At 42.1% G+C, this 144,179-nt stretch overlaps 1 protein-coding gene across 2 annotated transcripts; it reads right to left on the bottom strand.

Annotated features, from left to right (window-relative positions):
* Nucleotides 1-46,371: 46,371 nt before the first annotated feature.
* LOC147698868 (uncharacterized) lies at nucleotides 46,372-121,732 on the bottom strand. 2 transcript variants are annotated; one of them, XM_086935479.1, is made up of 10 exons: nucleotides 121,611-121,732; nucleotides 104,605-104,748; nucleotides 95,603-95,746; nucleotides 92,650-92,793; nucleotides 89,694-89,837; nucleotides 86,737-86,880; nucleotides 83,801-83,944; nucleotides 69,677-69,733; nucleotides 50,802-50,945; nucleotides 46,372-48,119 (listed from the first exon to the last, which is right to left on the bottom strand). In XM_086935479.1, the coding sequence occupies exons 1-10, from the start codon at nucleotides 121,729-121,731 to the stop codon at nucleotides 48,085-48,087; spliced, it is 1,221 nt and encodes a 406-aa protein (XP_086791605.1). In that variant the 5' UTR covers nucleotide 121,732; the 3' UTR covers nucleotides 46,372-48,084. The 2 variants fall into 2 exon arrangements, with proteins under 2 accessions (XP_086791605.1, XP_086791606.1); XM_086935480.1 differs by lacking the exon at nucleotides 69,677-69,733.
* Nucleotides 121,733-144,179: the final 22,447 nt, after the last annotated feature.

Raw genomic sequence — 144,179 nt, 5'->3', positions numbered from 1 at the left:
GGAATCAAGCATCCGAGGACCGGACCGGTTTCGAGGTAACACCTCTCATCAGCCCGGCTAGCTTGACTCCAGTGGTGTGGAGTGCCTGGGACCCACGTCTGGGCATCCCCAGCGAACTTAGGGCGGAATATGCAAACACAACAGGTGATGGACCGAATGTGGATCAATGTCACACACTCACCCCAGTCCAAAGATCTGGGCCCAAATCCATCATTTTTTTGCACTCCACACCACCCTGGGTTAGACAATGGCGATATGCAAATCAGCTCTGACCCTGTGCCCCATGGGAACAGTCCAGTCCGAACTACAAAAGCCATGTCCTTCCCAGAACGGAATCAAGCATCCGAGGACTGGACCGGTTTCGAGGTAACACCTCTCATCAGCCCGGCTAGCTTGACTCCAGTGGTGTGGAGTGCCTGGGACCCACGTCTGAAAGAGATTTTATTGGCCAAGATTTGCATACAGATCAGATCAGGCAGATCAGGAAAATGTTTGCAATTATATGCAGAAAACAGGATAAGAGGGGGAGGGATAAAGAAAATAGAAAGGGCAAAAAATAAAAGCACTTCTGACGTAATGAAATTAGCATATTTTTAAACAGTAGTGTGATTACAAAAATCATAGAGTACATATTATCGGGGAAAGCAAAAGCAAAACACATTACTATTAGAATAGAAGCTCTAGTAAGATGCACTGAAGGAGGTTTAGATACTTCATCAGGAAGCACTCTAAAGAAGGGTTTTTAGTGGTCAGAAACATTTCATAGCTCTCTGCTAATTAATGCAAATGTCTAAATGAAAAGCAAATCTGTATGGTGCAACCAGGTGAGGGGATAAGCCCTGTAACCCCTCCATCTTATGTGAGTAATTCCCTCACAATAACAAATCAAAGTGCAACTTAGGCACACATAATAGTAGATAAACAGTATGTAGGTAAACACTGTATTGCGGACACTCACTTATGAAATGAATAATTCCAAAACTATATGAGATCTTCAGCATGTAAGGTAGGACTCCTCACGCCCGATCACTGTGTTCCGGATTGTGGCCCGCTACACAGAATTACAGATACACAAATTCCTAATTAAGTTTACAAACAACTTTTGTCCATCAATCCAGGATGGGATCAAAACGTGCGGGATGTTATTTTTCATACCACATGGCCTCGCTACCGGAATCACAGAGTTAGTGGCACCCATTGAGCTAAGCAGCTGTGCAGGCTGCGATATTTACGGGTGCCCTGGTATGTCCTATGCCATGGTGTAATCAAGACCCAGCACCAGCCGTAAGACCCTTTGGCCTGCGCAGCGTGGCTTCATGATGTGGAGGGTGCCATGTCTGCAGGCCCGGGCTTGTGGCTTGCAGCGGCACTTGGTGGAATCTGCTGTCTACACACTGGTTGCGGAAGGTGAGCAGTGAGGCCCGGGTGTGCATGGGGGGGCATGCTCCGATGGGTGGTGGGAGGGGCTGGGATGCCTCTGCCTGGGTGTGCATGGGCGGGCGGGTGACGTTGTCTTGTGCAAGTGTGTGTACTGTTCCAGTCATGTATCTGGACTCTGTTTCAGATGACGGCTCTGACTCTGATGTGTGACCTGGTGTATTGCTGTACATACTGGCAAGTGGTTGGAGACACACCGATGGCAGCCAGTGAGCAGTGTGGCCTGGGTGCACCGAGGCGGCACTCTCTCTCTCCTCCTCTCTTCTTCTCTCTCTCTCTCTTCTTTGCTCTCTCTCTCTACCCCTATCTTCTTCTCTCTCTCTCTCTCTCTCTCCTCCTCTCTTCTTCTCTCTTCCTCCTTCACTCCCTGTCTCTGTCCTTTGACGTGCGCAGGACACACCTTCTCATCATGTTTTTTGTCTTGCAGGCTGTAACCTACGGATTGTCCTGAGGGGAGCCACCATGTGTCTTCATTGCATTTCTGTGTTTATTTAATTATTAACGTTTCTTTGGTTGCTTCGAAAGTGAATATGTGATGCTCATTTCTGTGACGACACATGCATGTCACCAGTTGTGATTGTGCGACATCAGGCGGATTATTTAGGACATGTTTAGGTGCAACTGATGTGGCATGTCTTTTGTCGGGGGTGCCAGGGAGAGGTGGTCCTGGGTGTGGTGTTGGTGGGTGTTGTGGCCCTCTTGGGTGTCCATGCTGCATGTTCAGTTGCTCCATGGCATCTGATTATCTTTTGGTGTGGCTGTGGGCTGGGCTCCTTTTTGTGGTGCAGGCTGTGGTCTGACTTCACACCAGGCCAGAGCTGGTGTTAATTTCCTTCTGCTAACGCGCCTTCCCGCGTGTTGTGTCCTTTTAGCCAATCTGGCTGGTCATTGTGAATGTTGAGGTGTCGTGTTGTCGCTGCTTTTTGCACGGGATCGCCTACACTGCATCTCATTAGCGATAGTTCCAGGGGTACTCTGTGGCATTATTTGTTGCGGCTTCTATCACAGGAAAACTGGTGCTGTGGGCTGTTAGCACCAGCTTGTGAATGAGGGTATGTTTATCACGACTTTGGCTGCGATAAAGTGCTGTTAATTCGGTGATAGCTCCTTGTGAATATGCCCCTCAGACTTTTGTCTCAGTTAAACTTACGTTTTGGTCTTAAGTTTAACTGAGAGCAAAAGTAAAGACTTTTGGTCTCAGTTAAACTTAAGACCAAAACGTAAGCTTAACTGAGACAAAAGTCAAACTTTACTACTCGTAAATGGCCTTTGTGAAACACCGAAAGGTGTAAAGTTAGAACATTTGTCTCAGTTTACCTTTGTGAATTGGGCCCTAAGGACTTTTGGTCTCAGTTAAACTTAAGACCAAAACGTAAGTTTAGCTGAGACAAAAGTCTAACCTTAATACTTGTAAATGCCCTTTGTAAATACTGAAAGTCATAAAGTTAGACATTCGTATCAGTTTACCTTTGTAAATCAGGGCAAATATTTGGAGCACTTACCCAATTGGATCAAGTAATTGCCTTCTATCATATTTCCTCCTATTGACTGAATTATTTGCAGCAGGAAATCATTCTTACCAAGGGAGCTTGAAGAAATTATCGGGCCTGAATCCCAAATTAAACTGAGATGGAAGTCTAACAAAGGGAATTCACAAGTATTAAAGGTTGACTTTTGACTCAGTTAAACTTAAGTTTTGGTCTTAAGTGTAACCGAGACCAAAAGTTAGACATTTGTCTCATTTTACCTTTGTGAATCGGGCCCATCTTTTATTGTGATTGTCTTAAGCTAGCAAAGTTTAAGTGCATTACTATAATAATGACACCTGTGTCTAGAGAAGCACACATCTCTTCACATCTCTTAATGACCCTCCTATACTATCTACCAGCTGAAAGATTCAAAGAAGCTACACATAATTGTAAGCATATAAGTGATCAATTAATCTGGGCTTGCTGCCTCTACTAACCTGAGAACAACACATGCAACAAGACTTTCATGCCTACTCCGCTGGAAAAACCACTGCCATAATTCTCGGCCCATGCTCTCCTCAATATGCCAAATGGGTCTGAGGAGTGCCATCTCTGAATTCCTGAGGTCCTCTACTGCAGTGTGTGTAGCGTGTGGGTACCGCTTAGAGTGTTACTTTGTGGCTGCAAAGCGTGCACCACACAAAATGTACAATTGAAGTTAACAAACATTCTTCATAATTATATGTTTTGCACACATAAAGATATGGACCTACCACACGCAAACATATATACTGTATGCTTTTCATGTTTTAATTGACTGTAAATTACATAGACCACATATTAGAATGTTGTCCTCTTGTCATGCATCTTATTTTATTCAGTAGGAGAGAAGCTGTACCAACAACTTTTGAAAAAGTATAACTATTATTATTTCACATTTGAATGTTTATCTGTATGCAATCCTCACAGCACACAATAAAGATCACCTGCTGCGTGAGAACTTAGTGGAAGAAATTATATTGTAGGCAACTGAATTTTGAAGGACGCTGGGAGAGATTTCATTGTGCCATCATTTGTGAAAATAAGTCCGCCTTACCAACGTGTACTTTAACCTGATTAGTATCCTTCATGGAACTATGTGTAGGAGTATTGAAATGTATACAAATTATTATTTAAAGTAATACAATGCAGAGTTAGTTCAGAGATGCCTTTCATTTATGCCCAATCAGCTTTGCTCGACTTTTAGAGAAAATTCCTTTTCCTGTTGCTTATGAACAGATGTCATTTACTTCCTGCTAAAAGGAACTTTACCTGCCTTTCAGAGGTTTTTATGTTGACACCTTTATATTGACTTCTTGTCAATTTTTCCCTGACTTCCTCCTAGGTTTGCAGGGTAGTAGAGTTTTCCCTTCTTGGGAAATTGAGTTTGCTTTGTGTTATTTTGAAATAACAATATAACAGTTTGTCTTTGCATTTATGATTTTAAAATACTTTGAATTGCATTGACAAATGCATTCATTTATTGGCTATTGAGTTACAACAAATGTTATGATTTCAGTTTGTAATCCTGCTAATCCTTTTAAAAATATTAATAATAATTCACAGTTTTCAAATCTAATATTCTCTGTCATCTTTGTTGGGCCTAATATGCTTCATGTTATAGAACAGTATTATATGTCATGCCAGCCTCAGCAGTAACTAAAGATATATCTATTCAGCTTGACTCAATCCTTCCCTGTGATTGTTCAGACCACCACATCATCACTTTCTTTATCAGGGAAACCGTGAAACTCAACGCAGCCCAATCCACTAAACCAAAGATATGGAAAAGAGACTTGAAAAAACTCAACCCCAACACTTTGCCCGCCTACACCCATAAACTATTCCAGCCTCCGGCCGGCCTTACCAATGTACATGACCTCACCAACCACTAACTTAACTCTATGTCCGCGGGTATCAATGGTGGTTGCTCCTCTGCAAATAAAGAGAGTTTCCTCGAAAAAATCTAAACCTTGGTACAATGACCTGCTGACCAATGACGGATGCGCTCTTAGAACAGTCCCATCTTTTAAGCACTTAAAATTCTAAGGAATAAGAGAAATTATTATTATAAAAAGATCAAACGCACTAAAGCCAAATTTTTCCCCCCACCAATTAGAGCAAGCAAGAAATCGTCCCCAAAAACTTTTTTCATTAATCCAATTCCAATCTAAGGATGAACCCCAACAACTACAAGACATCTCTTGTACTCGAACCACGGGTGACAAATTCTCTGCTTTCTTTCATCTAAAGACCGAAAACAACAAGAAAGATCTCCTCAATGACCTTACAGTCTTACAGTCATGCCCTCATACCAAAATTCCTCCCACTCTTCCAACGTCGCCACAACAAGCCTACCCAAAATTTGAACCAGAAAACGATGCAGCCTGGTCCTCCTTCTATACCTACACTGAAGAAGCAATAGGCAAGATTCTTAGCACCCTCAAGCCGGCCAATCATACCACCGATCCTCTCTCCGCTAACGCAGTTAAAGATCTAACCCCTCTGATTCTGCCACTCTGGACCAAGATCATCAATAGTTCCCTGCATCAAGGTTGCATCCCTGACATCCTAAAAATTGGTCAAGTGTCACCCATCCTAAAAAATCCTACAGCTGACCCGATGGACCTTAACAACTATCGCCCTATTTCTAACAGCCCTACCCTAGCCAAACTCTTGGAAAAATGTGTACTCCAACAACTGACAAAACACATTGACCACTTCGACCTGCTTGACAATCACCAATCTGGCTTCAGAGCAGGGCACAGCACCGAATCAGCCATGACACACACTATCGATGACGCTTTACAAATACTTGATCAGAATGGATTTGCCTACTCATCCTATTAGACCTCTCCTCAGCCTTCGATACGGTCAAACACGAGAACCTGATTGATCTGCTGAAGGATGGATGTGGGGGAGGTTGCCGCGGGCAGTAAAAACTCCATGAGGCCACTATAAGCACGCAGTAGATTGATAAACTAATTTTTGACTGTAAAACATGTTTGTGTGAACATTGTGGTAGTAGATCATGGACTAACGGAGGTTTATTTTAATCTCAACAGCTACCACTGACGAAGGGCTAAAAAATAGAAGCCCGAAATGCATTGGGATATTTTATATCTACAGCTGCTTAACATACATTTTAAGTTCCTTGTGATGTGGTAAGAGGCCCGGATCGGCACAACCGCCTCATTTGAAAAATCGGGACTTTGTACAGTCTCATTGTGAATTATCAAGAGAAATGTGATACACTTTTTGAATACATGGAATAAACAACAAATTTGAAACAAAGTTTGCAAACACCGTTTTTGAGCTGTGCAATTGGAATGCAGGACAGTGATTCTGCAATGGTTTTTGAATCTCAGAATGGGCCTATCAGGCTCAGTGCTCAATTGGTTTACCTCCTTACTTCAAAACCGGACGCAAAAATTCAAGGTCAATAACTCCATGCTCAAATCCGTGCAAGTAACTATGGGAGTCCCACAAGGGTCCGCACTATCCCCGACACTGTTCAATCTATTTATGGAACCTCTTACTGTCCTGTTGCAAGCACCCAACATCCAATTTCACATGTACGCAGATGATACACAACTTTACCTTAAGATTCATACTCCAGAAGACATCAAAATACTTAAAAAAACGCTGCTGAACACCCAATCACGGTTAGTTGAGAACCATCTCAAGCTAAACAAACTAAAAACTGAATTCCTACTTATAGCGCCACCCTCCAAAATACCCCTCCTGCATCTCACGGCATTCAACGTTCAACCACCAATCATTGACTCAGCAAAATCATTGGGTATAACCCTTGACTGCAACCTCAACATGCATAAACATATTGGCAACGCAACAAAGGGAGTACATTTCCAGATTAATATTCTAAGGAAGCTGAAACCCTTCCTACCAATCAATGACTTCAAGATGGCAGTTCAAGCTCTAGTTATCCCCAGGGTGGATTATGGAAGTGTCTCTCTTTGCAGCGTCCCCAAACCAACAACAGCAGCACTAAGAGCCACCATCAATGCTGCAGCCAGACTCATCACAGGCTCGAAAAAAAGGTCCTACATCTCCCCTGGCTTAAAGGCCTTGAATTGCTACCATGGGAAGCCAGAATTCACCTAAAAATATCCTGCATGACTCACAAAGCCATTCACCATAATACACCCAGCTATCTCTCTCAGAAACTGACTATCTCACAGATTCAATAAGACGAAAAATTAAACGTTCCTTCTTAGGGATGGCTCCTAGGATCTGGAATGCACTACCCCCAGAAACCAGACTTATCACATCTACTGCATTTTTCAAAAAGGAAGTAAAGGCAATTCTCATGGAAAAATTCACATGATCATTACCTAAGGATACCATGACTTCTCTATTACCTCTACTGGTAGTTCTTTTAGTACATGGGTACAAACAGACAACCTACGTTGCACAGGTGCTCTCTCGGTCCGCACTCTTCTCTTTGTTTTATTTTTCACAACGTGTTACTCATATTTTATCTACCTCCTTTGTTTGATGTATGTTGCACATTATGTACACATATATTTGTTTCATCTTGTCTCTATTTTGTTGTATAATTTTTCATCACTGCCTCTAAAGCGCCCTGATATCCGCAAGGATCTGGTTTGCACTCTATAAAACTTTCAAAATAAATAAATAGATGAGCGCAGCCTCAACTTGAGTTTGCAAAATAATTTGTCCAGTGTAAAGTGGTGCATCAGTCAAAACAGACAACATTTCCCACAGTGTCACGCTAGTCACAAAAGACTTGCAATGTTGGTGGTCATCTTGGAAACATATATTATAAACTTCTCATGTTTCTGAGCATTCTGTGCTATGCAATTGAGATACTTAATTGCTACTTCTGGAATCAGAATCATTGTTACCACTTTTATCTGGTGTTATTAAAGAATAATTTTAAGAAATTGGGTTACTGTTTGAGGGAATACATCCCTTCTCAAGCAGCAACCACAATTCTTCTCAGAGTGAAGTCATAAACAACCCTAAATTAACCCATGTTCAACCATTGGATAGCTTGGCACAGAGTAGTCAGGTTTAAAACAGAGGCAATGTGTAAAGTATTTGTCTAACTCTTTAATCAGTAACACTATGAAAACACATCACAAAAAGATCCCACACCAGTTTGGAAAAATAGAGTACTTTTTAATAAATAAAACAAGACCAAAATGACAAAGATCTAATTAGTAGAACGAGATTAATACAATTTTAAAGATTTTAGTAAAAATAGTGCAAAAAAGCACAAAGCACATGCTGTGGAAATCTGGGCACGCCAGACCAGGACAAAGTCACAAGTTCGGTGGACGGTGTTGGAGTATGTGCCGACTACAGGGACACAGGTAGGCCAGCTGAAAAAAGTAAAAAAATTCCGCAAGACAGTTGCGTGGCCCATAGTATATCTTGTTAGAGGTTGAGATCTACAGCCTGGTAAATCAGTGTGATCAGCACTTCTCTGGAAAATGCTTCCTGAGTCCTCACCCACAGACCCCTCCTCTGACCTGCTTCATCATTAGATCCACACCCAACGCATTGTGAGTGAGTGGGTGGGCTCAGCGCATTTGTAAGAGGAGCCCTTAAGCTCCGGCCTAGGGTTTAAAAGTGATGTAAACTTGCCTGCCAGGATCTGGCAGGCAATTTTGATTCAAGAACACCAGCATAATAAAAAGCATTCATCTGGTCATGACAAGCTCTCACCCCTCATCAGAACTTAGCCTCCCACAAACATTATTTACCTGAATGTCTCGTCAAGTTATGCTGAGCTTGTGGAGCCCACTGTGTACAAAGCCTGCATTTTGTCCTGCAGGACCGCTTTCACTTAAAAAGATAGTGACTAAGTCCAAATGTGGATATAATCAGGAATACCTATTATCATTATTATAATTATTGCAAGACTCACTTTCTCACCTGGTTCCACTCAGAGTATTTTCCCCCAATGACCGATATTCACAGAGGGATTTCACTTTTGTGTCCCTGAAGACTTGCCTCCTTTAACCAGGTGTAGCTTTCAGGTTGGTACTGTTTGCATTTTCTCGCTCTAAAGTTTTCTGTAAGTGCAATAGTAGAACTCGTCTGTGCCCAACTACCAAACTGAATCCAATCTCAAACCATTTGAGTCAGCCCAATGGGCTACCCAAGTCCTAGTAAAACTCCTAGGATATACTTGAATATTTGGTTATTTTCTAGGCTTACCCTGATTGAAACCTCCTCTCCTTTATGAGGTAGTATGAACATCAAGCTGTAGCTCATTTTATCACCGTGGTCTCTCTCCCTCAAAATGCCAAATTATTTTGTACAGCTGGTAATATTAGTCATTGCTGGTAAATGGCTGCTCCTGCACCCACCCTTAACCCAGTCATGCAAGTAGCTAATACGAAGTATGGTTTGTTTTACGTCCTTTAATTGTAAGAACATTACATCTATGATTTTATTATCTGACCATAAACTCCCTGGATCAGGTGTTGGGGCTTTTCTCAGTATTGTGATGAGCTATGCATATTTGTACCTATTTATTAATTCAGTGGCTTTAAAGCAACCAATCAATTAGCATTTGTAGAGTGCAGCACTGTCACTGCTAGGGGTATCTGTGTGCTGCAGTGCAAGGTCTCCGTCGTGCCAGCTCCCACTGAGACAGGTCTTAAGGAAATACTGGTCAAAGGGAAGAAACAAGTAGAAAATGGAAAAACAAAGGGCGGAAAAATGAGAGAGCATGTTGTGTTTGCATTCTTAATATTCCTTCTCTTTCTTATGTTCACCTTCTTGTAATGCTTTTGGAATATGGAATGTTATGTATGTCATCTTCTCTGCATCATTTGTAAAGCACAGTTGTTCCTGGATGCAGAGCTGACTGGATGTTTATATATTAACTCTTCGAGTATTAAAGATTACTTTACATCAATACCTGGATTATTCTTCATTTCACTGGCGACGAGATTCGAAGAGCGAAGAATCCACGTGAACAATTTTTTTATTGAATTTAATTTTACTTGGATTACAACATTTTAACTGGAAGAGAGACTTCACATTCTAAAGATGAAGATTTTTGAAGAATTGCAGTAAGGAAAGACTTAATTTTGTATTTCTCCGCTTCTATTTTGAAGTATTATGTGTGTGCTGGCAATTTGAATTGAACTTATATTTAATTATTCAAATTACGCGAGTTTTCTGCTTTATTTGCTACTTTCAGCTTTAAAACGGAAAAAGAGTGCAGTTCTTTCCGCTATACTCATTAACTTGGAAATCTATTGGAAAATTATATTGATCGACATCATTTAAAAGTATTTTTGGAAACTACTTCATTTAATTCATCGCGCATCAGCACGCACCACCTATTTTTAAAAGTAATTACCTTGTGATCTCTCCCGAGCCGAGTTTGGAACCTTAAAATAATCCAACCTGGAATCCATGAGATCTGTTCCAAGGAATTCGTCTTCTTCATAGACGCAATGCAGTTTGGGTACGCTTACGCGTGACGTCACACGTACCACGCAATTGGCAGCCATATTGGTGTAACCAAGTCGAGTTTACATCTCGCTTCATTGCGCAATTGTTTACCTTAGAATTACATCGCATTAACTATTTGCCTTGAGGAGAGCATTACATCTGTGTGGAATTCATCGGTGATTCACACACCATTGCGCAGTTACTTACTTTCAAGATTTCGAGTGGAGGAATGCATCGCATCTGGGTGGAATTTCATCGGTGATTCACATACCATTGTGCAATTATTTACTTTCTACATTTCGTGTGGAAACCACATCGGTTATTCACACACCTTTGCGATACCGACATCGGTGATTCGCACACCAAACTTTCTGTAATTTTTATTTATTTATTTTGTATCTCTATTCTTTCAGTATAATGTAATTGTAATCCAAAGTGATATTCATCCAGAATTTAATCTGCATTTCAGGAAGTTCATAATTGTTCTATTACTGCTAAATATGTTAATCTACTTTATTGTACCTATTTAAGATATTTCTTGTGTTAAAAAAAATATATATGACTCAACCTAATTATAACATAAGTGCTCCACAAGCATTTTGGATTTCTGGTACAGAACCTCCTCTTAAGTGGTTAGAATGGAAACCTTATTTCTGTAATTACATTGATGCTCTAGATGAAGAAGGAAAAATGTCTCATGCTCAAAAGAAAAGACTTCTTCTACATTCTCTAGGTCCTGTTGGTTTAAAAGTTTATGAAACCATGACTAAACCTAGTTTTCCGGGAGATTTAAATGTTTATGCTTTGGCATTGCTTCATTTAGACACTTACTTTGCTCCTAAAGTTTGTATTGGAGTAACCAGATACAATTTTTTTTCAAGGAAACAGACTAAGGATGAGAATATTGATCGTTATTTGTCAGACCTTAAGAGACTTTCTCTAGATTGTAAATTTGGTGTATTACTGGAAGAACTTATTAGAGACCAAATTGTTATGCACTCCTACAACTCTTCCATACAAGATATATTATGGGTTAATGGAGATTCTCCATTAGATGATATTCTTGCTATTACACATAAGGCAGAAATGTCTGGTGGATGCGCTAATGTAATCAAACAAGATAATGGTTCTGTCAATAATGAAATAGTTGGGAAGGTGAATTCAATGGATAAAAAGAAATTCAATTATAATTCTAAAGTTGGTAGCAGTAAACCTTTTTTCAACAAGAATCCACAAAATTCATCGAATTTTAAACTTAAATGTTACAGATGTAATAGTCTGGAGCATTTAGCAGATTTTAAAGGGTGTCCAGGGTTGAAAGCAAAATGTTCTAATTGTGGATTAAAGGGTCATTTTACTAAAGCGTGTAACAGAAAAAAAGGCAAAGTTAAGTTTGTGAATGATATGGAGGAAGATGAGGACCATGTAAATGACCGTGATTTGGGTGATAATCTGGTCATGAAGTTACATGATAAGTTGGTTTTGAGAATTCGTGATGAAGATGTTGTTAAAAAGCCAATTTGTTTGATGAATATTGGTGGGGTGGATGTAAAAATGTATGCTGATTCTGGCTCACCTTACATAATTATCAATGAGGAAATGTGGGAGTCTTCTTTTGCCCAACGTGTAGATGGAAATTTGCTGCCATCAGACATTCATCCGGAAGGTAACATGGGGGAACCTATTGCTATTCTGGGGTTCCGTTGGTTTGTTTTTAAATTCAAAGGAAGAGAGTGTAGAGGAAAGTTGTACATAGCTAAAAAGGGTCCGCCAGTTTTGGGGTGGTTCGACCAAAAACAATTACATATCATTCTTGATCCTAATAGCCTTGAACAAGTCTTAGTGGTGGAAGAAAGTACTTCTATCACTAAGGATATTTTGTAGAAGTTTCCTAAGGTTTTTAGTAAAACTTTGGGGAATCTAATTGGATTTGAGCACAAAATTATAATTAAAGAGGATGCTTTTCCAAAAGTACATAAATGTAGAAATGTTCCAATTTTAGTGAGAGATGAAGTGAAAAAAGAACTTGAAAAATTGGTCTCCACAGATATTATTGAGCCAATTGAAGCGAGCAAATGGGTTTATCCGATTGTCGTGGCAAGACGGAGCAATGGAAAAATAAGACTGTGTGTAGATTTAAGGTATTTGAATAACAACATTGTAGTGGACAAGTTTCCACTGCCTAAAATTAATGAAATGGTGTCTAGTCTTGGTAATGCATGGTGGTTCTCGACGATAGATTTGTCGTCGGCGTATAACCAAATTTCCTTGTGTCCTGGGTCAATGAAATATACATCCTTTGTAACACCTTTTGGTTGCTTTCGTTATAAACGAATGCCCTTTGGTTTAGCTTCGGCTGCTGCTGTTTTTCAGCGCTTGATGTATCAACTGTTTAAGGGTGAAAATGGAGTCAGATTTTTCCAAGATGACATCCTTGTTTTTGGAGATGATGAGGAGGAACATCAGTCAAGATTAGAAAAGGTCTTAAGTATCTTGGAAAGCAAGGGTCTTAATTGAGCAATTAAAGTGCAAGTTTGCACACAAGAGTGTAACGTATCTTGGTCATATTATTAATGAAGACGGTGTTAGACCCAAACCATCTTTAGTTTCTTCTATTTCTGAAGCTCCTGTTCCCACGAGGAAAGATGATATTAGATCATTTTTAGGAATGGCTGAATTTTGTTCAAAGTATGTACGTAATTTTGCAAGTGTAACTTATAACATTCGACAACCTCTAAAAAAAAAAATGTTAGATTTGAGTGGTGTACAAGTTGTGATGAGGATTTTAAGAACATTAAGGAAGCTATTGCTAAGGCTACTGCTCTTCATAGTTTTGATCCGTCATTGGAGAGTATAATCACGACAGATGCTAGTAACAAGTGCCATGGTGCTGTTTTGGCTCAAGTAGACAAGAAGGATATCCAAAAAGTGATTGCTTATGCTTCAAGATCTTTATCTCCGTGTGAAGAGAAATACCCAATTATAGAAAGGGAAGCCCTAGCATGTGCTTGGGCATTAGAACATTTTAAATCTTTTGTTTTGGGAAAAATGTGTTTGGTACGCAGTGATCACAAACCCTTAGTGAAGATTTTAACAACAGAGGATGTGGTTAATGCATCGGCGAGATTAGCTAGGATCTCAATGAGATTACAAAATTTTATTTACAAGATCTGTTATGTTCCAGGGAAAAGGCTGTAGGTAACAAGGACCCCCTGATAAGGATAGATATCCTGGGACAGGGTAAACAATATGTGAAAAATAACAATCCCAGGCATACACTGAGGAAAATACACAATAGATTCAACAAACAAACTAGTTCAGTTAGAAAAAATATTCATATTTAATTTGATAAAAAGGGGATAAAAAATAAGTGCATTAGTCACAATTAATAAAAAATAATGATACATATGTATTCACAAAACAGATTAAAAAGAAGTCAGATGGCATCCAGTCAACGCGTTTCGACATGTACAATATGCCTTCATCAGGACTTTAACCATCAACAAGCTCTGTAAAACATAATTATAACATAGTATTACTGTTATTGTAATCCTATCGTGACATAATTACAACTGAACTAGTTTAAAGTTTGTTACTACATTCTATTGGTAAAAGTATAATCTTCATTCCAGGTTAATGATGTACCGCTTTAATAAAACAACTCAACAGTTGGACTACCTATGCATAGACATTGGTCTCTGAAGTAACACATGACTTAATTGGTGAATACTCCATAGTTTATAGAAACAAGACAAGATGTAAATTGTGTTCACAGAGATAGCAAAGAATGTAATAACTTATTGATAAAGGACAGCAACCATTTAGTTCCACTAGGGACAAATGACAAAAAGAAAGGGATGTACATGTAATCTATCCTATTTTATATATATTACACATGGATAAAAGTTGTTTTTTACTAATAATCATTCATACATGTTTTGCTACCATATCAATATGAGTCTTGTCACAGATATGGAAAACTTTTTTATATGTGCAGTTTCAAAATACAAGTTGCAGGATACATATTCACAGAGATATATGCACATGTCTGTTCCTAAACCATGAGAAAGACCAATTCAGTCGTACTTATTAAGACAGTAAACAATAAAGATAAAAGAAAAGGATGAAACAAAGCAAAAAAGGATAGGTAGTAAAGAATTACTACGTTTATAGGAAAATGGGATGGGGATTTTTATTTTACTGGGAGTTGTTGGATTATTTGACCTAAACTAAAAAAGTGCTATTTTATGTAAACAGAGGAATAGATCTATCCTCTTTATAAATGGTAGCCTAATATCCATTCACAAAATTAGTATACTCTTACCTAATACTTTTATGCATGGGCAGCGTGCGTGGGCGTGCTACAATTCTCTTCTCTTTTTAGATTATGATATAGAAACAAGGCAGAGAAAACCTACGGATAAATGGTATGATCACATTAATGCACATATTATTGCTGTTGTTGGTATAACAAAAGGGTGTTCCTATGGCGTTCTTACCCTGAAAAACGACTTTATATATTCAAAGAGTGGGTTCCAGTCAACTGGTAGAAAAATACCATACTAGATTAAAATGTCGTAATGGAAACCTATCAAAAGAGAAAAAGATGCACAATGTGCGATGGGTTCGAGTAATCTATGATTGATATTGAAGTTCACATGTAAACCGCTTACCTAAAGGTAAAGTTAGAGTTGCTTGTAGATAGGAACAACCATTACTTGTGACAGATAAAATTGATTGACGAGAGCGTTAGTGCAGCGTCATAGGAGGCGAGGTGGCTCCTAATGGAGAGAGTGATTACCCATATTAGATGTTTAAATCTATTTATTGCGTTGTCGAAACTAAAACTAGACGGGAATAAGTGACCATGAGGCAAAGATATACCTTTGGGAAGCTGATTTAGACGCGTTAACGTCTCGCTCGTCCAACGTACACGGTTGATAAAATATGGGTGTCGAGCCGACTTGCTGTGAAGAGGGATAAAATTCAAACGCACGTAAGCCCTTCTATGCGCATACAGTTCCTGTTAGATGAAGGGGGGAACAATTTAGTATAGTGGACGGCAAAACTATAAGATACTATAGAATTTTCTGACTAAGTTCCGCGATCGCTTACCGTGAGCGCCGAAGGTAACCGGCTGCATCCGGGTAGAGTTGGGATAAGATTAAAACGCACGTAAGCCCTTCTGTGCGCATACAGTTCCTGTTAGATAAAGGGGGAACGCTTTAGTATAGTGGGCGCCAAAACCATAAGATACTTTAAACTATTCTAACTCGGTCCTGCGATAGCTTACCGTGAGCGCTGAAGGAAACCAGATGCATCCGGGTGTCTGCCAACGGGTCAGGTTGCGAAAAAAGAACGACTCTAATTGGAGGTTTAAGGCGTACTTTTATACGGACATTTTTAATTGGGTGGACTCTCACCTGCGTGTCTTAAAGGGCAATACTCTTGGTTAGCATGGTCTATGTATATATAAACGTGGTACTAACAGCGTAATTGTAGCGGGGAGGAGAAAACCGCGTTCTAATTAGAGAAATGAACAGATGCTCATACCGGATAAAGTATTCTATCTGGACTGCATAATATGCACTTGAATAATAAAAGCGATGGTATAATTGTGAGTAGCAGGGAATTACATTGAGGCATATAATTTACCTAATTGGAATGGAAGTTCAGTATGTATAAAGGCTAATACGAGGACTCTCTGTGTAAGTATACTCACATATGCTAAAAGGGAGCAGTTAACAGTTTCTAATCACTGGGGTCATACAGAATAAGGTATTTATAAGATAGCATTCTCCCAGGGCAATTCATTATTGAGGCCCTGGGTGAAGGTCTTAAGGGAGAAGATCCAAAAGACTTCTCGTTTCTTTCGTATCTTTTCTCCTCCCTTACTATTGGGAATATTGATCTTCTCTAAAATGCGCCATCGCAGATCTGATGGAGCATGTTTGAAGTCATTGAAATGTGCAACTAGGGGTGCAGATAATTTTTTGGTCTTAATAGCTGACCTGTGTTCTGTCAACCGAATTTTTATGGGTCTGGAAGTTTCGCCCACATATCCCAAATTGCAAGGACATAGGAGCAGATAGATAACATTGCTGGTGTTACACGTCCATAAGTCATTGGCTTTAATGTTGCAACCATTTAGCTGAAATGATTCTCCTACTATAATGTTGTTGCAGGATTGACAGGAACCACATCTCGAGGTGCCTTTCACAGGATTGGCCCCTTGTATCGATTTTTGTATGAAGGGGGGCTTTTCAGAGGTACCTATGTGTCTAGATCTTACTATAAAGTCCTTAAGGTTCTTATTTCTTCGATGGGCAAACATCGGTTTCTTCAGTTTGGGTTTTGAGGGCTCTATGTTTAGCAAATGCCAATTTGCATTTACTATCTGCCTAATTGTGGCATTCATGGTAGAATGTCGTGTGACACACACCAATTTAGTCTCCTGGGCCTCATTTTTGGGTCTCAAGAGTGCATCCCGGTCATAATATCGGGCTCTCTTGTAAGCTTGTCGGACTAATCGATGGGGATATCCCCTGTCAATGAATTTTTTCCTCATTTTTTCTGATTGAATATCATAGTCCTTGATATTCGTACAGTTTCGTCTTACTCTGAGAAACTGTGAGAAGGGTATTCCATCCTTTTGGCTCCTAGGGTGGTAGCTCGAAAAATGGAGCAAGGTATTTCTTGAGGTGGGTTTAGTGTACAGGTCCACTTCTAATTTATTATTTTCATTCCTGATATATACATCCAGGAATTCCACTTTGGTGGCGTTAAACTTAGCAGTGAAGTGGAGGTTTTCATCTGCAAGATTTATCCACTCCAGGAATTCCACGAGAGTCTGTTCCCCACTGGTCCAGATGAAAAAAATATCATCAATGTACCTGTGCCAGTGGGAAACAGACTCGTAGAATGGGGCCATCTCATTATATATATTGTGTGCTTCAAAGAGAGCCATATATATATTCGCTATAGATGGAGCCATGGCCGCCCCCATGCTCACGCCCTTGATCTGCTGATACATGCGGTTTCCAAATTGGAAAACGTTCTCCTGTAATGCTATAGACAAGCACTCATAAACAAATTGCTTGTTGCACGGTATCTGGTGCAGATTTATGAACCACATGGTCGCATCCAGAGCTCCTTTCTGTGGGATGTTGCTATATAACGCTTCGACATCAAGCGTTACAAGAAGATCTTTATTTTCATTGAATGCTAGGTTTTCTACCTTAGCTATTATCTCTCCAGTATCTTTGATGTAGGATGGAGATAATGATATATAAGGTCTTAGAATATTATCTACATATTTGGAGATCGCTTCTGTAGGGGTACCAATTGTAGAAACTATTGGTCGATAAGGTGGGTCCTGTTGATTCTTGTGCATCTTGGGCAAACCATAGATGCACGCTAATTTTCCTTGAGAGGTGTTTAGAAATTCATATTCTTTTTTGGTTATTATTTTTCTATCTAGTGCTCTTTTTGTTGTTTCACGAATTTTTCTTACTACCCTATCAGTTGGATTGTTCATAACTTCCTTGTAAAATAGATGGTCGTTCAGCATATTAAGCATGTTAGTTTCGTATGTGTGACAGTCTATGAGGACGATGCCACCCCCCTTGTCACTACTTTTTATTATTAAAGATTTGTCATTTTTCAGATCATTCAAAGAGTCATGTTCTTCTTTCGTAATATTATATTTTGATTTAGGGACAAACCTTAGGGCGTGATCTAGTTTTGCCAGGACAACTTTCTCAAACATAGCCATTTCAGGACCCAATTGGTCCAAAGATGGTGTGAATGTTGAGGGTAAGGCTACGATGTTATTTGCAGTGTCTTCCTGTTCCATTTCTATTCTATCTAGAAAGAATTTTTGTAGTCTTATTTTTCTAAAAAATGCATGTACGTCTTGATACATTTCGAATAAATTGACATTTGCATGAGGCACAAAGGTCAAACCTTTTGAGAGTAAAGAAATATCTGAGGTTTTAAGGTTATGTTTCGAAAGATTGAAAATAGGTATCACATCCATTGTCTCTGGTACTGCCTGCTGCGAGTCTCCAGATAGTGTTGGGGCTGGGGTTCCATTGGATGTTGGTAAGACTGATGTTGACCCCGGGTCGACGGTTGGAAGCGCACTCTCTGCCGTCCCCGTTTCCCTCCTCGGTAGCCTAAAAAAGGCTGGCGCATATTTCTACGGCCATTTTGGGGGTTGTAGTGACCATCGTCCTGATAATTTTGCTCATTATCGGATTCAGGATCCGAGGAGTCAGAAAAGTTATTTATTCTCTGATGATTATAGTTTCCTTCACCCTGTTGGTTGTCAGGTTTATAAAAGCCTTCACCTAGATAGGGGTATGCTTGTTCTAAGGTATAAAACCTTTTATCCTTGGCGAACTTTTCTTGCTTTCTCTTAGTTAAATACTCAGCGAAGGATAAAATGTCATTATTCAGGGATTCAAGTTGTTTATCTGCGTCTGTTAGTACTGTGGACGTTTTAATTTTATTTTCTAGTTCTTCTATTTCTTTTTTGATCTCTGAAGCTAACTCCTTAGAGGTAGATATGATAAGGATCATAAGGTCCCTAGAGCACCTACTGGCTATCATGCTCCATTTATGTATGAATGACTTTATATCTACAAACAACCCAGGGATATTTCTAACACGTAAACCCAAAGGCATGATGGCGGATTTAAGGTAGTTTAACATAAACTCACCATGAGCCTCTATCCTTATTAATTTCTTTTTCAGGTTTGACAGTTTAACTAGATCACTATTGCTCTGTGGTTTAGACATGAAGTTAGAACCTGATGGTACACTGGTGCCAACAAGGGTAGCGAATTCATCGTCGGAGAAACCAAATGTTTCCATGTGAGCCATACTGTGTACTACCAGTCAAGGATTTAGGAATTGGGTAAAAAAAGAGTTGTAAATGAAGAAATAGGTAGAAACAGAGGTGACAGTAATAATAAAGACCACTAAAGCATAGGTAAAACAAGCGGTAAATTAATAGACAGGAGAACAAACTGGTCCCACACGGAAAACCGTGGGTAATAGGCTGTAGGTAACAAGGACCCCCTGATAAGGATAGATATCCTGGGACAGGGTAAACAATATGTGAAAAATAACAATCCCAGGCATACACTGAGGAAAATACACAATAGATTCAACAAACAAACTAGTTCAGTTAGAAAAAATATTCATATTTAATTTGATAAAAAGGGGATAAAAAATAAGTGCATTAGTCACAATTAATAAAAAATAATGATACATATGTATTCACAAAACAGATTAAAAAGAAGTCAGATGGCATCCAGTCAACGCGTTTCGACATGTACAATATGCCTTCATCAGGACTTTAACCATCAACAAGCTCTGTAAAACATAATTATAACATAGTATTACTGTTATTGTAATCCTATCGTGACATAATTACAACTGAACTAGTTTAAAGTTTGTTACTACATTCTATTGGTAAAAGTATAATCTTCATTCCAGGTTAATGATGTACCGCTTTAATAAAACAACTCAACAGTTGGACTACCTATGCATAGACATTGGTCTCTGAAGTAACACATGACTTAATTGGTGAATACTCCATAGTTTATAGAAACAAGACAAGATATAAATTGTGTTCACAGAGATAGCAAAGAACGTAATAACTTATTGATAAAGGACAGCAACCATTTAGTTCCACTAGGGACAAATGACAAAAAGAAAGGGATGTACATGTAATCTATCCTATTTTATATATATTACACATGGATAAAAGTTGTTTTTTACTAATAATCATTCATACATGTTTTGCTACCATATCAATATGAGTCTTGTCACAGATATGGAAAACTTTTTTATATGTGCAGTTTCAAAATACAAGTTGCAGGATACATATTCACAGAGATATATGCACATGTCTGTTCCTAAACCATGAGAAAGACCAATTCAGTCGTACTTATTAAGACAGTAAACAATAAAGATAAAAGAAAAGGATGAAACAAAGCAAAAAAGGATAGGTAGTAAAGAATTACTACGTTTATAGGAAAATGGGATGGGGATTTTTATTTTACTGGGAGTTGTTGGATTATTTGACCTAAACTAAAAAAGTGCTATTTTATGTAAACAGAGGAATAGATCTATCCTCTTTATAAATGGTAGCCTAATATCCATTCACAAAATTAGTATACTCTTACCTAATACTCTTATGCGTGGGCAGCGTGCGTGGGCGTGCTACAATTCTCTTCTCTTTTTAGATTATGATATAGAAACAAGGCAGAGAAAACCTACGGATAAATGGTATGATCACATTAATGCACATATTATTGCTGTTGTTGGTATAACAAAAGGGTGTTCCTATGGCGTTCTTACCCTGAACAACGACTTTATATATTCAAAGAGTGGGTTCCAGTCAACTGGTAGAAAAATACCATACTAGATTAAAATGTCGTAATGGAAACCTATCAAAAGAGAAAAAGATGCACAATGTGGGATGGGTTCGAGTAATCTATGATTGATATTGAAGTTCACATGTAAACCGCTTACCTAAAGGTAAAGTTAGAGTTGCTTGTAGATAGGAACAACCATTACTTGTGACAGATAAAATTGATTGACGAGAGCGTTAGTGCAGCGTCATAGGAGGCGGGGTGGCTCCTAATGGAGAGAGTGATTACCCATATTAGATGTTTAAATCTATTTATTGCGTTGTCGAAACTAAAACTAGACGGGAATAAGTGACCATGAGGCAAAGATATACCTTTGGGAAGCTGATTTAGACGCGTTAACGTCTCGCTCGTCCAACGTACACGGTTGATAAAATATGGCTGTCGAGCCGACTTGCTGTGAAGAGGGATAAAATTCAAACGCACGTAAGCCCTTCTATGCGCATACAGTTCCTGTTAGATGAAGGGGGGAACAATTTAGTATAGTGGACGGCAAAACTATAAGATACTATAGAATTTTCTGACTAAGTTCCGCGATCGCTTACCGTGAGCGCCGAAGGTAACCGGCTGCATCCGGGTAGAGTTGGGATAAGATTAAAACACACGTAAGCCCTTCTGTGCGCATACAGTTCCTGTTAGATAAAGGGGGAACGCTTTAGTATAGTGGGCGCCAAAACCATAAGATACTTTAAACTATTCTAACTCGGTCCCGCGATAGCTTACCGTGAGCGCTGAAGGAAACCAGCTGCATCCGGGTGTCTGCCAACGGGTCAGGTTGCGAAAAAAGAACGACTCTAATTGGAGGTTTAAGGCGTACTTTTATACGGACATTTTTAATTGGGTGGACTCTCACCTGCGTGTTTTAAAGGGCAATACTCTTGGTTAGCATGGTCTATGTATATATAAACGTGGTACTAACAGCGTAATTGTAGCGGGGAGGAGAAAACCGCGTTCTAATTAGAGAAATGAACAGATGCTCATACCGGATAAAGTATTTTATCTGGACTGCATAATATGCACTTGAATAATAAAAGCGACGGTATAATTGTGAGTAGCAGGGAATTACATTGAGGCATATAATTTACCTAATTGGAATGGAAGTTCAGTATGTATAAAGGCTAATACGAGGACTCTCTGTGTAAGTATACTCACATATGCTAAAAGGGAGCAGTTAACAGTTTCTAATCACTGGGGTCATACAGAATAAGGTATTTATAAGATAGCATTCTCCCAGGGCAATTCATTATTGAGGCCCTGGGTGAAGGTCTTAAGGGAGAAGATCCAAAAGACTTCTCGTTTCTTTCGTATCTTTTCTCCTCCCTTACTATTGGGAATATTGATCTTCTCTAAAATGCGCCATCGCAGATCTGATGGAGCATGTTTGAAGTCATTGAAATGTGCAACTAGGGGTGCAGATAATTTTTTGGTCTTAATAGCTGACCTGTGTTCTGTCAACGAATTTTTATGGGTCTGGAAGTTTCGCCCACATATCCCAAATTGCAAGGACATAGGAGCAGATAGATAACATTGCTGGTGTTACACGTCCATAAGTCATTGGCTTTAATGTTGCAACCATTTAGCTGAAATGATTCTCCTACTATAATGTCGTTGCAGGATTGACAGGAACCACATCTCGAGGTGCCTTTCACAGTATTGGCCCCTTGTATCGATTTTTGTATGAAGGGGGGCTTTTCAGAGGTACCTATGTGTCTAGATCTTACTATAAAGTCCTTAAGGTTCTTATTTCTTCGATGGGCAAACATCGGTTTCTTCAGTTTGGGTTTTGAGGGCTCTATGTTTAGCAAATGCCAATTTGCATTTACTATCTGCCTAATTGTGGCATTCATGGTAGAATGTCGTGTGACACACACCAATTTAGTCTCCTGGGCCTCATTTTTGGGTCTCAAGAGTGCATCCCGGTCATAATATCGGGCTCTCTTGTAAGCTTGTCGGACTAATCGATGGGGATATCCCCTGTCAATGAATTTTTTCCTCATTTTTTCTGATTGAATATCATAGTCCTTGATATTCGTACAGTTTTGTCTTACTCTTTCATCGGGACCAGTGGGGAACAGACTGTCGTCGAATTCCTGGAGTGGATAAATCTTGCAGATGAAAACCTCCACTTCACTGCTAAGTTTAACGCCACCAAAGTGGAATTCCTGGATGTATATATCAGGAATGAAAATAATAAATTAGAAGTGGACCTGTACACTAAACCCACCTCAAGAAATACCTTGCTCCATTTTTCGAGCTACCACCCTAGGAGCCAAAAGGATGGAATACCCTTCTCACAGTTTCTCAGAGTAAGACGAAACTGTACGAATATCAAGGACTATGATATTCAATCAGAAAAAATGAGGAAAAAATTCATTGACAGGGGATATCCCCATCGATTAGTCCGACAAGCTTACAAGAGAGCCCGATATTATGACCGGGATGCACTCTTGAGACCCAAAAATGAGGCCCAGGAGACTAAATTGGTGTGTGTCACACGACATTCTACCATGAATGCCACAATTAGGCAGATAGTAAATGCAAATTGGCATTTGCTAAACATAGAGCCCTCAAAACCCAAACTGAAGAAACCGATGTTTGCCCATCGAAGAAATAAGAACCTTAAGGACTTTATAGTAAGATCTAGACACATAGGTACCTCTGAAAAGCCCCCCTTCATACAAAAATCGATACAAGGGGCCAATCCTGTGAAAGGCACCTCGAGATGTGGTTCCTGTCAATCCTGCAATGACATTATAGTAGGAGAATCATTTCAGCTAAATGGTTGCAACATTAAAGCCAATAACTTATGGACGTGTAACACCAGCAATGTTATCTATCTGCTCCTATGTCCTTGCAATTTGGGATATGTGGGCGAAACTTCCAGACCCATAAAAATTCGGTTGACAGAACACAGGTCAGCTATTAAGACCAAAAAATTATCTGCACCCCTAGTTGCACATTTCAATGACTTCAAACATGCTCCATCAGATCTGCGATGGCGCATTTTAGAGAAGATCAATATTCCCAATAGTAAGGGAGGAGAAAAGATACGAAAGAAACGAGAAGTCTTTTGGATCTTCTCCCTTAAGACCTTCACCCAGGGCCTCAATAATGAATTGCCCTGGGAGAATGCTATCTTATAAATACCTTATTCTGTATGACCCCAGTGATTAGAAACTGTTAACTGCTCCCTTTTAGCATATGTGAGTACACTTACACAGAGAGTCCTCGTATTAGCCTTTATACATACTGAACTTCCATTCCAATTAGGTAAATTATATGCCTCAATGTAATTCCCTGCTACTCACAATTATACCGTCGCTTTTATTATTCAAGTGCATATTATGCAGTCCAGATAAAATACTTTATCCGGTATGAGCATCTGTTCATTTCTCTAATTAGAACGCGGTTTTCTCCTCCCCGCTACAATTACGCTGTTAGTACCACGTTTATATATACATAGACCATGCTAACCAAGAGTATTGCCCTTTAAGACACGCAGGTGAGAGTCCACCCAATTAAAAATGTCCGTATAAAAGTACGCCTTAAACCTCCAATTAGAGTCGTTCTTTTTTCGCAACCTGACCCGTTGGCAGACACCCGGATGCAGCTGGTTTCCTTCAGCGCTCACGGTAAGCTATCGCAGGACCGAGTTAGAATAGTTTAAAGTATCTTATGGTTTTGGCACCCACTATACTAAAGCGTTCCCCCTTTATCTAACAGGAACTGTATGCGCACAGAAGGGCTTACGTGCGTTTTAATCTTATCCCAACTCTACCCGGATGCAGCCGGTTACCTTCGGCGCTCACGGTAAGCGATCGCGGAACTTAGTCAGAAAATTCTATAGTATCTTATAGTTTTGCCGTCCACTATACTAAATTGTTCCCCCCTTCATCTAACAGGAACTGTATGCGCATAGAAGGGCTTACGTGCGTTTGAATTTTATCCCTCTTCACAGCAAGCCGGCTCGACAGCCATATTTTATCAACCGTGTACGTTGGACGAGCGAGACGTTAACGCGTCTAAATCAGCTTCCCAAAGGTATATCTTTGCCTCATGGTCACTTATTCCCGTCTAGTTTTAGTTTCAACAACGCAATAAATAGATTTAAACATCTAATATGGGTAATCACTCTCTCCATTAGGAGCCACCTCGCCTCCTATGACGCTGCACTAACGCTCTCGTCAATCAATTTTATCTGTCACAAGTAATGGTTGTTCCTATCTACAAGCAACTCTAACTTTACCTTTAGGTAAGCGGTTTACATGTGAACTTCAATATCAATCATAGATTGCTCGAACCCATCCCACATTGTGCATCTTTTTCTCTTTTGATAGGTTTCCATTACGACATTTTAATCTAGTATGGTATTTTTCTACCAGTTGACTGGAACCCACTCTTTGAATATATAAAGTCGTTTTTCAGGGTAAGAACGCCATAGGAACACCCTTTTGTTATACCAACAACAGCAATAATATGTGCATTAATGTGATCATACCATTTATCCGTAGGTTTTCTCTGCCTTGTTTCTATATCATAATCTAAAAAGAGAAGAGAATTGTAGCACGCCCACGCACGCTGCCCACGCATAAGAGTATTAGGTAAGAGTATACTAATTTTGTGAATGGATATTAGGCTACCATTTATAAAGAGGATAGATCTATTCCTCTGTTTACATAAAATAGCACTTTTTTAGTTTAGGTCAAATAATCCAACAACTCCCAGTAAAATAAAAATCCCCATCCCATTTTCCTATAAACGTAGTAATTCTTTACTACCTATCCTTTTTTGCTTTGTTTCATCCTTTTCTTTTATCTTTATTGTTTACTGTCTTAATAAGTACGACTGAATTGGTCTTTCTCATGGTTTAGGAACAGACATGTGCATATATCTCTGTGAATATGTATCCTGCAACTTGCATTTTGAAACTGCACATATAAACAAGTTTTCCATATCTGTGACAAGACTCATATTGATATGGTAGCAAAACATGTATGAATGATTATTAGTAAAAAACAACTTTTATCCATGTGTAATATATATAAAATAGGATAGATTACATGTACATCCCTTTCTTTTTGTCATTTGTCCCTAGTGGAACTAAATGGTTGCTGTCCTTTATCAATAAGTTATTACGTTCTTTGCTATCTCTGTGAACACAATTTATATCTTGTCTTGTTTCTATAAACTATGGAGTATTCACCAATTAAGTCATGTGTTACTTCAGAGACCAATGTCTATGCATAGGTAGTCCAACTGTTGAGTTGTTTTATTAAAGCGGTACATCATTAACCTGGAATGAAGATTATACTTTTACCAATAGAATGTAGTAACAAACTTTAAACTAGTTCAGTTGTAATTATGTCACGATAGGATTACAATAACAGTAATACTATGTTATAATTATGTTTTACAGAGCTTGTTGATGGTTAAAGTCCTGATGAAGGCATATTGTACATGTCGAAACGCGTTGACTGGATGCCATCTGACTTCTTTTTAATCTGTTTTGTGAATACATATGTATCATTATTTTTTATTAATTGTGACTAATGCACTTATTTTTTATCCCCTTTTTATCAAATTAAATATGAATATTTTTTCTAACTGAACTAGTTTGTTTGTTGAATCTATTGTGTATTTTCCTCAGTGTATGCCTGGGATTGTTATTTTTCACATATTGTTTACCCTGTCCCAGGATATCTATCCTTATCAGGGGGTCCTTGTTACCTACAGCCTATTACCCACGGTTTTCCGTGTGGGACCAGTTTGTTCTCCTGTCTATTAATTTACCGCTTGTTTTACCTATGCTTTAGTGGTCTTTATTATTACTGTCACCTCTGTTTCTACCTATTTCTTCATTTACAACTCTTTTTTTACCCAATTCCTAAATCCTTGACTGGTAGTACACAGTATGGCTCACATGGAAACATTTGGTTTCTCCGACGATGAATTCGCTACCCTTGTTGGCACCAGTGTACCATCAGGTTCTAACTTCATGTCTAAACCACAGAGCAATAGTGATCTAGTTAAACTGTCAAACCTGAAAAAGAAATTAATAAGGATAGAGGCTCATGGTGAGTTTATGTTAAACTACCTTAAATCCGCCATCATCCCTTTGGGTTTACGTGTTAGAAATATCCCCGGGTTGTTTGTAGATATAAAGTCATTCATACATAAATGGAGCATGATAGCCAGTAGGTGCTCTAGGGACCTTATGATCCTTATCATATCTACCTCTAAGGAGTTAGCTTCAGAGATCAAAAAAGAAATAGAAGAACTAGAAAATAAAATTAAAACGTCCACAGTACTAACAGACGCAGATAAACAACTTGAATCCCTGAATAATGACATTTTATCCTTCGCTGAGTATTTAACCAAGAGAAAGCAAGAAAAATTTGCCAAGGATAAAAGGTTTTATACCTTAGAACGAGCATACCCCTATCTAGGTGAAGGCTTTTATAAACCTGACAACCAACAGGGTGAAGGAAACTATAATCATCAGAGAATAAATAACTTTTCTGACTCCTCGGATCCTGAATCCGATAATGAGCAAAATTATCAGGACGATGGTCACTACAACCCCCAAAATGGCCGTAGAAATATGCGCCAGCCTTTTTTAGGCTACCGAGGAGGGAAACGGGGACGGCAGAGAGTGCGCTTCCAACCGTCGACCCGGGGTCAACATCAGTCTTACCAACATCCAATGGAACCCCAGCCCCAACACTATCTGGAGACTCGCAGCAGGCAGTACCAGAGACAATGGATGTGATACCTATTTTCAATCTTTCGAAACATAACCTTAAAACCTCAGATATTTCTTTACTCTCAAAAGGTTTGACCTTTGTGCCTCATGCAAATGTCAATTTATTCGAAATGTATCAAGACGTACATGCATTTTTTAGAAAAATAAGACTACAAAAATTCTTTCTAGATAGAATAGAAATGGAACAGGAAGACACTGCAAATAACATCGTAGCCTTACCCTCAACATTCACACCATCTTTGGACCAATTGGGTCCTGAAATGGCTATGTTTGAGAAAGTTGTCCTGGCAAAACTAGATCACACCCTAAGGTTTGTCCCTAAATCAAAATATAATATTACGAAAGAAGAACATGACTCGTTGAATGATCTGAAAAATGACAAATCTTTAATAATAAAAAGTAGTGACAAGGGGGGTGGCATCGTCCTCATAGACTGTCACACATACGAAACTAATATGCTTAATATGCTGAACGACCATCTATTTTACAAGGAAGTTATGAACAATCCAACTGATAGGGTAGTAAGAAAAATTCGTGAAACAACAAAAAGAGCACTAGATAGAAAAATAATAACCAAAAAAGAATATGAATTTCTAAACACCTCTCAAGGAAAATTAGCGTGCATCTATGGTTTGCCCAAGATGCACAAGAATCAACAGGACCCACCTTATCGACCAATAGTTTCTACAATTGGTACCCCTACAGAAGCGATCTCCAAATATGTAGATAATATTCTAAGTATTTACAAACAACAAGAGAGAGAGGGAGAGTCACGAACACTCTTAGTCCCCAATTTATAATATGTAACAACAACAAAAGAGTGTTCCTGTTCTGGTTAAGGTGGAAAAAGGCACAGAGCACAAGGAAACAACAAAGCCCAATAGGTTTGTTAGGAAAGCCCTCACTCACCGACCTGGTCGGTGACTTGCTTCATCATCGGGCCCCACCGGGTGTGACCGAATGCCACCCCGGTGTGCTTCGACGCCAGAATTACTGCGGAGCTGGTTTTTGTGATGGGAGGGCTATGTGAAGAAGTACGTGAATAGTGTCAAGTGGTGAGATTAAAATTGCCTTGTATGTGTCAAAAATTTAATTTTAATCAAAGACCATCAAGGACAAGGTTAAAAAATGTGTAGGTGAGTAGGGCCAACTAATTGGATGGTCTTACTCCCACTAGCATTAAGTGAAGATGTGAATGGTCAACATGGACATGTTTCAGCCGGTGTGGTATCATTAACCTGGCATTCGTCAGGACCTATGGTGTTAAACCTCGGCGGTATGGGCACTCTAAGGCCCACCCTACCAGAGGACTTGAAAGTTAAAAGTCTGTGAAGTGCAAAAAAACAGGGGGCGGGCTTCACCACCCGAAGGTAGGACGCACACACCTCCAGCCTCTAAAATTTTAGAGACTAAAAATAAAAGGCACTTCACCAGGGTTGAAAATCCACCCCATAGACCGCGGGAGGGAGGGGACGGCGCATTTGGCACATCGCCCACGGCGTCCGTCTCCTGCAGATCAGCCTAATCGCCCTCAGGACCGGGTCTCGTCGATTGACAAATCTTTAATAATAAAAAGTAGTGACAAGGGGGGTGGCATCGTCCTCATAGACTGTCACACATACGAAACTAACATGCTTAATATGCTGAACGACCATCTATTTTACAAGGAAGTTATGAACAATCCAACTGATAGGGTAGTAAGAAAAATTCGTGAAACAACAAAAAGAGCACTAGATAGAAAAATAATAACCAAAAAAGAATATGAATTTCTAAACACCTCTCAAGGAAAATTAGCGTGCATCTATGGTTTGCCCAAGATGCACAAGAATCAACAGGACCCACCTTATCGACCAATAGTTTCTACAATTGGTACCCCTACAGAAGCGATCTCCAAATATGTAGATAATATTCTAAGACCTTATATATCATTATCTCCATCCTACATCAAAGATACTGGAGAGATAATAGCTAAGGTAGAAAACCTAGCATTCAATGAAAATAAAGATCTTCTTGTAACGCTTGATGTCGAAGCGTTATATAGCAACATCCCACAGAAAGGAGCTCTGGATGCGACCATGTGGTTCATAAATCTGCACCAGATACCGTGCAACAAGCAATTCGTTTATGAGTGCTTGTCTATAGCATTACAGGAGAACGTTTTCCAATTTGGAAACCGCATGTATCAGCAGATCAAGGGCGTGAGCATGGGGGCGGCCATGGCTCCATCTATAGCGAATATATATATGGCTCTCTTTGAAGCACACAATATATATAATGAGATGGCCCCATTCTACGAGTCTGTTTCCCACTGGCACAGGTACATTGATGATATTTTTTTCATCTGGACCAGTGGGGAACAGACTCTCATGGAATTCCTGGAGTGGATAAATCTTGCAGATGAAAACCTCCACTTCACTGCTAAGTTTAACGCCACCAAAGTGGAATTCCTGGATGTATATATCAGGAATGAAAATAATAAATTAGAAGTGGACCTGTACACTAAACCCACCTCAAGAAATACCTTGCTCCATTTTTCGAGCTACCACCCTAGGAGCCAAAAGGATGGAATACCCTTCTCACAGTTTCTCAGAGTAAGACGAAACTGTACAAATATCAAGGACTATGATATTCAATCAGAAAAAATGAGGAAAAAATTCATTGACAGGGGATATCCCCATCGATTAGTCCGACAAGCTTACAAGAGAGCCCGATATTATGACCGGGATGCACTCTTGAGACCCAAAAATGAGGCCCAGGAGACTAAATTGGTGTGTGTCACACGACATTCTACCATGAATGCCACAATTAGGCAGATAGTAAATGCAAATTGGCATTTGCTAAACATAGAGCCCTCAAAACCCAAACTGAAGAAACCGATGTTTGCCCATCGAAGAAATAAGAACCTTAAGGACTTTATAGTAAGATCTAGACACATAGGTACCTCTGAAAAGCCCCCCTTCATACAAAAATCGATACAAGGGGCCAATCCTGTGAAAGGCACCTCGAGATGTGGTTCCTGTCAATCCTGCAACGACATTATAGTAGGAGAATCATTTCAGCTAAATGGTTGCAACATTAAAGCCAATGACTTATGGACGTGTAACACCAGCAATGTTATCTATCTGCTCCTATGTCCTTGCAATTTGGGATATGTGGGCGAAACTTCCAGACCCATAAAAATTCGGTTGACAGAACACAGGTCAGCTATTAAGACCAAAAAATTATCTGCACCCCTAGTTGCACATTTCAATGACTTCAAACATGCTCCATCAGATCTGCGATGGCGCATTTTAGAGAAGATCAATATTCCCAATAGTAAGGGAGGAGAAAAGATACGAAAGAAACGAGAAGTCTTTTGGATCTTCTCCCTTAAGACCTTCACCCAGGGCCTCAATAATGAATTGCCCTGGGAGAATGCTATCTTATAAATACCTTATTCTGTATGAACCCAGTGATTAGAAACTGTTAACTGCTCCCTTTTAGCATATGTGAGTATACTTACACAGAGAGTCCTCGTATTAGCCTTTATACATACTGAACTTCCATTCCAATTAGGTAAATTATATGCCTCAATGTAATTCCCTGCTACTCACAATTATACCGTCGCTTTTATTATTCAAGTGCATATTATGCAGTCCAGATAAAATACTTTATCCGGTATTAGCATCTGTTCATTTCTCTAATTAGAACGCGGTTTTCTCCTCCCCGCTACAATTACGCTGTTAGTACCACGTTTATATATACATAGACCATGCTAACCAAGAGTATTGCCCTTTAAGACACGCAGGTGAGAGTCCACCCAATTAAAAATGTCCGTATAAAAGTACGCCTTAAACCTCCAATTAGAGTCGTTCTTTTTTCGCAACCTGACCCGTTGGCAGACACCCGGATGCAGCTGGTTTCCTTCAGCGCTCACGGTAAGCTATCGCAGGACCGAGTTAGAATAGTTTAAAGTATCTTATGGTATTGGCGCCCACTATACTAAAGCGTTCCCCCTTTATCTAACAGGAACTGTATGCGCACAGAAGGGCTTACGTGCGTTTTAATCTTATCCCAACTCTACCCGGATGCAGCCGGTTACCTTCGGCGCTCACGGTAAGCGATCGCGGAACTTAGTCAGAAAATTCTATAGTATCTTATAGTTTTGCCGTCCACTATACTAAATTGTTCCCCCCTTCATCTAACAGGAACTGTATGCGCATAGAAGGGCTTACGTGCGTTTGAATTTTATCCCTCTTCACAGCAAGTCGGCTCGACAGCCATATTTTATCAACCGTGTACGTTGGACGAGCGAGACGTTAACGCGTCTAAATCAGCTTCCCAAAGGTATATCTTTGCCTCATGGTCACTTATTCCCGTCTAGTTTTAGTTTCGACAACGCAATAAATAGATTTAAACATCTAATATGGGTAATCACTCTCTCCATTAGGAGCCACCTCGCCTCCTATGACGCTGCACTAACGCTCTCGTCAATCAATTTTATCTGTCACAAGTAATGGTTGTTCCTATCTACAAGCAACTCTAACTTTACCTTTAGGTAAGCGGTTTACATGTGAACTTCAATATCAATCATAGATTACTCGAACCCATCCCACATTGTGCATCTTTTTCTCTTTTGATAGATTTCCATTACGACATTTTAATCTAGTATGGTATTTTTCTACCAGTTGACTGGAACCCACTCTTTGAATATATAAAGTCGTTTTTCAGGGTAAGAACGCCATAGGAACACCCTTTTGTTATACCAACAACAGCAATAATATGTGCATTAATGTGATCATACCATTTATCCGTAGGTTTTCTCTGCCTTGTTTCTATATCATAATCTAAAAAGAGAAGAGAATTGTAGCACGCCCACGCACGCTGCCCACGCATAAGAGTATTAGGTAAGAGTATACTAATTTTGTGAATGGATATTAGGCTACCATTTATAAAGAGGATAGATCTATTCCTCTGTTTACATAAAATAGCACTTTTTTAGTTTAGGTCAAATAATCAAACAACTCCCAGTAAAATAAAAATCCCCATCCCATTTTCCTATAAACGTAGTAATTCTTTACTACCTATCCTTTTTTGCTTTGTTTCATCCTTTTCTTTTATCTTTATTGTTTACTGTCTTAATAAGTACGACTGAATTGGTCTTTCTCATGGTTTAGGAACAGACATGTGCATATATCTCTGTGAATATGTATCCTGCAACTTGTATTTTGAAACTGCACATATAAAAAAGTTTTCCATATCTGTGACAAGACTCATATTGATATGGTAGCAAAACATGTATGAATGATTATTAGTAAAAAACAACTTTTATCCATGTGTAATATATATAAAATAGGATAGATTACATGTACATCCCTTTCTTTTTGTCATTTGTCCCTAGTGGAACTAAATGGTTGCTGTCCTTTATCAATAAGTTATTACGTTCTTTGCTATCTCTGTGAACACAATTTATATCTTGTCTTGTTTCTATAAACTATGGAGTATTCACCAATTAAGTCATGTGTTACTTCAGAGACCAATGTCTATGCATAGGTAGTCCAACTGTTGAGTTGTTTTATTAAAGCGGTACATCATTAACCTGGAATGAAGATTATACTTTTACCAATAGAATGTAGTAACAAACTTTAAACTAGTTCAGTTGTAATTATGTCACGATAGGATTACAATAACAGTAATACTATGTTATAATTATGTTTTACAGAGCTTGTTGATGGTTAAAGTCCTGATGAAGGCATATTGTACATGTCGAAACGCGTTGACTGGATGCCATCTGACTTCTTTTTAATCTGTTTTGTGAATACATATGTATCATTATTTTTTATTAATTGTGACTAATGCACTTATTTTTTATCCCCTTTTTATCAAATTAAATATGAATATTTTTTCTAACTGAACTAGTTTGTTTGTTGAATCTATTGTGTATTTTCCTCAGTGTATGCCTGGGATTGTTATTTTTCACATAATGTTCCAGGGAAAACCAATGTGGTTGCGGATTTTTTGTCAAGGATGCCAGTCATGTTGGAAGAATGTGATAATAATGAATGGAATGAATTGCAAATTGCTTATGTACAGGATGAAGGTTTTTCTGCTTTCAGCAGAGAGGAATGGAGTAAAGAGTATTCCTCAGACCTTGTTTTACAAAAGGTAATTTCTTTTACTGTCAATGGTTGGCCAGATAAAAAGGATTTATTGGAGGACACTATCAGGCCTTTTTGGGAGGTTAGGTCTGAACTTTCCGTTGCACATGATTCACTTTTGAGAGGTGAAAGGATAATTCCTCCTATAGCCTTGCGCGAGGGTATCATCCAGGAATTGTGAGGTCAAAATCCTTGGTTAAAAATTTGTTTTGGTGGCCTGGTTGTGATTCTCAAATAGAGAAAGTGGTAAGGAATTGCATTATTTGTGCATCTTCAGATAAGACTTTACGTACTTTTCATCCTCCGATGTTAGAAAGCTCTTTTCCTAACCAACCTTGGGAATGCATAGCAGAAGACATAATGGGTCCTGTTCAAGAACATGATGGATCGCATCGGTACCTAATTGTCATTATGGACCTTTTCTCTAAATGGCCTGTTGTCAAAATTGTTGAAAAAGCAGATACAGATGCAGTTCTTTCCTTTCTCGATGAAACCTTTGTTGCTGAAGGGATTCCTTCTTGTATCCTCACGGATAATGGTGTTCAGTTTTTATCTTTAAGGGCGAAAGCGTATTTTAAGAAATTAGGAATTAATCACAGAACAACGTCACGTTATAATCCTAGTGGTAATGGCGTAGTTGAAAGGTTTATTAGGGTTCTGAAAAATACTATTCAGTTATCTTTAGGCAACAATTTGGATTTGCTTACACAGGTTGGTAAGGTTGTTTGGAATTACCGCATTACTTGTAATGATTCAACTGGTATCTCTCCTTTTGATTTGATGAAAGGTAGGAATCCTCGTTCTAAGTCTATTCCTGCTTGGTTATTTTCTAGTGAAGTGGAACCAAAGTCTAAGGAGTTGGTTAAGGCCCGTATGAAGCAAGTGCATGAGAAAAGCAAAAGATATCATGACATGAAACATGGTTCTAAGGAAGTTGAGATTGAAGTTGGAGATTGGATTCGCATTAAGAAGCCCTTTAAGGTACAAAAAGGAGATTCCCAGTTTTCAGAGCCTTTTCAAGTTGTTGAGGTTCTGAGAAACTCTGTAAGGCTTAATAATGGAAAGGTATGGAATCTTAATAGAATTGCGAAATGTAAACCTTGAAATTCTAATACAGTTTGGAAACCAGAGGATTTGGATGTAGATAGTTCTTCTATGGGTAAAAGTGATAAATCTAAGGAGGTTTATTTGTCCTTCTAGTGATAATGAAGTGGAAAACGTTGTTCCTTTGACCTCTGGAGAAGTTGTTCCTTCTGGTGGTTCTTCTTCAGGAAAGTCTAATGTTTCACATGATGAGGTATCTGATTCTGAAAAGAATAACTCTTCTTTGTGTCGTTATTCCTCAAGGAAGAGGGTGGTGCCTTCCTGGCTCAAAGATTACGTTATCAATAATAGTTAAACTATACTAGTGAGTTAGAGATTTTGTTTTCCAGTTTTTTTTTCTTCCATTGTTTTTCTTTTCTTTTGTGTTTTGGGAAGAGGGGGATGTGTTGTGTTTGCCTTCTTAATATTCCTTCTCTTTCATATGTTCACCTTCTTGTAATGCTTTTGGAATATGGAATGTTATGTATGTCATCTTCTCTGCATCATTTGTAAAGCACAGTTGTTCCCAGGTGCAGAGCTGACTGGATGTTTATATATTAGCTCTTCGAATATTAAAGATTACTGTACATCAATACCTGGATTATTCTTCATTTCCGAGCACAAAAGGCAACACAGAGGGCAGAAACACAAGCATTATAGGCAAAACAGAGGGCAGAAAAATTAGCATTAAAGACAAAACAGAGCATGAGAGCGTAAAACAGAGGGTAGAAATGGCCAAGCAGAAGGCAGACAAATTAGCAGAAAAAGGCAAAACAGCAGAAGAGGGCAAAACAAAGGTAGACAAAATTAGCAGGAAAGGCAAAACAGAGGGCAGAAAAATGAGTAGAAAAGACAAGACAAAGGGAAGGAAAAACAAGCGGAAAAGGCAAAACAGAATGCAGGGAAACAAACAGATAAAGGCTAAACAAAGGGCAGAAAAATGAGTAGAAGAAGCAAACAGAGCAAGAAAGAAGCAGAGGAGGCACAAACAGAGGGCAGCAGGTAAACAAGTAGCAGAGGTTAGCAGACTGCAGGCAAACTGGAGAGCGGAACTGTCGCAAGGGGAGCCGGCAAAAGGACCCGCTTAATGGGATTGCGCTTTGGCCACCATTAAGTAGGTCCTGGGGGGAGGCCGGGGCATTTGGTGGCCGGAGAAAAGGGCAAAACAAAAGGCAAACAAGAGAGTAGAAAAAGCAAGACAGAGGGCTGAAAAACAATCAGAAAAGGCAAAACAGAGGGCAGAAAAGGCAAAACAGTGGCAGAAAAAATGAGCATCAATGGCAAAACAGCAGAAGACTGCAAAACAGAGGGCAGAAAAATTAGCAGAAAAGACAAAACCGGGCAGAAAAATGAGCAAAAAAGCAAAACAGAGACTAGAAAAACAAGCAGAGAAGGCTAAATAGAGGGCAGAAAACAGCGTAGAAAAGACAAAACAAAGGGGTGGAAAAACAAGCAGAAGAGGCAAAACAGAGGAGTGAAAAAATTGCAAAAAAAGGCAAAGTAGGGAAGAAAAATAATCATAAAAGACAAAACAGAGCAAGAAAAGAGCCGAGGTGGCATAAACAGAGGGAAGCAGGTTGACAGTTTGCATAGGGTAGCTGACTGCAGAAGACCGGGATTGGAGATTGGCTGCAGGGGAGCTGGTACGAAGTCTTGCTCAATAGGTTTGTGTTGTGGCCTCCATTAAGCAGATCTTGGGGGAGGGCGGGTCATTCGTTGGCAGGAGGAGGAAAACAGTGGGAAGAGGGAAATTGTGAGAAGAAGAAAGAAACAAGCAGCAAAATGCAAAACATAGGGCAGAAAAACAAGCAGAAAAGGCAATAGAGAGGGCAAACAAATAGGCAAAACAGGCAAAAAAACTAGCAGAAATGCAAAACAGAGCAGAAGAGGTCAAAACATAGGGAGGAAAAATGAGCAGAACAGAGAAAGGCAAAATAGAAAAGAAGAAGGGAAACCAGAGGGCAGAAAAAGAAGCAGAAAAGGCAAAACAGAGAAGAAGAGGGCAAAATAGAGGGCAGAGCAAAATAAGCACAAAAAGTCAAATTGGAGGGCAGAGAAACGAGCAGACAAGGCAAAATAAAGGGCAGAAAAAAATTAGAAAAGGCAACACAGTGGGCAGAAAAACAAGCATGAAAAGGCAAAACAGAGGGCAGAATAACAGAGCAAGAGATGAGCAGAGGGGGCATGCACAGAGGGCAGGAAAACAAGCAGAAAACGCAGAAAAACAAGCATGAAAGGCAAGACAGCAGTAGAGGGAAAACCAGAGGGCAGAAAAACTAGCAGAAAAGGCCAAACAGAGGGCAGAAAAATGAGCAGAAAAGGCAAAACAGAGCAGAATAAGGCTAACAGAAGGCAGAAAAACAAGCAGGAAAGGCAAAACAGAGCAATAAACGTGTAGAATAGGCACACACAGAGGGCAGCAGGTAGACATGGCAATTCAGTGAAATATGGAGGGTGAATATTTAGTTATTGCTTGAATGGCAGACAATTGGGTTCTTTTCTTACATCTGCTGAAAGGAGCTCCATAAGGTAGAGTTGGCCCCAGAGAAACTTTTGCTCAAGGATTTAAAGGGGCAAGGGTTGGGCCTTGGGGTGTAGAAGGGGTTTTACATTTAGATGCTTCCAGGAATGAATTCCTGAGTGGTTAAATCCAACTGTATACTGTAAAGTTCAGTGGTTTAGATACAGATTGATGGTGGGGGGGGGGTATTGCAAAGCCCTGGGGCACAGTGCATGGTGCCTTTTTTGGGAGTAGTTCATTCTTTACTAACTGATAGTGACTGGTTGAGAAGGAATTGAACCAACTGAAACCTTGACAGAAACCCATGCATCGCAACAATGTTAATCCTAGCCTTCAAAGATCAATTACATGAAATATTGAAAACGTTCTAGGAGTACTCGTCATCCAGGGCGAGTGAACTCCATGCACCCTGAGCGGTTCTCTGTTGATGAATGAGACCGGTTGGTTTTAAAGACACATCCCAGTTGCATATCAGCATTAGCTGAAGTGTGGGCCTTCTGCTTGTTCAAATAATAATTATTATGCTGGACAACACCAGTCCCAGACCATAGGTTTTCTGTGTTAGAAACTGTTTATTTTTTTGCAGGTGAATACCCTTTGCACACCATTCCATTGGCATGTGATAGCAGACTGGGTTTGTTTTATCTCTTTATCTCTATCTTATCTTTGCACAATGTTGAGCCTGCCTACACCATCTTTATGAACTGAAAAAACCCAATATCTCCGTTCACGGCAAAGCCTACAACTTTATAGGAGCCTTTTCTTTAAGTACTTTAGAAAACTGCAAGTAACGAATCCCATTAGACTTACTTTGTCATATTTGTATTATTTTGTCTGGAGTAGGCTGTTGTACGATCTGGGATACTAAATGGTTCTATTTTTGTCCAATGTCATTTTACACTATGTAGTCTGTGAAGATCAGCTTTGCATGTTCTACAGACTTGGCCAAGCAACACAAGAGAGATGATTCACTTTCTTTCACATTTTCAGATCTATGCAATGTAGGGTGCATCCTACTACAAGCATTAAAATGTTTTCTAAAATTCCTGGAATATAATGACATTTCCAGTAAGATGGGTTCTACAAAACAAAGGGATGTGCATGCATAAATGTAAGCAGGAAGAGGAGATATGTCCATCTAAGGTTCTATTCGATAATTTGGCAGGCTTACCACCAAAAGCAATAAAGATGCAAGCTGAACATCCGTTGATGGTGGACCTATTAGTCCTCAGCATCTACCGTTTGATCTCGTAGCTGCCTTGGCCGCGGACCGTGGTCATGTGGTGGTCTTAGCATTACTCTATTTATCAGCTGCCTTTAAAATGGTATGGGGTTCCCTAGTTGGCCGAGGTATGCACCTTTTCCACGTAGGCATTACATTTTAAAATAACCCCTGCTCACCCCCGTGGTAGCTTGGCAGTAGAAGTCAAGTTTATCTCAGAAGCAGTGTGTAGAGAATCTGCACATAACAAACAATACTACAGTGAAAATACTACAAAAGGAGACCACACCAGCTTTAAAGATATCAATATTTATCTGCGTAAAAGAAGTCCAAAACAATAAAAATCCAATATACAGTTATCAAAATACAAATAATGCAAACATAGACTTTAAATACTATTCCTTGAAGTCAATACCTTTGTCCGGGGCTATCACGATGATGTGAACCCAATAAAATCCAAAAGTTCAGGCCAACCACAAGGTCGCAGGCTGGCTACAGTGTCAGTAAGACCTGCAAACAGTACCTGTGGAAATGCAGGGCATCTTGGGCCTTGCAATGAGCTCTGATGAGCCGGCGTCAGATTTGGAGGTCGGTGCAGGAGTCGTTGGGACCTTGGAGTCATACACGTTGCAGATCGAACTCCTTGAGGTTGAATTCAGGTGTACCAACATGAGGGCTGAGGTGTGAAGTGGAGCAGTGCAGTGCCCTCAGGTTGCAATGCAGGAAGCGGCTCGGTCACGGCATCCAGTCATGCCAGTTAGACCCGGGCTGTGGTGCGAAGTAGACCGGTACTTGTTGCGGGTCAAAAAGGTCACGGTGCAGGCAGCATCGTCGTCGTTGCTGAAGTGATGTCATTGGTTGACTCAAAGCTGTAGTGCAAAGTGGGGCAATGCAATGTGTGGCCCCCACAGGTCGCGGTGCAGGCATCGGCATCGGTTAACGATCTTGAGACGATGGTGCTGGCTGCAGTGGGCCAGGCTTCAGTGTGGAACAGGAAAGTGCATCATATACCCTACGAGCTGTGCCCCCAGGCCACAGTGCAGGCAGCGGTCTTGATGCCAGCTTAAAGGATCTCGTCATCGATGAGATCAGGGTAGCTGTTATGAAGTGTAGTGGTGTGGCATGTAGTGCCCACAGGTCACGGTGCAAGCAGCAGTTCAGTGTTGTGCCAAATGTACTAAGTGAGACCAGGGTTGGAGTGCAACAATAGTCATTGTTGTGCCAATTGGTCACGGAGCAGGCAGCAGCATCGTTGCCGGCGTCAGGTTGCTTTTTCCTCTGTGGCAGCGGAAACACACAGTTCCTGATGAAGGATGGGGACGTCTTGGTGTGCCTGAGACTTTCAACAGGAGGTAAGCACTGAATCAAGCCCTTGGAAATACTTTAACAGCAAATTTAAGTCAGCCCTTTCACTGTTCAAGACAGGAGCAGCAACTGCAGGCCAGCCCAACAAAGCAACAACAGCAAAGGAGCTGTACTCCTCCTGGCAGCTCTTCCAGCACTTCTTCTTGGCAGGGTCCTTAGTCCAAGTGTTTTTTACCATTCTGAGGTCAGGACCCCAATATTCAAACTCCTTTTCTCTTTGAAGTCTTTGGCAGAAAGAATTTTGGCTCAGTAAAAAACTGGTCTGTCCTTCCTGGTCCAGCTTCACTACAGGAGGTAGCGGCAGCATTGTGGAAAGCAGCCAGAGCGTAATCAAATGTTAGTGCCAACTCCTCCCACCACTCTAGGCCAGGATGACTCATTAGCATATGCAAGGCATACCTCAGCTCCCTTTGTGTGATTGCCTGGAGTAAATGCATAAAGCTCCTGTAAGTCTAAAACTAAACGAAACAGTTAATCCAGAAACAGGCAGAGGCACACAGCACAAAAATGCCCACTTTCTAAAAGTAATACACAATAGGCAAAGATAAAGGCAGGGCAAAACTTAATGGTATAATGCAATTGATTTATTGATTGCATAATATTGAGACATTTTTTGAGTGTGTACCATGATGTAGTGCTCACAAATAAGTAAAGCAAACGTGCAGTGCTAAGTCAGAATATTTGAAACATGCAACAATTCAAAACAACAAGTTGCTAATTTTATGAGATTGAAATGCAGTCAGCCACAGATCAACTTGACTCCCTTTTTATTTTACAAATAAGTGCTTAAAGGAGACTAGCATCTTGTTTTTTTGAATTGTTGCATGTCTTAAATATTCTCACAGGGGTACTGAAGGAAGTGACCCGATTAGTGTCACCCGGGTCACTCACGACCACCTCTCAGCCTTCCGTACCAAATGAAGAGTTGGTCAAACAGTAGAGAATACAAACGAATAACAGTTTATTCAAGGTACATTCAGAGCGGAGCCCTGTCTGCCCTGTGCTGTAGAGGGAATGCATCAGTAAGCATAACGATACATTATGTACACTTCGAAAACAATGAAGGCACACCCACCATGAAATTTTCCAGGGAGATGCAGCTGGACAGTAAATTACAAAGGAGTAAGTTTCTATTTTGAGGTGGGCACACATTATCTACTATTCAAGGTCACTCTACATATACCCACCACTGGACAAGTGGGAGAAGACCTATATCTAACAGGAAAGATATGCGCTAATAAGAACAGTGCATTCATTAGTGTAGCAGAACTCATCTCCGCAGAAACGCAACCTAGAGAAAGCTGTTTCTAGGAAATGGCTAAGAATTGGTTTTGATCATGATACAAAATGGCACCCATACACAAAATGGAGCTGCAAATGCTAACTTTTGTAAAACAATGCAGAAGCATACATTTTTATTCCAACAGTACTTTGCGCCTACCTTGGGGGTGACTTACATATAAGAAAAGGAAAGGTTAGGGCCTGGCATGTGGGTGCACTTGACAGGTTGCCAATGCAGTTAAAACTGCTCGAGCAGATAGTGAAATGGCAGGTCTGAGACACCTTTGAAAGGCTACTTTTGTGGGTGGCACATTCAATGCTGTAGGTCCACTAGTAGCACTTGATTTACAGGCCCTGGCACATTCGGTAAACTTTACTAGGGACGTACAAGTAAATCAAATATGCCAATCATGGAAAACCAATCATAACAAAATTTACAGTAGGAGCACTTGCACTTTATCACTGAACAATTTGAGATCGTGAGCCATTAAACCAGCAAAAATGAAGGCCAGCATACCATCAAAAACAGGAGGTCATAAAGCAAAAAGACAGGGGAAACACGCTAAAAGATGCCAGGTCTAACACTGTAAATCACCTGATCTTGGCCTCCATATTATTGGAGATTGGAGTAAGCGGATGCACGCTTGAATGGATCAAATCTTATTTGGAAGACATAGCACAAGCTATTAAAATTTCTTGTTTTCATTCTGCTTTTAAAACTGGTTAACATGGAGAGCTGCCGGGGTCAGCGCCAAGTCCAGCACTGTTCAACGTCTATTTGAGCCCCCTGTCGACAATTATTATGTCAAATAGCATTAATTTCATTAACCATGCTGATGACACTCTGCTGATTCTATCTCTGGATAGTGTTTAGCAGGTACTTTAGAGGTGTTTCTTAACTGCTTGAGAGAAGTCTCAAGGAGGATGATTTATAATTTACTAAAATTTGATGGCGATAACATGGATATTCTCTGCTGCACAATGGGGAAGTAATCGTCCGGGCGACCTTCCATTTTATGGCAATGGACAAACAGCGCCTGTATGGAAGAAACTTTAGCAGTGTGTAATGTAGGGGTCAACGTCGCTCTTGATGTCCATGTCAACAAGACTGATGCCACCTGTTTTTCCTTGATCTGTATGCTCCTTAAGTTTGTGCCACACCTTACCTTGCCCACTAGGATACTTGTCGTGAAAAGTATGGTATTGATCAGGCTTGATTATTGTAATGCTCGAATTTTAGGCTCTCCTAATTATTTATTCAAGAGATTGCAGCAAGTTAAATCCTCTGGTGCCAATCTGGTTTTAAATATGTCTAGACACCCATGAAACGCTCGAGCCCTTGCAAAATTGCGCTGCCTCCCTGTTAAAGAAAGATCAATTCTAAATCTCTTTGTATTACTTTTAAAGAAGAGCAGAAGAATGGTGCCATTTTCCTGCAAATGAAATGTAAATGCTATGTGCCTCTTAGAGCCTTGTGCTCCTCAAAGGCAAATCTTTTTTGCATCCCTAAATTTCACAAAGTGAGGGCTGATGTTTGGGCTTTTTCATTGAGAGCTGCACCACTCGGGATAAGCCTTCCACCTTCAATGAGGGCATTCCAAGATATGCTCTTCTTTGTAAGGCTTTGAAAACATGTCTGTTTTCAGTATAATGCATGCTAAGGCTAACTCTCTCCACCTCCTTTTCTAGTGGGCAAGTACCAGGACACCTTTCAGGTCTTTGATGCACTTTATGAATATTATTTCAATTCAATTGAATTCTATGTCAAGCATAAGGTGAAACATTGAGCATGTAGGTGATTCCCACAAATCAATGGACAGTAACATTAATATTATCGTAGCTGTATCAATATTTTCATCTAAAGCTACTGTAACAACTCACCCTTTTTTGGATGAGGTGAAAAGAGTTGTTAAGTGCACTGTTGGCACAACTTGGATTTTTGTACCTCTTTGTTTTGTATCACTAGCAAGAACATTACAAAGCAATCAGCGGTACAGAACTCAGCAGTAAAAGCAGTTACCGCTCTTGCTTAATACGACCATCTTACACCGGTTCTTGGAACTACACTTTGGTTGTCAGTCCAAGCCAGAGTGAAATGTAAAGTATTATTTTTGAAAAACAAGGAAATGTATGAAGATACACTTGGATATCTGAAGAACTCCATCAATATTTACCAGCCATACTGGAGCTTATGCTTTTTCATAAGCTTAACCATTTTTTATTCCACAAACACAAACCACCTAAGCTCCAGATGGAGTGTTGTCCTCCTGATCAAGTCTATATTCTATGGAACCACCTACTAAACCAGTTATGTGTAACAGAGCAGCTAATGCCAATTTAAAAAGCAGTGACATAGAAAGCACCTGGATTTATTGGCTGCTCATTTTGTTTCTAATTTGTCATTGACCAAGCAAACGCTATGCTCAAGAATTGGATGTTGAGAAGTAGATCTGTTGACTGCACTCCTAGATTGCCCCTGAAATGGTGACTGCTCCCAGAAGCCACAGTACCAGTCCGTACAGAATATTATACCTGAGATGTTATAAGCGTCTCCTTTAGCGGAACACAGCTTTGAGGAAAAACTCACAAAGAAGAAAAACCTTCTTTGGTGATCTTAGTAAATTTTGACCTAAGATAGAGTTGGTGAAAAGATGAAGGTACCATATTCCCCCTGAACATCATACGTACCCAAAGAATGATCCATGAAGAAAATGATTGAATCGACTAGGGGAAGAAATCAACAACAAAAATTAATAGCAAATAGTGATTGAATGCAAGGAAAAATCACCAAACGAAGTGCTCAATTCACAGAATGAACTTAAGACTCAATCCTAATATTACTACTATTTTGGTATTCACAAAATGCACTTACTACTTTTGACATTCACAGAATGAACTTACTACTTTTGGTATTCACAGAAGTTAGGATTTTGTCTTAAGTCAGTCTTAAGACAAACTTAAGACAGACTTTAAGGCAGACTTAAGACAGACTTAAGTTAGGATTTTGTCTTAAGTCTGTCTTAAGTTTGTCTCAAGTCTGTCTTACATTTGTTTAAGACAAACTTAAGACAAAATCCTACCTTCTGTGAATACCAAAAGTAATAAGTTCATTCTGTGAATACCAAAAGTAGTAAGTGCATTCTGTGAATTCCAAAAGTAGTAAGTGCATTCTGTGAATACCATATTAGTAGTAAGTTTAGGATTGAGTCTTAAGTTCTTTCTGGAATCTGGACCATAAATAGTGACCATTTCATTCAGGGGTCTTTTGCCGAGTTTATTAAGTGCATTGTGCTGGTTTGCCTGTTCCCATGAACTATGTGCCTCCAATAAAACTCCTAGGTGAGAAAAAGTGGAAATAAAACACATCTTACCATCACCAACTTTAAAATTGGCCGCACTTTAGGCTCGCGTTTCATTATAAATGTTTTACACAAATTTATTTTTAAGCACTAATCCTGTAATAAAGTCGTTGCCATAGAGGAGGGATGAAATCCGGCGATGTCCAGTCTGAGGGAGGTCCGCGCTTCGAACATTCAAGACTGTACCCAAGATGTTAATGTACAGAGTGAACAGGAATGGAGTGAGAACTCAACCCTGCCTAAGCCCTCTCTCTGCCGCCATATTTGTGAGTGCATTCACCCCTGAATCAATAGCATGCCCTAGCCCCGCTCTCTGTATAGATGTCTATCAAGAAACAAATTATCGGCGGGTCAACCCCGAACTCCGAAAACACTTTCGACAGTTTGTCATGTACCACACAATCAAACTCGCTCAATAGGTCAACAGATTCTAAAACCAATTGGCCCTGTTTAATTTGAAAGTATTTCCCGATTAGTGGGTTTAAGTTTAGGCCCTGTACAATTGTCCCCATTCCACTACGAAAGCCACACTGCAGATCTGACAGAATATAGTATTTTTTCTATTCGTTTTTCGAGTCTACCTAATAGTATTCTATTTGTGACTTTCACCAGAGAATCAAGTGGGAAATGGGGTGGAACAGGCTGGATTAGAACAGTTGGCAGGGTATGCCCAGAAGTGGGTCCCTTGCTCACTTTGCCATTGGATTCAAGCTGGCCTGGACGAGGAGGACTGTTAGCCGGAAACCAAACCGGTCCCAGGATGTTTGTTTATGGTCCAGGGAGGACATGGCCTGGCAGTTCGGGCTGGACTGTTCCCATGAGGCACAGGGTCAAGAATGATTTGCATATAGCTGTGTCTGAACTGGGGTGGCATAGTGAGCTAAAGATTGATGATGGATTCAACCCGGAGCTGTGACTGGGGGCGAGTGTTTACAAAGTTTCAGCACTCCTTCCATCATCTCCAGACCTGGGTCCCTTGCTCACTTTGCCACTGGATTCAAGCTACACCTGGGTCCCTTGATCACTTCGTCACTGGATTCAAGGTAGCCTGGCTGATCAGTGCTAGGTTAACAGTCCTCCTCGGCCAGGCTAGCTTGAATCCAATGGCAAAAGCCATTACGACGGCATTCAGATTATCTGCAAGCTTATGAGCCATTGTGTGACAGTTTTATGGCGGATGATGAATAAGTGGAACAGGGACCTTGGTATGTGGGTAATTTAAGATCGATCAAGAACCAAAATATGTTTAGGACATGTTGAGTGGGAGTTTTGATGAGCGAGTATCTCCTCGAAGCTGAGCGTAAGCTCAAGGAGGAATAGCAGCTCGCACAGCAAGACCAACGTGTAGAAGATGTTGTAGTGGATAATAGGCCAAACAAAAAAATACAGTAAGGAGAGAAAGATGAAAAGGCAGAAAAATACTGATCACAAATAGCAAACCCCGGGGAACCATCCCCACACTCCCCACTCTCCCCTCCACATCCTGTATGCACTTGTGGTGTTTTAAATGGCCAGGTAATAGACAGAAAAACGTCCAAGCTTTGAGGCCTTGGCAGCCCCCGCTCAGGACATTTGCACATGTTTGACAGCCCTGAGGTTGTTACCAATGAATCTTGTATGAACTATGCCAATGTAACTTTACATTTATGTTTTAACATGATAGTGGTTCATTTTTGCAGCACCTTGATAATCTAAATGTAGTTGATCATGTCCACAGTGACAGTCCTGAAACACAAAACACCAAACACCGAAGAGTTCCTGAGCAATGTAAAATAAACAAACACGCTTGACATAAACTTATAAAGGCCAGAAATATTTATTCAACGTGTTCGTAATTGAATATCTCACTGATGATGGACTACTTTCATAGGTCACTGATGGTGACATTGATAATGTGACACATGAGGTACACAGTTACATAATCAATGATGTAATTTGTGATTCAAATATATAACTTTTCGTTGAATGCAAATATGCAGTGTGTTTGAGAGTTACATTTTCATAGATTTTAAGCAATGCGTTTTACTAATTCTGCGAGCTTTGAATCTTCCATGCCCTCACTCCAGCCTTCGCAGAAATTAAGTATACAAAGAACTTACTTGTTTGACATACAATGCTCCCTACCTCACTTTTGCTGTTTCTAACTGCAGTAAGCTAGCATGTGTTACTATTATCAAACTTAATGATATGCAGGGTCATGTTTAAAAGCCACTTTAAGCCGCTTTTGCTCCAAGCAAAACAATTTAAACATGAAGGGCCTCATTTACAATTTTTTGGCACTCGGCAGCGTCTCAAGCCTTCCTTCTGTGCTGCCCTTCATCAAAAGAAAAGGGCAGGTATGCGCCATATCTATGAGATACAGCACATTCTTGTACTTTCTCCCTGCACTGGCACACAAAGGGCTGCTTGGGCCAATTCAGGCACTCTTTCACCATGGTGCAGGAGTGTCTCGGTTGTAGAGCTAATTTGTTTTGTGCAAAAAGGGACACCTTCCTCCTCAAAAACAATTAATGTAGGTGATTTTCTCTTTCTATGTGTGCTGCTGAATGATTCGTAAATCTCGAGTAATGCAATGCCATGCAAATCACTTTGTTGTATTGCTTTGCACCAGGGAGGCATCTCCACAGGTGTTGCGCGGATGTTCCCATGCAACATCCATGCATTTTGAAAAATTCCCAGATTTACCAGAAGTAGTAGACCTGAAAATGCACTAAAAACCTTTGCCACCCCAAGTGAGGCGCAACTAGGAAAAATATGTTTATTGCTCCTAGTTTCTTTCCTCTTAAAATGTGTGCTGCAAAAATCTTTCAATGTGTGCTGCATTTTGCAGCAAACATAGAAAGAGGAAAACCCCTCGGCATATTGTTTTTATGCAGGAAGCTGTCCCTTCCTGCACAAAAGCAACCCTACTTACAAGTAGGCGCACATGCAGCACGGCTCAAGTGTGCCTGCATTGGCGCTAGGCAGCCAGGGCACCAGTATTGGGGAAAAGGCAGGAATGTGCAGTATTGACTCAAATACAGCGCATTCCACCTCTTTACCTATTATGCAGTACAGCAAGGGGGCTTGCTGCGAAGCACTGCATGACTCGGCCATAAATATGGCCCTCGGTTGTTGGGCTTTGAAGTCATATGTTTTAGTTCACAGCAGGTGTCAGTAGCAAGTGTGTATCATCCTACAGTCTTGGAAAGAATACGAATCCACTGACAATTGTTACCTGACAAGTTGGTATTTTGTTGCGTTGATATGAAATAGTAACATGCTTAATACAATACGAAGCTGTTAAAAAGAAGCTATCTCCAGAATTTGATTTAAGAAATTAATCTACAATACAGAAACTCAGAACTGCCATTTTGGCTGCTGAAGACTAAAAACTAGCTATAAAATATGCATTATGGACAAATTGCAAGTGAGAAATAATATGTTAAATTTAAATTGCCTAATTGATCCAAACACGCTTCAGCTGAACAAGTTGACAACGATATTTCATTCAATCGCTGAATCGTCATGACGAGGCAGCTGGGTAATAAAAGTTCATATCTAAAAAAAAGGTACAAAATAATATTTAGCAGTCATCTAAATTTTCACCTACCCAGTAAATCAAATTATGAACGCATGGTGCATATTTATGTAGTTTCTGTGAGTTATCAACATGCTTGGCAGAGGACCAAAGAAAAGAACATGGAATATGAATGATACTTTAATTTGTCAGAAAGACGTGTGGGCAATATATACAGATTCAATATGGCATTGCTGTCATCCTTCCGGGACTGGGATCACGCGTGGAAGGAAAAAGGGAAATGATGCATGCTAATATATATATATATATATATATATATATATATATATATATATATATATATATATATATATATATATATATACACATATATATATATATATATATATATATATATATATATATATATATATATACATATATATACATATATATATATATATATATATATATATATATATATATATATATATATATATATATATATATATATATATATATATATATATATATATATATATATATATATATGTAAAATTAAATGTACAGGTTTAACAACTGGCACATCAAAGCAGTCTTCAATTTTATGCTACTGGGATCACGTACTAACATAGCACACTCTGAAATGGTTCAGAGGCATTTTGCTAGCATACATTTAAGTGATTAATCATAACGGAAGACCAAATATAGATAGATTGCTTTTCAATGCCCCTTTCCAATGAATTGTCTTCATAGCTGACTAAAAAGTCATAAAAGTTTACTGAGGAAAGAAGCTTGATAAGGATAAAAATGCAAATAGAGTTTGCATCTAAGTATGATTTATTGGCATTGATATTTAGACCCTCTATGAGTCGAAGATCTAAAGTTCTGGCAGAATCCAATCTAAGGACTGAGAATACTTCATAGATTAAAAAATGACTATCTGCTAGAGTCATCCACTCTCATAGAAGGGTTTCTAGCTGCCAACAAAATATCCATTACCTATAAAGGAAGTTCATATGATGAGAGAGCTGCAATTTCCAGGAAACAAGACTTAGCAACTGAAGGTCTGAGTACAGCAATTAGCCTCTGGGACAATAGAATCTCTATTGCTGGAAGGAGGTGAGGGGTTTCAGAACTGGTTTGTAGCAGGTCAGAGCACCACTGTCTCCTGAACCAAGCCAGGGCTATCAGAATGAAATTAGTAATGTGGACCCAGAACTTCTGAAGAGCTCCCTGAACAAATGATGATGTTAGCAGAAAACATAAAGTAGTTTGTAAATCCACAGAGGATGTAGTGAGCACAGGATGTAGTACATTCCATTCTGTCTCCTAATGGACGGGTCAGTTCTTGGCTTACCCAAATGAGAACTCGATAACCCATTACTTCATCGCCTAAGTCTCAGTCATGTCCATTAGACAGTGGCCAGGTAGTCCTCATCCACACATGCCTTCGCAGATCCAGAAAAAAGTCCAATAACCTTGCTATAGAACCAACCACATTCAGATTAGTCTTCATGCCCTGCTCTGACAGAGCCATTACATCCTGCATTAACTCCTTGAATCTTTTCTTGTATGGTTTACGAAGATTCATGGTAATAAAGACTATGATTTCCCCCTAATGTGTGAGTATATCTGGCTAACAAACATATCATGCTTAAAATCTTCAAGGCAAGTCTAGCCGCAGCAATTATTCAGTCATCTTAAACACTGGAACTGTAAGAGTCAGTGCTTAGATTGCCTTTGTTAATGGCTACACTGTTGGGCTACACGTTTTTGATGAAGAGAAAAAGCTGGAAATAATGTCACCCACAACCATGACAGCTCTGAAAAAGTAATTGAGTCCTTGGGTCGAAATGGGGCTTTGTTTGGGTCAGTCCCTGGACCTTTTAAGCCCCCCCCCCCCGCATTTGGCCTGAGCCTTGTTAATATCTGTGAGATATAGGGGTGTCAGGGCAAAACACCAGATTCTACAGGTGGCAGCCTCATCATTTTGCATTATGCCGCTAGGTGTAGCAGAGAATTCAGTGGCAAATATTGCTAACATATAACTCTGGAAATCAGGTTGCTGAGCTGAGAGCCAGGTAGAGAAAAACTCATTTGCGGAATCAGTTTTGAAGACAACAATGAGTGTTCCTTCTTTCTCCTGAGCTTTATGTGAAAGGAAGAGTGATTTATGTGATCTCCATAAAAAAATGCATGCAATCTCTTAGGTACGTCAGGTTAGACATTGATTTAGGGCATGATTCATAAGGACTAGAACCTGATAATCCTGAGTAATACATCCTGAACAAAGTAGAATACCTTGACAAACATGAAGAACATGCTAAAACTGTCAGCTTTAAATCCTGTGTCAATGAGGGTGCAAACAGGCAGGAACTGATGTCCCTGGCTCTTGAGCCTAATATTATAATGGGGCTCATGTTCAATATGGTGCCCGTAGAATGCTATAGACAGTATCATTTGGCTTTGGTGACCACTTTTTGAAAGCATTTTGAAGATCCATTCAGACACCTTAGGAGAAAGCTCATATCATGCATGTAAGAAGTTGGCAAAATCTAGATCTATAATTTGTAGGGATCCACAATTTCCTTAGGAAAGGCAAGTTAGGTTGATACTCTTGGGTACCATCACAATATCTGCATTTGTTAATGTGTTGTAGCAAAATTCTAAGAAGCAGTGGTCATATGACCTGAGTAAGGGTATTGACATTAAGTAATTACCTTGAGCCTTGGAGTGGTAGCACCAGATCACTCCGGGGATGCTTGGGTCGAACCAGCAGCCTTTGGAGAGGCAGTCCTTTTCTGGGATACCCAGATAGCCACATTCTATCCGCTCTTTAGGTTCAAGGCCAAATTGTTGTTCATCTATTTAGTGCAGAGAAAACATAGCATGTGTCATGATCATTAGGAGAATGGTTATGGGGCTAAATGATTCACCAAATTCTAACATTCCACCATAAACATAGATACTGAACTTATCTTCTATAACAATTTTTCTCATGGATGATTCAGATCCAGGACATTGCTTACATGAACCTAATGTCTGCATCCAGACTGGACCAGACACATATTTTCAATGGCTGTGCTGGCTCCAGTTGTAGCTAAATGACATGGAATGCAGCATCACAAACAAAGTGAGTTTAACGCCATTATACTAGAATGCACGGACACAAGTGACATCAGCTCCATCCAATTGTCATGCTCCTATCGAAGCTGAGATGGTAACGATGGAAATGTAGCCCAAAAAGGCGGTAGTGCGAGCGCAGGTAGTGGTAGACAGAGATGAAACATCTATCAGAAAGAACATTCTTGAAGATAAATAACTAATTCTCCTAAGGAACATCCACACATGAGAGTTGAGGATATAAATACTGCAGTAACATGTAAAGAATTGGAGAACTGTCCTTCAAAGTTCCCTTCTCTCTCTAAGTCAAATCAAACCAATATTGTTTGGTTATAGATTACTCAAGGGAAAAAGTAGCTGCCTTGCATATCTTCTGTAATATCATAGCTCTTGACAAACTTGGTGCATCTTCAGAGTGTACTAACATAGCACACTCTGAAACATTTCAGAGGCATTTTTCTAGCATGCTTTTAAGTGATTAGCCATAAGTGAAAACCAATTGTAGATAGATTGCTTTTTAATGCCCCTTCTCAATGAATTGTCTTCATAGCTAATTAAAAAGTCATAAAAGTTTGATAAGGAAAAAATCTTGATCAGGATAAAGAATGCAGATAGAGTTTGCATCTAAGTATGATTTAATGGCATTGATATTTAGACCCTCTATTGCTAAAGAACCATAAGTCGTAGATCTAAAGGTCTGACATCTAAGGACTGAGAATAATACATAGATTAAAAAATGGTTATCTGCTAGAGTCATCCACTCTCATAGAAGGGTATCTAGCTGCCAACAAAATATCCATTACCTATAAAGGAAGTTTATATGATGAGAGAGCTGCAATTTCCAGGAAATAAGCCTTGGCAACTGAAGGTCTGAGTAGAGCAATTCGTCTCTGGGACAAAATAATCTCTATTGCTGGAAGGAGGTGAGGGGTTTCAGAACTGGTTTGTAGCAGGTCAGGGCACCACAGTCTCCTGACCCAAGCCAGGGATATCAGAATGGAATTAGTAATGTGGACCCAGAACTTCTGAAGAGCTCCCTGAGCAAATGATGATGTTAGCAGAAAACATAATGTAGTTTGTACATCCACAGAGGATGTAGTGAGCAGAGTATGTAGTAAATTCCATTCTATCTCCTAATGGACTGGTCAGTCCTTGGCTTACCCAAATGAGAACCCAATAACCCTCTACTTCATAGCCTAAGTCTCAGTCATGTCCATTAGACAGGGGCAGGTAGTCCTCATCCACACATGCCATTGCAGAATCAGAAATGTAAATGTATAGGCATTTATATAGCGCACTACTTACCCGTAGGGTCCCAAGGCGCTTCGACCGCTGCGAAACCCTTCCTGGCTTCCCTGAGAGATGGTCCCTTAATGGGTATCTCCAGGGTGAGACCAGGCATCCCCGGCGGTCTGGTGGGGCCGTTAGTGAAGATGAGGCAAGCTAATGCCCAGAGTTGCCGAGTGTGATCGCTGATCAGAGTGGGCACAGAGGCGAGAGAATTATCGAGTCCGCTGACCCTGGTCCAGAAACCTGCTCGCCGGGAATCGAACCCTGGTCCCGGGCCGTCCTCTGCTCTCGGGTCTGCCGCCTCTAACCAGTGAGCCACACTACTTCACTCAGAAAGAAAGAAGTCTAATAACCTAGCTAAAGAACCAGCCACATTCAGATTAGTCTTCATGCCCTGCTCTGACAGAGCCATTACATCCTGCATTAACTTCTTGAATTTTTCTTGTATGGTTTAGAAAGATTCATGGTAATAAAGACTATGATTTCCCCCTAATCTGTGAGTATATCTGCCTAACAAACATATCATGCTTGAAGTCTTCAAGGCAAGTCCAGCCGCAGCAATTATTCAGTCATCTTAAACACTGTAAGAGTCAGTGCTTAGATTGCCTTTGTTAATGGCTACACTGTTGAGGTAAACGCTTTTGATGTAGAGGAACAGCTCAAAACAATGTCACCCACAACCATGACAGCTCTGAAAAAGTAATTGAGTCCTTGGGTCAAAATGGGGCCTGGTTTGGGTCAGTCCCAGGACCTTTTAAGACCCTCCTCCCAATTTGGCCTGAGTCATGTTAATATATGTGAGACATGGGGGTGTCAGGGTATTGTATTTTTATCTAGGAACCTGAATAAATATTACCATCTTAGGCCCTTACACGGCTATATTCAATAAATATCCCTATAATGGCATAGGAAACAGATCCATATTTCAGTAAATCGCCCGTGCAGCCCAAATCATGGCAAAAGCTACTTCCCTAGATTCCTAGAAAGCACAACAAGTTCTTTCAACACACCAAACCTCCAGCAACCTGGGAAATCCCCGCTTGCTTTGTTATGATTTGTAATAGAACTCCTGCGAGCACTGTAAGAACGGCCAGTTCTTAGTGACATCTTTATTGACGTCTTATGTCCAAACTCGGCACCTTTCAGGTATAAATATACCAACGTTGCCTTAAGTAAACACACGGTGGTGGTTTTGGAGCAGAGCAGCTAATCTACTTGCAGAGAGCCCAGCAGACGCGGAGAGCCCACGGGCGCTGCCCCTCCTCTTTGACGCACTGAGAAAGACGCTCTCTTTTCTCCTGCCGAAAAAATCCAGCTCCGGCGTTTCCAGCCTACCCTTGCGGGTGACTGGGATATCGAATCCTGAGAGAGAGATACCAGAACACATACATTCTATTCCCAAGGTACAGTGCTGACTAAACCCTTAGAGAGAATTCTTGAATCAGATTCTTGGCAAAACCTACTTAACTCAAACTGCTACTTACTTACTCCTTCCCACGTATTAGGCTTAGGTCAGGTACACCGGGGTAGGCGTATTTCAGAAGCACCAGTTGAGCATGTTAGCCTATGAATATATGTATATATATTTTATTCATTTTAAAGTATCTTATGGCTAAGAAACCATATCAATGCTTTTACAGTATTATTTCATAATACTCCTTTTACTGTACGTACTTTACTTTATATTAAGTATTGCAATTGTGGCAATTCATTTCTCTTGCATGAGAAGGAAGAATGATCAATAAATAATAACTTTTATTGAAAACACCCGTCTCCCTATTCTCTGCACTCTGGTGAAACTAAGAATGCACATCTGACTGAGTGAAATAGCTGTCTATTGTTTTCACACGACTCTAGAGATTTACTCTTATTCTGAGGGAGCAAAGTTGTCATGTTTATGCGGTTGTCGGAAGCTGAATCCCTTCTTGTCTGAGCCAGGGAAGCTGATCCCTTCCTATTCAGTCAAGAAAGTTTCCAGTGACCTCTGGACTAGCTGGAGCAAACCTAAATAAAGTCTAACATAGTCAGTAGAGACCTAGAAGACCTCAGTCCTACGTCTAAACTGCTGTTTATGTTATTCCAATGCGCAGAGCCTATTGGGAAAATAGGAACTACACTACATGGCGCCCAACGTTTGGTAAGGTGATAAAACTAACGCTAGACGTTAGAGTAACTCAGTCGTGCTTTTTCACGCAGACCCTTTCTCCCGTAAATACTCCAATAGACGTCTGGAGTGGGTGAAAGGATAAAATCCGCCGGAACTTAGTAGGAAGATATTCCTATGTAGAGTTTTTAGTTTAGTCAACGTTGAAGGATACAGTGTTCCAAAATATTGTGCACATAATCTTCCTTGAAAACCTGCTCTGCAAACTTTCATTAAAACAATGTCAAATAACGGCAACAACAATGAAACCGATGAAGCCGCAGTAGATGCGAATCAACAGGGTTTCGATGTTACAGGGTTTAATGAAAATGAACCGGGTGCAATTATCATCCCGGCAAATATAAGAACAACTATAACTTTAAAACTTATAAAAAACGGACTGACATCACAAGGTGGTACAGTCATTTTCGTGATAGAGGCACACGAATATCGGCAGACAGAGGTATTCTATTCATGGATAAACTTTCCAGCAGCAAACGCTACAACACACAAATTCCACTATTATAAAATAGAGGAACCTCCGGAAGAAAACACTCCTTTCGAGGATGTGGAAATTCCACTAAATTACCAAGGGCACCTGCTCTGGTTTAAAGGCGCCCTAAAACATAATGATCCCATTACCAGGCTCGGTCCACTAGGTAGGCCAGGAGCAACGTGGTCACTTCTAGCCAGCTACACACCACATCCAGACATCGAAAAAATGTCAGACAAGGAACTTTTAGCCCAGCTAAAATTACTATTTAAAATTCACAGACAGTTAGTCCAATATGTAATGCGGACTGCAACAGTCCAACCAGCTGTGGAATGTTAACACAGGACATACAATCATGTCTTGGTAAAACACCCGCAAAACGGGAACAAATTCCATTCTGGCTAGCACAAAAAATAACTCAAATAGAGGCAGTATTCCCAATTACTACCCCTATTGAGAAACACAGTATTCTGTCTATCTGCCTTCCAATGGGGGTCGCACCACATGTGGAGGACTGTGACACTTGGGGCACAGTCTTTGCTTCCATTTACCCAAAAACACATGGTGTTCCGTCTCTGGCGGTGATACTAGATGTACTAAGACAGATTCAAAATGAATACGGTCCAGAACCTGCTTTAACTCTTGGTATGAAATTACTGAAAGACTTCGAGCAGGTCTCGGCTATATTATTAGCCAACATAAAAGGAGAAGCAGCATCTGTGGCGATCCGCCAAAAATTTAAAGAAACAGATATAGCAGACCAACCAATTGAACTTGCCAGAATCATAGAAAAATCCTATGAAGAACTAGGTAGAGATAGTTTGGGTGGGAAACCGGTAAAACCCCAACTACTTGAAAATCCTGAAAAGATATTTATTAAAAATAATCTGAACACTCCAAAAAAGAGCTGGGATGGAAATAAGCAATCCACTCCCAAAGAAAAAAGATTCCAGTCCAGGAGAAGGTCTCCTCAGCGGAGGGAAAGAGCTCCGAGCCGAGAACACCAGTCTCCCCAAAGGGAGCCCTCTTAGAAAAGATACAACCTTAGAAATAGGGATAATTTGAAAAAACCTGATAGATATCAAGATATTGATACACGTCCCTCTCGATCTTTTTCGCAGAAATCAGAAAGAAGAGGACGGTCAGAACACAGGGAAGAGCAAGTCCAAAGACAAGGAACCTGCTCAAAGTAAAAAATTACAATTCCCAAGAAAGAAGGTAGCCAGTATTAAAATAATCGAACATGCAGAGGATACTGAGGACACAGCTGAAAAACGGAGAGTGGGCACAGACAATGCTAGACAGCGCAGCAGAAGTCACCATAGCTCGCAAGATCCTGATGAATGATCTGGTGACTGTGGACACAAATGAATACATTCAGGTGGAAACTGCAGATACCAGAACTAGCGAACTTCATAAAATATACGAAATAACATTGCGTATAGAGGGAGATAAGACTAGGAAAGTAAGGGTTCTGTTTTGGGATAACCTCTCAAAAGGCTATGACATCCTGTTAGCTGAGAAAGACTGGCCACCAGAGTTTGTCAGGGAGTGCCCTCATGGCCAAGAAATGATTATGCCTGCCTTCTCAAATCATATTCCAATTCATAGAAAATATATATATATGCTAGAAAATGGGCAGTAGCTCAAGCACCTGCATTATATAAGAATCATGTAGGATGGGATGAGGACTCTCCTCCTCACAAAATCCAGTTAAAATGTCAACCAACTGCTCAAAGGCAGTACCCAATTAAGCAAGAAGCTAAAAAACAGGTCAGGGAGATCTTAGGTCAACTTGAATACCAAGGGGTGATTGAAACATGCACCTCTCAAATGAACAATCCTTTGTTTCCTGTCTCCAAACCAGACGATTCATATTGTCTAGTCTTGGACTACAGACACCTTAACTCATGTTGCAAGACATTTGCGGTACAAAATTTGCACAGTGCTGCACTAATGAATAACATAGTTTGCAAAAAATACAAAACAACATTAGACATCTCTAATGGATTCTTTTGACAAAATATCGCACCGGAAAGCAGGTATTTAACCGCTTTCTCAAAAATGGGGTCACAGAAAAATTTCGGTGGACTTCCACAGGGATTCAAGAATAGCCCAGGATTATTCTCAGCAAGAGTAACAGAGTTACTACAAATGTATGATGATGAGGCATTATCATATGTCGATGACATCTATCTCACAGACGACGACTTGGATACTCACTTGAAAAGAGTGAACACCATAATACTTGGGTTTGCAGCAGAGGGATACAAATTCAACTTTAAAAAGTCACGAATTGCTCATCTAACTGTCCTATTTTTAGGATATGAATTATCAAGTGAAGGCAAAAGCCTAGCAGACAACTTCTTAGAGAAGTGCGCTGTACTCCAAGCACCAAAAACGCTGAAGAACTTACAATCGATACTAGGCTTCCTGAATTTCGGAAGAACTTACATTCTAAATTATGCAGAGAGGGTTAAACCTCTTTACGAATTAATAAAACCTGATTTCAAACCAATAAATTGGACTCAGAAACACACAGAAATTTTGAGATCACTGCAAACAGCCATGTTAGCTAAAACAAAATTAGAAACTCGCGACAATACACACAACCTTGTAATCCGAGTCATCCCAGGAATGTGGATTCACGTAGCTGACCTCTAATGAGGGAGAAACGGTACCAATAGCTAACAAATCACATTTGTACACAAAAGATGAAATAAAATTCAGTTCAACTGAAAAAATTCTAACTGCGGTTCAGACTGCTGTAGCAAAAGAAAGGGCTCTAGCACAAGGTAAACAAATAATAATCGTTACACCAATACCAGCCCTAGAAGCAGTAACAAAAGCAAGCATTCCAAATGCTAAAGCACTACATCCGAGAGGATCCAGTGGGTTAATTTAGACCACTGGTCACTAAAACGCAATCTCTAGGAGATTGTACAGCTCAGCGAGCTGAACCCCACCATTCTGGCTTCCCGCCTCAGTGAAACGGGGGTGAAGGGTCGGGCTCTCAGCCTCCTCACTTCTTTTCTCAACCATCGGGAGCAAAGGGTCAAACTGGGTGACTTCCTTTCCAATGCCATGCCTTTGCAATGTGGGGTTCCACAGGGCTCCGCTTTGAGCCCCACATTGTTCAACATCTACGTGGCCCCACTTGCTAGGCTCGTAAGAACTTTTGGACTGGAAGTGCTCTCGTACGCCGACGACACCCAGATTATGGTCTCCCTGTCCCACTCTGTCGAGACCACGGCCCTAAACTTCCGAAACTGTATGGAAGCTGTGGCTGGTTGGATGGCCTCAAATTTTCTTAAATTGAATGGGGAGAAAACGGAGATCCTGATCTTCGGGGGAAAAAAGGAGATCTGGTCAGATGATTGGTGGCCCCAGACGCTTGGATCTTGTCCCCAGCCTTCCTTTTCAGCTCGTAATCTGGGAGTCATTTTTGACACCTCACTTGCTTTTGATAAGCAAGTAAGTAGAACTGTCTCAATGTGCTGCGGGATCTTAAGGATCCTAAGAAAACTCACTCTTTATCTTTCCCCTGATGCCCGGAAACAGGTGGCAGTTGCCCTTCTATCCTCGCGACTGGACTACTGCAATGCTCTTTACCTAGGCATGAGCACTAAACTACTCCATCGCCTGCAGGTCGTCCAGAACTCGGTAGCAAGATTTGTTGTCAATGCCCCCAGACGCTCCTCCGGGACCAGGATCAGGAGAAACCTTCACTGGCTTCCGGTGTATGCCAGAATAAAATTTAAAATTCTGACCATCACCCATAAGGCTCTTCACGGTGCTGGCACTGAGGGCATCAGGACCCTAGAGTCGACCTACATTCCTGGCAGGGCTCTACGCTCCTCCGGTCAGTATTTGCTGTCTATTCCCCGAGTCGCCAAGGCGAGATGGGGTGGCAAGGCATTCTCCTCACTAGCCCCCAGACTTTGGAACGAGCTCCCTTTGGAACTCAGGGGCCAGGATTCCCTGTTGCTCTTCAGAAAGGGCCTCAAAACCCTGCTCTTCACTGAAGCCTACTCTTAGGTCTCCTCTTTCCTCCATGTCACTTCAGTACCTGGCTTTTGAAAATGGGTTCAAAGATCCAAAAGGTGGCACAATCAAGCATAAAACACTTTGGGAACAAGTAGTTCCTTTACAGAATGAACTACAAAAGACTCACGTGATACACACATTTAGTCATCAACGTGATGGCGTTCACGTTGCGGGGAATTCATTGGCTGATGAAGCCTCGAAGGCAGCTGTGTAAACGGCTTCCGTAGCTGATATCACCCGGTCAAAAACAAAAATAGACAGCGATATACTACAAGCTGTCAGTGTGTCAGTAAAAAATGACAGAAAAACAATCCCTAAAGGCTTTCCAGTAAAGTACTCATATATAACCGATGTTAATAATGTTCCATTTGCTCGAATCCCTGGAGTGGAGGATAGGGTAATTCCAAACATGGAACACAGGTTAGGACTAATTACAGCTGCACACGAAGGGCTCACTTCTGCACATGATGGTGTTTCCGCCACAATATCATTATTGAAACAGAGATATCGGTGGCCACGCATGAGAATACAAACTAAGAAAATTGTTCTAGAACGCAAAATATGGCAAAGGATGAAAGTGTCAACAGTGAAACGACTGGCGCAGACACCCCTTCTAATCTCAGATAAACCATTAGCATGCGTTTACCTGGACCACTGTGGTCCCGTACAAAGAGATGGTAACTATAAATATATCATGGTCGCAGTGGATTCCTGAACGAGATTCATTTGGATGTGGCCCCAGAGCTCGACTGACGCCAGAACTGTTCTAAAAGATTTGCGAGTCTTTATCGGCACATACGCAATTGCCATGCTTCATTCTGACCAGGTTCCTGCTTTTAGCTCTTGAGCTTATAAGGAGGCCATGACCAGCATGGGCATTGAGTTGTGGTACTCTTGTCCCTTCCATCCTGAGGGAAACGGGATTGTGGAAAGAAAAAACGGAGACATAAAGCAATCTATAACGGCAAAGGTACTAGGTTCGGGTGATGGGTGGGTCCAGCATTTAATAAGTGTCCAACGTAATCTTAACAATCTGCCAAGAAATTCTCTAAAAGGTTTCAGCCGGTACGAACTATTGTTCGGAACTAGAATGTATATTCAGGATTTAGATAGTCAGACTTCAGTGGTAGAAGATAAGAAAAAATGCTTTGACATCAAAGATCGTTTGGCTGTTTTACAGGACTTAAATGAAACAAGAAAAGCCCTGAGCAACATAAAGTTAAAACAACAGCCAACAACTACTGAAGGGGGATCTGGTCAGAGAGAAGATAGCGGTGAAGAAGGAATTTGGGCCTTCTTACAGAAAAGCAATACCTGTCTTAGCTGTCAACGGAACAAGATCAGCTGTACTACCGCCCCTTGCTGGTAAAAAGGAGAACCGGGTTGTATCGAACGACCTGGTAAAACCACAATCATGTGGCCAATAATAAGTGGTAGGCCCAGTGGACTCCCAAGAAATAGCAGAATTCCAAAATTTGCTACAATCCAAGAGGTTCAAACTGAGAGACGAATCACATTTGAAAAACCTGCGGTGAATACAAAAGGACTATGCAACAAAGCCATGGAACTTGTGCCTCTTGAAACCCAAATTGAAACAGTTCATCAAGAAACACCAGTCTACAACGATGTAGCCTCAGACTGTGCTAATGAAAGACAAATTGAAAAAGCAATCCCAACAATTGACAGAACTGCATCTGGCTACTTCATCAATTTCAATAACTTTTCTGAAGATCAAAGCGACCCTGAAGTAACGCCAGCAACAAAAAGTTTTCAAGACAAAGCAACAGAACTCTTTCATCAACTCAAAGAAAATTATCTGTATGCACCGTTAATTAAATTTTGGATTGTGTTAGGTGTACTTTTCCTCCTGCTTTGGCTCATCATGGTACTTTGTTTGGGAAAATTCATTGAGGGAAAATACAGTACAATGGACACAGCAAGTCAGAACATCAACTTGGTCCTAAAGCCACACAAGTCATCTCACATCGAGAAAAGAGAACTATCATCGGTCAATGTCACAGCCATTCCAATAACCGGCGGGGTAGTTTGGGACAAAACGGGTTACGAAATCTATGGCCCGGTCGAACTCTTGAAATATCCTCATCAGTTTAAGGTTTCATTAAGTGACTTTGTAAAACCAAGTATATTCTCTGATGATTGGGACTTTGAAAGTATAAATAATATGATGTCAGATCTAGTAATGTCAGTAAAATTTACAGAACATGATTATTTACAGGGTTCATCGAATTATGAACAGATGTATTGCTATAACCACTATGCACACCACTATTTGCACAAATCTGCTCAACCTAGAAATGTTTTTAAATATAATCAATGGGAACATTGTGCAACTCCACCTAAAGGCAGTTCGAAAACATTCTATGAGAAATTCCCATACTTCTCAGAGTTTAACACAAGTGATACTGAAACATTTTATTACAAACTGTTAGATAAAACAGTGACAAAAACCATGCTGGCAAATACTAAATTGATTTATTCAGAAACATTTTATGAAAAAACTATTACATTTGGTTTTGATTTCTGGAAAAACAACATTGAAACAAAAACCATCTGGGGTACAAAAGAATGGCAAGTGTGAGGTCTAGAAGCATTATTTCGAGCCTGCATGATCCCAGAACAAATAATGTTCTTGAATGATACCATTCAACAAACTACATGTCTTGGACCAGCCAAGATCAAAGACTTAAACAAATCGTCTATTCCAAAGCCAATACCTGATAATACAACCACAGATATTGAGATAGACGTATCCCAAATTTTACATCAAAACAGAACACATCCTGATTGGAAAAAGTGGTTAATCTGGCCAACAGACACAAATAACTGTCAAGATAGATTCCTGAACAAAATACACAGGTTCAAAATGACCAGACCAGACCCTAGATACTCCCAGAGACAACATCCAGGGATAGTAACAACATACAGTGTAGGGAAACTATGCCTTGAATGGCTGTAAACATCCACACTGGCAGAAATTAAGCAACACTTGACTTTACTTAAAGACAGTGCTGACTTGCGCAATTTCATAATGGGACCACGCAAACAGCGTCAAAAACGTTTCATAGAGGCCAGTATATACGCTGCGTACAACGAAGCATGGAAAGTGACTCAAATTGAGACAGCAGAGAAAATACGAGAAATTGATCATATTAATTTGGAAAAATCACTTTCTGTTGTGGGCAATGGGTTAATGACTCTGTCCTCCAGAATATATTCACTGGACAGTATTGTATCATCTGCTATAGATATACTAGATCAGGACTTGGTAATGTTACAACATGGTCAGTCCCAATTACGTTCTATTGTACAGCGAGGCTGGACGTTGCCAAATCTGCGTTCAGGCTATGTGCCTTGGCGTTTAATCAACACAACGTCATTGTTCGCTATCTTTAATCTTACTGATAAACAAATCAGTTTGGCACAAAAAGGAGCAGACTATACGATTCTGAGCATTGAAAAACTTGAGAGATTACCGTTGACAATGTCAGAAAGACCTGTCATTGAATGGATAATACAAGGAATAATCACAATTTCGATAACAACTTTCCAATTTAAAAAATGCCAAGAGTATATACCGAAAAACACAGTTGATGGACAGAATGCAGAATAATGTCTTACATTCACCCCAGTACAAAGATCTGAGCCTAAATCCATCGTTTTTTTGCACTCCACACCACCCTAGGTCAGACAAAGGCTATATGCAAATCAGCTTTGACCCTGTGCCTCATGGGAACAGTCCAGCCCGAACTACCAAGCCATGTCTTTCCTAGACCGGAATCAAGCATCCAAGGACCGGTTTCTGGCTATCAGCCTTCTTCAGCCTGGATAGCTTGACTCCAGTGATGTGGAGAGCCTGGGACTCACGTCTGAGCATCCCCGGCCCACTCGGGGTGAAAATTGCAAAAAACACAGTTGATGGACAGAATGCAGAACAAAACAATGTCTTACATTCACCCCAGTACAAAGATCTGGGCCTAAATCCATCGTTTTTTTGCACTCCACACCACCCTAGGTCAGACAATGGCTATATGCAAATCAGCCTTGACCCTGTGCCTCATGGGAACAGTCCAGCCCGAATTACCAAGCCATGTCTTTCCTAGACCGGAATCAAGCATCCAAGGACCGGTTTCTGGCTATCAGCCTTCTTCAGCCTGGATAGCTTGACTCCAGTGATGTGGAGAGCCTGGGAGTCACGTCTGAGCATCCCTAGCCCACTCGGGGTGAACATTGCAAAAAACACAGTTGATGGACAGAATGCAGAACAATGTCTTACATTCACCCCAGTACAAAGATCTGGGCCTAAATCCATCGTTTTTTTGCACTCCTCACCACCCTAGATCAGAAAATGGCTATATGCAAATCAGCCTTGACCCTGTGCCTCATGGGAACAGTCCAGCCCGAACTACCAAGCCATGTCTTTCCTAGACCGGAATCAAGCATCCAAGGACCGGTTTCTGGCTGTCAGCATTCTTCAGCCTGGATAGCTTGACTCCAGTGATGTGTAGAGCCTGGGACTCACGTCTGAGCATCCCCAGCCCACTCAGGGTGAAAATTGCAAAAAATACAGTTGATGGACAGAATGCAGAACAATGTCTTACATTCACCCCAGTACAAAGATCTGGGCCTAAATCCATTGTTTGTTTGACCTCCACACCACCCTAGGTCAGACAATGGCTATATGCAAATCAGCCTTGACCCTGTGCCTCATGGGAACAGTCCAGCCCGAACTACCAAGCCATGTCTTTCCTAGACCGGAATCAAGCATCCAAGGACCGGTTTCTGGCTATCAGACTTCTTCAGCCTGGATAGCTTGACTCCAGTGATGTACTGGGGTGAATGTATGACAGTGTTCTACATTCTGTCCATCAACTGTGTTTTTTGCTATTTATACCCCGAGTGTGCTGGGTATACTCAGACGTGAGTCCCAGGCTCTCCACACCACTGGGGTCAAGCTATCCAGGCTGAAGAATGATGATAGCCAGAAACCGGTCCTTGGATGCTTGATTCCGGTCTGCGAAAGACATGGCTTGCTAGTTCGGAATGGACTGTTCCTATGAGGCACAGGGTCAGAGCTGATTTGCAGATAGCCAGTGTCTAACCCAGGGTGGTGTGGAGTGCAAAAAAACAATGGATTTAGGCCCAGATACTTGTACTGGGGTGAATGTATGACATTGTTCTATATTCTGTCCATCAACTGTGTGTTTTACAATTTTCACCCCGAGTGTGCTAGGTATACTCAGACGTGAGTCCCAGGCTCTCCACACCACTGGAGTCAAGCTATCCAGGCTGAAGAAGGCTGATAGCCAGAAACCGGTCCTTGGATGCTTGATTCCGGTCTGGGAAAGACATGGCTTGGTAGTTCGGACTGGACTGTTCCCATGAGGCACTGGGTCAGAGCTGATTTGCATTTAGCCAGTGTCTAACCCAGGGTGGTGTGGAGTGCAAAAAAACGATGGATTTAGGCCCAGATCCTTGTACTCGGGTGAATGTATGACATTGTTCTACATTCTGTCCATCAACTGTGTTTTTTGTAATTTTCACCCCGAGTGTGCTGGGTATACTCAGACGTGAGTCCCAGGCTCTCCACACCACTGGGGTCAAGCTATCCAGGCTGAAGAAGGCTGATAGCCAGAAACCGGTCCTTGGATGCTTGATTCCGGTCTGGGAAAGACATGGCTTGGTAGTTCGGACTGGACTGTTCCCATGAGGCACTGGGTCAGAGCTGATTTGCATTTAGCCAGTGTCTAACCCAGGGTGGTGTGGAGTGCAAAAAAACTATGGATTTAGGCCCAGATCCTAGTACTGGGGTGAATGTATGACATTGCTCTACATTCTGTCCATCAACTGTGTTTTTTGCAAAGAGTATATACCAGCAGGCCAGTATGACAGGTTGGGTAAAGGGTACATTAAAGGGTACATTACGTCATCATGGAAATTACCTTATTCACATACATGTTATATTGACAAAAACCTGAATGTATTTCTTAGTGGTAATAATTGTAAACGATCACTAAGCGGTATACTTGGGGCCTGTGAGGGAACTTCAAATAACCTTTCATGCCACCAGCACGGCATACCTGCAGCACAAATAGAGCCATTCTTTAGACAACTTTCTAACGGGAGTTACGTTCTAATAACGGACCACAGCTGTTGTGGCATGGTGCCAGGGAAAGCATATCTCGTAAGCGTTAGTTCCATGGTCACTTGCTGTGTGCAAGCATTGTATCCAAACGTCCCTACTGATACAGAGGCGACGATTTGGCCTCCCTTGAATATCTCTTCTATACGAATAGATGCTTTAAGCAGAATGAAGTCTGTGCTTATACAGACAACAGTGCCTATTACGTCATCAAAAGAAACGTATGATCTTCAAGTTGCAAGGACAACGGCAGAGATACATACACTTTTATCAAGTAATTGCCCCGTGCATTTCTTAGAAATGCTAAGCCAAATCCTAAATATGTCTGATGCCAGTGGTATCGCACATGTATTTAAGACAATTTTTTCGGGACTGTTAACACCCTTTGAAGCAGTCCTGGGCATCTTTCCCAATTTTGTCCATTCGGTCTTTGGCGGCCTACGACTACTTTTGGGACTCGTAGCAGGAATTTTATTTTTGACCCTTCTGCTCCGATATGGCAAGCCAAAAGGCAGACAAGACTACAGCAACAGTGTATCTCCCACTGTGCCTTCTGGAAAATTAGTGCCAACATTAATCATTACCTGGTCATCCCATACCACCCCAACAGACAACTCAGATCTGCCTCCTCCTTCTATGTCACAGTTCCCAGGATCAAGAGAGCCAGATGTGGGGGCCCTTCATTCTCCTATACCACAGCGAGGCTCTGGAATCCCTCCCCCTCCACCTGTGATCAGAGCCCAATCTACTGTCCTTTTGCAAAAAGTTAAAAACCCTGCTGTTCAATAAATCTGACTAGGTCCCTACCGTTTAACTTCACACGTTTTGTCCGCAGTGCTAGGATGCCTCAGGGTAGCTACCGCGCTATACAAATGATCTTTTAATTTCATTCATTTCATTTCATTACTGGCTTTGGACCTCATGCAGAGATCGTTCTGGACTCTACTGCAGAGCCCCTTTCATGCCCCTTCTACTGATGCTAATTTGCTGATGAACTTGCATTTTTGATGCTTTGGAACTGTTTGGTGAGTGATGAGACTAGAACTTTCCGGATTTTTCTCTACTTCCCTTGCCTATACTTATGGACTTTTCCTTAGTGGACTCTAATTTGATCCATTTTGCCATGCTTAGAGAACTCTTACAAAAAACCATCCTCCTGCCTTTATTGGCGGTAGGACACCCTAACCTAAAATGTCCTCTTATGGATTCTTGTGTTCAGCTGTAGATTTATTCTAACTAAATGTGTGATTTTATATTACATGTTGTGAGACTGAAGACATAATTACTTAAAATGTTATTTAATTGCATTGATTGTTGTATCTTTATCTCTACTCCATTGTAAAGGATTGCCCCGAAGTAAGGGTCAGAAACTCAAGTAGTGGTTAAAGCTAATAGACTGTAAATACCCAGATATATGTAATGAATTATTGTTTGTGTGTAAGGAGAGCTGATGTACAGTCATTTGAACATTTGGGTAAACTAAGGTCTCTCTCTTTCTTGTGAATGTATAACAGGTATAAAGCACCCGTCTGAGACAAGCAATGGTCTGACAGAAGATCCTCAACAATCAGAATAAGAGAAGTCTTTTTCGAGGTTTCCGTACACAAGGTTTTAAAGTCAAGGATCTTTCGCTTTCTTTCTTACCTTCCCTCTGTCCCTTCTGGGACACCTGCTGATTTGGGGTTGTAGGCCCACTCATGAGTCGTCCTAGATGAGAGTGAAGGTCCAGCATCATCCCCGCAGACAAGTAAGTGGCCTTAACAGAAAGCCAAGACACATCTGCCTTTTCTGCTTTGTTGATATGGACCCTAGTGATCATTTAAACACACATGATTTTGCCCAAGCCTTAACACAGTAGACCCAGAGTGCAGTGGACCAGGCCCGCACCCTGGCAGACATGCAAACTGAGATCCATTCTTTATGGTAGGAGAATCAGACACTCAGGGCTAAGTTAGGTATTGTTTGTGCACTCCCTTTGGTTAAGTGATTTGGTAGCAATACCAAAAGAGTCACACCCAATAATTCAACTTTTCCATTTTGAGAGCCCAGATCATAAGCCCATGTCTTTCCCTACCCTTGTTGTGGCACAGTCTATGACCGTGACCGTAACAAACCATACCCCTATCACTCTGGCCCCACACTAGCGCTTTTTCGGGACAGTTTCAAATTCTATGCCATCTGGAGCCAATGTAAGTTGCAATTCTTGTGCAAGCATGCACCATTCACTCCCTATGCAACCAAAGTAGTATTTATTTTTTCCTATCTGTCGACTTGCAGAGCACAACTTGTCATCCTTGAGCCTATCCAGGTGCTTACAAGATCCAGGGTCTCAGTCATAGAGCAAGGTTTGTAACATCCTATGGAACTCCTGTATAGTAGGGGAGGTACTGAGGTGCAGTGGAAGCTGTTCCAGGCTTTGGCTGTGAGGTAGGTGAAGGAGCATTCTCTTGCTCTACTAAATTATATGCAGATGGTATGGGGCAGAACAAGTAAGGCAGAGCAGGAATGCCCAGGGGGATTATGTAATCTCAGGCGGTGGTTGATGTAGGCGGGTCGGGAATTGTACAGTGCCTTGAATGTGTAAGTGAGGAGCTTAAACTGGCAACTCCTCCCAACCAGGAAGCTGTGCAGTTTTTGAGGTAGGGGGTTTATGTGGGGGCATTGAGTGTGATTTAAAAGGAGTCTTTCTGCAGAGTTCTGGATGCTGTGTAGTCTTTAAAGTAGGGTGGCCTCGATTCCCACGCAGAGAGTGTTTCAGTAGTCCAGTCGACTATTGACGAGGGATTGGCTTGGTGCATCTCGCATTTTGGAAAACCTACTTGAAAGGACTCTTATATTTTCTTCCAGTACCTCCATAACCATAGCATAACATAAGCATGGCTTTTATCAAAGGCCTTCACAATTCCAACGGACACAATATGGTTTGGGTAACTGTAAACCTGTTTTCTAAAATGGCACACTTTGTACCTCTAAAGAAACTCCTAACTTCGAAGGATGTAGCCCCTGTTTTCCTTTAGCATGTCATACGGCTTCATGGGCTCCCTTCTGTTATAATCTCTGATAGGAGCAGCAAATTCATCCCTAAATTCTGGCAGAGCTTGAGCACCATTTGGGCACTGATGCTCGACTCTTGTCTGCCTATCACCCTCAAACTGATGTGCAGGCAGAGCAAGTAAATCAGACATTGTAACAGATTATTTGATGTTTGTTAGCCACTAATTCCTCAGAATGGGAACAGATACTCCCTTTATTAAAGTTTGCGTACAATATCTCTCAGCCTGGTGCCACTGGCGCTTCCCTTTTTCACTGTGTAACAGGAAAGGATCCACAAGCTCAACTGTAGATCCACCAAGAACCACAAGCAACTTTTCATCCAGGACATAAAGATCTTTTGTCTCGAATCCAAAAAAACATTGAACAGCAGTTACAATCGTCAAAGGAACACATGGAGGTGCAAGCCAATAAACATCAACATTAGGAGCCAAATTACAAAGAAGGAGAAGGGTTATCACTCTTTACCAATAATTTTAAAATGGAAGGACCCTGTAAGCTAAAGCCCAGGTATTGAGGTCCTTTGTCTAACTTCAGGGTCATCAACCCACTGAAACTGAAACTCCAATTGCCTGATGATTTGGCAATGCATTCAGTGGTTCATGCTCCTTTGCTTCTACCTTATTGAGCAGCAGGCTTAAGCTTTTCTTGAGGGCCTCTCCCCTCTGATATGAGTGAATGATCACATGGAGTTTGAGGTCCATCACATTCTTGTATGCCAAGGGAGTCAAGAGTACTTGGTGCGTTGGAAAGGGTATGGACCAGAGGATTGTTCATAGGAACCCACTGCCAATGTCTGCACACTCTGCCTTTTGTGAGGCTTTCATGCCTGCTATCCCACCAAGTCTACCTGGCATATTGCTCTTTTTGGGGAGAGGGACTGTAAAGTATCTAGGATCTCTCAATCCTTCTTTGAGATTTGTGACCAGTGATTTTGTTCTGTTGCTCAAATCGCCATCCTCTGGGGTCATTCCTTCCTATGCCCCTCTGTGTTCCAAAGGATCATTCCCTGAAAACTTTTATTCCATAGAGCCTTTATGCCGCCATACAGTTTCCCCTGTAGCCCACTATATTTTGGCTCTATTGTTTCAAGACCCAATTAAGGCCATATTTAATCCCTGAGGCACTTTTTGCCTACTGATTGCCTGACCCTTTCTCCTTAACTCTCCCTAGTTAAAATCGGTGACACCCTTCTTTTGGAGAGAGTGGTTCTCTGTTCCCGTGCTTGTTTGAAAATCTCAATTTCTGCCCAAAGACCTCCAGCCTGGATACCCCATAAGCTCCTTGCCTGAATGCTCGTGTTCACTTCCTTGGTGAGCTGTCTCATGTGCTGAAATTCTTCTTCCTGAGAGAGAAACGGCAGAAAGAGCAGTTTTAACAGACTTTTTAAGGATTCCATACCAAGCTAACTGAAAATTAAACAAAGACTAAGAATAGTGCAATAGCTGACATTTTTTCATTGTTTTGTGTTCAATTAACATTTAGAACTCCTAGTATAAGGAACTAACAATGTTATATTCTACTGCTCAGTACTGAGTATTGAGAAAGAGACTCAGTGATTCAGAGCAAATTTCAAGCAAGGAGGTTCTCTACTAGGCCTGAGCAGTAAATTCCGTTCCGCTCATGGAATTTGCAGAATTTGGGTAATTTCGCGTTCCGTGGAGAACGCCAAACTGCCCAGAATTCTGCATTCCGCGACTTTGCGAACTTTTTTGCTTGTTCGCGCTTTCAAATGCGTGTTCCCGAGATATTTCCCCTGAGCACTCAAACAGCGATTGAGAACAGTAAAAAATCATCGTGAACAAGCAATTCCGCGTGTTTGTGGAATTTCTGCGTGTTTGCGGAGATTTTTTACTGTTTCGCGGAGATTAGCGGAACGTGATTACGCAAATTCCACCCACCCCTAATCTTTAATACAATAACCAAAAACTTCAAATTTACCTCAGTGGTTTATTAATTGTGTCTCAAATGTTCTTGCCCTAGAAACAACTGTGCTTACAAAGGTTTTCTAAGGCATTATAGAGATAATAGTAGATTATTTTCTGAGCATCAGGTTCTACTACTTATGTTCTGCGTAGCCATCATAGAATTGCTGGTCTGTATGATTCTCATTAAACTGAACATTTTCAGAGGTTTTGACCTTCCAGTTGTAATCCTTTATTTTTTGGTATGGTCCTGAGGGTTGTGTATTCAAATGTGCTCACTAATTTGTGAGCTGCTATCAATACATTTGTCACCTTGCTTCTTACCCCTCACTATGACCAACAAGGTCCATTGGAGGAACAATACCACTGAGGGTAATTCAGGATCAGATTAGTATGACAAAACCTAATTATTGTTACACAAAAATGTGTTTGGGTCTAAAATAAAAACATCCGCTGCACCACTAGAATTCTCTTGGACTGAATAGAACAGTGCCATTTGCAATTACAAGAAATGACTCCTTGACATGGTTGACCTATGTTCATCCCTAAAAAGGAGGACCCAAAGCATTTCTTTATTTTTGATCTAAAGGGTTCAAGAGGGTGTTTTTGAAAAATCTCACGAGATATGTTAGAACAGCCTTCTTGTTTTTCTTGATGTCTCAAAATGGACCAGGGCCTAATTATGAACACGTAGCCTACAGTTAGTTTCAACTAGGCTTTAATGCTCTCAGGCAGCATCCAAAAATGGCAACATTTTCATGATGTCATCAAAATTTCTCTAGCAGTCTCATAAGACTAGAAACAGACAATCTTTTGAACACAACATTTTTCATGATGAAGTCTTACTTCAACAGCATTTTCTAGAAGAAACCCACCTTGACAAGGATAATGATTGATTCATCTACCATCCAATCCTGAATCTATTCAACAATAGTTTTTTAGAACAAGAACCAGGAATTGAGATGCAAAATGAATTTAGTTGGAAGGGTAGCACCTGTCACCTTTCATAAAAATCAGTGTAACCTCTGACCATCTTAAATGTTGCAGGAACTTTTGCATGTCTTAGAAAAAAAAGCACCCCAGTGGTGCATGAGCATTCCCCTGTAAAGATCAACCAAATAGAGCCAAATGAACCCAAATTCAAGACAGCCCACAACCAATACCACCAAGTCCTGAAAAAGATGAAAAGAAGTGTCCTGGCCGGTTGCATTGAAGCAGGTGCCATCCACAGCAAAGAACGATTCAACATCGTTGCAGAGTTTTCCAGCCCCTCAGCCACCAAAAATGTCATCACCTCTTCACAGGAACTCTGTGACACCCTGACAGACTTCTTCCACTACAAGATCTCCACCATCTACAGAAACTTCAAACACCAAGCCACCGACATCCTCAACCATCTTGCTTCCATGAATGAGGAACACTACGACCACCTGCTCACCACCTGTGACCAGCTCACTAAGCAAGACACCAGAGACGTTTTGAGCTCCGTCCACTCAGGAGGATTCATGGACCCCTGCCCCCACCACATCTTGCAAACTCAGAAGTAGGATAATCAGCAGCAAGCTCACCGCCATATTTAGCACATCCATCACCACAGTTGCTGTCCCCCAAAAAAATGAAACACACAGAAGTCACCCCTACTCAAGAAACTATCTGCCTACCCCAACAAACTCAAGAACTACTGCCCCATCTCTCTGCTACCTTTTCCCACCATAGTCCCACCAAAGAGGAGGATATCAACCACCAACTCACAGAACATCTGGAGAACAACAATCTTCTGGACACTTCCCAATCTGGATTCCGCACCAACCACAGCACCAAAACTGCCCTGATTAAAATCATAAGCAACATCAGATTCCTCCCTGACCAAGGGAAAATGGCAGCCCTGATCTTCCTTGACCTCACCAAAGCATTCAGCACAGTATCACACCACACCCTGATCCAAAGGCTTCACAATACTAGAATCCAAGGAGACGTCCTCCTCACAGAAAGAACCCAGAGAATCCACCTTCCTCCCTTCAACTTGGAATCGAAAAACACCATCTGCAGCATTCCTCAAAGTTTGACCCTCAGCTTTACCCTGTCAAACACCTACATGAGTGCCCTGGCTAAAGTTGTCACATCGCATGGACTAAACAACTTATCCTATGATGATGCTATCCAACTCATTCTCTCACTATCAGAAGATCCTCTGACACATTAACCAACTACCGCAGGTGCATGAAGAGCATCCCCGACTGGACAAGAGACAACTGGCTAAAATTCACAACAGATAAGACAGAAGAGCTGATCTTCTGGCGCAACACCTCCCCATGGAGCAAAGCCTGTTGGCCCACCCAAAACTAGGAACCTCACCCACACCGACCAGCCACCCCTTCAACCTCTGCATAATCGTAGACAGCAATCTCTCATTGAAAAACAGATCCACGCTGTATCGTCCATCTGCTTACTCACTCTGCACATGCTACTCAAGATCTTCAAATGGTTCTCCATCGACACCAGATGGACCATCACTCAAGCCCTTGTCAGCAGCCAACTGGACTACTGCATAGGAATCACCTCACACCTCCTCAAGAGACTGAAAAGTATCCAGAACACAGCAGCCAGACTCATCCTTGACCTCCCTAAAAGAACCCACATCACCCCCAACCGGTAACCATAGTTTACAACATGGTGTTTACACCGCAGTGCCTTTACAATGATGCCATTACAACGCAAGCCGTTACTACGACTTACGCTGGATGGCGCTGTTGGACAAGGAATGTAGTAATTTATATTCCAACACCTTCCCTACTGTTACGTGGACTGGTGTTGGAATATAAAATTATAACATTCCAAAATCTGCGCACTCCAACGCAAGTCGTTGTAACAACTTGCGTTGTAATACCCGCGTTGTCAAGTACCGCGATCTAAAAAATCGCATTGTACTGACATACATTACCCCCAACCTCAAGAAGCTCCACAGGCTCCCCACTCAGAAGTGATGCCAGTTCAAGATGCTGATCTACACCTTCAAAAGCCCTTGACCACTAAGAACCAGTTGACATCAACCACCGACTGAATTTCCACCTTCCCTCCAGACACCTGTACTCGCCATCACTCTGCCTCGCCAACACACCCTCATTCGCCGCAGCAACAGTGTAAAACGCTCCTTCTCCTACCTCACAGCAAATTCCTGGAATGACCTTCTACTTCACCTACGGATCTCATCCTCCCTGCTGAAATTCAGAAAAGTACTCAAGTCCTTGCTGTTCAACTGAGTCACTCCTGCAGCAGCACTTCCAGCCCCTGGATACCCTCACAGGTGATGAGCAATACTATATCAATGCAGAATGATTGATTGATTGACTAATAACTTGTCTGAGTCTAGAGTTTTTTATGGTTTGATAGGCAGTATGACTTATCTTAGGTTGAACCTTTTTGAAGGCAGAATTAATGCTACTTTCCCATATATTTTAAGTGCAAGTATACAGAAGATCAGTTGCCTCCCAGGCATCTAATGTGTAGATGCTGTAGTGGTCAAATCAGGCAATCTCATTCATATTTCGAATTAAGATGAAAATTACTTTTCGCATGGGCAAAAATCTGCTTTGGCATTTGTGAATCTTGGTACCCTTTTCCAGACCAAAGTGCTTCCCATTTATTCCATTGATGGCTCCTTTTCCTTTCCAGGATGGGAGATACATATTGCTCCCCAAACCTGAACTTGGCACTTCAGCGATCCACATTACTGTCTTTCAACGTGTCTACTGTATTGATACGTCTTTTATCATGCCATTAATTCTTTGGGCAAACCTGGTTTCAAAATAGTTGTCAAAGTGCTCAACTATTCCCAAATAAACTCTGGCATAGCATTCCATTGCTGCCCCTGAACACTTTACTCTCTACTTTCTATAAAAGATGAGACTGTTCTGTGTTACTCAGTAAATATGGATGCACAATGAGAATGGTTATGGGGCTTTATGATTCACCAAACTCTAGCATTCAAGATCGACATAGAAACTGAACTTAACTTCTATAACATTATTTCTCATAGATGATTTAGATCCAAAACATTATTTACTTGAACCTAATGTCTGCAACCAGACTGGACCAGACACATATTTTCAATGGTTGTGCTGGCTCCAGTAGTAGCCAAAAGACATCAAAAGCAGCATCACAAACAAAGTGAGTTCAACGCCATTATACTAGAATGTACAGACACCAGTGACATCAGCTCCATCCAATTGTCATGCTCCCATCGAAGCTGAGATGGCAACGATGGAAATGTAGCTATAAATGAGATTGGAAGCAAGCCGTAATAGGCGGTAGTGCGAGCGCAGGTAGTGGTAGACAGAGATGAAACATCTATCAGAAAGAACATTTTCGAAGATAAATCACTAACTCTCCTAAGGAACATCCACACATGGGAGTTGAGGATATAAATACTGCATTAACATGTAAATAATTGGAGAACTGTCCTTCGAAGTTGGGTCTGCTCTCTCTAAGTCAAATCAAACCAATATTGTTTGGTTATAGATTACTCAAGGGACAAAGTAGCTGCCTCACATTTCTTCTGTAATGTCATTGCTCTTGACAAAGTCGGTGCTGTTTCAGAGTGTACTAAAATAGCACACTCTGAAACGTTTCAGAGACATTTTGCTAGCATGCTTATAATGTGATTAACCATAAGGGAAGACCAATTGTAGATAGATTGCTTTTTAATGCCTCTCTCCAATGTATTGTCTTCATAGCTAAATAAAAGGTCATAAAAGTTTGTTGAGGAAAGAAGCTAGATCAGGATAAAGAATGCAAATAGAGTTTGCATCGAAGTATGATTTAAAGGCCTTGATATTTAGAACCTCTATTGCTATAGAACCATAAGTCGTAGATCTAAAGGTCTGGCTGAATATAAGGACTGAGAATTATGATGTTAGCAGAAGATATAATGTACTATGTACATACACAGAGGATGTAGTGAGCAGAGTATGCAGTACATTCCATTCTGACTCTTAATGGACAGGTCAGTCCTAGGCTTACCCGAATGAGAACCCAATAACCCACTATTTCATAGCCTAAGTCTCAGTCATGTCCATTAGACAGGGGCCAGGTAGTTCTCATCCATACATGCCTTCGCATAACCAGAAAGAAGTCCAATAACCTAGCTAAAGAACCAGCCACATTCAGATTAGTCTACATGCCCTGCTCTGACAGAGCCATTACATCCTGCATTAGCTCATTTAATCTTTTCTTGTATGGTTTAGGAAGATTCATGGTGATAAAGACTATGATTTCCCCCTAATGTGTGAGTATATCTGGCTTACAAACATATCATGCTTGAAGCCTTCAAGGCAAGTCTAGCCACAGCAATTATTCAGTCATCTTAAACACTGGAACTGTAAGGGTCAGTGCTTAGATTGCCTTTGTTAATGGCTACACTGTTGGACTGAACGTTTTTGATGAATAGGAAAAGCTGGAACGAATGTCACCCACCACTATGACGGCTCTGAAAAAGTAATTGAGTCCTTGGGTCAAAATGGGGCTTGGTTTGGGTCAGTCCCAGGACCTTTTAGGCCCCCCTCCCATTTGGCCCCAGTCATGTTAATATCTGTGAGATATAAGGGTGTCAAGGCACAACACCACATTCTACAGGTTTGAGTCTCATCATTTTGCATTATGCCACTAGATGTAGCAGAGAATTCAGCGAAGAATATTGCTAACATATAACTCTGGAAATCAGCTTACTGAGCTGAGAGCCAGGTGGAGAAAAACTCATTTGCGAATCAGTTTTGAAGACAACAATGAGTGTTCCTTCTTTCTCGTGAGCTTTTTGTGAAAGGAAGAGTGATGTTTGTTATCTCCATAAAAAATGAATGCAATCTCTCAGGTAGCCCAGGTTAGACATTGATTAAGGGCATGATTCACAAGGTCTAGAACTTGAAAATCCTGAAGAATACATTCTGAATAGTAGAATACCTTGGCAAACATGAAGAACAGGCTAAAACTGCATTAAATCCTGTGTCAATGAGGGTGCAAACAGACAGGAACTGATGTCACTGGCTCTTGAGCATCATGTTATAATGATGCTCATGTTCAATATGGTGCCCGGAGAATGCTGCAGACAGTATCATTTGGCTTTGGTGACCACTTATTGAAATCATTTAGCAGATTCTTTCAGACACCTTAGGAGAAGGCTCATATCAAGCTTGTAAGAAGTTAGTAAAATGTAGATGTATAGTTTGTAGGGGTCCACAATTTCCTTAAGGAAGGCAACGTAGGTTGATACCGAAAAAAAAGGGTGGAGGGGGGCCCAAGGGGAGAGAGTGTTTATAGACCTACTTGTATCTTGTCCCCCAACTAGACAGTAAAACACACAAGAGATACCAAGGGTCTTTCTGATTGTGTTCAAGATTGGAAACTATAAGTGTCCCAGATCATATGTACCAAGAGGTTAGTTAAGAGATATCCACAGGAGAAGAGAGAAAAAAGTACAGTGTAGTGAACAAGAAAAAAGTGTACCCATCAGCCCATACAATTGTGGAACTTCGTCATCTGTTTTTTTTTTATAAAACCGCTGGTGTCTAGTTAGCACTTCCACAGGAGAAATCCTGAGGCTAGCTGAACTTAGACCCACAGATTGTACCATCTGAAACCGATGAGAGTTTAGAAGGCTGAAAGGGCAAGTTGCAGTGCTCAAAAGTTGTGAAAAACAAGGAAAGAAAAAGATAATCTTAGTGATTAAAAATACCCGTCTTCATGTCTCTTAAGAAACTTTATTAGGTATGCCCATCAAGACGGTATGATTAAAAGCAGAGTGCAAATAGTATGGAAGAAATTACTATTCACCATGAATGATATTTGGTCAACATGTTTCAGCCCTTAAGGGCTTTCGTCAGGACCTATGATGACACTACTGAAACACTTACCACATGCTGTGATATGTAACTTTCATAGTGTAGACATATCCACTTTTGCAGTTGTATGTCTGTGTTTTATCAACCTTCTTCTGTGAACAAAAAATGGAGGGAAAACCACACAGAAAGAAACACAATCCTTAAGTCACAATCCAAAATATAGAATGTATTGATACTTTGTGTGTCTGTTTTGTTTTACCTTCCAACTCACCCAATTTTGTAGGGAGGAAAAGCCTCACCTCATCTAGCGCTCGCTCAGGACAATGGAGGCCACGCGCTGAAAATTTCAGAATGATATTAGATTATTTCTATTATAATTTGGACATATATGCCAAATCCTTATTATGTGACAAAAAGCAGATAGAGGGTTTTTTTGGTTCTAAAAGGATGAGGCCACTTTATTAGTGACATATTAGTGACATCAAGCCAATTACTCTTCAGGTGTGTAAAAAGAAGAGAAATTCTATGAGTGAAATGACTTGTACATGAAAAGGATTTTTACAGAAGATGGTATCTGCACACAAATAAGAACAGGTATTCAAATAGTATGTTCCTATGGGAAAATGATCTCATTTGAGAAAAATGATCTAAACCTACTGCAGTAGAAATGCTAACTCTACTAGCTGGATAAGGTTTGTCTCAGTTCAAAAATATTAATTGTACCTTCCTGCAAATTACAGCACACACTCACCTCTCCAACGTTGCCTCGGTCTGGCAGCTGAGCCGAGGGGGAGGTGGTGTTACTGCGTGGAGCTCAGGTTTATAAAGCTCCAATGCGGACCTAAAGGGAAACTATGTTAAATTGGAAAAGGCTTTTGGAAAGGGGCGACCACTCGGTCCCCCCGAACGTATGGTTGGGTGCCCCGATCCTCCCGGGAAACCATTTTGGGCGGGGGGTGTGTCTCGGCTGGTATGCCCGAAGCGGCGTAGCCGGGGCGCGCCTTTTCCCGCCCAAGAGGGGTTGTCCTAGACACCTACACCGATGACCACGCCCAGTAGGCGTACCGGAGGAGGGTACACGCCCTCCCGAAGAAGAATAAATAGAGCGGGAATCCGAAGAAGCGTCCTCTTGTTCCTGTGCTCTGAAGGCTGCACCCACTCGTTGCTCGTGAGCCCTCGACGGAACAAGGAGCAATTTTGACCCACCCACCAGCCCCTTATGGCAATGTTTGTTTTGCAATAAAGTTTTGCTGTGATAGGCCCCATTTTTTCCTCCGTATAAATGTAAATGAATGTTTAGGTTGAGGATGTGCCTTCTGTCTGTAGGATTCTGTTTTTTCTTTTTAGGAGTAAAACAGGTTTGATACAATTAGACATGCTGATATTTGCTTCCTTAGTAGGTGAACAACTGTCGTATTTATTTTTTGGTCGGGCGGTAAGGTCATGATCGGTGTGCAGTAATTTCAAGGTCCCTAGAGTGGGGCGCCACCCACTATGGATGGGAGCGTCCGGGGGGAGGCGGCCATTGGCCCCTCCCACTGAGAGGCGGAACCCACTACGGATGGGTCGCCTAAGGGGAGACGGCCATAGACCCCTTCCAGAGGAGGAGACAGCTATATGCCCCTCCTACGAATTTCCCGGGAGCTCGGACGACCTTTAAGATGGCGTCGAGCGGAAAGGGGGGCCCCCAACAAGACAAGGGAAATTGCAGTTGGCAATGAGGGTACAGTCCTCTGCGCATGCGTCATTCACACCGTGAGGGCGACAGTTTTGGTAGTAGGGATCTGACACCGGTTAAGACCTTGCCGTTGGCCCTTAATGCTAGGATGTACAATTTTAATTTAGAATGCATGCATTTGCAGGATGTTAGACTCGGCTAGGAAACCTTTGTATTAGAGATTTGTTAAGGTTAGCCAAAGAACATGTCTTCATCGAAATGTAATAAATGTAAAATTGTACATGATTATGAAACTTTTATTTAATGTTTTAAATTTTGTTTCATATTTTAATAAATACGTCCGGGAGGGTGACTCCCTCCCGCCTTCCAAAAGTTCAGAACTGCGTCCGACTTCCCATCCTTGGGGATTGTGTTGGGAGGGGGTGACGGGCATCCCGGCCATATGATACGTTGCCACTGCGGTTTGCCCAGTTCTTTTTGTATTACGCATGCGCATCCGCAAATGCGGTGTCTCAGTTTTCCACACAACATCTCACTGCGGTCCGCCATTACTTCTCTTTGATACGCATGCGCACTCGCCAATGTGTCTTTTCAGTCAGCTTTTTAAACGTGAATCTGAGCGCGTTGACGCTGCGTTGTTTACATATGAACACCACGTATTAGCCCTCGAGGCAGAGCCGTTCCAATGTATCGCCGTTCCAGGCGTGTCTAAAAGTGAACAACCAACGTATCAAAAGCCTTTTCCAATTTAACATAGTTTCCCGTCAGGTCCGCATTGGAGCTTTATAAACCTGAGCTCCACGCAGTAACACCACCTCCCCCTCGGCTCAGCTGCCAGACCGAGGCAACAACGGAGAGGTGAGTGTGTGCTGCAATTTGCAGGAACAATTCAGAAAAGGGGGTGGTGATGAACAGAGTGTCTGAATTAAGCAGACCACTCTTACCCAGTCCAAAGATCAGGGCTTGATCCATCACCGTTATTTATCTCACTGCACCATCCCAGCTCAGAACCTGGCTATATGCAAATCAGTCTGTCCCTGGCCCAGTGCATCATGGGAACAGGGCAGACTAAACTACCTAGCCAATTCTTCACCAGAAAGGAGATAAGCTACAGGGGACCGGTTTCTGGCTTTTCAGCCGTCTTCGGCCCGGCTTGCTTGAATCCTGATGGTGCAGTGAGAAAGGGACTCATGTCTGAGGATACCCTGCCACACCTATAGTGGCCAAAAATAATTCAGAAAAGGGGGTGGTAATGAACAGAGTGTCTGAATTAAGCAGACCACTCTTACCCAGTCCAAAGATCAGGACTTGATCCATCACCGTTATTTATCTCACTGCACCATCCCAGCTCAGAACCTGACTATATGCAAATCAGTCTGTCCCTGGCCCAGTGCATCATGGGAACAGGGCAGACTAAACTACCAAGCCAATTCTTCACCAGAAATGAGACAAGCTACCGGGGACCGGTTTCTGGCATTTCAGCCGTCTTCGACCCGGCTTGCTTGAATCCTGATGGTGCAGTGAGAAAGGGACTCATGTCTGAGTATACCCTGCCACACATATAGTGGCCAAAACAATTCAGAAAAGGGGGTGGTGATGAACAGAGTGTCTGAATTAAGCAGACCACTCTTACCCAGTCCAAAGATCAGGGCTTAATAAATCACCGTTATTTATCTCACTGCACGATGCCAGCTCAGAACCTGGCTATATGCAAATCAGTCTGTCCCTGGCCCAGTGCATCATGGGAACAGGGCAGACTAAACTACCAAGCCAATTCTTCACCAGAAAGGAGACAAGCTACTGGCGATCGGTTTCTGGCATTTCAGCGGTCTTCGGCCCGGCTCGCTTGAATCCTGATGGTGCAGTGAGAAAGGGACTCATGTCTGAGTATACCCTGCCACACCTATAGTGGCCAAAAACAATTCAGAAAAGGGGGTGGTGATGAACAGAGTGTCTGAATTAAGCAGACCACTCTTACCCAGTCCAAAGATCAGGGCTTGATCCATCACCATTATTTATCTCACTGCACCATCCCAGCTCAGAACCTGGCTATATGCAAATCAGTCTGTCCCTGGCCCAATGCATCATGGGAAAATGGCAGACTAAACTACCAAGCCAATACTTCACCAGAAAGGAGACAAGCTACCGGGGACCTGTTTCTGGCATTTCAACCGTCTTCGGCCCGGCTTGCTTGATTCCTGATGGTGCAGTGAGAAAGGGACTCATGTCTGAGTATACCCTGCCACACCTATAGTGGCAAAAAACAATTCAGAAAAGGAGGTGGTGATGAACAGAGTGTCTGAATTAAGCAGACCACTCTTACCCAGTCCAAAAATCAGGGCTTGATCCATCACCGTTATTTATCTCACTGCACCATCCCAGCTCAGAACCTGGCTATATGCAAATCAGTCTGTCCCTGGCCCAGTGAATCATGGGAACAGGGCAGACTAAACTACCAAGCCAATTCTTCACCAGAAAGGAGACAAGCTACCGGGGACCGGTTTCTGGCATTTCAGCCGTCTTCGGCCCGGCTTGCTTGAATCCTGATGGTGCAGTGGGAAAGGGACTCATGTCTGAGTATACCCTGCCACACCTATAGTGGCCAAAAACAATTCAGAAAAGGGGGTGGTGATGAACAGAGTGTCTGAATTAAGCAGTCACAACAGGAGGTGAACAAGGCTGAATATATTAAGCACGTGCAACACGAAGTGCTAATGAAAAATCTAGTTTCTTTTCTGTTTGGTCATGTTCACAGGATTGCCTTATAAACATGATATTATTCTGTTATAGATATGCAACCTGAAAATAAAGCTGGGCAACCCTTTTGAGTAAAAAAAAAATATTTTTTTCCCCAAAATAAAGACCGGGACAAACACATACACTGACTATTTCCGGTTCCGGCTTACACGGCCTATCTATAGAGACATCTCGGATTGCTGAAACGAGTATCAATCAAGCGTGCCCTTTTGTCGATGATTGTCCCAAGCGCACTGTGTAGGGACGTTGTGAGTTTCGGAATATGTAAGTGCGGAGTGGTACGCTAACCATTACTTCGTCTTAAAGCAAGTGTACCCGCTGTCAACACAAGCATACTTTTAATTTAATAAACATTTTCTATACACACACTTCAGGTCTTTCCGGTTCCGCTTATTTGGCCCAACCATGAACGGAGGCCTGTTTCTAAATACGGTCCCACTGCGGTCCGCCCAGTTCTTTTTGTATTACGCATGCGCATCCGCAAATGCGGTGTCTCAGTTTTCCACAGAAGGTCTCACTGCGGTCCGCCATTACTTCTCTTTGATACGCATGCGCACGCGCCAATGTGTCTTTTCAGTCAGCTTTTTAAACGCGAATCGGAGCGCGCTGACGCTGCGTTGTTTGCATATGAACACCACACCATTGGAGAAACGTATTAGCCCTCGAGGCAGAGCAGTTCCAATGTATCGCCGTTCCAGGCATGTCTAAAAAAAACAACGTATCAAAAGCCTTTTCCAATTTAACATAGTTTCCCTTCAGGTCCGCATTGGAGCTTTATAAACCTGAGCTCCACGCAGTAACACCACCTCCCCCTCGGCTCAGCTGCCAGACTGAGGCAACGACGGAGAGTTGAGTGTGTGCTGTAATTTGCAGAAAGGTACAATTAATAGCTTCACATTTTGAACTGAGACTAACCTTATCCAGCTAGTAGAGTTAGCATTTCTACTGCAGTAGGTTTAGATCATTTTTCTCAAATGAGATCATTTTCCCATAGGAACATACTATTTGAATACCTGTTCTTATTTGTGTGCAGATACCATCTTCTGTAAAAATCCTTTTCATGTACAAGTCATTTCACTCATAGAATTTCTATTCTTTTTACACACCTGAAGAGTAATTGGCTTGATGTCACTAATATGTCACTAATAAAGTGGCCTCATCCTTTTAGAACCAAAACACCCCTCTATCTGCTTTTTGTCACATAATAAGGATTTGGCATATATGTCCAAATTATAATAGAAATAATCTAATATCATTCTGAAATTTTCAGCGCGTGGCCTCCATTGTCCTGAGCGAGCGCCAGGTGAGGTGAGGCTTTTCCTCCCTACAAAATTGGGTGAGTTGGAAGGTAAAACAAAACATACACACAAAGTATCAATACATTCTATATGTTGGATTGTGACTTAAGGATTGTGTTTCTTTCTGTGTGGTTTTCCCTCCATTTTTTGTTCACAGGAGAAGGTTGATAAAACACAGACATACAACTGCAAGAGAGGATATGTCTACACTATGAAAGTTACATATCACAGCATGTGGTAAGTGTTGCAGTAGTGTCATCATATGTCCTGACGAAAGCCCTTAAGGGCTGAAACATGTTGACCAAATATCATTCATGGTGAATAGTAATTTCTTCCATACTATTTGCACTCTGCTTTTATTCATACCGTCTTGATGGGCATACCTAATAAAGTTTCGTAAGAGACATGAAGACAGGTATTTTTAATCACTGAGATTATCTTTTTCTTTCCTTGTTTTTCACAACTTTTGAGCACTGCAACTTGCACTTTCAGCCTTCTAAACTCTCATCGGTTTCAGATGGTACAATCTGTGGGTCTAAGTTCAGCTAGCTTCAGGATTTCTCCTGTGGAAGTGCTAACTAGACACCAGCGGTTTTATAAAAAAAAGAACAGATGACGAAGTTCCACAATTGTGTGGGATGATGGGTACACTTTTTTCTTGTTCACTACACTGTACTTTTTTCTCTCTTCTCCTGTGGATATGTCTTAACTAACCTCTTGGTACATATGATCTGGGACACTTATAGGTTCCAATCTTGAACACAATCAGAAAGACCCTTGGTATCTCTCGTGTGACTTACTAACGTAGGTTGATACTCTTGGGTACTCTCACAATATCTGCATTTGTTTATGTGTTGTAACAAAAGTCTAAGAAGCAGTGGTCATATGACCTGAGTAAGGGTATTGACATTAAGTAATTACCGTGAGCCTTGGAGTGGTAGCACCAGATCACTTCGGGGATGCTTGAGTCGAAGCAGCAGCCTTTGGAGAGGCACTCCTTTTCTGAGATACGCGGATAGCCACATTCCGTCCGCTCTTTAGGTCTAAGGCCACATTGTTGTTTATCTATTTAGTGCAGAGAAAACATAGCATGTGTCAGCATCATTAGGAGAATGGTTATGGGGCTATATGATTAACCAAACTCTAGCATTCCACGATCAACATAGACACTGACCTTATCTTCTATAACATTATTTCTCACGGATGATTCAGATCCAGGACATTGCTTACATGAACCTAATGTCTGCAACCAGACTGGACCAGACATATATTTTCAATGGCTGTGCTGGCTCCAGTTGTAGCCAAATTACATCGAATATAGCATCACAAACAAAGTGAGTTCAATGCCATTAAACTAGAATGAACAGACACCAGTGACATCAGCTCCATCCAATTGTTATGCTCCCATCGAAGCTGAGATGGCAACGATGGAAATATAGCTATAAATGAGATTGAAAGCTGGCCCAAATAGGCAGTAGTGCGAGCGCAGGTAGTGGTAGACAGAGATGAAACATCTATCAGAAAGGACATTTTCGAAGATAAATCACTCTCCTAAGGAACATCCACACATGAGAGTTGAGGATATAAAAACTGCAATAACATGGAGAGAGTTGGAGAACTGTCCTTTGAAGTTTCCTCCTCTCCCTAAGTCAAATCAAACCAATATTGTTTGGTTGTAGAATACCCAAGGGACAAAGAAGCTACCTCACATATCTTCTGTAATGTCATAGCTCTTGAAGAAGTCGGTGCTGTTTTAGAGTGTACTAACATAGCACACTCAGAAATGTTTCAGAGTCATTTTGCAAGCATACATTTAAGTGATTAATCATAAGGGAAGACCAATTATAGATAGATTGCTTTTTAATGCCCCTTTCCAATGAATTGTCTTCATAGCTAATTAAAAAGTCATAAAAGTTTGCTGAGGAAAGAAGCTTGATAAGGATAAAGAATGCAAATAGAGTTTGCATCTCAGTATGATTTATTGCCATTGAAATTTAGACCCTCTATAAGTCGAAGATCTAAAGTTCTGGCGGAATCCGATCTAAGGACTGAGAATGCTTCATAGATTAAAAAATGACTATCTGCTAGAGTCATCCACTCTCATAGAAGGGTTTCTAGCTGCCAACAAAATATCCATTACCTATAAAGGAAGTTCATATGATGAGAGAGCTGCAATTTCCAGGAAATAAGACTTGGCAACTGAAGGTCTGAGTACAGCAATTAGTCTCTGGGACAAAATAATCTTTATTGCTGGAAGGAGGTGAGGAGTTTCAGAACTGGTTTGTAGCAGGTCAGACCACCACTGTCTCCTGACCCAAGCAAGGGATATCAGAATGAAATTAGTAATGTTGACCCAGAACTTTTGAAGAGCTCCCTGAACAAATGATGATGTTAGCAGAAAAAATACACTAGTTTGTACATCCACAGAGGATGTAGTGAGCAGAGTATGTAGTACGTTCCATTCTGTCTCCTAATGGACTGGTCAGTCCTTGGCTTACCCAAATGAGAACCCGATAACCCACTACTTCATTGCCTAAGTCTCAGTCATGTCCATTAGACAGGGGCCAGGTAGATCTCATCCACACATGCCTTCGCAGAACCAGAAAAAAGTACAATAACCTTGCTATAGAACCAGCCACATTCAGATTAGTCTACATGCCCTGCTCTGACAGAGCCATTACATCCTGCATCAACTCCTTGAATCTTTTCTTGTATGGTTTAGGAAGATTCATGGTAATAAAGACTATGATTTACCCCTAATGTGTGAGTATATCTGGCTAACAAACATATCATGCTTGAAGTCTTCAAGGCAAGTCTAGCCGCAGAAATTATTTAGTCATCTTAAATACTGGAACTGTAAGAGTCAGTGCTTAGACTGCCGTTGTTAATGGCTACACTGTTGGGCTAAACGCTTTTGATGAAGAGGAAAAACTGGAAACAATGTCACCCACCACCATGACAGCTCTGAAAAAGTAATTGAGTCCTTGGGTCAAAATGGGGCTTGGTTTTGGTCAGTCCCTGGACCTTTTAAGCCCCCCGCCCATTTAGCCCGAGCTATGTTAATATCTGTGAGATGTAGGGGTGTCAGGGCACAACACCACATTCTACAGCTGGTAGGCTCATCATTTTGCATTATGCCACTAGGTGTAGCAGAGAATTCAGTGGCAAATATTGCTAACATATAACTCTGGAAATCAGGTTGCTGAGCTGAGAGCCAGGTAGAGAAAAACTCATTTGCGGAATCAGTTTTGAAGACAACAATGAGTGTTCCTTCTTTCTCATGAGCTTTTTGTGAAAGGAATAGTGATTTATGTGATCTCCATAAAAAAATGCATGCAATCTCTTAGGTACGTAAGGTTAGACATTGATTTAGGGCATGATTCATAAGGTCTAAAACGTGATCATCCTGAGTAATACATTCATAACAAAGTCGAATACCTTGACAAACATGAAGAACAGGTCAAAACTCTCAGCTTTAAATCCTGTGTCAATGAGGGTGCAAACAGGCAGGAACTGATGTCACTGGCTCTTGAGCCTAATATTATAATGGGGCTCATGTTCAATATGGTGCCCGTAGAATGCTGCAGACAGTATCATTTGGCATTTTTGACCACTTTTTGAAAGCATTTTGAAGATCCATTCAGACACCTTAGGACAAGGCTCATATCATGCATGTAAGAAGTTGGCAAAATCTAGATCCATAATTTGTAGGGATCCACAATTTCCTTAGGAAAAGTAAGTTAGGTTGATACTCTTGGGTACCATCACAATATCTGCATTTGGTAATGTGTTGTAACAAAAGTCTAAGAAGCAGTGGTCATATGACCTGAGTAAGGGTATTGACATTAGGTAATTACCTTGAGCCTTGGAATGGTAGCACCAGATCACTTCGGGGATGCTTGGGTCGAAGCAGCAGCCTTTGGAGAGGCAGTCCTTTTCTGGGATACCCAGATAGCCACATTCTTTCCGCTCTTTAGGTTCAAGGCCACATTGTTGTTTATCTATTTAGTGCAGAGAAAACATAGCATGTGCCAGCATCATTAGGAGAATGGTTATGTGGCTAAATGATTCACCAAACTCCAACATTCCACCATCAACATTGATACTGAACTTATCTTCTATAACAATTTTTCTCATGGATGATTCAGATCCAGGACATTGCTTACATGACTCTAATGTCTGCATCCAGACTGGACCAGACACATATTTTTAATGGCTGTGCTGACTCCAGTTGTAGCCAAATGACATTGAATGCAGCATCACAAACAAAGTGAGTTCAACACCATTAAACTAGAATGCACGGACACAAGTGACCTCAGCTCCATCTAATTGTCATGCTCCCATCGAAGCTGAGATGGCAACGATAGAAATGTAGCTATAAATGAGATTGAAAGCTAGCCCAAAAAGGCGGTAGTGCGAGCGCAGGTAGTGGTAGACAGAGATGAAACATCTATCAGAAAGAACATTCTTGAAGATAAATCACTAATTCTCCTAAGGAACATCCACACATGAGAGTTGAGGATATAAATACTGCAGTAACATGTAAAGAATTGGAGAACTGTCCTTCGAAGTTCCCTGCTCTCCCTAAGTCAAATCAAACCAATATTTATTGGTTATAGATTACTCAAGGGAAAAAGTAGCTGCCTCGCATATCTTCTGTAATATCATAGCTCTTGACAAACTTGGTGCAGCTTCAGAGTGTACTAACATAGCACACTCTGAAACATTTCAGAGGCATTTTTTCTAGCATGCTTTTAAGTTATTAGCCATAAGTGAAAACCAATTGTAGATAGATTGCTTTTTTATGCCCCGTCTCAATGAATTGTCTTCATAGCTAATTAAAAAGTCATAAAAGTTTGATAAGGAAAAAATCTTGATCAGGCTAAAGAATGCAGATAGAGTTTGCATCTAAGTATGATTTAATGGCATTGATATGTAGACCCTCTATTGCTAAAGAACCATAAGTCATAGATCTAAAGGTCTGGCAGAATCTTATCTAAGGACTAAGAATAATATATAGATTAAAAAATGGTTATCTGCTAGAGTCATCCACTCTCATAGAAGGGTATCTAGCTGCCAACAAAATATCCATTACCTATAAAGGAAGTTTATATGATGAGAGAGCTGCAATTTCCAGGAAATAAGCCTTGGCAACTGAAGGTCTGAGTAGAGCAATTTGTCTCTGGGACAAAATAATCTATATTGCTGGAAGGAGGTGAGGGGTTTCAGAACTGGTTTGCAGCAGGTCAGGGCACCACAGTCTCCTGACCCAAGCCAGGGATATCAGAATGGAATTATTAATGTGGACCCAGAACTTCTGAAGAGCTCCCTGAGCTAAAGATGATGTTAGCAGAAAACATAATGTAGTTTGTACATCCACAGAGGATGCAGTGAGCAGAGTACCTAGTAAATTCCATTCTACCTCCGAATGGACTGGTCATTCCTTTGCTTACCCAAATGAGAACCCAATTACCCACTACTTCATAGCCTTAGTCTCAGTCATGTCCATTAGACAGGGGCCAGGTAGTCCTCATCCACAAATGCCTTTGCAGAATCAGAAAGAAGTCCAATAACCTAGATAAAGAACCTGCCGCATTCAGATTAGTCTTCATGCCCTGCTCTGACAGAGCCATTACATCCTGCATTAACTCCTTGAATCTTTCTTGTATGGTTTAGGAAGATTCATGGTAATAAAGACTAGGATTTCCCCCTAATGTGTGAGTATATCTGCCTAACAAACATATCATGCTTGAAGTCTTCAAGGCAAGTCTAGCCGCAGCAATTATTCAGTCATCTTAAACACTGGAACTGTAAGAGTCAGTGCTTAGATTGCCTTTGTTAATGGCTACACTGTTGGGCTAAACACTTTTGATGATGAGGAAAAGCTGGAAAGAATGTCACCCACAACCATGACAGCTCTGAAAAAGTAATTGAGTCCTTGGGTCAAAATGGGGCTTGGTTTGGGTCAGTCCCTGTCCATTTAAGCCCCCCCCCCCCCCCATTTGGCCCGAGCCATGTTAATATCTGTGAGATGTAGGGTGTCAGGGCATAACATCACATTCTACAGGTGGTAGCCTCATCATTTTGCATTATGCCGCTCGGTGTAGCAGAGAATTCAGTGGCAAATATTGCTAACATATAACTCTGGAAATCAGGTTGCTGAGCTGAGAGCCAGGTAGAGAAAAACTCATTTGTGGAATCAGTTTTGAAGACAACAATGAGTGTTCCTTCTTTCTCATGAGCTTTTCATGAAAGGAAGAGTGATTTATGTGATCTCCATAAAAAAATGCATGCAATCTAGTAGGTACGTCAGGTTAGACATTGATTTAGGGCATGATTCATAAGGTCTAGAACTTGATAATCCTGAGTAATACATCCTGAACAAAGTAGAATACCTTGACAAACATGAAGAACAGGCTAAAACTGTCAGCTTTAAATCCTGTGTCAATGAGGGTGCAAACAGGCAGGAACTGATGTCTCTGGCTCTTGAGCCTAATATTATAATGGGGCTCATGTTCAATATGGTGCCTGTAGAATGCTGCAGACAGTATCATTTGGCATTGGTGACCACTTTTTGAAAGCATTTTGAAGATCCATTCAGACACCTTAGTAGAAGGCTCATATCATGCATGTAAGGAGTTGGCAAAATCTAGATCTATAATTTGTAGGGATCCACAATTTCCTTAGGAAAAGTAAGTTAGGTTAACACTCTTGGGTACCATCACAATATCTGCATTTGTTAATGTGTTGTAACAAAATTCTAAGAAGCAGTGGTCATATGACCTGAGTAAGGGTATTGACATTAGGTAATTACCTTGAGCCTTGGAGTGGTAGCACCAGATCACTTCGGGGATGCTTGGGTCGAAGCAGCAGCCTTTGGAGAGGCAGTCCTTTTCTGGGATACCCAGATAGCCACATTCTCTCCGCTCTTTAGGTTCAAGGCCACATTGTTGTTTATCTATTTAGTGCAGAGAAAACATAGCATGTGTCAGCATCATTAGGAGAATTGTTATGGGGCTAAATGATTCACCAAACTCTAACATTCCACCATCAACATAGATACTGAACTTATCTTCTATAACAATTTTTCTCATGGATGATTCAGATCCAGGACATTGCTTACATGAACCTAATGTCTGCATCCAGACTGGACCAGACACATATTTTTAATGGCTGTGCTGACTCCAGTTGTAGCCAAATGACATTGAATGCAGCATCACAAACAAAGTGAGTTCAACGCCATTATACTAGAATGCACAGACAAAAGTGACATCAGCTCCATCTAATTGTCATGCTCCCATCGAAGCTGAGATGGCAACGATGGAAATGTAGCTATAAATGAGAATGAAAGCTAGCCCAAAAAGGTGGTAGTGCGAACGCAGGTAGTGGTAGACAGAGATGAAACATCTATCAGAAAGAACATTCTTGAAGATAAATCACTAATTCTCCTAAGGAACATCCACACATGAGAGTTGTGGATATAAATACTCCAGTAACATGTAAAGAATTGGAGAACTGTCCTTCGAAGTTCCCTGCTCTCCCTAAGTCAAATCAAACCAATATTGGTTGGTTATAGATTACTCAAGGGAAAAAGTAGCTGCCTCGCATATCTTCTGTAATATCATAGCTCTTGACAAACTTGGTGACGCTTCAGAGTGTACTAACATAGCACACTCTGAAACATTTCAGAGGCATTTTTTTAGCATGCTTTTAAGTGATTAGCCATAAGTGAAAACCAATTGTAGATAGATTGCTTTTTAATGCCCCTTCTCAATGAATTGTCTTCATATCTAATTAAAAAGTCATAAAAGTTTGATAAGGAAAAAATCTTGATCAGGCTAAAGAATGCAGATAGAGTTTGCATCTAAGTATTATTTCATGGCATTGATATTTAGACCCTCTATTGCTAAAGAACCATAAGTCATAGATCTAAAGGTCTGGCAGAATCTGATCTAAGGACTGAGAATAATACATAGATTAAAAAATGGTTATCTGCTAGAGTCGTCCACTCTCATAGAAGGGTATCTAGCTGCCAACAAAATATCCATTACCTATAAAGGAGGTTTATATGATGAGAGAGCTGCAATTTCCAGGAATTAAGCCTTGGCAACTGAAAGTCTGAGTAGAGCAATTTGTCTCTGGGACAAAATAATCTCTATTGCTGGAAGGAGGTGAGGGGTTTCAGAACTGGTTTGTAGCAGGTCAGGGCACCACAGTCTCCTGACCCAAGCCAGGGATATCAGAATGGAATTAGTAATGTGGACCCAGAACTTCTGAAGAGCTCCCTGAGCAAATGATGATGTTAGCAGAAAACATAATGCAGTTTTTACATCCACAGAGGATGCAGTGAGCAGAGTATGTAGTACATTCCATTCTGTCTCCCAATGGACTGGTCAGTCCTTGGCTTACCCAAATGAGAACCCAATTACCCACTACTTCATAGCCTAAGTTTCAGTCATGTCCATTAGACAAGGGCCAGGTAGTCCTCATCCACACATGCCTTTGCAGAATCAGAAAGAAGTCCAATAACCTAGCTAATGAACCTGCCGCATTCAGATTAGTCTTCATGCCCTGCTCTGACAGAGCCATTACATCCTGCATTAACTCCTTGAATCTTTCTTGTATGGTTTAGGAAGATTCATGGTAATAAAGACTATGATTTCCCCCTAATGTGTGAGTATATCTGCCTAACAAACATATCATGCTTGAAGTCTTCAAGGCAGGTCTAGCTGCAGCAATTATTCAGTCAATTTAAACACTGGAACTGTAAGAGTCAGTGCTTAGATTGCCTTTGTTAATGGCTACACTGTTGGGCTAAACGCTTTTGATGAAGAGGAAAAGCTGGAAAGAATGTCACCCACAACCATGACAGCTCTGAAAAAGTAATTGAGTCCTTGGGTCAAAATGGGGCTTGGTTTGGGTCAGTCCCTGGACCTTTTAAGCCCCCCCCCCCGCCATTTGGCCCGAGCCATGTTAATATCTGTGAGATGTAGAGTGTCAGGGCACAACACCACATTCTACAGGTGGTAGCCTCATCATTTTGCATTATGCCGCTTGGTGTAGCAGAGAATTCAGTGGCAAATATTGCTAAGATATAACTCTGGAAATCTGGTTGCTGAGCTGAGAGCCAGGTAGAGAAAAACTCATTTGCGTAATTAGTTTTGAAGACAACAATGAGTGTTCCTTCTTTCTCATGTGCTTTTCATGAAAGGAAGAGTGATTTATGTGATCTCCATAAAAAAATGCATGCAATCTCGTAGGTACGTCAGGTTAGACATTGATTTAGGGCATGATTCATAAGGTCTAGAACTTGATAATCCTGAGTAATACATCCTGAACAAAGTAGAATACCTTGACAAACATGAAGAACAGGCTAAAACTGTCAGCTTTAAATCCTGTGTCAATGAGGGTGCAAACAGGCAGGAACTGATGTCTCTGGCTCTTGAGCCTAATATTATAATGGGGCTCATGTTCAATATGGTGCCCGTAGAATGCTGCAGACAGTATCATTTGGCATTGGTGACCACTTTTTGAAAGCATTTTGAAGATCCATTCAGACACCTTAGTAGAAGGCTCATATCATGCATGTAAGAAGTTGGCAAAATCTAGATCTATAGTTTGTAGGGATCCACAATTTCCTTAGGAAAAGTAAGTTAGGTTAAAACTCATGGGTACCATCACAATATCTGCATTTGTTAATGTGTTGTAACAAAATTCTAAGAAGCAGTGGTCATATGACCTGAGTAAGGGTATTGACATTAGGTAATTACCTTGAGCATTGGAGTGGTAGCACCAGATCACTTCGGGGATGCTTGGGTCGAAGCAGCAGCCTTTGGAGAGGCAGTCCTTTTCTGGGATACCCAGATAGCCACATTCTCTCCGCTCTTTAGGTTCAAGGCCACATTGTTGTTTATCTATTTAGTGCAGAGAAAAAATAGCATCTGTCAGCATCATTAGGAGAATTGTTATGGGGCTAAATGATTCACCAAACTCTAACATTCCACCATCAACATAGATACTGAACTTATCTTCTATAACAATTTTTCTCATGGATGATTCAGATCCAGGACATTGCTTACATGAACCTAATGTCTGCATCCAGACTGGACCAGACACATATTTTTAATGGCTGTGCTGACTCCAGTTGTAGCCAAATGACATTGAATGCAGCATCACGAACAAAGTGAGTTCAACGCCATTATACTAGAATGCACAAACACAAGTGACATCAGCTCCATCCAATTGTCATGCTCCCATCGAAGCTGAGATGGCAACAATGGAAATGTAGCTATAAATGAGAATGAAAGCTAGCCCAAAAAGGCGGTAATGCGAACGCAGGTAGTGGTAGACAGAGATGAAACATCTATCAGAAAGAACATTCTTGAAGATAAATCACTAATTCTCCTAAGGAACATCCACACATGAGAGTTGAGGATATAAATACTCCAGTAACATGTAAAGAATTGGAGAACTGTCCTTCGAAGTTCCCTGCTCTCCCTAAGTCAAATCAAACCAATATTGTTTGGCTATAGATTACTCAAGGGAAAAAGTAGCTGCCTCGCATATCTTCTGTAATATCATAGCTCTTGACAAACTTGGTGACGCTTCAGAGTGTACTAACATAGCACACTCTGAAACATTTCAAAGGCATTTTTTTTAGCATGCTTTTAAGTGATTAGCCATAAGTGAAAACCAATTGTAGATAGATTGCTTTTTAATGCCCCTTCTCAATGAATTGTCTTCATATCTAATTAAAAAGTCATAAAAGTTTGATAAGGAAAAAATCTTGATCAGGCTAAAGAATGCAGATAGAGTTTGCATCTAAGTATGATTTCATGGCATTGATATTTAGACCCTCTATTGCTAAAGAACCATAAGTCACAGATCTAAAGGTCTGGCAAAATCTTATCTAAGGACTAAGAATAATACATAGATTAAAAAATGGTTATCTGCTAGAGTCATCCACTCTCATAGAAGGGTATCTAGCTGCCAACAAAATATCCATTACCTATAAAGGAAGTTTATATGATGAGAGAGCTGCAATTTCCAGGAATTAAGCCTTGGCAACTGAAGGTCTGAGTAGAGCAATTTGTCTCTGGGACAAAATAATCTCTATTGCTGGAAGGAGGTGAGGGGTTTCAGAACTGGTTTGTAACAGGTCAGGGCACCACAGTCTCCTGACCCAAGCCAGGGATATCAGAATGGAATTAGTAATGTGGACCCAGAACTTCTGAAGAGCTCCCTGAGCAAATGATGATGTTAGCAGAAAACATAATGTAGTTTTTACATCCACAGAGGATGCAGTGAGTAGAGTATCTAGTAAATTCCATTCTATCTCCGAATGGACTGGTCAGTCCTTGGCTTACCCAAATGAGAACCCAATTACCCACTACTTCATAGCCTAAGTTTCAGTCATGTCCATTAGACAAGGGCCAGGTAGTCCTCATCCACACATGCCATTGCAGAATCAGAAAGAAGTCCAATAACCTAGCTAAAGAACCTGCTGCATTCAGATTAGTATTCATGCCCTTCTCTGACAGAGCCATTACATCCTGCATTAACTCCTTGAATCTTTCTTGTATGGTTTAGGAAGATTCATGGTAATAAAGACTATGATTTCCCCCTAATGTGTGAGTATATCTGCCTAACAAACATATCATGCTTGAAGTCTTCAAGGCAGGTCTAGCTGCAGCAATTATTCAGTCATCTTAAACACTGGAACTGTAAGAGTCAGTGCTTAGATTGCCTTTGTTAATGGCTACACTGTTGGGCTAAACGCTTTTGATGAAGAGGAAAAGCTGGAAAGAATGTCACCCACAACCATGACAGCTCTGAAAAAGTAATTGAGTCCTTGGGTCAAAATGGGGCTTGGTTTGGGTCAGTCCCTGGACCTTTTAGGCCCCCCCGCCATTTGGCCCGAGCCATGTTAATATCTGTGAGATGTAGGGTGTCAGGGCACAACACCACATTCTACAGGTGGTAGCCTCATCATTTTGCATAATGCCACTTGGTGTAGCAGAGAATTCAGTGGCAAATATTGCTAACATATAACTCTGGAAATCTGGTTGCTGAGCTGAGAGCCAGGTAGAGAAAAACTCATTTGCGGAATCAGTTTTGAAGACAACAATGAGTGTTCCTTCTTTCTCATGAGCTTTTCATGAAAGGAAGAGTGATTTATGTGATCTCCATAAAAAATTGTATGCAATCTCGTAGGTACGTCAGGTTAGACATTGATTTAGGGCATGATTCATAAGGTCTAGAACTTGATAACCCTGAGTAATACATCCTGAACAAAGTAGAATACCTTAACAAACATGAAGAACAGGCTAAAACTGTCAGCTTTAAATCCTGTGTCAATGAGGGTGCAAACAGGCAGGAACTGATGTCTCTGGCTCTTGAGCCTAATATTATAATGGGGCTCATGTTGAATATGGTGCCCGTAGAATGCTGCAGACAGTATCATTTGGCATTGGTGACCACTTTTTGAAAGCATTTTGAAGATCCATTCAGACACCTTAGTAGAAGGCTCATATCATGCATGTAAGAAGTTGGCAAAATCTAGATCTATAATTTGTAGGGATCCACAATTTCCTTAGGAAAAGTAAGTTAGGTTAAAACTCGTGGGTACCATCACAATATCTGCATTTGTTAATGTGTTGTAACAAAATTCTAAGAAGCAGTGGTCATATGACCTGAGTAAGGGTATTGACATTAGGTAATTACCTTGAGCCTTGGAGTGGTAGCACCAGATCACTTCGGGGATGCTTGGGTCGAAGCAGCAGCCTTTGGAGAGGCAGTCCTTTTCTGGGATACCCAGATAGCCACATTCTCTCCGCTCTTTAGGTTCAAGGCCACATTGTTGTTTATCTATTTAGTGCAGAGAAAACGTAGCATGTGTCAGCATCATTAGGAGAATTGTTATGGGGCTAAATGATTCACCAAACTCTAACATTGCACCATCAACATAGATACTGAACTTATCTTCTATAACAATTTTTCTCATGGATGATTCAGATCCAGGACATTGCTTACATGAACCTAATGTCTGCATACAGACTGGACCGGACACATATTTTTAATGGCTGTGCTGACTCCAGTTGTAGCCAAATGACATTGAATGCAGCATCACAAACAAAGTGAGTTCAACGCCATTATATTAGAATGCACAGACACAAGTGACATCTGCTCCATCTAATTGTCATGCTCCCATCGAAGCTGAGATGGCAACAATGGAAATGTAGCTATAAATGAGAATGAAAGCTAGCCCAAAAAGACAGTAGTGCGAGCGTAGGTAGTGGTAGACAGAGATGAAACATCTATCAGAAAGAACATTCTTGAAGATAAATCACTAATTCTCCTAAGGAACATCCACACAAGAGAGTTGAGGATATAAATACTGCAGTAACATGTAAAGAATTGGAGAACTGTCCTTCGAAGTTCCCTGCTCTCCCTAAGTCAAATCAAACCAATATTGTTTGGTTATAGATTACTCAAGGGAAAAAGTAGCTGCCTCGCATATCTTCTGTAATATCATAGCTCTTGACAAACTTGGTGCAGCTTCAGAGTGTACTAACATAGCACACTCTGAAACATTTCAGAGGCATTTTTTTAGCATGCTTTTAAGTGATTAGCCATAAGTGAAAACCAATTGTAGATAGATTGCTTTTTAATACCCCTTCTCAATGAATTGTCTTCATAGCTAATTAAAAAGTCATAAAAGTTTGATAAGGAAAAAATCTTGATCAGGCTAAAGAATGCAGATAGAGTTTGCATCTAAGTATGATTTAATGGCATTGATATTTAGACCCTCTATTGCTAAAGAACCATAAGTCATAGATCGAAAGGTCTGGCAGAATCTGATCTCCGGACTAAGAATAATACATAGAATAAAAAATGGTTATCTGCTAGAGTCTTCCACTCTCATAGAAGGGTTTCTAGCTGCCAACAAAATATCCATTACCTATAAAGGAAGTTTATATGATGAGAGAGCTGCAATTTCCAGGAAATAAGCCTTGGCAACTGAAGGTTTGAGTAGAGCAATTCGTCTCTGGGACAAAATAATCTCTATTGCTGGAAGGAGGTGAGGGGTTTCAGAACTGGTTTGCAGCAGGTCAGGGCACCACAGTCTCCTGACTCAAGCCAGGGATATCAGAGTGGAATTAGTAATGTGGACCCAGAACTTCTGAAGAGCTCCCTGAGCAAATGATGATGTTAGCAGAAAACATAACGTAGTTTGTACATCCACAGAGGATGTAGTGAGCAGAGTATCTAGTAAATTCCATTCTATCTCCTAATGGACTGGTCAGTCCTTAGCTTACCCAAATGAGAACCCAATAACCCACTACTTTATAGCCTAACAGCCTGATTCATGTACATGCCGTTTTGCGTGTCCCTAATAGCGAATAATAGCGACTCGCTATTGAGAAAACGCAAAACGGCATTCATGTACTTTTCGTGGAAAAAATAGCGACTCGCACGCGGGCGCTAAAGCCGTTAGCGACCTACAAAAAACGCAGAATAATCGCTATTTCCGGACACCAGCGATCGGGATTGCGACTCGCAATCCCGATCGCACGGGATAGCGACTCGCAATACCGATCGCACGGGATTGCGACTCGCAATCCCGTGCGATCGGGATTGCGAGTCGCATTCTCGCGGGATCCGGAAATACGGGAAGACGCATTCCGAGCACCGTGATGACATCACAACCAGGAAGCAGCCAAATCCCACCCCCAAACACCACAGTGACGCAATCATCCGACCGTACACGACGGAAAGCTGCCGCCAAACCGCCGTTAGCGACTCCCGACCCGGCCGAAATAGCAACCGCCATGTCTGCAGAACCTCTGCCTGGCCCCAGCAACAGCGCTAGCCGCCAGCGCAAACTGAAGTTCTCCGAACAGGAGCTGGAGAACCTCATAGAAGGGGTGGTGGCCAAACATGACCAGCTCTTCGGTGCCAACTGCAGGAGGGTCCCAGAACAGGAGAAGCGGAGGATCTGGGTGGGGATTGCCTCCAGCGTGAACTCTGTTGGCGTTGCGGACAGGTCGGTGGAGGAGCTCAAAAAGCGCTGGTACGACCTCCGAGGGCGTGCCAAGGAGAAGGTGGCGGCGCGCCTCGGTGAGTCATCAGGCACTGGAGGTGGTGGACCGACTGTCCCACCCAACACCCCCCTGGAGGACCAGGTAGAGGACACCTTGGAGAGGGAGGCGTGTGTTGGTGTGACCACTCTGGACTCCTCCCGCCCCACCCAAAACACCCAAGGTAAGTGGCATGCGACTGCGACCCTGTCCCCTATGACCGTCCCTGCCCGAATAGGCTCACTCATTGGCCCTTAATCATGCCTATGTTGTGCATCAGGAAATGCCCTGAGGCAATGTGGGAGACGCAGTATGTCCACAATGTAGTAGTACCACAATGCGGCCAGAAAGGTTCCTAAGCGCACAAATCCACAGCCATCCAGGGAATGTCACCCAGCATGCATGTAACATCTGCACGTCTGACAGTCACATGCACCTAATGAGTATCCACTTACCCTCACAGGTGCGGGTGATAGCAGTGACAGTAAGAGGCTGGTGATCGTCGAGGAGGCCCAGGAGGAGGAATCCCTACCTGCTACCCAGCCACCATCCCCTGCCGCTGCGCCAACACCAGCAGCCAGGCCCCCCACCTTACCTGCTGCAACACCTGCAGGCCCACCGGTTACCAAGGCCAGGCCCCCCACCTTACCTGCTGCAACATCTGCAGGCCCACCGGCTGCCAAGGCCAGGCCCCCCACCAATGTGCCTCCAGTGCCTGCCGCACCAGCGACACCAGCTGCTAAAACACCTGCAGCTCGTCCACCACGATCTGGGCCAGCCACATCCGCTACACAGCGGCAGAACAGCAGGAGGGGCAAAGGGCATCTCCATGCCTGCATGAGCGTGGAGCGGCGAATGCTCCGTCTACACCAGAGGCAGTCGCAGCAGCAAGGAGCCATCCAGCTCCAGCTGCAGAAGATCGGCCGCAATGTGGCGGGAGTCGGCCAGCGGGTGGACCGCATGACGGCGGCCATTGAGCGCATGACGGCGGCAATGGAGGCCAATACTGCTGCGCTGGGGAAGCAGCGCAGTGTTGCACGCAGGCGCCACCACCAGCTGCTGAGCCAGATGTCGACCTATAATCGCTCCAATTATGTGGCAGCAAATGCCACCACCCAGCTGTTGCGGCGCTCTATGACCCAGCAGCACCAGCTGGTCCAGTGCTGCGAGGAGATTACCCGGGTGCTGGAGCACTTGACCACCGCCGTGATCCCACTGCTCACACCTGAGCTACCGGCCATCGTAGGGGGAGATGATGGGAGTGAGGCTGCCTCCAGCGTGAGCAGCAACTCTGCCACGCAGGCCCCCCCACCTAGGCGCAGCACCAGGGCTACGCCTGGTCCATCTGCCCAGGATGAGGATGAGGAGCCTCAAGGCGCCTGGGAAATGTGCGCAGGAAGCACCAATGACATTGTGTCAGGGACACAGGCGCAGGCTGAAGATAAGCCTGCCATGCACATTTACATGCAGTATGCTGGAATACTGTATTTTTTTGTAAATAGTTCTTACCATGACCCTTTTCTGTTGTGAATCAAACAAATACATTTATTTTGAAGCACACATTCGCCTTGTGTTATCATTACATTTTGCATGCAATTGTGATATGTGGGGTGGGGGAAGGGGGTGGGCTAGAAATTGTTAGCTGTGATGTGGTTGCGACGTCTGTGGCCTTCAGCTGGGTTCTCCCCGCGTGCATGGTGCGCATTTGCTGGTGGCCGGTCGTCCCCCTCAGATTCACTGCCTGAGATGTCAACTGGTATCCGGCGCTTGGTTGCAATGTTATGAAGCATTGCACAGACAGCCACAATGCGGCAGCACGCTGCAGGACTGTAATACATGGCCCCACCTGTCTTGTGCAGTATACGGAACCTGCTCTTGAGCAGGCCAAATGTCCTTTCAATACAGTTCCTTGTCCGGATGTGCGCAACATTGTAGCGCCGTTGCTGAGGTGTGGCAGGGTTGAGGTAAGGGGTCAGGAGGTATTCCCGTAGGGCGTAGCCACTGTCACCTGAATGAGAGGAGCAGATGTTGATTGCCTGTGCAGCGCAGTTACTTCATAGCAATGTGACATTGTCGACAAAGTGTACTTACCAAGTAGGTGTCCTTCCCCAAACTCTCCCCTCATCAGTCGTGTGTGGAGTCCGCTGTGCCTGAAGATGAAGGAGTCATGGGTACTCCCTGGGTACTGGGCCACAATGTCAGTGATGATGCTCTTGGCATTGCAGACCATCTGTATGTTGAGGGAGTGGTAGGACTTTCTGTTGTGGTACATATACTCCGTGCCAGCTGGTGGGCAGATGGCGACGTGGGTACAGTCTATGCAGCCGAGGACATGGGGAAAATGAGCAACATTATAAAATTGTAGTTTAGTGAGGTCCAATTCCTGTTGGCTCGTGGGAAATGTGATGTGCCGGTGGAGCTGGCTGAGCATGGCGTCAACAAAAGTGTGGAGGCAGCGTGACATGGTGGGCTGGGATATCCCCCCAGCAGCGGCTACTATGCCCTGGAAACTGCCGGAGGCCAGGAGGTGCAGGCTGCACAATACCTGCACATGTGTGGGCACAGAATTGTTTCGCCTTGTTGGGTGCTGCATGATGAGGTCGAGTTCTTGTATCAGCCAGGTGATCATTTCCCCATTCAGCCTGTATTTTGCATATATCTGTTCTCTGGTTTGGCCCAGCAAGGTGACCCGCAGCCGGTAAATACTTGCCTGCCTCATGCGTCTCCTCCGTGCTGCTCGCTGTAGCCTTCGCCGCCTCACCACCATGTACATCCCAGGCATTGTGGAACGCCTAATGCTGCTGCTGAATGTCCTTATGTGTGATTGGTCAGGCCTGGCCCTGTTGGTGATTGGCTAACAGTTTTTCAAATTTGCCTTCATCATGGCTTGTATGGTTACCACCTGCTTTGAGCTGTCCTTAAATTGCGCCGCGCAAACGTGCGATTTTGCGCTTTTTCGCTAATGTATTTCTTGCATGAATGCCGATTGCGACAATATTGCGTTTCGCTAATCATTTCACAGATTCCGTGGTTGGTCGCAATTTCCGTATCGCTAATGCTCGACTTCCCGGAGTCTGCGACTATTACTGCGTAATCGCTATTCCAATCGCAATTATTTTTTTGCGATTTCGCTATTTCGTACTTGAATGCCGATTCCGTCTTTTGCGCCCGCAATTGCGTTATCGCAGCCATTGCGGGCGCTATTTCGCTTCATGAATCAGGCTGTAAGTCTCAGTCATGTCCATTAGACAGGTGCCAGGTAGTCCTCATCCACACATGCCATTGCAGAATCAGAAAGAAGTCCAATAACCTAGCTACAGAACAAGCCGCATTCAGATTAGTCTTCATGCCCTGCTCTGACAGAGCCATTACATCCTGCATTAACTCCTTGAATCTTTCTTGTATGGTTTAGGAAGATTCATGGTAATAAAGACTATGATTTCCCCCTAATGTGTGAGTATATCTGCCTAACAAACATATCATTCTTGAAGTCTTCAAGGCAAGTCTAGCCGCAGCAATTATTCAGTCATCTTAAACACTGGAACTGCAAGAGTGAGTGCTTAGGTTGCCTTTGTTAATGACTGTTGAGGTAAACGCTTTTGATGTAGAGGAACAGCTCGAAACATTGTCACCCACAACCATGACAGCTCTGAAAAAGTAATTGGGTCCTTGGGTCAAAATGGGGCCAGGTTTGGGTCAGTCCCTGGATCTTTTAAGACCCCCCCCCCAATTTGGCCTGAGTCATGTTAATATATGTGAGACATGGGGGTGTCAGGGTATTGTGTTTTTATCTAGGAACCTGAATCAATATTACCATCTTAGGCCCTTACACGGCTATATTCAATAAATATCCATATAATGGCATAAGAAACAGATCCATATTTCAGTAAATCGCCCTTGCAGCCCAAGGCATGGCAAAAGCTACTTCCTTAGATTCCTAGAAAGCACAACGAGTTCTTTCAACACACCAAACCTCCAGCAACCTGGGAAATCCCCGCTTGCTTGGTTTTGATTTGTAATAGAACTCCTGCGAGCACTGTAAGAACGGCCAGTTCTTAGTGACATCTTTATTGACGTCTTATGTCCAAACCTTACGTCAAACTCGGCACCTTTCAGGTATAAATATACCAATGTTGCCTTAAGCAAACACACGGTGTTGGTTTTGGAGCAGAGCAGCTAATCTACTTGCCGAGAGTCCAGCAGACGCGGAGAGCCCACGGACGCTGCCCCTCCTCTTTGACGCGCTGAGAAAGACGCTGTCTATTCTCCCACTGAGAAAATCCAGCTCCGGCGTTTCCAGCCTACCCTTGCGGGTGACTGGGATATCGAATCCTGAGAGAGAGATACCAGACCTCCTGTATACTATTCCCAAGGTACAGTGCTGACTAAACCCTTAGAGAGAATTCTTGAATCAGATTCTTGGCAAAACCTACTTAACTCAAACTGCTACTTACTTACTCCAGCCAAGGTATTAGGCTTAGGTCAGGTACAGTGGGGTAGGCGTATTTTAGAAGGCACCAGTTGAGCACGTTAGCCTATGTATATATGTATATATGTTTTATCCATTGTAAAGTATCTTATGGCAAAGAAACAATATCAATGCTTTTACAGTATTATTTCATAATACTCCTTTTACTATACGTACTTTACTTTATATTAAGAATTGCAATTGTGGCAATTCATTTCTCTTGCATGAGAAGGAAGACTGCTCAATAAATAATACCTTTCATTGAAAACGCCCGTCTCTCTATTCTCTGCACTCTGGTGAAACTAAGAATGCACATCTGACTGAGTGAAATAGCTGTCTATTGTTTTCACACGACTCTAGAGATTTACTCTTATTCTGAGGAAGCAAAGTTGTCATATTTTTGCGGTTATCGGAAGCTGAATCCCTTCTTGTCTGAGCCAGGGAAGCTGATCCCTTCCTATTCCGTCAAGAAATTTTACAGTGACCTCTGAGCTAGCTGGCGCAAACCTAAATTAAGTCCAACATAGTCAGTAGAGACCTAGAAGACCTCAGTCCTACGTCTACACTGCTGTTTATGTTATTCCAATGCGCAGAGCCTATTGGGAAAATGTGAACTACACTTCAAGGGCACACCACCACATTGTACAAGTGGGAGCCTCATCATTTTGCATTATGCCGTTAGGTGTAGCAGAGAATTCAGTGGCAAATATTGCTAATAAGTGTGAGCGCAAAATCCGTTCCGCTCGCGGATTTTGCGGATTTTCGGTAAATTCTCAATCCGCGAACTCCCGTGAATTTTCCGAAAATCCGCGAATCCGCTAGTGGCGGATCCGGGGGGGCAAAAGTTCAAGCCTTGAAGCTTGAAGTTGTTGTAACTATTTTAGGATGGCGCCGGCAAGCTGCCAGCGCCATCCTAAAATAGTTGCTAAGTTAGCTTCAACAGGAAGCACTAATAGATAAAATAAAGCAGGTGCTCGAGCACCTGCTTTATTTGATCTATTAGTGCTTCCTGATGAAGCTAATTTAGTAACTATTTTAGGATGGCGCTGGCAGCTTGCCGGTGCCATCCTAAAATAGTTACAGGATGATGGATGGACAGCTCACTCAAGGGACCCCTGCGCACATCGGTGCGATTGCATAGTAACACACACATGGCTGCTGGAACTAGTTGAAGCTCAAATTCAGTGACTCATTCATCAGCCAAAAAACAATTGTGAGCATCGTCAAGGCTGGTCAGGTGTGTCTTCTTCCCAAATCTACCGTCGAAAATCAGCTGTGATGCTGGATAGAGGCCTTTGTATCCTTGACTTGCACAAGAGCAATCCTCGTGCTGTTCCTGGGACCAGGAGCTTCTTTCTCTTCATCTGCTGCTCTGATCAGTCTTTAACCATTTGTACACACACAAGGCACTTGAACTCGCACAGAAGACCCCCCATTTAAAAAAAATACGCAAAATCCGCGAATCCACAAATTTGCGGATTTTGTGGATCCACGAATCCGCAAATCCGCAAATTCGCGGATCGTGAGCTGAGAGCCAGGTAGAGAAAAACTCATTTGGGGAATCAGTTTTGAAGACAACAATGAGTGTTCCTTCTTTCTCATGAGCTTTTTGTGAAAGGAAGAGTGATTTATGTGATCTCCATAAACAAATGCATGCAATCTCTTAGGTACGTCAGGTTAGACATTGATTTAGGGCATGATTCATAAGGTCTAGAACTTGATAATCCTGAGTAATACATCCTGAACAAAGTAGAATACCTTGACAGACATGAAGAACAGGCTAAAACTGTCAGCTTTAAATCCTGTGTCAATGAGGGTGCAAACAGGCAGGAACTGATGTCACTGGCTCTTGTGCCTAATGTTATAATGGGGCTCATGTTCAATATGGTGCCCGTAGAATGCTGCAGACAGTATCATTTGGCACTGGTGACCACTTTTTGAAAGCATTTTGAAGATCCATTCAGACACCTTAGGAGAAGGCTCATATCATGCATGTAAGAAGTTGGCAAAATCTAGATCTATAATTTGTAGGGTTCCACCATTTCCTTAGGAAAGGCAAGTTAGGTTGATACTCTTGGGTACCATCACAATATCTGCATTTGTTAATGTGTTGTAACAAAATTCTAAGAAGCAGTGGTCATATGACCTGAGTAAGGGTATATACATTAAGTAATTACCGTGAGCCTTGGAGTGGTAGCACCAGATCACTTCGGGGATGCTTGGGTCGAAGCAGCAGCCTTTGGAGAGGCAGTCCTTTTCTGGGATACCCAGATAGCCACATTCAGTCCGCTCTTTAGGTGTAAGGGCACATTGTTGTTTATCTATTTAGTGCAGAAAAAACATAGAATGTGTCAGCAACATTAGGAGCACATCAAGAGCCAATAGTGATACCTGATGTAAGTTAGTATCAATCTCGCTTTACACCAAAAGGCCTGATGTTATAAACAGGACGTTCTCATGTTGTCGCAAGAAGAAGGGTACAAAAGGCACCAGTTGCATAGGATAATGATTGCAAGTTGAGTGACACCAGGAAGCTGATTTAGTAGCATCCACTGAAGCCGAAAATGGAACGTCTTTATTATATTTTTATAAACTTTATACACTGGACAGAAAAATGTGTCACAAAACAGTTGTGTTAGAAATTGCTCATTGATGTGTAATTTCTTAAGGAAACTTTAGAGCTTACATACAGTGTTTTCACTTAGGGACTGATTTACATTTTCCATACTTCAGCCTTTCTTAAACAGGCATGGAAAAGAAATCCTTAGACTGCCATGAGTCAGGGAAAACTGTTGTACGAAATCACTTGGCATGGCACATCGGCCATTTTTGCTTTTAATTTTATTTGTAAGCACAAATTGACAGTCTTATATACATGGATGTCAATACACGAAATTGACTGTACTAGCACAAGTGACATTACAAACCCTTTTCCCCTGATGACATCACAGAGTTGGCTCTTGAACCCCCAACAGGCTGTGCTGCGTTACACTGCATCAGGTCGGCGTTGCATTGGTGGAGCATGGGTGTTCATGTATCCACCCATGTATTTTGATGCACATTCAGTTAACCTGGATTGAGTGCCTATGTGAGGCTGGTTTAACAACAAAAAAAATCTTATATTCTGTTCGTTACTTCCTCTTTCTAGGTGTACTGTGTTCTGCATCACTCATAGAAACAGGAATATATATTGTTTTTGTGCAGGAAGGTAAAATTGTACGCACAATAACAATCCTGCTTATAAAACAAGCACTCTTGCACCATTGTGCAAGGGATTTTATATTGGCACTAGGAAGAAATGCACCAGCACTGGGAGAGACTAGACGTGCACCATATATTACTAGATATGACACCTTTCTGCTTTTTCCTTTTCACGCAAGGCTGTGCAGCAAGGTGCCTTGCTGCGTTGTGAAAAAGGCTAGTAAATCCAGGCCCACTTGCCAAATACGAATAAAATACATACAGTGCTGGCCGACAAAACAATTGACAAGGAAGCAATCAATGCACTTACCACAGCTTTGATAAGTGGAGTTCCATAACCTCAGCATAGGGCATGGAGACCCAAGAAGAAGCACAAGGCCTGTGCTTATTGAGCTGTCCAATAGCTGAGGTGGCACACAACCAAAAAGGCCTAGTGGTGGCTCAGAACAAATCCAGAGGTCTCTATAAAGTGAAGGGCTCCGATGGAGATGAAGAAGTAGGTCACTGTACCACAGACTATCCGGGATGATCCGGAGGCCTATCCATTGTAGGGCCTCGGAGAAGGTGCAGATGACGCAGGACCTAGTGGACATCTGGCAAACTCTGAAAGAGCTTCACCCTCAATGTCAGCCACTCCCATTAATGGGTACAATGCTGCCACTCGCCTGAAACCACCACCACCTTTTGATACAGTCAAAAACCAAAATACTGGCAATAGGTGGATTGTGTGGATAGAAATATTTGATAATATCTTGATACACTTGAAGAGACTGATAACAAAAATATTAATAAATCCCTCAATAATCTTGCTGCTGATGGTATAAAAGAAGTCAAAAAGTTTAAAAGAAATAGTGAAGAAGAGACAGCAAACTTATGAAGAAATCAGGTACAGTCAGTTTAAAGAGATTTTTAATCTAAAATTCAATCCAATGCTCAATGTAGATTGCCAAAGATACATTTTCAGTCAAGAACAACAGAACGTTGGTGAAACCATTGATGAATTTGCAGAGAGACTCAACACACTCATCAAACACAATAATTTAAATGAATTAGAAGGTGAAGAAGCAATGTGCCTTATAGTTATCAATGGATGCCTAGCAGATTCATTCAAACGACGAATGCTGAGAGAAACTCAGTGTCTGGAGCAAGTTTTAATAGCTGCCAGAGCTGCAGAGCGCACAGATAGACAAGCTGATGAAATGGAGGCTTGAGGTGCCCAGATTGAATCAGTCATGAGTGTGTAAAGTAAGCCAAAGTCTAAAGGACACAAGGTGATGTCTACAAGTAAAAGGAAGTTTTTCTTAGATGTGGACTTTCATTTCCACACAAAGGTAAATGCCTGGCCAGCATGTTTCAGAAGCAACGGTTGACTAACACCCACAAGGTCAAGCGGTGACATCAGTTAAGGCAAATCTACACTATAAGCAGTTGATCATCATCTGAATCATCGTCAAGCAGTTTTTCTATATCAGTATTAATTAAAAGTAAAGAAGATGGTTGTGCCATGTCGATGTTTACCTCATAAAAGTGTGCTCATATTGGACTGGCCGCATGTGAAGAAAAATCTTAGTTAAAGGAAAGTCAGTATGCCTAGGCACCAAAAGTATTCAAGCACTGTCCGAAGATTACACTGAAAGTGAATGGTTGTTTGATACTTTCCATCATATACAGTGGGGCTTCTATAAACATTATGCCTGTGGAGAAATATAATCAAATTCTCTCCATTACTGAAACTTATGCCGTCGTAAACCAAGGTGTATCCATGGGCTGCATCAACGTCTTTAAAAAAAACAAACAAGGTTCTTGTTAGTGATAATGTAAAACAATAAAACAAAGGTGAATGCGCCCATCCATGTTACTAAAACTGAAAAGTTTTCTTTTTCTTTTTAAATGCAGCCCATTTTCCTTTGAGGAAAATGGACTGCATATAAAAAAACCTGCTTTATTGAGATAGCAGTCACAGCTATGGTGGTCTGCTGAGCCCATTAGGCCACCATATCTGTGAGCGTTAGCCATTCTCAATGGGATGCAAATTGTGCTTGCCTCATGAATATTGATAAGGCATGCAATTTGCGACCCCATTGGGAATTGCAAACAGTTTCTAACACACTGTAGTATATTGTATATTGCATTTTGGAGGTTGCAAAGCTTCCAATTTGCGATTCGCAAAATGCAAGCGTCGTACATCTGGCCCATAGTCAGAGCCTATGCTCCTCCAGAAACAGTAAAAACCAACTTGAGACATCATTGGAATATGGCTCTATTGAAAGGACATCAAAAGTGTGCAACATGCATGCCAAGTAGCTAAACTGTAGAGGGCACAGATTTTCAGATGGGTAATCTCAAATGGAGGCACACTACTTTTTCTAATTACAGAACAAACAATAATGTATATGGAATTATAATGTCCCGGCCAGAAATTATATATTGGAAAAAACTAGTCAGGAGATTAGTATTGTCCAGCACAAATCACAGATACAAATAAAGGCAACTTAAGCACCAGTTGTCAGTCTCTTCCTATCAATGGCACACAATGAAACAGAGTTCAAATGGACAATCCTAATGGCTGTCCAGTCCAATTCAAAAGGAGGAGATTTAGAGGCAGTCCTTCAACAAAAACAAGCATACGTAATTATACATTTTAATACTACAACTACAAGATTAAGCACAATGTATGACCTACACTAATTGTGAGGTTTATCAAAAGGATTATACAAATTGTACAAATTGTCTGAAAAATCGAATACTCCAAGAACTAGCATTCTTTGAAAGGATTATCTATGCTTCCCTTAGGACATGACATACCATTGCCAATGATGGCACACTGAATGTTTCTACATAAACTGAAATGTAAAAGCTTGAATAGGAATCTTGCTAAACTGACTTAAGCAGGAAATGGCAGACTGCATCCAACTGAAAGGACAAAACATAACACAAAAGCCAGGGGAAAGATGGAATACAACTCATAGTTAGAGCATTACAAAGACCAGAATGTAATGGGCTTTGACTACTCAGGTCTAGCCAAATGGCTAACATTGCAAATGCAAATAAATACCTGAGACCAGGAGCCAGAGAACGTTGCCGCTAAGGAGCCCAGCTGGGTAGCAGACGATAAAACTCGTCTACCATGGCAACCCACCGCAGACACACCTTTTGATTTCCAACAAACCTTTTGGCTGCATTTATTTGGACCACTGTGGTCCTCTTATTTCGGGTGGAGCTTATTTTTTTATTTGTCTTTTTATTGAATAGTTGCTCAGTATACAACAATGTTTACAAAATTAAAGGTACATATAATGAGTCATTGTGGAGAGTGGCAAATCACAGCAATAGTTTCAGACAATGATAATATGATTAGATGTGACACATATACATCATCATAGGCACAGCAGAATGTAAAAACCAGGATCCCGCCCTCCCACATAATGCCTGATTTCTCTCTGTATTGGATCCATTTACCCCATATATTTTCGTACTTTAGGAGGCAGTCCCAACTCTGGTAAACCTCAGGCTCTGCCAGTTGACACCAGTCTAGGTTGTTCTTCCAGTCTTCGTACTTTAGGAGGCAGTCCCAACTCTGGTAAACCTCAGGCTCTGCCAGTTGACACCAGTCTAGGTTGTTCTTCCAGTCCTGGATGACTGAGGGACCTCTCGGACCCCATGTTTTTGGAATATTTTGTTTGGCCATCCCTGGTGCCAATGTCATCAATATTTTAGGATACCAGTGCCAGGTGTCCTCCCCTTTTATGCCCAACATCAGGCCTCTAGCATCCAGGGGAACCTCAAGCATCGTAACCACACCTGTGACCTGTGTGACTTCCCTTCTGTACTGTTCACTGGGCATTCCCGAAGGCTATGGAAGAAGGAGCCAAACGCTCCACAGCTCCTGGCACAAAGGGCTAAGTCATAGCGATTCATGTGGTGCAGAAAGGATCTGGAGTAGTTGGATCTGTGTAGTATGGGTAGTTGTATGAAGAGGAAATGGACCTTTATTGCTATTTCTCTGGGTCTCTGGATGGCCTCCAGGCAGCTGTCATCTTCTATGAGTCCTATGTCTCCCTCCCAAGCTTTCCTTAGTGAGCAGAGCTGATCAGATAAAATATTCATTATTTTCTGGTACACTAAGGAGACTGCCTTCACCGGTTTTGGGTCCAGTAACAAGCGATCCTTAAAGGGCGAGCACTGTTCTTCCTTGGGTACATGAAACCATAGTGCATGTCTCAGTTGTAAGTATCTATATTGCTATTCAGCCCCCAAGACCTCCCCAGTCTGGAGGTCTGCAAAGTACAAGAGTGCTCCCTCACTCTAAACATGCTCTAATCGGTCAATTTAAATCTGTCCCCATCTACAGGCGCCCCTAAGTTTCTTTACCTCCTTAAGTAGCTCACTGTCCCACAGTGGAGTTGTGGCAGTTCATTTATGTTCCCAAACAGATTCCTGTTGGCTTCATGCCAAGTCCTAGTAACCACCTGAGTGTGGTTTTGCAGTGAGCCCATTTGCTTCTTGTCATAGAGGATGGAAGGATAACCCCGGTCACCCAGAAACTCACTATCAACCCTGTAGGCCAGTTCCTACTTGTCTCCAAATACTCATTCTTCAATAACCATCAGTTGGGCGGCTCAGTGATAGGCCTGGATTGCAAGGACTGCCAGTCCACTGTTGAACATCCTACTGTAGCTTCCTGAGGGACATCCGCATGCTACCTCCATTCCAGAGGAGTTTGCGCAATTAACTATTGACCTAATAGAAAAACTGCTGCAGCACCTTATACAGGATGTTTTGGAGGGCAAACAACATGCAGGGGAGGGTCAACATCTTAAAGAGCACAGCCCTTCCCATCAAGGAGATTGGCAGTGCCCTCCAATCCTCCCTAAGGCACTCAAGCTGAGAAAACAGATTCTGTCTTGTGAATTCCTCGATGTCCCTGGTCACAAAGATACACAGGTATCGATAACACTGTGCTGCCACTGGAACCAAGCATGTTGATGGAAGAACCAGGTAAAACCCTGTCAGTGGAAAGATGAGGGGCTTGACCCAGTTGATATGATAGCCTGAAGAACTCTCAAAGAGGCAGACAATGAGCAGAATCCTATCCAAGAGAAGAGGCCACAAGACATATAGCAAAATGTAATTGGAGTTCCTCTGGGTGTGGCCACAGCATTCGGCTGACGCTCGCACTTTTATTAAAGATTTGCTAGTCTTTATCAGAACACATGTATGCACTACATTACACTCGGGTCATGGCCTGCTTTAGCCTCTAAGGCTTACAGGGATACTGTGGCTTCCCTGATTGGAGAGGTGTATTACTCCTCCCCCTATCATCCTGAAAAAAAGTTGATAGTGGAGAAGATGAACTGTGACTTAAAGCAAGCCTTAACAGCTAGAGTGTTAGGTACCGGGCTTAGCTGAATCAATCACCTATGTGGGATAAAAAGAACACTTAATAATTTACCTACACAATACAGGGTCATTTTTTTGCACCAAAATGTACATTCCAGACATGTTGGCGGAACTCATGGTCATTGACGTAAATGATTGTTGTGCTGTCTTACATGATTTTCAAATTTTTTGCTTCACTGATTTAATGAACAATTGAAGTTGTCTGCCTCTACTGGAATCAAGGAGCAGCCAGTACTGGCTGGATTGCGTTAATTGGGAATCTCATTCAAGAAAAGCTTGTGGTGTAAGGGAATTTGGCCCATCATGCGCCACATCAGTGCAAATCCTTGGCATTCAAGGTACAAGAACCGTAATATTACCATCTCTTGCTGACTCTAAAGACAATCATTTTATTATGCAATTTGTACCACGCATCATGTGACTTATTCCAAACAGTAGGCCTTGAGGAGTCCTTGGTACTTACCTAACTCCTATTGTTACCAAACAGGCCATTTCTCTACAGCTTGTGAGCAAAATCAAAGCTATTTTTCCCCAGCATGTGGTGAGGTGGGGTCAGAGAATAAACTTCAGTTCATTCCTCATGCCACTATAAATGGCAGCCATACGATGTGAGAGAGCATTGTACTTACTACCACGTCTACTACAGATGATGGCATTTAAACTGCTTCAGGTTATTATGTGGGAACAGATAAATTTTTTTATCTGACTCTTTTGACAATCCCACTATTCTAGACACTCCACCTACAAAGGGCTGTGTTTTCTTTTCAGCTGAAACACACTTATCTGATCCCTCCTTAGATATATGTAAGATAATAGTTTCCTCATTTTTTTCTATTTCTTGGGATTGGATTTGAGATTGTTTTCTTCTAGCTAACAAACTGTCATTACCTTCCAGAGTGTTCTGCCACAGAACTTGGCGATGAAGTGTTAACGTCTAACTTATCTTCACATAAACTGAAAGAGTCCTGTCCCTTGTGAACATTTCAGCTGTTCCAGTAATGGATAAGGTCTCCTATGTTATCTTCAGCCCTTCAGAAATACTTCATATTCCTTAAGCTTTCAAAGTGTTTATGGGTGATGTCATTGAGCCTTGGTTATATTCTTATGACTGGGATGCTGACACTGTAAACTCCATGCTTTAGGAGCTGGAAATTATATTGCTTTTGAAAATAAAGACCTGTATCTAACTTCTGCTAATAATGGTGATATATTTTGTTATCATTATCATGGGCCATCATTATTTACATAGAGCTGGTGTTCAATGCACAATTTTTTTCACACAATGGGAACATTGTCCAACTCCTCCACATGAGTGGTAGGCTCATATAGGGATACATTCCTTTCATTTAAACGTATCCCTACACCAGCAAAAAAATATATGTTCACTCAAACCAAGCTTATATATATAGATTTGTTTGTCAAACAATTAGGCCCACATGCATCAATATCGGCTTTTGCGATTTCTTAATTGCGATAAATAGCGATTCGCAATTTAGAAATCGCAAAAGCCTATGCATGATTATTTTTTTCATTTTTTATGCAATTCGGTAGAAATCGCTATTTTTACCGAATCGCATAAAAATGTGATTTTCAAATTGCGAATTCGCAATTCCCATTCATTCCTATGGGCCAAAAGGCCCATAGGAATGAATAGGAATTCCGAATTCGCAATTTGAAAATCGCAAATCCTGATTGCATTTCAAGGGTGGTGAGGGGGGTTCAAATGAACCCCCCCTGCACCCATAAAATGTTGTTCTCGCATCATGTTGCACACACACATGTCCTAAGAACATGTGTGTCCGTAACATGAATGTTTTAAAAATGCATTTTCTGCGTTATTTACACTTTTTGCAAATTTACCGAGTAGTTCAACTACTCTGTAAATTTATCCCTCTAATTGCGAATTCGCAATTTAAAAAGTAATCATGCATTGCTTTTAAGAAATCGCAAATTTGCGATTTCTTAAAAGCAATCGCAATTTTAGAAATCGCAAAAATGTTGCGATTTCTAAAATTGCTTGATGCATCCAAAAAAGCATTTTTGGAATCGCAAACGGCCGATTTTAAGGAATCGCGCCGTTTGCGACTCCAAAAATGCTTGATGCATGTGGGCCTTAGTCTTGAAAATGTATGAGTATTGGAAAAATGCCATTGAAATGAAATCAATTTGGGGAACCAAACATTGGCAGGATCAGAGAATGGACACCTTATTAAGAGTCTGCTTAATACCAGCACAAATGATGTTTCTAAATGACACAGTCCAACTTACTTCTTGTCTAGGATTTGCTAAAATTAAAGATATGAATTCACCAAATATTTCTTCAATTGCCTTATTTAACAATTGGCAACATTTAACAAGTTATATTGAAAGCAGCTCACTAGTATGGTGCAGAAAAGTACACTTAACTCCACATTTTCAAATCCAAATGGGTGGTTATTGTGGTTAGTGGACTCATATGGCTGTTATTCTCATTTTTTAAATTCCACACAGGGGTTGAAAGTCAAGCAGACCTGACCCACGTTATTCCCATTCTCAACACTCAGGGATAGTCAGCACCTTTTGGTAGGGAAATTGTACCCACAATGGTTGGAACATTTCCACACTGTCTGAAGTAAAACATCATATCTCCCTCCTGTCAGAAGAAATGGACCGATCTGATTTTTGTTGTGTGCTAAATCCAAGTATTCAAAAAGATTCATTTACGCCACTTACAACGAAATTTTGAAATTGTCAGAGTTGGGAGCTGCTAATTTAAGGCAAATTGATCAAGACAATTTGGATAAAGTACATGCGGTTGTGGATAATTGTATTAATACGTTGTCTTCTCACATTTACAGCTTGAATAACATTGTGTTGTCTGTTATCGATATTATGCAAAATGCATGTCTTTATTATACCATGAGCAAAGTCAGCTTAGATCTATTACGCAGTTTATTTGAACACTTCAGGTCTGCATAAATGACCGCATGCCATGGCGTTACCCAAACTTCTTAACTATTCTTGACTTTAAACCTGGCACGTAAATAGTGACTCATGGCCAAAACATATGCCACTTACACAATGTTGCATTTTGAGAGGTTAGGACAACTCCCATGCAAGATAGCTGAGACACCTTCCATGGTATGGTTAATTCATGGCGTAATATCTTTGCCAATTTTGACATTCCAGTTTACATACTGTATGAAACATTTACCGTTAAGTAGATAAGAAGTCCTGGAAGGGAGCATTATTCATGAGTTTTGGTCACTTCCTTTCGTTTACCGTTGTGAACAGGTGGACAAATAGGTATTCCTTAATGCAAATAAATGCAACTCCTCTGGTGGCCATTCACTTGTTTGTAAACATGTTATCATTGACAGAGCATGTAATACTTCAGTAGCAAATTTGGCTGTGTTTTCTAAATGGAATACCAGCCTTTTCAATTCTCCCGCTCATTACTGTCCTTTACAAAGACAGTTATTTGATGATAAGCGACCAAGTTGTTGTGGAATGAAGGCCAGAATCCCACATGTCCTTTCTGTTACCCGGATAGTGATTTGCTGTAATATTGTGCTTTCCCCCCCAACACATTAGTTTTTTGATAGTTCGTTATGGCCATAAATTTTGAAGGCAGATTTTAACAAGCTAAGTTGACTCAATGACTTATTGTTTCAAAAAGACGTTGCATGATCATCTGCCTGAGAAACCCTTGAACTGTAGGTTGCAAGGACATCCAGTAAAAGACAGTCAAGTTCTAGCACAAATCTTCCACTTATCGACAAGCTTGTACATCGCATCTTTAATGGTTCCAATTCAGCTGGTAAAGCACACTTTTTTAAAACAATAGGGACTAGATTAGTCAGTCTCTTCCAGAAAATCTTTGGAGTGATACTGGCCTATATACATTCTGTTTTCCAGCATTTTTTTGGGGGGTCATACCATTGATGTTATTCCTCATTGCCAGCATTTTGGTTCTATTTTTGCAACTCCACAATGGATTTTCCATTTTGTAGTCGACTAGTAATGGAACTACCACTGCTCCAGTAGTGTATGAGCGCATGCTATGATTCTTTGGAGTCCCTTTACTCCAGGAACTGAACACTGACTGGTTATTGTCATCCCAACTCACCTGGTTTACCAGCACACAACCTGTGCTTCATTGCCTATGGTGTCCCATTGAGTGGGTACTAGATATTTGCCCTGCACAGTAAATACCTGTTCCTAGGGACACAAACCTGTTGATAAATCCAATAACGACCCATTTTCAGAGTGGTTCCATGAACTTGCAGCTGCTTCAAGATGCATGGTATGAGCTGCTCCCTACTGGGGAGATGGTTGCTTCAGCACCAGGATTTCTGAGCTCTGGCTCTAATAACATGAAAGCAGGACAACATACTCCTTTCTCAGAATCTGCTGATAACGAGGATCATGTCTGTTCTTTGGAGCTTTTGAATTGGACTACTGCAGAATCATCGCCTGCGAAGACTAAACCCATTCTCTATTCACTAAACATTGATCTTGTGGAAGACATCTTGGATGCTTCCAGCTGAACCTAATTTGGCTCCCTTTTCAAAATTTTACTGGTAAATTTTGATTATGCCTATCATTTTTTATATTATGCTTATGACAAACATAGAATTTTTTTTGGCTCTGTTTTTTTTTGGGTGCTATGTTACTTTCCTGACTATAGCGGTAGGGGGTAGTGATTTCCCTTCGGGAACACTATGGTTCTTCCTTAGTTTTGCGTATTAGATATTTTTGGATGCCTCTGCTTTATACAGCCGCACATAACACATTTATTTTTGTGACAATATTTTAAAAAAAATATGCTGTACATGTTGCTTAGTATTCAGTAACTCCTATTAGGATTTTGTACAAGGTCGTCAAGGTCGTCTAGAATACATAACATAGTGTACTGTTTCCTCTGCATGATCAGCATCAGCTCCTAAAGTTTTGGACACAGCACAGCAACACAACTGCAGCTTTCCAACACAGTAGTTCCTATCATATAAACTGTGTCTCGTCCCCTTGGGGGCAGAGATAAGAATTCCAGAAGAAAGAACTGTCCTGGACGAATGACTTCACAGACGACATGCAGCTGTGTGTAAACGTAGTTTACACCTATGATGCAGACCACCTTACTAAGTACATTATTTTGGGGTCTGTTGACAATCCCAGAAATCACTAATATCCCTTTGGTTTAAAGGCGCCCTATAACATCAAAATCAACTTACCAGGCTCGGTCCATTAGGTAGACCAGGAGCAACATAGCCGGTACTAGCCAGCTCTACACCACACCCTGTCATTGAAGAAATGACAGGTGAGGAATTATTAGTTCAACTAAAACAACTAATTAAAAGACATAGACAATTGGTTCAATATGTCATGCGGACGCTAACAGTCCAACCTCCTATAAGGATTCCACAACAAACCCCTCACCAGGTTAACACAAATAAAATCACACCATAGACTATACAATCAGTCATTGGTAATTGCCTGCAAAAAGGGGACAAATTCCATTCTGGATAGCTAAACAAATTTGTCAAATAGAGGCAGTATTTCCTGATACTTCCCCTCATGAGAAACACAGAATTTTAACAATCTGTTTATCAATGGGGATCGCAACACACCTGGAGGACTGCGACACTTGGGGTACAGTCTTTGCTGCAATCTACACAAAAACACATGGTGTTCCGTCAATAGCGGTAATACCAGATGTCCTGAAACAGATTCAAAATGAATACGGGGCAAAGCCTGCTTTGAATCTGGGTATGAAATTACCTACAGATTTCACACAGGTCTCAGCTATAACATTAGCTAATATTAAAGGTGAGGCAGCATCCGTGGCGATCCGCCAAAAATTAAGAGAATTTGATGTAACTGAGCAACCATTTGAACTGGCCAGAATAATTGAAAAATCCTATGAAGAACTAAGTAGAGATAGTCTGGGTGGGAAAGCCCCAACTAACAGAAAGTCCTGAAAAGGTCTTTATTAAAAACACTCTCACTGCTCCCAAAAAGCAGTGGGGGAATACTAAACAAACTTCTAAAGAGAAGCATTCTCAGTCCCGAGGAAGGTCTCCTCAAAAGGAGCCCTATGAAAAGAGGTATTACCTCAGGAACAGGGATAATTTGAAAAAACCTGATCGATATCAAGATACTGATACACGTTCCTCTCGTACCTTTCAGACTTCCTCACAGAAATCGGAAAGAAGAGGACGGTCAGAACACAAGGAACGATGTGTGAAGTCCAAAGACGATCAACACGTTCTAAAAAATAGGAAACCCTGATTCACCAAAAAGAAGGTAGCAGGTCTAAAAATCAGACATGCCGAGGATCTTGAGGACACAACTCAAGTACGGGGAGTGGTCCCAGACAATGCTGGACAGTGCAGCAGAAGTCACCATAGCTCGCAAGATCTTGAAGCATCATCTGGAGACAGTGGACTTGAATGAGTACATCCAAGTTGAAATTGCCAATACCAGGTTTAGTGTACCCCGTACGTTATATGAACTATCGCTACAGATGGATGGGGACATAACTAGGAAAATAGGAGCACTCTTTTGGGAAAAGCTCTCTAAGGGTCATGACATTCTTCTAGCTGAAAAAGACTAGCCACCAAAATGTGTCAGGAAGTGCCCACATGGCAAAGACATCATTATCTCCAATCATACTCCAATTCATTTAAAATACACCTATGCCAGAAAATGGGCTGTAGCCCAAGCTCCAGCATTATATAAAAATCATGTAGGATGGGATGAGGATTCCCTTCACCATAAAATCCAGTTAAAAACTCAACTAACTGCATAGAGGCAGTAACCAGGTAAGCAAGAACCTAAAAAACACATCAACTTGAATACCAAGGGGTGATTGAAACATGCACCTCGTCAATGAACAATCCTTTGTTTCCTGTCTCCAAACCAGACAATACATATTGTCTAGTTTTGGACTACAGACATTTAAACTCTTGTTGCACAACCTTTGCAGTTCAAAAGGCATAGTGCAGCACTAATGATTAACATTGTGCGTAAAAAAATATAAAACTACATTAGATATTTCTAACGGTGTCTTCTGTCAAAACATTGCACCTGAAATCAGGTACTTGACCGCTTTCTCAATTATGGGAACACATGGTCACTTCGGTCGTCTCCCCGATGGGTATCAAGAATAGTCCAGGGTTATTTTCAGCCAGAGTAACAGAGTTACCACAAATGTATGATGATGAGGCATTATCAAATGTCAATGAAATCTATCTATCAGACAATGACTTGGACAGGCACTTGAACAGAGTGAATACCATTATACTTGGTTTCGCCTCCGAAGGGTATAAATTCAATTTTAAGAAATCAAGAATTGCCCACCTCAACGTCCTTTTTCTCAGATATGAGTTATCAAGTGAAGGCAAAAGCCTGGCAGCCAACTTTTTAGAAAAGTGTGCTGCTCCAACCTCCCAAAACGCTGAAAAACGTACAGTCAATTCAAGGTTTCGTAAATTTCGGAAGAACACACATTCTAAATTTACGTAGAAAAGGTTAAACCGCTCTATGAATTAATCAAACCTGATTTCAAAACAGTTAATTGGACTCAAAAAAACACAGAAATTTTGCGTTCAGTGCAAACAGACATGTTAGCAACAACACATTTAAAGACACGCGTAAACATACGCAATCTTGTGATGAGAATATTCCCAAGAAGATGAGATCCAAACTTGCTGTTGATATCCACTCATCCATCTGCATCTGACACAAATAAATAGCAGCAACTAAACAGAGTCATATGAATGCTATACAAACACAAGTCATCCTCATCAATGAACATGCTATTAACAATCTCAAAACATTGATATTTACATATAAATTTGTTTTATAAGAATGCTTTGGGACTTGGCCCAAAGGTGAAAATGGCTTTTATCTTGGGCAGAAAATTGGGTAGGGTTTTTAGAATAGTTGAAGTGAACATTACCTGAATTGCCTGTGTGGTACTTATTTGCATCATGTTCACATTCCGGCATATTTGATATATTGTGATTATGTTTTATTTACCTCATTTTGTTTTGCAATACTCTTTTTGTCTAACAGCAGAAATGTTGTCGATGTTGAGAAATATGCACAATTAATTTATGCTCCATTCCCCATTCAAATCTGCCATCTAGATTTGAAGCCCCAACGAGGCTGAATTAGTTCAGTGATGACCCACGTCCACCAATATATCCTAATATTATGTTATGGATAATATTGCCTCATGCTACAGAGAGTTATGTGACCTTTCAACCAATAAAGTTTTTATCCACTTCATTTAGCACACGTACAGTGATCGAGATATGAATAAATACAAAGTTAATTAACCCTTTGATGCAGTGGACAATATTTCAGGTCAGCCTCATAACCTTTGTAGTGCGGTGAGCATGAATAGTATGTCCACCGTACTGTTAAGAAAATCCTTCAGGTCAGTGCACCAGAAAGTTTTTCTCTTAAAAAAATAACACTGGAATGCAAGAGAACTTCCCTTATAGCTCAACATTATTTTTTTCAATCAGTTTGACGCACAATGCACTGATATCACAGTGAATAAACGTGATTGAAATTACAAGTCACCAAATGGTTTTACTTTTATCGGTATTTCGGTGTAAATCGCTGCCCCCAAGCAGTGATATAAAAGGGAGACTATGTCCCTATTCAGTGGAACCTATCACTAGGAGATCCCTGCTTGAGAACTGCTTGAGTGATCCTCTAGCAGGGATCCATGCACTAGATAGCAAGTAGTGTGTGAGGGACTCCAGGCATGGGCAAGTACTACCCCAAAAAAGTAGCAATCTCCCTGACTCCCTGCAGGGGCGATTGGTGGGATTTCCCATGCAAGTGGAATGACAGAAAGGCAGGATGGCAGAAACTCCACTAGAAGACAGGGATTAAAACTCAAAAACAGGGGTGAGAGAGCAGCTCACCCTGGCATTGGGCATGCCTCTGTCTCAAAACATCTCCAACAAACTTTCTGACCATCTGATTGCAGATTGGTGCCATTCACCCCAATCGTTACCTAGCTGGGCCAAAAAGCCAAGGATAACATTTTCAAAAAGTAACAAGTGGCAGTGGTGGCCGTCCAGGGATCAGGTAATGCCCTCTTCCCATAATAGTTCTCTATGTTCTTCAAGGGGCAGATTGGAGGCATGTACTCCCAAACTGCCAACCCTGAGCATCAGAAAGCCGGCCGACTGAATATCAGGTATCCACCTCAACCTCTAAGCCTTAACAGTCTTTTTGCCCAACTGGGACCCAAGAACATCCCTATCCCCATTTAAACCAAAAGGAAATTTGTATTCTTTTAATATAGGGGATGAAGCCCAGTTTCCTCTCACTTTCCATACTGAATGGCCACTCGATTTAAGGTTTTAGGTCAGACAGCAACCAGGGAACCCTACAAACCCTGGGCATTTCTTATACCTAGATACCCAGACAACCCTGGATGGAGTGACTTGCATGGATCTCATTGTGACCATGTGATGCCAATATATTCTTTGCATGGTCCCAGGTTTGCATGGTCTCGGGTGGCCCTGCCTCACTATTGGGGTACTGTTGTTATCGGGAGAAGTGTATAAAGGCTTGATTCTAGATGCTTTGTGGATCTCAGCCGGATGTGGTTGAGCTCAAGCCCAAATCCAACAACTGCCCACATCATCAATATGAGTCACCATTTATGGTGAAAATTACATTTATCCATGTTACATTTTGGGGCCTATCGTGTCGCAGGCGATATTTTTGGCCATACAATTCTGGTCCCATTTTAATCAGGGGAAGTCTGGAAATAAGAAAGAGTAGAACATGTGTTAGCAGCAATTGATTTTCTCTCCATTCTTGTTTTCTAAATGTTACCCAGAATACAAGGAAGAACACATTTTGTGTAATGCCAACTGAGCCAAATGATAATATGGGCAACCCCAAATTCAGAGTTGTACATATAACCACTATTCCTAAACTCAGTATCAAGGGCACATTAAATAAAGGCATAGGTTCTCTTCATCCCATTTTTCATGCATTAGATTTTACCATCTGAATTACTAAATTGTCAGTACACAGTGAACTGTTGTTATAAGCTGCAGCTCAGTTGTTGGCTCTGCATATTGGTTCTTTTAGGACCACGAAAAACATGATATATCCCTGCAATCAAAAGTCTTAGAGAGATGAAACACTATGTTACTTTTGTAAATTGACCATGAGGGCAAAATAATATACAGATGAAAACATTGTCACCCATTCCTATTTTTCCTATTTATTTATTTATCTATTTTTTTAATTGAATATTATACTACTGGAGTGTGTAATGGCAAAATATTTTAGGCATGCAAAGATGTTCATGAGTGCACCTGGGAATTTGTTAATAACCACAAACTCTATTGAAATCACATAAAGAAAGCTACAAGTACATTTGTGACTTGGCCCCATGATTTTTAAATATGTTTGCACTTGGTTATCACATACAGGTGAAATTAGACAATATGGAGTAATACTGTTTCATAACAGCACATCGGTTAGGCCGGGACCCATAGATTGTGTCAATTTCTGACATATACATAAATATATTAATTTCATTTATGAGTATACGTACCAGTATCTTTATCAGTAACTGTCTCAACACAGATAAGCCCTGCCGTAAGGGCCAGTACCAGTCCGCAGACAAGCTTCGGTGCCATTGCTGACGAATGAGGGCAGGAGTCTGGGAGTGTCATAAGCAGCTCAAAACAAGGTGGCAAATTTATACACTCCATGCTGCACTTCTGCCAAAAAGATTTATGAGATATTTACTTTGGGAGGGTGTTCTCTCTAGTCATGCTAGATATTTGTGTTGTATATTTTACTCTTAACCCCATTAACCGCAGGTAATGAGCATTTATAATTTTTATTTCCAGCTATTTTTTGCATTTTACTCGAAACAAATATATGTTCAAGAGAGAATACTAACATTAGCTTCATAATATCAGGTTCTATTAAGAATGCCGACACAATATACCCAGTAGCTTGAAACTTCTTGGAACACCACAACAGGGACCCCTCCGAATTGACATATTGTAATGTAATGTAAAGTTATGTAATGTAAACAAGATTTGTAAAGCGCACTGCAACCCATCGGGTATCCTGGCGCTAAAAGAGTGAGGAAACAGTAATAGACAACTTTAATCTGAAAAGACAGTAATAGACAACTGTGATCTGAACAGCTAGAGGTCAGATTTTTGGAAAGAGCCAAGTTTTTATTCATGTACGGAAGGGCAAGAGATCGTTTATCTGTTGCAACTCCAGAGGTAGTTTGTTACAAAGTCTTGCAGCAGCAACACTAAAAGCTTGACCCCCAACTCAGCTCTTCTAGTCAGGGGTACTTTCACCAAAAAAGATGAAGAGGACCGAAGGCAGGGGGGAGGGGCATACCAGAAAAATTTAATCTGCAATAGTATGGGGCCCAGGACAAGTATTCTAATAATCTATTTCTTCTTATCTTTGTTGTAGCTTATCCAGATGGATTACTGTAAAATAACAGCTAAAGAGCTAAGATATCTAATTCCTCATTTTTAAAACTCATTTTTTACATTTACTTTATTATTTTGTTGTTATTACATTTCTTTTTGGCACACACGTGACAGTGTTGTTCACATGTTACCTTAAATCAACTAACCTACAACTATGGCCAACATTTATTTTTGTTATATAAAATCTTTATCACAGTTGTGTGGCAATTTTTAGGACTGAATGTCCTTTGCATATGCATGGATGACTTTCCATACTGGGGCTGGATCTCAAATATAATCTCTGTTTGTAACTTTGGTTCTAAGTTTACAAGTCCTTTTACTAGGTGTCCCCGATTCATTTGTTCTGACCTATGCCCAATGGGGCTGAATTGTACTGTACAACCTTTCCAAGTGTATTTACCTCATTTTTTTTACAAACATGCATTGTAAACATGTTCTAAAATGACTGACTGTTTTACTCTAGTACACCACTTTCTATGACTATGATGCATGTAACTTCGCATGGACTTCTGCCTTTGCTGTAACAAAATTGAATGAATTACATCTCGACGATGTGCCGTCTCCTGCTTTAATTTGTTGGAGCTGCTATATATATATATATATATATTTGTTGGGGCTGCTATATATATATAAGACAATAAAATTGAAACCAACACCTATCGCAAACCGACTGCAGGTAACACCATCCTGCACGCTTCCAGTTTTCACCCTCCAAATCTAATTGACAGCATACCATATGCAGACTGTCTCCGCATGAAAAGAAACTGCAGTACAGCCACCTCCTATAACTATTCCAAAACTGCACTGTTCAACAGATTAAAACTAAGGGGATATTCAGAACAAATACTAGAAAAGGCAGAACAAAAGTGTGACCCAAAAGACAGAAAAGAACTACTGTTCAATGTCAAAACTGCAAAACCTAAATCTGAGGCTAACACAGGAATCCCACGTCTCATTACAGGATATAACGCTTATCATAAACAAGTGAGAAGCATAATTTACAGACATTGGCCTATAGTTCGGAATGATCCGATAATAGGCAAATGCTGCATTAGGAACCCACAACTCACGTTTAGAAAAGCGAAAAGTATGAGGGAAGAGCTAGTTGACAATGCCCCAGTGTTGAAAAAGAAAGAACTGCCATGGCTAAAAACTAAAAATGGTTTCTTTAAGTGCACCAAGTGCAAAGCGTGTCAATATGGCACCAATGTTACTCAGGTGAATGTGCCACACAGAAAAACCCCACTAGAGATACGAGCAAATTACACGTGTAAAACAGACTTCGCAGTCTATGTATTGCAGTGTAGCTGTAATAAACTATACGTGGGTAGTACAATACACCCGGTCCACGTAAGAGTGCTTCAACACCTAAGGGCCATAAAAAACAACGACCCTACGTATCCAGTGGCGAGGCATATTAACATGACCCACGAAGGTAATGCTGACAACATAAAATATTTTGTAATAGACCATGTGAAAAAAAGCGCAAGAGGGGGTAACAGACAATTAGCCCTTAGGAGATTGGAATCACGATACATCATTCTCCTAGATAGTAAGACGCCACATGGCCTTAATGCAGATGAAGCACTTAGTGTACACTTATGATTCCCTCAATAATGTAAACCAGAATTCAATCCACGAAGTTCCCAAACCACTCCTCTGGTAACAGAGATCAGAATGTAATTATATATATATCCTACATGTCACTTATCTGAATTGTAGTATATTCGTATATGCTCACAAGATTTATTTTGGTTGTCCTCGGAATTTATTAATTTCTCACTGTTGCAACATTGCTAGTCTGTGCCATTAATAATTAGCTCAATGTGATGTTTATGTATTATTAATCATACAATGTGTTGCCATTGCCCACTTGGGCTCAATTTTCAAAATTGTTCTAAAAAACAATTATGTGTGTTAAACACACACAATGAACCCCGTGACTTTTAAGGTTCTTGTTTATAAAACGGGCACTAGACCCAGTATTTTGTAAATTTAAGTACAACCAGGGTTTTGTACCTACACGGCAGATTGAACTGGTTTATTTGGTTTAAACACATTGTGATACACAGTTTACATACATTCTCTTGAAAATTGCTAAGGATGTAATGTTTTTTGGCTGAAAATTCATAATCGGCAATGAGATAAATTGTCAATTATTTATATAGTATGATTTATATGTGGTTATACTTTAGGATGCTTTTAATAAGTAAGAGCAGGTAAACTACATAAAACGCTGTAACTTTCCTGTAAGTTTGCATTTGGTAACCATGACCACGGGGAAGCCAAACTGAGAACCAATCAAATGTTGACATGTTTAAAAGCAATGACTCATTGTTTGCTCTGTGTTGTGAGCAAGGCGGCTTTGACCGTCGAAACGCGTCAATCCTAATGCACTGAAAAATAAAAATACTTGTTTCTGAACATGACCCCACGGAGTCAGCGCCTGATTGCTATTGTTTTGGTCAGGATTGGAGAAAATATATATATATGTATATATATATATATATATATATATATATGTATATATATATATATTCAATGAAAAAACCATAGGTTATAGGCCATATATAGTTAGGAATTAGCATTTACAAAACCTTATTTTACTCGCATAAAACCATTGAAATTCCATATATAGTTAGAAGCGCTAACTATATATCGCGCACCCGCAATCCACTGCTGATGATGTCACATATTACATCATTCATGACATGGTCAGTGACATCACTGATGACATCACTGATGACATCTCAAATGACATCACTGATGACATCACTGATGACAACACCCAGTGACTGTATGTTTCTGTAAAGTTAAAATATGTTTCACATATTAAAGAATGAGTGGATGTATAAGTGTCTGGATGAAGAATTTAGTAGGTGCATGACTGACTGTATGAGTGAGTGATTAAATGTGTCTCACTGAGTGCATGGGTTAGTGACTAAACTGTCTTAATTTGTGCATCAGTATGTTTGTTGTTGTGTAAGCTGCTGCATGTGTTGATCAGTAGCTATAAGAGTGGCCATATGGGTTATTGATTGGTTGCCCAAGTATTTGAATGGGAGGCTGAGTGTGTGTGTGGGTGGCTGGGAGGTGCGTGACTCTGTGCATAGATGTGTAAGCAGTTGATTCACTAGGAGTATGAGTTCAAGAGTGCATGTGGAAACAGCTATATGGGCGGTTGACTATGCATGGGTGTGTTGGTGAGTGAATGGATTTCTCATTGCTACATGAGCAAGTAAGTACGTATGTAAAATACAATACATGTGAGAGTTGAGATATATAAATAACTGAACATAAGAGCCAGTGAATGTGTGAGTAGCTGTATCGATCACTGTGAGCTTGTATCAGGGATTATATAAGAGAGTAAATATGTGTTATTATATGTTTGAATAAGTAAGATGTGTATAACTGTATAGTTGAGGAAATGGAGGTGTGATTGATTCTTTGCATGACTGACTAGGTGTGTGAGTAACTCCATGGATGACTGACAGTCTGTGAGTGTCTGTTTATACTGAGTGTATGTAAGGTTATATTAGAGTCTGAAGAGGTTCATTGTATTATCACATGAGTGATGTGATCAGTGATGACAAATGAGATGTCATCAGTGATGTCATTTGAGTTGTCATCAGTGATGTCATCAGTGATGTCATTTGAGATGTCATCATTGATATCATTTGAGTTGTCATCAGTGATGTCATTTGAGATGTCATCAGTGATGTCATCAGTGATGTCACTGACCATGTCATGAATGATGTAATATGTGACATCATCAGCAGTGGATTGCGGGTGCGCGATATATAGTTAGCGCTTCTAACTATATATGGAATTTCAATAGTTTTATGCGAGTAAAATAAGGTTTTGTAAATGCTAATTCCTAACTATATATGGCCTATAACCTATGGTTTTTTCATTGAATTTTCAAGGTTTTGTAAATGCAAATTCCTAACTATATATCCACTATAACCTATGGTTTTTTCTGTGAATTTCATTGGTTTTTTAATAGCAAATATGAAAAGCTTTAAAATGTCAAGTACGTGATAGATAAAAACATTTTCGTATTTATGCACGCTGATGTGCTTTGAACGCTGCAACCCCCCCCCCCCTCCCCTCTTTTGCCTTAGTAGTACTCTCTCTTTGCAGATACTGAAGGGTAGTTAACGCAGGCCTTTACCCCCGTTGTAATCCGTCGTGCCTCCTTGTCTCTCCATTTGATTGATTGTTGTCCAAGCATTTACTGTTTTAGAATTGGTTCTCTTTGGATCATTCTCTATTTACAAACAAGCACAAAGTCGCAATACTCTGTTTAGTCTTTGCAGATAGTGAAAATCGTGTAAAAAAATAAAAGTAATCGAGCAAAATCAGTAGGCCACTAATTGGATCTCTTTTTGACCTCGCTAAAATAGAAATATTAGGAACAACCCTTCTTGAGAAATACGAAAATAGTGAGATGAACTGAGCTCCACACCATGAGGGCTGCAAGACAGCTCGGCTCCATCACCCATCCCGCACAAAATAACGACAAACCCTATGCAAATATTAAAAATATAGACAACACACCAACAAAGAAACAGGGTAAAACATTTTATTAAAAAACTATTTACATAACGTTGGTTTATAAGATGATGTCAGTAGTGGACCGATGTGTGAATAGATCGAAAACAGCACAAGGCTCCAAGATCCAGATAGCAAGCTCCTGGATGTTGGGTGCCATAGTTTAGAGTTCTGAATTTCAGCCTTTTTCAATGCCTGTGCTTTGTTGAATCAAAATGGCGGCTTGACACAAAGCTGACTCAAGCGTTGTTACTGATGCTATGCAGACCAAAACTGGTTTTCAGTTTGTACATTTTTCTAGATTTTTCAATCCAAGTTTGGTTGACTTTGTAGAACGATGGCTTCAGATTTTCAACATACGGTGTGGTGGCGCTGACTGGGAGGGGGCGCTTCGCTCCTGCCCCCTCCCCAAGTAAGATTTTCATACGTGAAAGTACGTTAATGGTTTTGGTCCCTGAGATGCTTCGATGTCACTACCATTCTCAAATAGCATAAGTTCTGGATGTTGGGTGCCATAGTTAAGAGTTCTGAGCAGTGCTTGTAACACTGTCTGAAGCTTATTTCCACCTACTGCAGCTTCACTATTCTCAAAGTAAGTGAGTGTCGTTTGTGGACCTGACTGCATTAGAAAACAATGTGATATGTTACCTTCCTAAACAGCTTGACGGAGGCCCCTGAGGGGCGGTGTGATGGCCATGGACTCGGAGAAGACGCTTGGCTCCGACACCCTCCCCAAGTCTTATAGCACTGGTGTAGCCTGAGATCGCCCCCGACATAGGCGGCCGGCTCCCGGGGTCCGGCGGAACTTTTTGCCTTTTGATGACTCTTCAATTCTGGACCTTGTCCCACAATCCGTTTGACCTGAAGACAAGCTGTAGTGGGGCGCCCCTTTATCGTTTTAGTTGCCATTCCGCCCGCTTTTGCTACACTGTGCCTCTTCCGCCATTCAGCTGTTTACCGCCCGCTCTTGCGACTACAGCGTCTCGCTCACCATGTAGTTGAGATGCGCCCGCTCTTGCGGTGCAGCGATAGGCGGCTGCCACAGGACTCTCAAAATGGCGGCCGGCTCTTCGGTTTTGGGCCTGGTCCACTAAAATGGCCCTGGGACACCTTGGAACTCGGACGCTTGTCTGCTAGGGCTTGGGTCCCATTCTCGAAAAGCGTCCCCTCAGCCGTGAAGATTCTACAAAAGTCTTGGGGGCCTCCGACTCCCGCAGGCTTCTGGTGGGGAGCGGCTGCCATGATTGCTCGTGGAATGGCCACGACGGAGCTACGAGATGGTAGTGGTCTCATGCTGACGCCAGCTTTAGTCTGAAACATCCAGAAACACTGTAGACTACCAATTCGATCAGTTCCGGTAGCGCCCCAACATGACCCGGAAGAGAAGAACTTGCCCTCCCCTCTTTGACTGATGGTTCTTGTTGCCTGTCCCCTCTGTTGTCATTTAACAGAACTTTTTGGACTGCTGAAAGGGGTTGTGTTCTGAACGCTGGTTGGTGGAGACATTTTGACTATATTCTTGACCTACGTTGTCGCGTAATGCGTTTTATGACACGCCGCGTTAGCGCACCCGGAAGTGATCCGAGGCGCGGCGCGCAGCGCGTAACGTAAGCATAACAGGTCATGTGACTTGTTAATAAAACTTTTCATTGGTTCATTTTACTTTTGTTAATTTAATGATGAAAAGCTTGGTCATATGACCTAAAAATTACGCTTTTTATTATTTTCGAACAATATTTTTTTTTCAAACATATGTTATAATATTCCAGGCTAATGTACTTTCCCGGAAAATTTACAACTGTCTTGCAAGTAAAATATATTCCTTTTTCGAGAAAAAGGGCGTTTCTTCCTTCCATGGCGGAGCCGTTGAGTAAAAGAGATTCGGCCTGCTGTCTTAGTCGCCGATACGCCTGATTATCAGATTCTTATCGATCACTTTATGTTGCAGGAGTGGAAAACACAACTGCCCTTGACCATTTATCTTTACTGCGTTCCTACATATTATACCTTTTATCCGTCATGTAATTGGACTGCTTTATTTCACTTGCCTTTTACTGATTCGAAAACAGTCACTAAAAGTAAAAACTTTACAAATGAAAATACTACTACCGTGTTTTGTTTTAAAAACCTTTATTGTAAAAATGTCAGTATACAAATACGGGCCTACAACCACGTGGGCCGGCCACGGAGCAAACTGAAATCGTATATGATGAGGAGACATTTACACTGTAGAAGAACGTAACGAGCGGGCCATTAGGTGACAAGAACAAAGGTGTCTAACAGTTGCGGAATCGGTGGACGTACATTTTGTAATTAAAATACGACAGGGCCACTTACAATAACATTTTCTAGATATACATTTGCGGGCAAAGAGTTACGAGTCCCATTTATACCGGCGCCATTTTGGGCGAGGCCGGGCAGGTCCAAGATATAGTCAAAATGTCTCCACCAACCATCGGCCAGACCAGAACCCCTTTCGGCCCTTTATGCTACAAGATGGTGTCTTCCATTCAGAAAATATTGGTGGCAGCATTTTGAAAGGAAACAGAAACAGCCGTTCTCCTAGTGAGTTTCACATTCTTACATTTAGGAAGAATGTTGAAGAGTAGTATGTGGAAAATCTGAAGCCATTTTTCTACAAACTCTCAATCAGACTTGGATGGAAAAAAAAAACCTGAAGAATGTACAAACTGAAAACCAATTTTTGTCTGTATAGCACCAACAGTAACGCTTGAGTCAGCTTTGTGTCAAGCCGCCATTTTCATTCAATCAATAGCGTCCCCCTGCACACATTCAGGGACCTGGTCGTGTCTTCAGATGAAACGCATTGTAGGAAAAGAAGCAGAAAGGAAAAGGAAAAAAGTTCCGCCGGACCTAGTGAAGCTGCAGTAGGTGCAAATAAGCTTCAGACAGTCCTACAAGCACTGCTCAGAAATCTCAACTGAGGCACTCAACATCCAGGACTTGCCATTCGGATCTTGGCGCCTTGTACTGGTTCCGACCTATTCACACATCAGTCCACTACTGACATCACCTCATAAGCCAACGGGGCACCCCACGCCGACTTTCGGCGCAGCATTGTAGGATGGCCACACCAGTGCGGCAATTTGCTGGACACCACCTCGGTGCCATCCAGATCTCGGCGCGTTCATTCAATCAATAGCGTCCCCCTGCACACATTCAGGGACCTGGTCGTGTCTTCAGATGAAACGCATTGTAGGAAAAGAAGCAGAAAGGAAAAGGCAAAAAGTTCCGCCGGACCTAGTGAAGCTGCAGCAGGTGCAAATAAGCTTCAGACAGTCCTACAAGCACTGCTCAGAAATCTCAACTGAGGCACTCAACATCCAGGACTTGCCATTCGGATCTTGGCGCCTTGTGCTGGTTCCGACCTATTCACACATCAGTCCACTACTGACATCACCTCATAAGCCAACGGGGCACCCCACGCCGACTTTCGGCGCAGCATTGTAGGATGGCCACACCAGTGCAGCCACTTGCTGGACACCACCTCGGTGCCATCCGGATCTCAGCGCGTTCGAGTCACTGTGCCGGAAGAGTGACCGGAACTCAGCTGAACACGCCGTCTTTCGGCGCAGCATTGTAGGATGGCCACACCAGTACGGCAATTTGCTGGACACCACCTCGGCGCCATCCGGATCTCGGCGCGTTCGAGTCACTGTACCGCAACAGTGACTGCAATTCAGCTGGACACGCCGTCTTTCGGCGCAGCATTGTAGGATGGCCACACCAGTGCGGCAATTTGCTGGACACCACCTCGGTGCCATCCGGATCTCGGCGCGTTCGAGTCACTGTACCGCAACAGTGACCGCAATTCAGCTGGACACGCCGTCTTTCGGCGCAGCATTGTAGGATGGCCACACCAGTGCGGCAATTTGCTGGACACCACCTCGGTACCATCCGGATCTCGGCCCGTTGTGCTGCCTTCGGCCTATTCGCACATCGGTCCGCTACTGACGCCGCCTCACGTGCCAACGGATTTTCTACGCTTTTTGTAGCCCTATGTCGCATAACAGGTCATGTGACTTGTTTATAAAACTTTTCATTGGTTCATTTTACTTTTGGTTTCCTAAAGATGGAAGGCTTGGTCATATGACCTAAAAATAACACTTTTCATTGGTTTAGAACATTTTTTTTTCCCAAACGATGAAAGCCCCACCTTGTTTCTGGATCATTCAGACTGAAGCTGGCGTCAGCATGAGAGCACCACCATCTCGTGGCTCCGTCGTGGTCATTCCGCGAGAAATCATGGCAGCCGCTCCCCACCGGAAGCCTGCGGGAGTCGGGGGCCCCCAAGACTTTTATACAATCTTCACGGCTGAGCGGACGCTTTTCGAGAATTGAGCCCAAGCCCTAGCAGGCAAGCGTCCGAGTTCCAAAGTGTCCCAGGGCCATTTCAGTGGACCAGGCCTAAAACCGAGGAGCTGTCCGCCATTTTAAGAGCCATGTGGCAGCCGCCTATCGCTGCACTGCAAGAGTGGGAGCAACTCAACAACATGGTGAGCGAGACGCTGTGGCCGCAAGAGCGAGCGCAACTCAGCTAGATGGCCGCCACCTGGGGAGGCCCGTTCACGCCGGCTCCCCCACGCCCCCCCCCCCGAGCCGCCGCACGCCAATTTTCGGAGCAGCATTGTAGGATACCAAAACCAGTGCGGCAGTTTACTGGACATCACCTGGGTGCCTGTCGTACATGTTGTGTCAGCCATGTGACACTGGACACAGACCGCTACTGACGAGGCCTCCCCCCGCACCACCCGGGACGCCCCACGCTGTTTTTCTGTGCTGCATTGTAGGATCCCTAAACCAGTGCGGCACCCAGGCGACATCACCTGGGTGCCGTCCAGAACTCTGCACGTTGTGCTGCCTTGGGACTATTCGCACAACAGACCGCTACTGACGAGGCCTCCCCTCGCCCCACCCGGGACGCCCCACGCCAATTTTCGGAGCAGCATTGTAGGATCCCTAAACCAGTGCGGCACCCAGGCGACATCACCTGGGTGCCGTCCAGAACTCTGCACGTTGTGCTGCCTTGGGACTATTCGCACAAAAGACCGCTTCTAACCATTGTTGCTTTTTGTGTTGAGAAATGTTTAAATGTTTTTAGTTTTTGTTCCGTTTGTTAAAGTTAGTAGTTAATAAAGTTTTATAACCTTACTTTGTTGGAGTGTTATCTATTTTTTTAAAAACGGGTGAATGGGGCCTTGAATCGGGTTATTGTCATGTGTGGGCTTTGGAAGTGTGCTGCTGCAGGATCGGACATTTCAAACTCAAATGCACGTTCTTTTTCTTACCTTTCCGAAGCATGGAGCGCAATAGCAGGCAGAGAAAGGGTGATGCACGTGTTGAACACTACCTGACCTGGCAAGTTGCTGGCAGTGCCCCCCCGCCCGCTCCTGAAAGAGGGCACACACACACCGCCGCCCCGATTACTTCACAAATCTTTAAAAGACCATGCGCTTGTTCATGAGGCTTAAATGGTTTATCACCTCTTCTACAACCCCTGCATCGACCCTCTGACGTTTCATGGAAAAATTACCATGTAACACAATACCAAGCCCTGTCGGCTGAAACCCCCAAGGAATCGTGGGGCATATTATCAAGGGGGTTTATCTTTTTTTGGCTTTAAAAGCCATGAAAGCGGAGATAAAGTTATCTCCCTATTACCAAGCTGTCGCTAACACCAGTTAGTGACAGCTAAAAGGAGATAGCGACCATCTTGGGCCCCGCTTTGCATGTCAGTGATATTTATCACTAATGACATGCAAAGTGGCGTGCCAAGATGTTAGCGACTGGAAACAGTCCCTAACATCGCTACCTTCTATTACCAACTTTTGGAGATATTCGCGCTAAGCGCGAATATCTCCAAAATCTAACACCTGCCCTGAGCAGTTCTTAGCCATGTTATCCAATGGGAGGTGGATAACATGGCTAAGAGCATTAGGTCAATAATACATGAATATCGCTGACTTTTCTGCGATAATAGCAAGGTTTATCTGCGATAAAAATCGCCGATGTGCGGCGATAATTTTTGTCTCTAAACAAGTTAGAGACAAAAATTATCGCTAGTTGTTCGTAATATGCCCCCGGGTTTTTGCTTGCAGAAATCGGGAGGCGGGAGACTAGCACTGAAATCAGTAGTCACACGCCTGAATCAGGAGGATTGGCATGTCTGAATTCTCTACAGCTGGGGCCATAAACTGCATCCGCAGGGTTAGGTGATATCCTGGGACCAGCCTGGCATCTAAAATGGCTGCCGTGCACGACAAAATTGTGGCATTCGAAAAAAAGGCAAGATGGCGCAGCCGCTGGAAGAGATGTATCAACATATATCAGCCTCCTCAGCCACCCTCAGGAAACATAGGGGATTAGGATACCTCTCCCGCACCCCCTTATACCTAGTAATTTAATTAACGAAGCACAAAATGGCGAATTCCCGTTTCGCTACCAGTTTGCGGCCCAGTTCGCGGCCCGTGAAGCAAATGGCGAATTCCCGTTTCGCTACCAGTTTGCGGCCCAGTTCGCGGCCCGTGAAGCGCTTCTACCGTGAAAAATCATTTTTTTTTTTATTTTCCCCACGGGACCCTTTAATAACCCCAACAACATTCCTAGGGGGTGAAGAGGGGGATACCTTGCCCCCTTTCATTAAATTCCCCCTTAGTTTTTCACCTTTTCTTCTCTCTCGATCCTACCGAGAGACAAGATGGCGGCCGCTCCGGACTGTCACGCAGCAAAAAAAAAAAAAAAGCTCACGCACAGCCGCTGGAAGAGATGTATCAACATATATCAGCCTCCTCAGCCACCCTCAGGAAACATAGGGGATTAGGATACGTCTCCCGCACCCACTTATAACTAGTAAGGGGATTAGGATACGTCTCCCGCACCCCCTTATACCTAGTAATTTAATTAACGAAGCACAAAATGGCGAATTCCCGTTTCGCTACCAGTTTGCGGCCCAGTTCGCGGCCCGTGAAGCGCTTCTACCGTGAAAAATCATTTTTTTTTTATTTTCCCCACGGGACCCTTTAATAACCCCAACAACATTCCTAGGGGGTCAAGAGGGGGATACCTTGCCCCCTTTCATTAAATTCCCCTTTCGTTTTTCACCTCTTCTTCTCTCTCGATCCTACCGAGAGACAAGATGGCGTCCGCTCCGGACTGTTTAGAATGTTGACAGACACCGGAGAGCCAATCAGCTTTCTGCGCGCAAAGTTCCGATAAGCGAAAAGTAAGCGGACCGGATCGCTGCCCAGAGCGCTGTTACAGATATATATCTTGGTTTGAACGTTAATTTCTCAAAAACTACTGGAGCACATATATTGAGACCTAGCAAAGGCACATCGGGCTAACAGTCCCTACAATTTTGCCAAGTTTCGTGCAAATCCATTCAGCCGTTCGAGCTAAAAGTGAGTCCAACCGCCCTATGGAAAACTCAATGCAAAAAACGCGTTTTGGGACCCCCCTTTTTTCTCGGCCCCCCCTTGACGAAACCCCCCCAAAATGTGCCATTTTCCTGAAAATTTCAGCCGATTCCGTCCACAAACGCCAAAGTTATTAGACATAGAATTTTCAAAAGTCCCATAGAGAAAAAATTCTAACTATATATACCTACTGGCGATAGCCAGTAGGTAATATATATATATATATATATATATATATATATATATATATATATATATATATTAAAGCTCCAGGTTGTCCCACATTTGAGAACGCACTCAGGCTGCACTCAGGCTGCAGCGAATCCCCTCAGACCTCCTCCACCTCCACACACTGCGGGATGTATCCGACGCGTTTCGGAGTAGATTCCTTCTTCAAAGGCTGGTAACCACAGTTCACGGCGTTTCTTGCCACACCTTTATTCAATTAGCAGCCTCCAGAAAGGCCGGTAGTCCCATAAGACTTTGGGGCAGATTACCGGCCTTTCCGGAGGCTGCTAATTGAATAAAGGTGTGGCAAGAAATGCCGTCAACTGTGGTTACCAGCCATTGAAGAAGGAATCTACTCCGAAACGCGTCGATTACATCCCGCAGTGTGTGGAGGTCTGAGGGGATTCGCTGCAGCCTGAGTGCGTTCTCAAATGTGGGACAACCTGGAGCTTTTATATATATATATATACTAGCAGCCCGCCCCAGCGTTGCCTGGGGCAGAAAGGGGCTGGGGGAAGTACACCCGCTCCCGCCCGACCCCCTCCCGCACCGAATCCCTCCTGCCCAGACTCACTCGGCCCCCCTCCCGCCCAGACTCACTCACCCCTCCCTCCCGCCCAGACTCACTCGCGCCCCCCTCCCGCCCAGACTCACTCGCGCCCCTACCTCCTCCAAAACTGCTGCCTCCACACCTTACCTCTGGCCCTGCAAAGATCCCGCAACCTTCGGCAGCTTCGAGCCGCGCGGCAGATGTCAGCGGCAGAGGAACTCTCCATTCAGTGCGCTCAAGTGCGGACCCTCCGCTCCACCGCACTCGTCGCTCGGACTCTCCAGCCCGGCACTCGGCTCCCCCGTTGTCGCCATCTCGCACACAGCTCGCTGCAGAGCCGTAGACATAGAAGAGAGACACAGCCCTGAGAGACTGAAATCGAGGTATTACTGCACCGCCCTCCTCCTTGTCGTCATCACGTCGTGGCCAGCGCTAGGTCCCGGCCGGCCCTACTTTCAGGGGACTACTTTGTTTACAAACGTAATTTTTTTAATTTCCTTTTTTTTTAAATTTATATAGCCTATGTCCATCTACACACCCTGACATTTTCATAGATGTATTGGGTGTGCAGATTGGCGCTGTGGTTCCCGAGTTTACCTTGCCAAAAGGTGCAAGTTCTCTCTTTATAATAGTAGTATATATATATATATATATATATATAGCTGCACGTTTCCTGGCTCCATGCGGTTTCCAGAAAAAAGAAAGGCCGGCACACTGGTATCCGTTTTGCAAAATTTTAATAACCAGAACCCCCCTTCACCCCTCGCAGACGCGTTTCGCCTTTGCAGGCTTCGTCAGTGCAAAAAAAAAAAAAAGATATATATATATATATATATATATATATATATATATATATATATATATATATATATACACATTCAAACATCTCCTCCATTCTGGATTCGAAATGACAGGACACAGCAGGGCTTCGTTTAAAGTTTTAATATCAGGCTTGCATGACCGGTTTCGGAGAGATGCCTTTGTCAAATGCTTTTAGTCCCAACATCGTGTCTTCCACTTTTAAATCTTCATGATAAGCTCCTCCTTACCCAGTGGTGGTTGGCTCCCCTGCACCTCATGCCTTCCGCTTGCGAATTACAGGGGACTACCAGTCCCATAATGCCGCAAGATGATGCCTCAGTGCAGTGTAATTGGGAAACATGATGCATGATGTTATATATATTTAATTAAAGCAGGAGACGGCACTCCATCGAGATGTAATTCATTTAATTATTCACTGAAACAACATAGGTTTCAGGGACATTATGGTTCGAAATTAGCATTTAAAAAACCTATGACATTCACTGAAAAAAACATAGGTTTCAGGGATATAGTTAGTATTAGCATTTAAAAACCTTAGAAGTTCACTTAAAAATTCGTAGGTTTGAAGGATGTTATAGTTAGGCCGACATTCCACTTGCACAAAAGCAGAGAAATTCGGCTGTTAATGTTAGCTGAGATAAGTATAGCTCTCATCTCCGCCATGCACTGCTGATGACATCACATATTACATCACTCATGACATGTTCAGTGACATCACTCATGACATCACACATGGCAGCACAGGTGACATTACTCATGACATCATCCAGTGATGTCTGTGTGCCCCCCTTCCCTTAACATTTTCAGGGCCCTAGGGACCTCATTCCCCAGGGCCTGAGCCATTTTCTTTTAAATGTGCCACATGGTTCCACTCCGGAGGCCAAATTCAGCCCCGCGGACCCCATCCCCTGGAGCATGGCCACATATATATATATATATATATATATATATATATATTTTTTTTTTAAAGAATTCCATTTAAAGGAGGGAACCATGAGGCCCCCTTCTCTGGGCCACTTTTGGCCCTGGGGACCCCATCCCTGAGGTACCTGCTGCCTCTCCACCTGCTGCAGGAGCCAGCATTGCTTTTGGACAAAGGGAGCTGCTCAGATGCAGCTCCCATTGTTCAAAAGCAATTTGCTTCACTACATGGAAGTGAGAGGTTTTCTGCTCTTATTTCCATGAAGCGAAGCAGACGTTTGCAATGACAGGGTGGGAGTAGTGCTCCTGTCCTGCCATTGCAAACTGCAATGTCCCGGAGGAGGGCACCCCGGGACATAGCTAGAGCTGGCCCTGGGCGGAGGCGGTCCCCAGGGCCATGGAGGACTCCTGGAGTGGGGCTGAGTAGCCCTCTTCCCAACTTGAACATAGCCCGGGGGAAGTGGTGGGAGCCCTGGGCTCTGGGTCCACAATTTAAAATGAGGAGTACCCCAGGTAGGTCGTGGTCCATGGGTCAGTGTGGGGGGCTCATCCCGCCCACACATAATTTTTAGAGTTAACCCTGGGGAGGTGGTGGTCCTCTTGTCCGTGGGGGGCGCAAGGACCCCACATTTAAACATTTTAAACTCGGGCGGTGGCAGTCCCCGGGGCTTGGGGGTCCACAATGCCCCCCCCCACCCATCCATTATTATGTATTGCCCCAAGGAGATGGTGACCGCAAAGGCCCTGGAAGGTGGTTGTTCCCGCATATATTTTGCTCATCACCCCCAGACCTGGCCAACCTGGGAGCTTATTAAAACAATGCACTGAAGCATGCACTTTGTTTGTTTTTTCTTTTTTCATGGGGTAGCAAGGACCCTACGCAAATCCTGCAGAAAATTAAAAAATAAAAATGCTTTTTTTGGCCCTGGGGGTCCCTGTGGGACCACCTAAGCAGGACTAGGGGGTCAGTGTGTTACAACCCTGCCCCAGTTTCTGTATGCCCCAGGAACAACCACCTCTGAACCGCATACCGAAATTAGAATACAGGGGTCAGTTGTGGACCCCCGGCACGGGGGACCACCACCTCCCTGTGGCTATGTAAATGCTAGGAGGAGGCCCCTCATTGGCCTTGGGGAACCCCACCTCCCAGGGCCGGTTCCAGCAATGTCCCAGGATGCCCCCCCAGGACATTGCAGTTTGCTATGGCAGGGCAGAGGCACTGCTTTGCTTCATGGATGCGAGATCAGGAACCCTGCTCTCACGAATCAAAGCAGAATTGCTTTGGAAAAGGGAGCTACATGTTTGAACAAAAGGCATGCCGGCTCCCGCAGGAGGTGGGGAGGTGGCAGGGACTGTGGGGGGCATTGGGGCTCCCCCAAGGTCCCCAATGTGGGGGCAGGCCAGGGAAATAAGGTCCCCGGGGCTATAAAAGGCCCACGGAAGGACCCACCTCCCCCAAAAAATTAATTAAAAAAAATTAGGCAATGCCCTGGAGGATGGGTTCCCCGGGGCTGAAATCAACCTTGAGAAGGGGCTGAGTGGCCCGATCATTTAAAAAAACATAAAATATGTCAAAGGGCCTGGGTATGGGGTCCCCAGGGCCCACAAAATAGTATGAGAAGGGGGGCCACCAGAATAGAATGCTCTCCTGAGGCGGAAGCCCGGAGTGGTTTCTCTTTTAAGTTAAAATTTTAAAAATACGATCGAGGATTGTTTTTTACTGTATTATTCACTGCTGCTACCTGACATCACTGTTTTAAGCAAAAATCTTTAAAATAGGATTGAGGATTGCTTTATTAGCATTTTTCAATGCTGTTACCTGATATCCCTGTGGGGCAGATTGCAAGCTAACGCGGCGTCTCCACAGTTGGTGCAGAATGCGGACGGGCTCCCACACACCACGCGGGCAGCCATCTTGGGGGTCATGGGGCGGGCAGCACTCTAGTGGCAGACACAGGAGGCAGGATAAAAGAAATGACCACACGGAAGCGCAGTGGACGAGCGCAGCGGGCGCGCCGATTGCGTGCCGAAGGTTCGTCTAATTCGAGCCCGTCTGCTCCGTCCGCGCCAGACCGCGCCCAGTGCTGGGCATTATGTCACTGGTTCAGTGACCCCTCGAGGCTTGCAGACTCGTATTTATTCTTCTGACTCCTTGTGGGCTATACAAGCCCAGAGGGTGAAGGGACGGAGAGACTGTATTCTGAAGGCACCGCCGGGGCTGGAAGGACCGGTAGGCTGTAGCTCCTGCCAGTTTCAAATGAATGCATCGGCTGAGTGTCTTATAAGAGGGGAAGGAACACCATATCCTCACACAAGGAGAGAGAACTCACATAGTCTCCTGTTGTGTAAGATCAGATCCCTGGTGAGACATCCATGTGAGATTTGGGATATGTTAAATACTCACGACCCAGACCTATGCTTTTTCACAGAGACCTGGTTAAGTCAGGCGAGCCAACCAGCAATAACTTTAGCCATACCGGAGAATTATAAGTTTATTCACCTCGATGGAGTAACAAAAACGGGAGGAGGGATCGCTATTGCGTTCAAAAACCACCTGACTGTGAATTGGATATCAACAATGAGTGATGACTGTTTAGAACTGGGAATATTTAAAGACACAGTGTCAGTCTCAGAGGGTTAGTATGGTGTTTTAATCTACCGGCCCCCCGGACCAAAAGTTTACTGATTGCCTGATGGAACACATTGCTCTGCACGTGTTAGCCACAAATAGATTTATCCTGTTAGGTGATTTTAACTTCCACTGGGAAAACCGATCCGATCCGGAAGTAAATAAACTTTTATCAGCACTAGATCTAATAGGACTTACGCCAAGAGGAGAAGGGGCTACACATATCCACACCAATTGGATCACGTTTTTTCTAACATAGACCAGCTTGTATGCAACACCCCATCTCCCCTCCTTTGGACCGACCATTCCCTGATCAAGATCAGGGTGCAGCTTTTGAAACAACTTGCAGCCAATCAACCTATGCAGACAGGTATCAGGCAGGGGAGGAAATGACATAAGCTCACTGCAGAAGCCTTCGAGGAGGTCTTTCCCTCTGGATCCGCCTCTCTTGTAAGTGAGGAAGGGCCAGATTGGAAGCTTTCAATCTGGCCCTAGAATCTGCATTGGATACTATTATTCCACCACAGAAGCAGAATATTTTAACTAGGAGGGTCTCAGCCCCCTGGTATACAAGGGATTTAAAACATGAAAGAGCTTGTTGTAGAGAATTGGAAAGAAGATGGAGGGCGAACAAGACTAATGACAATAAAACTTTGTATAGACAGGCGCTGGCCAAATATCATTTGAAAATGAAAGAGGCCAGGCGGATGTTTATAACAACCCAGATAGAGAGCGTTCCCAACTCCTCCAAAGCCCTGTTTGGGATAATGAAGGAGTTTGTGGCCCCTACAGTTTGTAGTCAGGCCCCAGTGGAGTCACAGGAGCTCTGTGACTCCCTAGCATACTTCTTTCACAATAAAATCTCACAAATTTACGAGAATTTCCCCTCGCCTGACCCTCCCTGCCAGGGACCGCAAAACCCGGATGTCCTGAAAGGCCTAATGACAGGTAAGTCTGGATCTCCAAGTGATATCTGTCCCCCCAGGATTATGATGCAGCTGGATACCAGCTGTGTCCAATCAATCACAGACATTTTTAACCTGTCAATCCTCACAGGCGTGATCCCTCCAATATGGAAGGAAGCCTATGTGCGCCCGATTTTAAAAAACACCCTCGGCGGATCCAGCCTCTCTTGCAAACTATAGACCTATGTCCCTCCTGCCTCTTCTTAGTAAGATCACGGAAGGGATTATTAATCTGCAGCTAAGCTCTTATCTCAAGGTAAACCAGCTTTTGGACCCCTCGCAGTCAGGTTTCAGACCTGGGTTCTGTACCGAGATGGCGACTCTCGAGGTAACAGATTCGCTAAGACTTACTGTCAATGCAGGAGGGTCAGCAATCTTAGTTCTATTGGATCTCTCCGCAGCCTTTGATACCATCTCGCACTCTAGGCTGGCAGAGAGATTCATGGAGGCAGGGATCAATGGAATGGCACTTAAGTGGCTTAACAACTTCCTCGCAGAGAGATTCCATACGGTGCTATTGGGCCCCTATTCATCTAAATAAATTCACCTAAACAGAGGGGTTCCACAGGGCTCCTGTCTGAGCCCGACATTCTTTAATTTATACATGGCCCCATTGGCTAGGATTGTGGAGCAATTAGGATTTGGTATTGTCTCTTATGCAGACAATACGCAGTTGATCTTTAATATCGGATCGAATCCCGCTCTAGACAAAACTTGCTTTGCTAATGGGATGCTTACCATTGCAAACTGGATGACTGCAAATTATCTCCAGTTGAACCCGGATAAGAACAAACTGATGCTATTAGGCAAAGCAATAGAAGTCTGGTCAGATGATTGGTGGCCACAAGAGTTAGGGCCTGCACCATCCCCCAAAGAGACAGTGAAAAATCTGGGACTAAAGTTGGATCAAGCTTTAAATATGAATGCCCAAGTCTCGGCAATCACAAGCTCATGCTATTATGCCCTCCGACTAGTGAGGAAAATACTACCTTATATCCCGCTCCAAATAATTAAACAACAAGGGGTGGTGATGGACAGAGTTTCTGAATTAAGCAGAATACTCTCACCCAGTCAAGAGATCAGGGCTAGATCCAACACCGTTTTTTAGCTCACTGCACCATCCCAGCTAACAACCTGGCTTAATGCAAATTAGTCTGTTCCTGTCCCAGTGCATGATGGGAACAGGGCAAACCAAACTACAAAGCCAATTCTTTCACTGGGAAGGAAACAAGCTTCCGGGGACCGGTTTCTGGCATTACAGCCGTCTTCGGCCCGGCTTGCTTGAATCCTGATGGTGCAATGAGCAAGGGACTCACATCTGAGTATACCCTTCCACGCTTGTGGTGGACAAAATAATTAAACAACAAGGGGTGGTGATGGACAGAGTTTCTGAATTAAGCAGAATACTCTCACCCAGTCAAGAGATCAGGGCTAGATCCAACACCGTTTTTTAGCTCACTGCACCATCCCAGCTCAGAACCTGGCTTAATGCAAATTAGTCTGTTCCTGTCCCAGTGCATGATGGGAACAGGGCAAACCAAACTACAAAGCCAATTCTTTCACTGGGAAGGAAACAAGCTTCCGGGGACCGGTTTCTGGCATTACAGCCGTCTTCGGCCCGGCTTGCTTGAATCCTGATGGTGCAATGAGCAAGGGACTCACATCTGAGTATACCCTTCCACGCTTGTGGTGGACAAAATAATTAAACAACAAGGGGTGGTGATGGACAGAGTTTCTGAATTAAGCAGAATACTCTCACCCAGTCAAGAGATCAGGGCTAGATCCAACACCGTTTTTTAGCTCACTGCACCATCCCAGCTCAGAACCTGGCTTAATGCAAATTAGTCTGTTCCTGTCCCAGTGCATGATGGGAACAGGGCAAACCAAACTACAAAGCCAATTCTTTCACTGGGAAGGAAACAAGCTTCCGGGGACCGGTTTCTGACATTACAGCCGTCTTCGGCCCGGCTTGCTTGAATCCTGATGGTGCAATGAGCAAGGGACTCACATCTGAGTATACCCTTCCACGCTTGTGGTGGACAAAATAATTAAACAACAAGGGGTGGTGATGGACAGAGTTTCTGAATTAAGCAGAATACTCTCACCCAGTCAAGAGATCAGGGCTAGATCCAACACCGTTTTTTAGCTCACTGCACCATCCCAGCTCAGAACCTGGCTTAATGCAAATTAGTCTGTTCCTGTCCCAGTGCATGATGGGAACAGGGCAAACCAAACTACAAAGCCAATTCTTTCACTGGGAAGGAAACAAGCTTCCGGGGACCGGTTTCTGGCATTACAGCCGTCTTTGGCCCGGCTTGCTTGAATCCTGATGGTGTAATGAGCAAGGGACTCACATCTGAGTATACCCTTCCACGCTTGTGGTGGACAAAATAATTAAACAACAAGGGGTGGTGATGGACAGAGTTTCAGAATTAAGCAGAATACTCTCACCCAGTCAAGAGATCAGGGCTAGATCCAACACCGTTTTTTAGCCCACTGCACCATCCCAGCTCAGAACCTGGCTTAATGCAAATTAGTCTGTTCCTGTCCCAGTGCATGATGGGAACAGGGCAAACCAAACTACAAAGCCAATTCTTTCACTGGGAAGGAAACAAGCTTCCGGGGACCGGTTTCTGGCATTACAGCCGTCTTCGGCCCGGCTTGCTTGAATCCTGATGGTGCAATGAGCAAGGGACTCACATCTGAGTATACCCTTCCACGCTTGTGGTGGACAAAATAATTAAACAACAAGGGGTGGTGATGGACAGAGTTTCAGAATTAAGCAGAATACTCTCACCCAGTCAAGAGATCAGGGCTAGATCCAACACCGTTTTTTAGCTCACTGCACCATCCCAGCTCAGAACCTGGCTTAATTCAAATTAGTCTGTTCCTGTCCCAGTGCATGATGGGAACAGGGCAAACCAAACTACAAAGCCAATTCTTTTACTGGGAAGGAAACAAGCTTCCGGGGACCGGTTTCTGGCATTACAGCCGTCTTCGGCCCGGCTTGCTTGAATCCTGATGGTGCAATGAGCAATGGACTCACATCTGAGTATACCCTTCCACGCTTGTGGTGGACAAAATAATTAAACAACAAGGGGTGGTGATGGACAGAGTTTCAGAATTAAGCAGAATACTCTCACCCAGTCAAGAGATCAGGGCTAGATCCAACACCGTTTTTTAGCTCACTGCACCATCCCAGCTCAGAACCTGGCTTAATGCAAATTAGTCTGTTCCTGTCCCAGTGCATGATGGGAACAGGGCAAACCAAACTACAAAGCCAATTCTTTCACTGGGAAGGAAACAAGCTTCCGGGGACCGGTTTCTGGCATTACAGCCGTCTTCGGCCCGGCTTGCTTGAATCCTGATGGTGCAATGAGCAAGGGACTCACATCTGAGTATACCCTTCCACGCTTGTGGTGGACAAAATAATTAAACAACAAGGGGTGGTGATGGACAGAGTTTCTGAATTAAGCAGAATACTCTCACCCAGTCAAGAGATCAGGGCTAGATCCAACACCGTTTTTTAGCTCACTGCACCATCCCAGCTC

This window comes from Lissotriton vulgaris, chromosome 8, assembly GCF_964263255.1.
Source record: "Lissotriton vulgaris chromosome 8, aLisVul1.2, whole genome shotgun sequence".
In the NCBI taxonomy this organism is placed as follows: Eukaryota; Metazoa; Chordata; class Amphibia; order Caudata; family Salamandridae; genus Lissotriton; species Lissotriton vulgaris.
Note: the sequence above shows the minus strand (reverse complement) of the source record. Positions and strands in the feature narration are given on the sequence as shown.

What these genes read in the sequence shown, in the direction of transcription:
- LOC147698868 (XM_086935479.1), bottom strand. Translation starts at nt 121,731, where the DNA reads ATGACACTCCCAGACTCCTGCCCTCATTCGTCAGCAATGGCACCGAAG. An exon ending in CTACCATTCCAAGGCTCAAG is followed by an intron (nt 83,945 to 86,736) that starts GTAATTACCTAA and finishes TGCACTAAATAG; the next exon opens with ATAAACAACAATGTGGCCTT. An exon ending in AAGTGAACACGAGCATTCAG is followed by an intron (nt 50,946 to 69,676) that starts GCAAGGAGCTTA and finishes TGCACTAAATAG; the next exon opens with ATGAACAACAATTTGGCCTT.